Source organism: Drosophila eugracilis, unplaced genomic scaffold, assembly GCF_018153835.1.
Source record: "Drosophila eugracilis isolate 14026-0451.02 unplaced genomic scaffold, ASM1815383v1 contig_1781, whole genome shotgun sequence".
NCBI lineage: Eukaryota > Metazoa > Arthropoda > Insecta > Diptera > Drosophilidae > Drosophila > Drosophila eugracilis.
In genome coordinates, this window is record NW_024572623.1 from 127,099 (window position 1) to 268,730 (window position 141,632).

A 141,632-nucleotide genomic window follows, 5' to 3' on the forward strand; every position below is an offset into this window, starting at 1 on the left:
TGCTTTGTCACTTGTTCATATCAATTAAAATTTAATGATATTGTCCAGAAAAACGACTCTCCTCGCTGCGCCGCAGGCTGCATGTTTTTAATCAATTTTAAGTGGCTATTTACTTTGCGGATCGGAGGAGCAGAGCCCCCAGGACAACCTGTTTCCCAATCACATCCGTTCCCCGCCCGCTGCGAGATTAATGATTAATGCACAGCTCCGACTTAGTCTCGATGTAATTTAGTTTATTTTACTACACAAGTCACTTAATGCTCTAATTAGGATAGTTTTTCGCTCGTTCTTAATGCTGCTTGGTGCTCGGATTTTATGGCAAGTTGCTAGTTCTGCGGAATTTCGAGTGTGCTGGTCGGCTGAATAAATTAGGCTCGGATTAGAGTTACGGCTACGATTACAATTACAATACCAACAACTACAATAAATTAATTAAAACATTAACTAAACATTAAACAAAATTCGTTTACTGACTAAACACACACTGATCTCGTGGGAACGCAACTAGTGGCTACGTACTAGGGTACATCTACTACAGCTAGGTTTATCTATCTAGGTTTAGGTTATCTAGGCTAACTACAATACGACTTGGATCACATGTGAATGCCTTTGCAGCTGTCTCTTCAGTGGGTGAGTGCGGGGTGCTGTTGTTGTTGTTGTTGTTGTTGACACTCGGAAAAACCATCGCTCTGAACTGAGAAAATCGTAACATTTTTAAGACATTTTTAAATCTTTATGTGGATTTCCCTTTTCCTATTGATCATTATTTTTCTAATCAATACATAATCATTCTCTACTCAATATTTTAGGTTGATGTAAACTTTGTTAAAAAGTTATTTTCTCTACTTTAAGTCTTTGTTTCGAAAATTACATTATCTTATTATAAAAAATATCAAAAACATTTTTAAATATTTTAATAAAATTGTAGAAAAAACTTTCAAACTTAATGATTATTTTCTGTAGTTAAATTTCGATATAACTATACGAATATATCTACCTAAGTTCCTTACTCTTTCCTAACTTTTCCCTGTATTTTCCAAGGACTTTCCTACGCTCTGGCGATTTTCTTCACATCATTTCGAGTGTTTCCCCGAGTGGAAGATGACCATTTGGCCCCTACTTGAGCTTGAGAAACGTGAGCAACGCCTTCTGTATCAGACTGCGATTGATGGTGGAGTCGGCGGTGTAACGCACTCCCCACAAGTTGCCATCGTTGTGGTCCACCACTCCGTACTCGCCGACGATGAAGCCGTCGTCGGTCTTCTCCTCCACCCGGTACTTTCGGTAGTTGCGTCCCTCGACCACGTAGGCGACTTTGTCTTCGTCATCGCCGGTTTCGAGGCCCTGGCCCTCCGATCCTCCATCCCCCGTCGTATCGCCATCGTCATCCGAATAATCGTTGGCATTTGCATTGTAAACCACCGAGCCACGTCCCCTGTTGATGCCACGACTGCTGGCGGTGGTGCTCGATTGGACCGGACCGGCTGGCGTTGTGGCCTGCCCCACTGCACCACCACCGCCGGCAGCACTCCCTGCACCGCCCTGCAGTCCATGGGCCCGTCCGTTTGTCATAACACTAACGGACTCTTCAATTTCGTAATTCTGCTCTGAGGTCGGAGTATAGAGCTCGGGGCGCTCGGTGGTAAAGTGTTGCATTTGCTGGTGCTGCAGATGCGCCTGATGTTGTTTCGCAGACCCAGTGGTGGAGGACGAGGTGGAGGAGGAGGAGGAGCTGGTGGAGCTGGAGCTGTACGAATAGCCACCGCCTGACCCCGAAGATGATGGCGGTGATGGGTCCACCACAGATGCCGCTGCTCCATGCTGGTGTGCAAATTTGGAAACACATTTGACTAGATCTGCGAGGGGAGATGCAACAAAAGATGATGTTTGATAAGTTCAAGATTAGTTGGCCGGGGTTCAAGTGGTTAAACCCGTGCGTTGTCGCTGTCTGTCATAACTACACTGGGCAACAGGGTAGGCATGCGACTATAACTAGGTAAACGATTACCAGGTAGAGAATAATAAGCGATTAAATTACATTGGTCCAGTAAGTGTATCTATTAATTAACCCCAATTTATCCCGACTCTGTTTACTCTGAAACCTGAATCGCTTTTCCTTAAGTGAAACATAATCGTCCGTCAATGCAGGTCATAATAAATGATACACGATTAAACCTGATGGGCCCCGAAAATTGATCTGTTTAATTTATGCATTGCAACACTTGCCCTGCTGCACAGTGTAATTTGTTTAACCAGATTCAGATCCAAAGCTCCGACTTGGACTCACCTCCATTGGGCAATCCTTTGGCATTTTGATTAGAATGTTGATGCGGCGGTGATGAATGCTGACGTTGTTGCTCCCAGCACGGACTGCGATGTTGCTGTTGTGGTTCGTGTTGCTGATGCTGCTGCTGCTGCTGCTGATGTTGCTGGTGGTAGTTGCTCGGACTTGAGTGCTTCGATAAAATTGGCTCCAATGGATGCGGCTGCGGAGCATTCAATAAATCATAAGGCAATTTATCCAAATTGAAGAGAACTCTGCGAGTTGGATGGGCCGGTTGTTGCTGCTGCTGGTGGTTGTAGCTGTGATAATGATGCTGCCAAGTGGTTGGCCTAATGCTGACTGAAGTACTACTACCGGGAGGCTTCACTGTGGTGACCCTGCTGGCCAATGTTGCTGCCGTGCTGCTTGATGTTGCTGCCGTGCTCGCTGGTGTTGCTGCTGTCGTGGTGCTTGTGCTCTTCGCCTCGCCGAAAGCGATGCGCGAGACAATCGCAGGTCGTGGTCTGGATCTTAGTGGGACAAAAGTAGTGGGTGCCAATGGTGGTTTCTCAGTGGTGCTGCTGGTGGTTGAGGAGGAGGAAGTGGTGCTCCCCACTGGTGTTGCTGCCGTCGTGGTCAGTGTTTGTGGCCAATATGTCTTGGCTGGTTCCCCATAAACCTTCGAGGGTTGCGAGTACACTTTTGCTGGCTCCGAGTAAAACTTGGAGGGTTGACCGTAAACTTTCGAGGGCTCTGAGTACACCTTCTCCGGCTGACCATACATCTTGGCTGGCTCCGAGTAAACCTTTGCTGGTTCTGAGTAGAACTTACTGGGCACACTGTACATCTTCGATGGAACTGAGTAAAACTTGGCCGGTTCCGAGGAGTGGCCGTGTTTCAGGCTCTCGCTCACATTTCTCTGGGCCTCCGCTAGGATTCCACTTCTCGACTGCTGCCAGGTCTGCAAATCATCCACGTTTTGGGAGATGGAACTGTAAGATATCGACCTGGACTGAGGTCCTCTGCCCTGCTTGGTGTCATGATAAATCACTGTCTGAAAGGGTAAGCCCGCTCCGGCTGCTGTTCCCACTCCAGTCTCTTCCTCGGCAGCCCCACTTTGGTTTTTCAGGAAGGAATGTGTAGAGGAAGCTGCCAGTAAAGGAGCAGCCAGTACACTTTGTATGTTGGAGGCACTGTTAAGGGAATCGCCCTCGCTGTCCATGGAGTCCCCTGCCAATCTGGGCTCCGTTTCCTCTATGGAGAGTTCACTTTTATGGGATCGGTTCACGAAATCTGTTCCACTTCCCGTGGTACCAGAAGAACTGCTCCTCGAGGGACCTCTTTTGCTGGAGGAGCTGACACTCACGGCCACCACCTTGACCTCGTCACTGGACTTGCCTTTGGCTGCATTTGGAGCATCTTCCAGGAACACTATTTTACTACCTGAGGTCACCAGTTTGGCCACCTGCTTGGAGTCGGATTGCTCAACATCCGGAGTGTTTCCGGAAGTCAGAGAATTCCTGTACCGATTTCTGCCGATATCCAAGCTTCTTCCAGTCGCTGTTCTCTGGCGAGGTTTTGGGGATGAGGACGGCGACTCCGCTCTGCCCTCGAAATCCTGTTCACTGCTGTGGAGACTTCGTTGCTGGTCATCATGGTCGAGGAACAGCTTGAGGAACTCGTTGCCCGCGATGAGCTCACTCTGCCGGCCGCCAGGTAGAGGGGCGGGGCGTGTCCGGCAGCCGGACAGCATCTGAAATGTCAGAGATAAAGGAGTGTTAGCTATGCTCGACATTTCCCTTGATTCAGGTTTTACTTAAATGCTACGCCAGGTGAGAGCATCGACACTTGGAACTGAATTCGCCATAAAGTAAATGATTTAAGAGTTACATTTCAGAGATTTATTTGAGTTTCGTGAATTTGAGTATTAACCCAAGTAGAACAGAGAGCTTATTTCCAACTGCAACAGGGGTGATCGCATTTAGAGCTTATCTCAGCGATCTATTTATAAATTTGCGTAATTAAAATATCATTTGTATCGATCGGCGATCCACATGAGCCGAGATATGTCTTCATGTCGCTGGCAAATATGCAAAAGTCATGCAGTGGACGACCGAGATCTGGACTTTAACTCAATGGCATTTGAATAATAATGCGGCGGGTCTATTAAGACATCAGAGGAATGCTGCGGTACTCCGTTTGAAGTGGTGCATGTAGCTGGAGTCCCTAGTCAAGTGGCGAATGTGGCATAATTAACCGCGTTGCAAGTGATCAAGTGGGTGGCGTAAGGTAGCGAAAACACCAATCGAACAAACAGCCCCAGCCGGGGGATATGGATTGCCCAATGGGCGAATGGAACCCGCTCCGCTGGAGTGGAAAATGGAAACACTACTTAAGCGCTGCCGGTCAATATGTCACTCAGCGTCATTTAGATATTTATGTTCCTACCGATTTACATGCATTTCACTGACTCATCAAGTGATTTATCAACCTGTTTCCAGTTGAGGAAGTGAATTTCCCAACTTGAAGGCCAAGTTTTTAAGGGTATTATGTTTCGGTTGTCCTTTTCGATGACTAAAGGTGGCTTAAGGATGAATAATATTCAGTTATCCATTCTTTGAATTGAGTCATATAATAACTTAATACCTTTATAAAATTGATTTAAGTATAAAACTCAGCCTAAACCTTCCTTGAAAGACCCACTCTTACCGCCTTTCAATCCACCAATAATTCAAATTTAATGCACCATTAAATTGTTTTATTAGCAAGGCAATCTACATCCATATCTTGGCACAACACTGTTCCCAACACTCCACTGCGAATTCATGGCCAGAGATCGGCCATAAATTGTTATCAGCGCCACACACCCACCGCAGAAACAAAAGACTTAGGGCACGAACTCGCCCTGCCAAATGCCCCGCCGATCAAACCGAGCCAATAAAGCATATTTATGGATATTTATCGATCGCCATAAGTATTAGCATTGCTAATTGCAACGAGGCAGATCATTTACTAGCCAACACTTTTGATCCATTGACGCGAATTGGAAAGGCGCAAATTGAAAACAATGAAAAATGGCGAAAATTGATTCAAATATTAATGGAAACCGATCGCTGCGGCTAACATAATAGCATAATTATTCAACTTGTTTGTATATACAGAGCTCTTTTTTTCTATATAATACTTTTTAATGTGTGTTTATATCCCCCTGAGCAAGAACAATAACAACATCCGGCAGTGCAGTGGGCGCCTGTCGCCGAGCATTTTCTAGAGCAGATTTGAGCGAACACCTTCGCACATGTGCTAAAGTTACCAACCAACCAACCAACCGACCAAGTAACCAGCTAACCAACCCAACTGAGTGACTGACCAACCAGTTACTATATTACTATAATATCACCAGATCACCAGTTAGTCATCCGGCGGGTCGCCTTGCCTTTTATGTCTAAAATTGCAGAAGTAACCTACCGCGGGCGTTGAATGGAAAAGCGACAGTTAGCATTGACACCAAATCAACGGCCCAGGGAGCGAATTATCCGAGTGACAATTACAGAAGGGCCAACTATTTGGTTTCGCCCTAAGACAAAGGAAAAACGTTCTAAAAATACCAAACCGAATGGAACAATGCGAATTCCTTTCCATTGTGGAGTTATTTAAAACGCCTGGTCAGTGACGTGCTCCAGTTTAATGAATGAATTGGGTAATGGGTAATGGGGTAATGGGTAATGGGTAAGGGGTAATGGGTTCCTTCAACCAGGCCCGAATGATAAGCAATTATTAATCTTGATTGATTTATCAGGTAGCTAATCCTGTTTCGACATTCTTTTGCACTTTGCCTGTTGAATTCAACCATTTATCATTCGATTGTGCGACTATTTTGGAGACAATTTTCACGGCTGTCAACTTAGCGGAAGTGTCAAAAAAAGTCAACTTTCAGAATATCACGTATCCGCCTTGTGTGCGCGTGAATAGACAGCAAACAATTAAGCAATAATCACGCCTTAATGAGCACTCTCTTTATTGAGATCATTTGGCCCACTCGATTGGCTTTCAAGTGCCGCTGATGCTGCCATTCGATACTCTGAATACTCGATACCCGATGCTTTAATTAGCCACAATCATCGTGATTTCAGTTTTTACGCCTGACACTAAACAAACGCCACGGGTTGACAGATTGAATTCATGTTTGCGTTATGCAAATTTCGGAAGTATTTTGATTGATAGGGGGGCTACATGGCGGTGGACTATGTAAACAGGATTTGGAGAGGGGCCAGTGACTCAGGCCACGAACTATGATATCGAATGCGGAAAAAGTCATGTAACCCGCCATTTCTGGCCTCTCTGCATATTTCGAGTGCTGTCCGCGGGCAGTTTGTGCTAGAAGTGGGCGGTTTTCCAAGGAGCAGCCACCGTTGCGATTGCAGCCAAACAGTCGGTGGCCAAGTGAATGTGTCAGCGGGTCCATTTTCCCCATAAACCCAGCCTAAACTGCCCGGCCAAAGTCTAATCTCTGGTAGCAGACATCAGACATTCGCTGGTCTTTAGCCACCACCCGCTGTCGTCAGCTGTGGAACACATTGTGTGCACAATATTACAAGCTAACGCCGGCGGAGGTTGGTACACTGCGGAAAAACTTTGATGCCAAACTTATTCCGAGGACATTCAATCTACTCTAAGGCAATCAAACAGCATGTCTAGAGAGTATATTCTGGCTTATTTACTTAAAATAAAGTTAAAATATAGTAATCAAAAGTTTCCTTAGTGTACTTATCAGCCTATCGATCTCCCAGCCAAGTGCAGCCCACATTAGGGCCGTTCTCAATGCCACAAGTTGGGGCAGAGTCAAAATCGGACTCCAGTTCGAATGCAAGTCGATCCAAATTGCAGCTTGCAACCTGGGCTGAGGCACAATAACACACATTTATTAATTACACGGCAGAGACACAAACTGTAAACGGACTTGTGGAAATTAACCCATGCTGGCCCCAGAACATTTAGGTGTAACCCAAAACCATAAATGAGACTGTTTATTTGATGAATACCCGTGTAACTTAAGACTCGGATGTGCCTCGGTGGGTTAATAATGGCTTATGATCGAAAGAAAATCCGAGATTAGAATGTAGTTGCACCACTGCCCCACAACCACTCCCTGCCCCGCCGTGCATAATTTGCAAATTGCCGTCGTCATCGCCATTGAATGGCCAAAAGACAAAGTCTGAGTTCCAGCCACAAACAGAGCAGAGTTAGAGCCACAAAACAGAGGCAACCCCACCGTCAGTTGCACATGAAAATGAACACTCGCAGAAAAGGTTTTACAAATTAAGAGCAGAGATTTCTTAGTTCGGAACTAAAGTCTTTCTAATTGGAAATAGTTTAAGATTTTACATTCATAAAACGATACTACTAAGGTTTTCTGATTTCGCCACACAGCTCTTTTATTATGTGTCAACTTTCCGTACTTAATTGGGATATATTTTTCTGAGTATAGTGTATAGTATGGTAAAGCTAAGCAACTGCAGTTAAATCGCGTGCAATTATTTAGTTTACTCGGCTTCAGTGTGCCTTACTCCGCTCCACATTACTCACAATCAACTCGGTCTGTCTAATGAGCAGTCAATAAAGTGCCGGCCAGACACAAAAGCGAGTGTGTGGTAAAATTAATTCCAAATGCATTTGCTACCCAGCCAGCCAGCCAGCCAGCCAGCCAGCGAACCAGCAGAATTATAGATGATTTGGGCCAATAAAAACGAAGTCGGCAAACAAATGGAGTGCGATCGCACCATTAAACCATTTTTCAAAACGCATTGGCCAAGTTAATGGAGCTACGCCTGTGAATGCATTTGGCAATTGCATTTCTGTGCCTGGGAATTGCTGGCCATAAAGATGAGGTCTCAATTGGCCTCAAGAGTTTGCTTTTCGGCTTAACTGGGTGCCATTTGAATCAATTTTGTTTGATTGTTAACTCGAAATCGAAATCGAAATCGGAATCGTGTGGAAGGAAAACGAAACTTTCCAAGTTGAAGATCAGATAATTTGATTGATTGCCTTCCTCTGTGATGAAATGGAAATGAGTTCATCAGCTACTCTTGAAGTGCTCTTACTGCATTTATCACCTTTGTTAATTAAGTACTTTGAAATTGGTTTTACTTTTATTTTAAGATCAGAATTCAATAGCCATTTATAGAAGAAATACTAAACTTACAGCGATTTATCTTTCCCTTTCAAACAAAACATTTAAGCCATTTGAAAAACAATTACTAGATCGCTTTTGGAAGTGCCAAGAATAGAATGTTAACTAGTTTAATTTAGCAGCTTAAATGACCAAAACCAAGCCTTGAACTTAAGCTTTGCTCTGTCCGAAAAGCGAGTTCCCTGGAATTCTTCGAGCACCTGGCCATAAATAAGTTAATACCAAGCTAATGGGACACTTACCAGCAGCAGAAAACCGAATCTGAGGAGCCAGCAAAAGTGTGCCATTCCGCTTTCGGTTTAATCCACCTGTCCAGCTGTTAATCAAGCGCTTTAGTGCTTCTTTTGTTCTCAGTGCTTAGAGGGGATCTCTGTCCTGGGTCTCCTCAGTGATTCATGGGGCCGCTTTTGACCAGCAGCTGCTCGGCGATCATTCTGGCCAGTGTCTCTCGGAATTTGGTTAATGGCTGCAATTAGGGTAGACAAGAAGCGGTAATTAGTGGATAGGTTTCCGAGATCGACTCCCATTAAAAATATTTGGCAAACGTTTAGCGAATCGCGGGACGAGAACAAATTCATTGCGTTCAATCGATAAGCCATGGGAAAAATCCACGCCAAATGTCAAGGTGCATTTCACACCGCAGATCGCCGAGAGTCGGAGGCACTTGCAGCTAATTTTAAGAGTCTCGCCGGATTCCACCTGAGTTGCCTGAATACACTCAGAGAATACGTACACTTGATTTCTCAATTTCAAAAGTTCACATGAAACCACTAATCTGAAGGGTCCACAAGCCAAACGCAATCTGTATATGGGTCTTCCGTTGGGCTGAGCTTTCAAGTTCAAAGACTCTTAAGGGTTGTAGTTTTTCTTTGGGTGTAGAAGAATCATTGAACTTGTATTGGCAACAGGTTGGCAACAACAACAGCAATAGCAAAAACAACTAACAAGATCTAGCAACTCCAAGAAGCGGCCAACAAGTTGCAGAGTCTGGCCACAAACAGAGCCGAGAGCCAAGAGCCAAGAGCCAAGCCCAAAACCCAAAACCCAAACCAAAACTGAAACTGAAACCCCAGACAGATGCTCAGTCGTCTGTTGCAATTTCAACATATTTATAATTAATGGCAAGGTATTTTGATAGCTTTTTGTTGCCAGCAATTGGCATGCCATTGAAGTGGGTACCGAGACTTGGCCGGAGTTGCTGCAATCGATGGCTGAAGATCCGCGGTGATGAGTTTGATTTGGCCAGCCATAATTTAATTAACCGTTCTCAGGCATTTCCGCCACTCGGAGACCATGTAATTAAACTCCAGCCAAAGTCAAATCCATAAAAAATCATATTTCTTTTAGCCAGAAACATAGCAAAAACAACAAAAACAAAAGCTAGACAAAAGCCGAAAGAAAGAAAGAGACGCAGGCGAAAACCAGTTCTAATTTTTATCAAGCCTTCTTCACAGGCCATATAATTACTCATGGCCCTCTCCAGCTATTTTTTAGTTATTTTTTACCAGACAGCATTTAATTATTAAGGAATCTGCGGGGAAAACAAATATGTTTACGGCGGCCAGCAGGCATCGCATTAAAAACGAAAGTTTCGTTCTTAGCCAAGCCAGGGGTCATTAATTAGCCAAAGTCATATGGAAATGCCAGAACCTCCCATTTAAGCCGGCATCCATTATACCTCATTCTGTTCTGCTCTATTCCAAGCTCCGTCTGACGTCATCTCCATTTCTTTTGTCTCGTTGGCAGATGTTCATCATTAGGCTGTTCTGTGAGTTCCTTGGCCTTTCCAGTCTCTTGTAAGCCTTATAGGAAAGTAAAAGTTCTGACGTCCGTGGCTTTGTTCACACATTCATTATCCGCTGTTAGTGGCTCTAACTTACAGCTAGTCTATAACTATCAAGCTGCACCCATAATTGTCATAGGAATTGCAATCGGAATCGGAATATGTTCTAGTTCTAGCTTCAGCTGGGAGCAGGTATCTCGGACGACCACTTGGGTTAAGGCCGAAAACAACTGCAGGGGAGTACAGAGAGCCTAGAATACTCTTTCGCCTTATTATTTATTTAATATCTTTGTTAAACCGCAATGAATTGTGTTCTTGGAAACAATGTTCTTGGGGAGAAACGAGTTTTGTGGTTTCAGAACTTGTTGTTGATCATTTGGAAGATTTGGAAGATCTTTAAAATTTCAGAGTTAATGATGGGTTCATAGACTGTCTTTAGAAGGTGAGAGGTTATGGTTTGTAGAGTCCTATTTTTAGTTCAAAGTTTAGGGGCTTCACTATTCCCATTAGTTGCTGGATCTTGAAATTCCGCATAAACTTACTGCCAGCAATTACAGATCTCCCTTCTTTGGTAGTGCAGCAACCGCAAGTTGGTCTTGAAATATTAATGGAATAATCGCACTCGCACTCGTGAATGCCCATTGGCGTTACTAAATTTGCGTCGCGCTCACACTCTCGGGCAGTTAGTATATAAATTAGAATGCTAATCGATAGTTATGGGTACGCCCTGAAAACAGAGCTCGGGGAACTGGCAGAGCACAGATCGCTGATCGCAGATCGCTGGCCGGCGAGGTGAGAACGGTGGACAATGGCAACTGACAGATTCCGGTTAATAAACTTGATTTAAAACCAGAAGTGAACACTGCGGGCAAAAGGTAATGGCAAATAAATTGCCACTAAGTACACACACAATGCATGGCCGTACAAATGACACAAAACAGACAAAAATGTGTAACAAATGGACAGACGTGGCCCGCACCCGCAATTCACTCCGACTTAGATTCCAATTCCAATTCCGATTCAGATTCAGACGGGGACGAGACAAGTGCTGGACCCTGTGACAAATTGTCAAACATTCGCATTCTCATACCTCTCACACCTCTCAGAAACTGTCGCGCGAAGACTGCAATTCATTAACAATTGGAGTGGAGTTGATTCGAGTTCAGTTCGATTGGGTTGGGTTGAGGGACGGACAGGCTCAAAGCCAAAAAGGTAAAAAAAGGGAGAGGCCACACGTCGTATGCGCTATTTTGTCATCAGCCAAAGGCGAAGAAGAAGGAAAATGTTATATGGAATTGTGAATTCTACAGATGGCCAGACCTGTGTATAAGGCTGATATAAAAATGAATAAAAAAATATAGATTTAGAGAGAACTGTTGTGGTAAAAAGTTGAAGTAATTTCAAGGATTTTGAGGCAGAGACTTATCTTTTCTAGACATTCAATTTCCTCCCCAACAAATCAGGAAGAGTAGAGTTTGAGAACGTACCTTACAAAAATAGGAAAGCAAATTAAAAAACCCATTTAACATTTCAGATTAACAACAAATACTAAACTACCCTCTTCAAGGGTATGAAAAAGCAATCACAAAGTCAATGCAAAAGCCAAAACTCTGCCAAAGTCACAAAACACATTCGAGCGAGCTCTAATTGGAGCGTTTTCTGTTTGTGTTGTGTTTATATTTCCATGGAATTTCTAAGAGTTTATTGCACTCGTCGCTGTTTTGGCCATTTGTCATCGCATTGTTGCGGCCAAAACCGAAACTACGGCTAAAATAGTGCAATCCCAACCAGTTTGTTTATCTTTCGCAGGTCGCGCGACTTTGAGGCGTTTTGTCAGCGTTTTTGCCACTGGTTTCGTTTTTTTTTATTATTTTTTTGTTTTTGCCCCAGCATATAATTTGTTAATTTAACTTTTTGCAGCCTTTAATTGTTTTGGCCAAAGCTCAGCGACTAACAGCTACTGCAGGCAGTTTGCGCTGCAATTACGCTCTTAATAATAATTTTGTTTAAAAAATGTTGAACGGTTTGGCAACGCTTCCACTTTTGCAATCTGGCTCAGAATGTGGGGGCCATTGGATTATAGAGATTAGCGAAGTGGCTCTTTGATTGATTAAGGGTCGGGCTAAGGCTGCCAAAATGTAATGAACTGACAATTATTTAATGGGAATTGCAATTACTTTGTGAAGTAATTACAAAAAGAAAACATCGAATCTTGTTCAATGTTGATGGAGTCATTACCTTAAATATTTAGTTTACTTATTAATAACGATCAGTTAAAGCAGCAAATAGCTCTAAACATGTTGGTTATCATACAATATTGAGCTGTGTTATTATGATGAAATGAATAAAATATATCAAATCAGCTTTTATATTTATTATTTAAACAAATAAAAGGTAAGCTGCATTACGTTTATTGCTTAATTGATTGATTTATTAGATTTTCTCAAATATAAACAAGATTAATCTAGCCCGTTTATACGGTCATTAAGCTGAGGTATTAGTCCAAACAAGTCGTTAATCGAATGTGCTCTAATTTAAAGCATTTTGGAAACTGATATGGCTGAGCTGCGAACGTGTTCTGCACCCTGTTGAGATTCTATTGATTGGATTGAAATTAAATTATGAACTTCAGTACTCGGCCCATTCGAAATATGATCGTAAATTATGCTGCTAAATTGCTGCCATAAATTTTCCTTCAAACAATCCATTGCTCACAATTACTGCCCTTGGATGGATACTGAGGCTTTTCCTTGGCATTCAGCTGGCAGCTGGCAGCGGACTTTCAATCTGACAAATCTGAAATTAATTCACTCCGCGGCGCTTTAATTTTGTTTCGAACTTTGTGTCTGAATGCCAGGTGGGACAGTGGGTCACTAAATCAACGCTCAATTACAGGCGAACCGTTAATTATTGCAGTAGGTCCGCGGTAAGCAGGGCGTCTAAAAATAATGAGATATATGGGCCATTAAAGTCTCGTTTGTCGATCGCCCGATGCAGAGATATGGATCTGCCTGCGAAATAAATTAATGCCTTAATCCACGCCTGTCCATCACAGATCAGTAATACAATCCGCACAAAGGGAACAAACACTTTTTCACTCGGTCTCTCGGCCTGCTTTGTATCTCATTTCGGGAGCCCAAACACTAATGCACTTGCATGCCAATTGACTGACTCACACCGATAGACTTTCATCCGTGACCTTGAGGCGACTGGCCGACATATCTCTCCCAACCTGGCCCGCCCTCTGCACGCCGCCTTTCCGCCCGATTTCCACAATCCGAAGACAAATCCACTTTATGGCCAAAACGAAAACAAAAACAATAACAAAGCCCGCACGTTGAGCAAGGCAGCAGGCCAAAAACAAAAACCAAAAAAAAATAAAATACACCGAAAATGCAGAAAAAACTGTAACAAAAAATTAAAACACAGCAGCAAAAAATTTGAGTAACAAGCCGACTGCAAAACAAACGAAAAGCGACCAAAAAAATATGGCAAAAAGGGGGAGGAAAATCCTAAAAACATAAAAACGCGTTTGCGCATAAAAACGCTTTGGTTTTGGCCAATTTTAGCCATTCGGCTATATATACACTTTGGGATCTTATTCCTGCACAGGGAGAATGGTTTGGGATCAACGGAAACGAGATTAAAAGTGAATTTACATTTTACATTTTACATTTCTTAATTTAAATATTTTATGAATTACTACAGGTCTTAAATTAATTTAAAATTTTAAAAATCAAACTTCAACAAAGTTAACATAAGTGAAATTCTATCACAAGAACTATTTTAAAATATTTTCTTGGTAGAAGAACAACTCGAAAGGTTATTTTATGAATTTGATTAAAAATCACATAAATTAATCAGATTAACATGTCGTTAATACAAATTGTAGTTTTTATGATACCAAAAACATTTTTTCGCTGTGTGGCATATTATTAACCGTTACTTTTTTTACCAAACCCGCCGAGCTTACCAATAATGCACCCACCACATTTATAGTTGTTACTGGCTTTTAATCCCTCGTTGTCGTTGTTGTTGGATTTGATTGTTAAGCTTTCTATATTTACGGACTGTTGTTGTTTTCAGTTTCAGTTTCAGATTCAGACTCAGTTTTTGTTCAATGCAATTGTTGCTAAGCCGTTTCTCAAATTGGAGCAATATTGGCGCGAGCTTTGAACGGATTTCGCGGACTGCGATTTGTTTATGGCTCTTTCAAAAGTTGTTTCCTTCGTTTTCGCGAGTTTAATATATTTTGTTTTTATTTGGGCTTACTTATATTGAATGGATTAAGGCACACACTAAAGACACACACTGGCACGCACACACAGACACACACTCTGAAAACTCTGTATTTAACTGACTTGGTCGAAAGGGGCCTTTGAGTCTCTAAGTCCTTGATTTTGGAACGGTCCTTAAATAGGTTTTCAGCTGTGTTGGTCGTGGCTTTTGTTTTCTCGACTCGAAAAGGCTCTCTTCGAGGCCTAAGAAAGAGAGGGGAGAAGGGTGGGGCCACTGCAGAGGTACTGCCTAACTGAAAAAGATACTTTCACGACCAGAAACACGTAGTGTTTGTATTTAGGAAAACCTCGGAAAGTCTCTCGAGCGCCGCGCTTGCGTCCGTTTGGCTACAGCGTCCACAATTAACTGAATTCCCACAGCGATCAGAAACTGATAAGTCGCCCAAGAAGCCAGCCTGAAAAGCTCCGAGAGCGGCCAACTCGACTGGGCTCAAACCCCAAGTTTCAGCCACATTCACAGCAGAACGCAGCCAAGTGCCAAGGCAAAAACACGAAAGGCAAAGCAAAAGCCCAACTACAGCAGGCAGGCAGCCCGATTTGCAGAACAAACGGCAAAACACAGCTGCCAGCAAACAAAATCAGCCAGCAAACAAATCGTGGCCGAAAGTCGGACTCTCTGGCTGATTTTGTGCTCGCCAAGATTCGCACATTTTGATGGCTTGTTTTGATCAAAAGCCAAGCTTACTGTCCACGCCATTTGACTTAAACTAATGATTAAGACCAAACCTCCATCACTTCCCTATCACTATTTTGTGGGTAAATTGCTCAAACTAGAAAGATATTTGTGTTAAACTAACTTACCAGTTTGCTCTATATATTTATATTATTTAATATATTTTAATCTGTAATAATCACTAAAAAAATTAATTATAAATGAAGAAATATTAGTATTTACATGACACCCAAAGCTTACCTTCATTTACACAAAAATCTTACACGTAAATAAGCTTACGTTACGTTAACGTTAGTAAAGACACAAACCAATCCGAAGCAGTGGTGCTCTTTAAGCCATTTAAAACGTTTTATGTTTGCTGCTTAAATGCAGATCGAGGGACTTTCTGCAACTCATCGCTTTTGGAATAACCGGGATAAGCATTCTAATAGTAATATAAAGCTACTGACTTAACTGACCAATGATGAAAATGTTTCAAGACCACCAACTAAGCTAAAGCATAGATGAAAAAGTAGCCAAGGCGCTACTCGCCCACCCTTCTCTTTCGCTAGAGTTAAACTAGATTACCACTGGTTTTACTAATTATGAAATGTTTATTTTATATGCCATATTCATTTACAATAATATTTACACTTTAAGCGGTACAAAATGCGATATTTCAAAGTAAACCACAACATATTGGCTAACAATCGGAAAGCGGGTGGCTAGCTACGTAGATTGACTACAGATACAGATGGTTAAGCAGAGGCTTATCACAAAAAAGAAAAAAAGGAGTATACTGTACAGGCGGGTCTGGGTCACAAATCTCTAGCAGATTACAATTTCTAGTGATCGTTTGATCTGAGGCCGATATCCGGAGATCAGACCAATTAGAACATCCAATTGTCGAATTTCCCGCGGCGATTTTGCTTGCTGTATTAGAAAAGAGATTGTATCAAAAAGGTTAGTTTGTTATCCGGGCTAAGATATGTGGATTCTCTAACGCTATCTATCTATATCAGTCGTTTAGAAGAAATTAGGAAAACAAAATCACATCGAAATAAGAAAATAAAAAACATTCAGAAACATTGAATTATTTATTTGCATTATTTATTGGTATTGCTTAAGTTTTAGGCATCATCATCATCATCATTATCAACTCCATCGAACTTTGTATGTTTCTCTCTCGTTTAGTATATAGTTTATAGTACAGTTTACTCATAACTTTAATACATCTTTAAAAAATAATCATAAATCGTATAAACAAAACAAATCGCAATCGAAAGCAGCTAAAAGAAATCACACTCTTCTGACTGCACTTTTCGGAATGTACGAGTGTATAAAAAATACTTATCGAAATTATCAGATATCAGATATACAGGGGCGAATACAAGGTAATATAGCGAAAAACTAAACGGTTTTGGCATGCAAAAACGAGTGATCGCTAGCGGTTTGGATAGATCATTCTGGTGTGTAAGTACAGAACACAGAGTACAGATATTTGGGATTGTCTTGGGTTCGGTCTACTCTACTACGTTCTACGTTTCTAGGCCTGGGTATTGTAGAGTTCAGCACTCGCTAGAAATCAAGGACTCAAAAGCTAGCTAAAAGGCGGTTCTAACTAGGCTCAAACTTGCGTCACGCACTGCGCGTATTTGTCCAGTTCGCTCCTTAAAATCTTGACGCGCTCGGCCTCGGACTTCAGGGCATTTACCAGCTCCTCGATGGTTCGCTGTTGGTTTAGCACTAGTCCTTCTAGTTTATCCACCCGCTGCTCCAGCTGGGTCACCCTGGAGGCACCAGCATCCTGATGGTTATTCAGTTGGCTGGAGGGCTTATCCTCCTGGGACTGCGAGCTGCTGGCGTTGGAGCTCTTTACTAGAGGTGAAACACTTCGTTGATTTCGAATGGCCAGACTATTGGGCCTTGTGGCTCTTGTCTCCTCATCGCTGCTGGCTGCTTGGACCTTGGCAGCTGTCAAACTGCGGGACATGATGGCATCGTTGGTGGTGGTACTAGTGCTACTCGTGGTCACCGAACTGCTGGTCGTTGAGTTCCCCACAAACATGGAGGATGTCACCGCCGAAGATTGCACTTTCGTTGTGGTACTGCTGCTACTACTGCTGCTAATAGCCTGCTCTCCTGCAAACAGTTTGGAGGTCCTTTCGGCCACTGAAGCTCCTCGGGGCTCCACGCTGGGCGAGGTCTTTTTCCTGGTGACCTGCGAAGCCTTCAGCTCCTCCATCCAGGGCGCCTTTTTCTTCTCCCATTCGCGGGGCTTCGGCTTGGCCAACTGTGGTTCCTCGCCCGTGGAATTATCATCTGAAGTTTTACCTCCTGCACCACCATCTTCACTCAGCTCACTGGCACTTCCCGCTCCTCCGGATCCGCCCATCCCACTGCCATTTACGTATACGGAATTGTTATTGCTCTCTCCCAGGACATTGATTGCCGCCGATGGAGGACGTCTCTTCGGCGCCTTGACCCTTCCTTGTCGCATATCCGTGAGTATCGAAGCACGCTCCACCCGATCGAAATCTGTATCCTCCACAGCTATGGTAGCAGCTCTCCGGATGACCACGTTGCCAGCAGCTCCGGATTCAGGCAGTTGATTAGCACCAGTAAGCATCTTACTAGCCGTAAGACCATCAGCCAAATCGTGCGAGACGGCAGTGGTGAGCTTTCCCTCCGGGTTCTTTTTCTTGCCGCCCAGAAGGTTACCTGCAGTTAAAAGATGAAATATCAGCATGCTTTCAAGAACTTTCAGGGGCCTTTGCTGCAACGCTTTTGAACCGACCACCACGACTACTGAAGCTATTCATTGTGAATGTTTCCCTTATCATTTATCTATCTTTGTTTTTTTAGGACGGAAATAATTGTATTAAGCGGACACGATTGTTCGATTGTTTATCTTTGATGGCCTATTGGGAAATACCTTTTCAGCGTTATTTCCTTGTTTTTACGGTCAAAGAACTTTTTCTTTTCATTATTCAGTGTTCAAAATAAGAAATACCTCAGCTAATCGATTGTTAAGCGAAGCATCGTTAGGCTCTACTGTACAGTACTCACCGGCCACAGGCACTCCACCTGTGGGAGTCTTCTTGAGCGGCACACTCGGCTTCTTGCTGAGCACCGGCGGTGGTGGCGACTTCACCTTCTCGTCCATACTCTCCATGGATTTGCTCACTGAGGAGGAGGTCAATCCTGTGGATATTGTGGTGGCTGAGGAGCTGGTGGCACTGGAGGTACTGCTCCTCTGCTGTCCGATGGCCGCAGCTGCTCCCACGCCAGGCGGCTTGGTCAGATCGAGGTTCTTGTTCTCCAGGGACTTCCTTTGGGCGGCCACATTGCCAGTGGGCAGGCCCGTTTCACTCAGAATGTCGTTCAGGGAGTCGCGGGATCCGAAGCTCTCCTTGCGACCCGCCGACGAAGAAGCAGTGGTGGTGGTGCTGGTAGTGCTATTGCTGCTGCTTCCGGTCTTCTTGATGTACACCTTCGATGTGGTGGAGGAGCTGCCTCCGACCTGATCCTTCTGCTGCTGCGTGGTCACCGAAGTGGTGCTGGAATTGCTAGAGTTCGTTGTGGTCATGTGGCTGGTGGAGTTGGCGGTGCTGCTGATCTTCCTCTGGCTCTGCGCCTGCGTGGTGCTCGGTGGCTCGTTGATCGGTGCAACTGGAAAATGGGTAAACAGAGTCAGAGATTAGATACATTAGCCAGCATTAGCACCTGCGAAACGACATGCAAACATTCAACTTTATTTACCAACAGTATAACTCAGTTAAAACGCACAGCAGTCAAAGGAATTAAGAAAGCTTAAAGAATTTACTGACAAGATACTCTTAACTTACAATGTCTTTAAGGCCTACAAATAAGTTTAATCTGATTATTTATATTTATTATCTCCTAAATTGATTGTTTTGGACCAACTTTTTTCGTGGTATTACTAGTTCATTTGTATCTTATAGCCGATATCTACTGCCATTCAGTAATTCACATTCTGATGAGCTGGTCCATGACTAACCATCTCGGCTCAGAACAGCTGAGCAGAGAAACAACTAGAAACTGGTTTTATGCCGACAACTTGTTGCCAAATGTCAATAAAACTAATGTGGAAACGCTCAGGGAAGCAGCGCTCGTAGTACACAAAAACAAACGAAAACCAAAAATCGAACCAAAACTCAAGTTCGAAGCTGAATCTGAATCCGAGGCGTAGGAGCGGATCAAAGCGGGCTAAAATAACAAACGGCAAGTTGCAGACGTCAACTGAGGGGCATAAATAAACGCCAATAAGTGTCTGCGATGACAAAAGCCAAATCGAACTAAGCCAGGCCAAGACAAACCAAAGCAAACCAAAGCAAAAGAGTGAACGCCAACGGAAAGTATTGAGTAACAACTTAAAATGTGTAAAGGTCAGACCCAAAGAAATGGCAATAGCCAACTGGAAACAGCTATCTGAAGATCAGCCAACGAACTGGAAATGCCCTTTAAAACTTGAATGATTTGTGACTGCGAAACGAAGGCGATTTTATGGATTGGTCATGCACTAAAAGCATTTTTGATGCAATTTTCACAAATGTTAAAGTTTTTAAGGTGATTTTATTTCAAATTAGAATAAGAAAACATTTTAAAAGTATTTCTTTTAAACAATAATAACAGACTCATGCCATAGAATACTTTCATTCGATGCATTCCCTATGAAAATAATTAACTGTCAGAGAATCAAGGTTTATTGATGCTATCAAAGTTTTATCTTTTCTCAAATCCACGAATTTACAAAATTATTTTAGTTATTGAGAGCCGTTAAGCGGACCATAAAATGAAACTTTTAGGAGTCCCCCGTCGATGTCAATAATCAATAAAGGTTGACTGAGGCAATCACCTCTAATTATAATCCCACTTGCTCTGGTGATGTCATATCTATACATCAGACTCTCGATGTTGATTAGTTTTTTTCTCAAAATTTAAGCTCAAGTATGCCCAAATTTAGACACACCCCATCAATCTTTCGATTCCCACGGACAAGCCGATGTACCCGAAGCCCAAATGGTGGTAACCGGCCAAAGAATTGGCTTTGTCATGGTCGAATTTCTAATAAGAGGTGGCCGAAAAGAAAAGCGCCCGGCCCAACGACTTTCACTGCTTTTAATGACAAAACAGAGCAAAGTAAAATGAAATTTGCAATAAAGCAAAAAAAAGAGCACCGCGAAGTTGATATCTTATAGCATTGAGTAATTGAGCGTTGGGTGATTGTCATTATTATGGTGATGGCAGTTGTGGTTTTTGTTATTTTTTGGATTTGCTGCCAATGGCTGTATACACACACACACACATACACTCGCCTTTAGACGCATTAGCACGCACACTTTAACACGGGAAAACGAAAGACTTAAGCAACGAACGCGACTTAATGATGACTTCGAATCCGAGACACGCAGCAAATTATAATCATTAATTTACACCTGACTGACACACAAACCATAATTAGAAAAGCGCGCGCCCAAACCGTTTTTCCCCCGACTCAAGCTGATCCGAAGAAAATGAAGGCAACTTCTTGCCCATGTGGCAGAAAAAACATGACGAATGCAATTGCACTCGAACTGGGTAACAAAAATAAGCAATAAAGAAAGCCGCAAGAACGGGAACTGTAGCGCACGCACCACCAAGAGCCAAGAAAAATGATTACTTCTTTCCGCGCCGACGAAAAATATTTCAATAACGTAAATGGTCAAGAAATCAAAGCCAACTGACTTGGCTAGAAAGGTAAACAAAAACGCTGGCGAAGGTACGAAACAGAAATGTTGAGAGCGGAATGATATTTTTTGTTTGTCTCTCGGCTCCTCTCTGGCAACTTGTTGATAAACTAAAACAAAGGGGGCTTGGCCCCTAAAAAAATGGGGGGGAATCCCAGCTAAACGCCGCTAATGACGATGATCATGATGAAGGTGATCCCCTGTGATGATCAAAGAGACTTCCAGCTAAGAGAGAGCGCAAAACGAAAGAGCCGCCAACCGCAAAGAGCCACGTTAAATCGGAATAAAGGTAGCACAAAAACCAGTTACGGCCAACTGTTGTTTATTTTAATGATGTTGCTGCTGCTCAAGTGTCGAAGGCGGCCGCCTGAAAAACTGCGACGTTGACAAAAGCAAAAGCCAAAGCAGAAACTAAATGCCAAGCATAAATTTTGCAAAACTCAAAACCAGCAACGCTGGAATTCCGCTGGCGACCGCAAAGTATGCTGCGAAATAATTTGTATTAATTAAGTATAATATTTCAACTTTTCCCAAACAACAAATTGCCAGGAGTTCGAGCAATGCGGGGAAAACTCTTTTTTTTCGCAGAAACTGCACAAACAAAACAAACAAGTTTTCCGGTCACCCATGCAAATGACAAAACAAACTCTTCGCCATTCAAACAAACAAACATGCACCGCAAATTGAAAAGAAAAACCGATCGTAAACAAAGCGCTTTGATTCGGTTTGCCATGCCACAAAAACGCTCCCCCTTCTGCCACGCCCACCCCCTGGATGCAGCCTCTTCTTTTCTACGCCTGTGGCATTGCAAAATCCAAAGAAAGGCAAATAAATAAACCAATGCAGCGGAGGATTAAAGATGCAGCCAAACTAAAGTTATTTCATAACAAATTATGGATACCCTACAAAAACCATACATCTGATAGATTTCTGGTATAATATGTATCAAATATGTTTTTGGTATTTCAAGATTGATAATAGATATTTATAATATTTTATAAGTTGGCGAGATAGTGTTTGATGTACCTCATGAACAAAAAAGATAGTGCTTTTGGAACAGTGATGAATATTTTAAGTACGTAAATATTTTATATACTTCTTTTCAGGTTTAATAACAATATATTTCCAACAGAAAGTAACTTTTACAAACTGCATAACAAACAACTCATCAATATACCCTCCATCAACGCAATGGACTACTCAACTAAGCAAATCATAAATCATAGAAATTATGAGCCAAGAAGGAAGAGGGGCGTTCAAAGCCGAACAATTTTCCATTTCATATAAAAAACGCCTCAAGGAGGCACCAACCAAGCCGACAGAGAAAGGAAAATGAAAAGTGGCCGAAAAAGAAGTAAAGAAAAACAAGAAAAGTCAAGAGCCCAGAGGAAAATCGGGGAGGGAAGAGGGAAGTTGGAGGGGGAGGAGGTTCACTCTGGCTGCGGCTGCCTACTGGAAAAACTCGTTTACATACAAATCGTGGTGATAAAGCTGGCCATACGCGCGCCCAAGAACTCGAAAGAGCCGCCTCGCTGCGTCCGCCGTGGGATGCGGACACCGTCTATAGCTCCGGGACCCATTCCGGACCCGGATCCGGATCCCATTCCGCTTCTGGCACGGGTTCGTGGGCGTGGCAGCGGTGGAGCTGCTGCATTTTGTACCAGTTTTAGTGTTTTAGTGTTGTGTGTTTCAAAGTGTTTGCAGTTTCGTTTATTAAACACCCAAAAATCGTGGAAAATCGTAGTAGAAAGAGAAGTACAAGTAGAATAAAAAGGGAAGGAGAGGAAGAGAAAAGTGTTGAGGAAAATTACAGAGAGAAAGAACAGCGACTCGGAGTCATAATGTACAAAAATGTGAGTGGAAACATAAAACAAGAGATAGAGGTACTAGTAGATAGGAGGAAAGTAAACAAAATTTCCCATAAAAGTCTGGAAACGAAAAGCAAGTCATGAAACTGGGAAAAACGAAATTGGAGATATGGTTTAACCGAAACATATTTGAATGGGTTTATTGAAAAGTGCGTGAGGTGCGTGTAATGGAGGTGATGTATCTGAGGTGCCAGCTATTTAATTGGGAAAACTAGCCATCAAGTGATAAGACCGCGTATCTAAAACTAAGTCCCATTAGCTACTGTCTTCGGATGTCAATGGAGCTGATACTTAAGCCTGCTGACACTGAAAAGTTGTCTTGCAAAAGGCGCCGCATGACAAATCTATTTTCTCTAAAGAAATTAGCTATATATTTTCTACTACAGTTTTATAATCAAATATTTACATCTTTTTACATAGGTATCAGTTTCAGTAATTAGTTTTGTCCTCTGGTAAAAGCCAGACTAACATCTACGCATTAAAAGCCTTGCATTCAAATATAATAAAAAAGCTTGTTAAAAACCTTGAAAATCAACCATTTACGAGGCGCCAATAAAAAGCTTCGAACACAAATCCCTAGTTAAATATAATTCCATTACGCATCGGTGATAAAGTTATCTGATTCATATTCGCCAGCGGCAATTAAGTCATCTACAAATTTCGCAGAGACGATGGAAAACCAACGATCCGAGAGATATGCAGCGAGTGGGGTGGTCGGGGAGGGAGTGGCTTGTGTCTTTTCTTTTAATTAATTCAATTACCAAACAAACGTTTATTGACTTTGATCCCCGCTACGTCACGACAGCCATTTCGAAGTCTAACGACTTGGGTTTTACGTTTTACAGCCGATGCGTTTGGAAAACTGCCTCCAATTAAGAGGGGAAAATGCATTGATGAGAGGTGGAGGCTTTGATGACAACAAACTTGACAGACCGAAATCAAAAATGCGATATGATTGAGCGGGGAAAACCCTGGTGAAAACTCACCTTCCGAGGGTGCCAGCATTTTGACAAAGTTGTCGGGAAAAACGCCCACTTTGCCGCGGATTTCTCCTTTCCACCATCCTTTGTCCGGCAACTCGGTGCTGATCACTGTGATTATGTCGTCCACCTTGAGCTCCAGTTCATCGTCATTCTGCGGGGCGTAGGGGAACTCCACCCGGCAGAATTCCCGCTGGGGCTTGGGTGGCAGCATGGGTACTGCCGTTGCTGTCGCTGTCGCTCCAGATCCCGATCCCGAAGCTATGGCCGCTGTTTCCGCTGGAGCAGAGGTTCCTGCTGCAATTACTCTGCTCTTGGTTGCCTGCTTTGTGGTGGCAGTGGTGCTGGTGCTGATGGTCCCTCCTCCTCCTCCTCCTCCTGCAGTTGATACTGTGGATGTGGCTGCCACATTGGCCACATTCGCCGCCTTGGACGTCAACGACGACGTGGTCACGGTGGCGCCTATTGTCGGTGGCCGTTTGGAGGCCAAAATGGGAGACGGCTCAATATGTTGCACAAAGTTCGATGGGAAGACGCCGACTTTGCTGCGCAGACGACCGCGCCACCAGCCTTCCTCGACCTAAATGAGAAAACAGAGTGGAAGAGCACTGAGTGAAATGAACAGACTGAAACCGAATGTGCTGCACTGAGAGAAAAGAGCGCAAGTTCTTGGGGATTTAGGGAATAATGAAAAGGTAGTAAATCCATTAAGATAGCTATTCTTCTCTTTGTAACTTTTCAACTGATAATAACATTTATATGATATCATTTATGATATAACATTTATTATTAAATGCATATTTTCACTTTGAGTAATCCTAAAGTTCTGAATATGACATTTTGATTGCTCATAAATATTTTATATATTTAATTTTATAACAAAGAAGCATTATAAAACAATGCAAGAAAAGATAAAATTTGAATATTTTATACTTAAAAGAAAGTTTGTCAACCAAGAACTTTTATATAAATCGAATTGAATTTTCTTAGACACTTCCTTTACTCTTTCTCTCAGTGCAGAACGAATTTCAATTTCCATTGGCCCAATAGGTTAAATGGGGGTAGCAAACGCCCCACCACCCCCGTGGCCCTGCGTATACGCACCTCCCCTAGGAATTCAATGACATCACCCACGGCCAGCGTCAGTTCGTCGTCGTTGACTTGTGTGTAACTGTAGATGACTTTGCAGCGGCGATTCGATGTCGCGGATTTGTCCCTGAATTTGGAAGAATGTAAACTCAGATATTGCGTCATTTAAAGTGGTCAAAGTGGACGAACCTCAGTTGGACAGATGTTCCCTCGTCGAGGTGGTCGCCACTGCCAGTGGTCCCATTGCCGTTGCTGCTGATTCCGGCCTCCAGTACCCGGACAAAGTTATCCGGGAACATCCCCGTGACGCCCGAGGTCTTCAGGGTGCCCTGCCACCAGCCGCCGGGCATCTGCTTGATCCGATGGATAATGGCACCTTTCTGGAGATCCAGCTCGTCGGGCTCCTTGGCCGCATATTCGTATTCGACTATTGCACAGACTGAAAGTAAGAATGAGTTGGTTAATATGAGAGAATCCTTACTAATTACTAGTTACTTAAAGCTTAAATTATTGTGGTTAGGCAATATTCAGAGGTATCAGGAGATTTCAAGGAGTAACTCAGTCGCTGAGTTACCCAATTATGGCATACAAAAAGCATGTCATGTTTGTGCAAATATTTACAATAGTATCGGGTTGCGCAACGTTTAACCTACTCTAATGCCCATCCATATACACAGATACACATATATTTAACCCCCTTCTGAAACGTGACATTTGTGTTTTGCTTTTCCCGCTTTTGGTTTGCCGATGCCGCTGAAAAAGTAAAAGTTACATGACACTCCATCTACGGAACGGGAATAACAATTTCTGTCGTGGGCGATGACAAATCACGGATCAAGTTTTGGGATTCCGTCTCCACATCCACATTCACGTCCACTTCCATCCATCAATCAAACAATTTGTCTTATATGGGTCACTGAGTGCTTGGCACTGCGGCACAACAGATATTCCCCGACTATAATTGCAATCTTAGCTTGAATGAAGTCGTCTAGTGCCACTCTGTGATTATCGCTAGACGCAAATAAGTTCATGACTAATCTTACGGACTGAGAAAGCTTACAATATTCTTTAAACTTCATAAAACAAAAGTAGATAATGCAGTACTTTGTTGCTTGATAGACTCATATCTCAACTTAGCTAAGATGTTTTGGTAGATTACATTCTGGATTATCCATGTTCAGCCTCATCGAGCACAGACCATCTACTTCCTTTCTAAATGCAATGCCATTAAGTTTAGACTCTGACTTTCAGTTTCCAATAAACCACTCTCTCCAAATCCACTCTTAATCATCAGCATCCCAAACAGAATACAATTTGTCATGACGCATGCCAAAAGCAATGAGACCATGACTGACTGACATTTTATTAAAAACCAGCATTATAAACTATATTTGCCGAGTCGCAGAAGGCGACAGCTTGAAAATGTAAATTGAAATTTTAAATAGCCACAACGCTGAACTTATTTGGCTTTTGGAGGTTGCTGCCCCCGCACGATTGACTCGGTTTTTATTCATTTCTTGTTTTTCTCGAGTGTTTGGATGCCGTGTCCAATTTTTGATGGCTCGTGTGAGTAATGGAAATACCCTCACGGAAAATGATAAAACTAAGCCAAGCCATCCGCTGTGTTTGTGGTAGGGGAAGAGTATTGAAGCCTCTTCGGGGAACTTAAACACATTGGAAACACTTATTGGCTTAGGCTAAGAAACAGAAAGAAACCCGAAGAGGGCCACAAATAAACAAACAATAAAAATAATAAATTCCTAGGCTACGTGATGTCGTTTATATCGACACTTTTTATATGGGTCAGTTTATGAGGGGAAGTCGCTGTCGTCTAATACCAACTACTCATCAGAACTCGATGAGTAATGTGTGGAGGGAAATGGAAAATTGTCATTGCCTAGCCAACTTTTAATGAGTGTAAAATCAGCCATTGGCGCTGATCGCTTGATGGCATTAAAGCGTCTCGAAGTGCTTTCCATTTTCCGCTCGTTTCGATTTAGCTCTTAACATTTCTTTCAATGACAGCCGTTTCGGGGGGTTTCTTTGGAGGAGATGGGATGGGGCCACCGGCAGCGAAGTGACTGCCAATCGAAATCCAAAGCAGTTTCGTCAAGAGCGAAAAGTTATAATTTCACTCCAATTAACGTCGCAATCGCAGTAGTTTCAGTTCCAAGTCCAGTTCCCGAAGACCGAAGACCGTCTGAGATTCAGATCCGGCGATGAAGTGGCAAAAGTGCTGCAGCAAGGCTACGCAATAACAACAAACGGACGGGCAGACGGGTGGACGGACGGAACCATCAAAGTCTTTAAAGAAAAGCTTGGAAAACGAAATACAGCTGGCGATGACACTCGGATCGTGAGCTCTTAAGCAATAATAGGGACTTAAACACTAAGTTTAAAAGTAATTAATCTGAGTAATGAAAGCTTAAGACTTTGAGTAAAGATTTTTACCTTAATCTCTGTTAAAAGCAATTGAAGTTAATATATTGTTAAATTTAAATGAGTTCTTTTGTTTCTAACATTTAAATTTTGACTTTTAGTGATATTTCGTGACACGCTTCCATCGCCAGCAAGTGCCAATTTGTATCTAGGCCAACGGCAGTCGACTGGCCCATTCGTATCTTGGAATCTTTTTTTATGAGTATCCGAATGGCCAGGTATCTGAGTCTCTCAGTGTCTCAGCCACACTGTTTAACCTACGCGACTGTAAAAGGCAAACAAAACGACAGCCAAATGAACCTTTAATGCGGTTTTTGTTTTTCAAACTTTTTCATCTTCCTCTCCGGCGATTTGCTGCCGCTTTTCTTTGTTTTTCGCTCATGTGCTGGGTACGCCTGAATAACAACAATAACCGACCGCAAAGCGCGCTGAATGGGTCGAAAGAATGGAGGAGAGTGTTGAAAGAGGGCCCAGAATGGGCGGTATGCAGCCGAGAAATGAGCCGCGTCTGGAAAACCTACACTGGAGAAAAAATAATACTTATAATGTCCCAAAAATGTTTACATCAAATCTTTTGAGATCGTGTAAATGGGTAGATACCTTCCGTATGATTCACACTAAAAGTTCCCTCTTGATGTTCCATCAAAATTTACCATTTTTCTATATAAATTTGTTTCCTCTGCACAAAAATGGTGAAAATCGGTTACCAAGTGGTGGAAAGCGAGGAAACGCGCAGCAGAGTCGTGTGAAAAGCCTGATGAAAGAGCCGAGAGCCGACTGGGAAAACCAAATGTGTAAATGTGTCAAAAGCGGAGAAAATCGCATGGCAGCAGCAGCCGCCGACTGCCGCCGACAGAGGGCGTGCTGGTCGTCATGGTCTTGTGGGTGTTTTGGGTTGCATTTCGCCTTGTAACATTATCGTATCTCCGATCATTGTGATATCGGGTTTTGTTGTGAAGTCAGCTTCCCCAATGCCAAACAGCTCATCATGTATGCCATAAAGATATGCAAATCGCTTGCTGGATAGTTAAAAATATGGCGCGAAAACAGGTTAAGGTGTGAGGTGTTTTTTGATCAGGGGAAATGCGATGTAAATATACCCTAAAAGGGGTATGTCTTCTTCATAATCCAGCTCGAAAAACCCTTCACCTTACTTTAATACCACCTAATAAAATGTTTTATAAATATAAATTACACAAACTTGTTCCACAATCTGGAATACCCATACAATGTTCATAAGAATACAAAGTTAAGTAATTTTCAGCTGGCTCTCCGACGTTATAGCTCCTTCCCCTCCAACCCGTCTCATCAACATTCTCCCCCATATACTCGACTACCTAAAGTTCAACTGATGCATCCCAGAGATTACCGAAACGGGTCAGCTCTACATATAACATGTAAAATATAACCTGTAACCGGTTCGGGTGAGCAGCTGCATTTGTTTGCTGTTGGCCAAGGGTGCGGCAAAAGTTCCAAAGTTCCGTTCAAAACAAACACCTCCAAAACACCTTCCCCCGCCAGCTAGCATCACCTTCTGCCTCCCACCATCCGCTTCAGCTTTGAGGTGAGCAAACAAGAACATGCTAATTGGTTTAACTATCGGTTTTGGCTGCCTTTGAATTTCGGTTTTGCTTGGTTTGTCTTCGAGGCACAGAGAAAAAATCTGATAGTGTAACTTAACTTAACTTGAACTTTGTAAAATGTTTAATTAAATTGATGTTTATTAAGAATACTTAAAGAGCAAATAGTACTATTTACTTAATAGAACAAAAGTCGAAAGATAAATGCTAAAATTCAGGACTAACTACCATGCGGAATTCTTTCTTAACCCAATATATGAATGTAATACATAGTTTCTTAACTTTTACCATGATTCCTTAGATTTAAAGATATTTTTCTCAGTGCAGTGATTCCAAAGGTGCGATGTGGATGGTGGGGGAGATGCCATGAACCGTAAACGGTAAATTGCCTTTGCGTGAGTTCGACTTTTAAATATGCAAGTCCCCGAGGTTTCAGGGGGCTTTCGAAGGGGAGAAGCCAACGAAGGGGTTATCCACATGCATAGCTGAGTACTGCGATGGTTCAGTTTGGTGCGGATATAGTGAGTTAATGGAGCCGACGCTGACCTGTCTGCCTGCCTCTTTTCTTTGGGGGCGGGCTGCCAACTGCAAACTGGCGTGACCCGGTTAAAACTTTTATTTGTTATATTTGGGCCAACGAGGGGGCTTAAGTGCTTTCAAGCAGGCACAGCAGTGCTGGATATTGATCGGCAAATGTTTAATTTGAAATTTAATCAGCTCTATAAAAGAATGATAAAAGAAAAAACTAAACTAATATGAAATATTTGATATTCCCTTAGTTTTCTTAGAACTGAAGATTTCACTCTTTTGGTAGCTTTTACTCCGTAAATACATTTCTTATACTCATTGCTTTTCAACCGTGCATGACTGAGCATAAAGAAACACCTTTCCGAGCAGCAGCTGCAGCTTATAAAGGTCTTAGGCCAACCCTCATTATAATTACTTTGTATGCAGGTCAGTCCTTAGCTTCAAAATCAATTCCAGAGCACACGAGAGAATGACAAAAAGTTCAGTCGTTGAGCCAGCAGAAGTCAAAAGTCAATTTGTCCCTGCTCTCCGTTTTTCCTTTTTACGACCTCAGAAAGTAAAAACACAAACACATCCTTGCCAGGCCCAAGCACCCAGGTGACCTTGACTTATGAGCTTTCGCCGGCCCCTGAAGCACTGAAATGAAGGCAATTGCTCAAGTTCAAGGCCGCACATTGCGTGTGAAAGACGGAGGCACTAAACTAATTCGCTTGTCGCCAAATGAGCTGCACTTCAATTGGTTGTAATTGTGGGAATCGCAGAGAACGGAATTATGTTGCCCACATGCTCAAAACTCTCCAGAAACTGACATTTTATGAATCAAAACCAAGTGATAAGCAGGGGGACGCCCTTATCGATGGTGTGGAAAACTGCAGACCGATAAACAATGAGTGGCATTCACATTCGGGTTCGATTAAGTCATGGCCAAAGGTGTCGTCATTAACACGCGTGACTACATGAAAACACTGGAAACTTAAACTTCCGATATCATATTTTGAAATGTAAAATTTGTAAGTTCTCTCAGTGTAACCCTTCTTATCACATTACCTTTATTCAGGCCCTTATTTCATTATCTAAACTATGATAAAGCCAAATAGTTAATATTAGACTAAAAGTTCTTCAGGCAATTTGGATGAGATAAAAAAGGCCAAGAGATGTCATAAATTACTGCCTTCCAAAACGATTAGGAAATGTTTTCAAGTGTAGACCCTCTTATGGGGGAAATCACTTCACCCTTGACCATCATTTGAATGCATTTCCATTTCAATTGAACGCGGCAGCCCAACCGAAGGCAAACGAAGCATGGAAAAGCTGACGAAACGTAAGTTTCAATTGAAATGACCAACCCCCTGCCCCTGCTACTCGTTTTCCCTGTCCGCCCATGTGATTTGTGTGGCAATATGTTGAAGCGATCGCTGCTTGATTCCAAAGAGTTTACGATGGAAAGTGTTTAGGAGCAGAGCAGCCATCCCATTCAGCCATCCATCAGCAATTGCAGCTGATGAGCTGTGCATTAGCCAAATGAAAGGGGGAAAATGTGCAGCTGGAGGTCAAGAGAGTCCAGCTGATTAAAGCGGCTTTTCCGAGGAGTCATACATGTGAGTGATCAACTATTTTTTATGGCTGATCATTAAGAAAATTGATTAAATAAAATATTACAAGCATTAGCTCTTCTTATCAACCAACTATTTTTGTACAGTCGGACAATCTGCATTAGGAAAAGATAAGAAAGCAAGCGACTAAGTTTGGCATATAGTATAAGAAACATATCTAATACCCTTTGTTAGGACTCTCTGTTATTTATGTTCAGCAAGCAAAGAGAAAGAACAGCAAACAATGAAAAAATATTGAGGGTTTAAATTATTTAATCATAATTAATCACATAAGTAAACACAGTAAAAGCTTTAGAATTCTGAGGAATCCACTGCTACTAAATCCACTCAAATTCCATTGGAAGCGAGGCCTTGGAGTTCATTGGGGTCTTATCAGTTCATTGATATGGAATGCTATATAGTTTACCGATGAGCCCGCATATTTCTTCCCAAACATAAAGATAATCGGAATGGGGCCCAAGGCAATCCAAGTAGAATTTCTAGATCGTTGAGCAAACAATTTAGAAACTTGTCATGCATTTTGTTTGTTTGATAGAATCCCCACTCAGGGACGGAAGCATATATCGCAGAGTGAGCGGGAGAGTTCATATCTCTAATTTTCTATTTATTTCCCTTCCCCTTTTTTGATAAGAGAGGCCAGCAAAAGTCTGAGGAATCGTGATAAGATAGGCGAAAAAGCAAGCTAAAATACAATTTTGCCATTCGAATTCGAGGCTGAGTCACCGCAGACACAACTGTTGAATGCACTCGACCAGCGAAAAACGAAAAACAAAAATAAGCTGCGAAAAGTAAATTATTTGCATATCAATAAAGCGGTTCTGTTCGCTTCGCCAGCGACGAAATGCAAACGAAAAATAATTGAAAACAGAATTTAATGTTCTTTCCATTTTTTAAGCATTGTAAATGAACACCCTTGCCACGGCATATCCGGCCATTATTTAAACTTATTTAATATCTCATATTTGGAGGGAAATGAACTTTTCTGTCATACATCAGGTGGCTCAATAGGGTTATCAAAGTAGCGAGTAAACTGAAATCCTCTTTACTAACTTACACAAACTAAAAAGTTTATGGTAAGATTTATCATTTATAGATAACTTTAATATTGACAAATTTTAAGAAGTATTTATGACAATGTACCAAGCAAAAATCAATTAAGTTGAACCTTTAACTTGGAATTTTTATATCTAAGCCTTCCCTAATCAATGACTCTTCCCTAATCAATGACTCATATAGATAGAGTATTCCACCATCGCCAAACTCATGTCCCGAATTCGCGAGTGTCGTGAGCCATTCTGCGAATTAAAAGTGACTCATGAAGTGATCCATCAGGTCTCACAATATGAGGAGCATGAAGAATTTGTAGGCAGAGAAAGAGTTTTATAAGAAGTGGCTAATGGTAATGGGCTGAGTGAGGGCGTGGTCCCCCCGGAGTTCTTCATTAACCCATTCCCAGCCCACGCAAAATGTCATTCCAGAGATCCGGGCGTGGCAAGAGCAATTTATTAAATTGTCAGGAGAGCCTTGGCAGAGGGAGTGTTGGAACCCCCTAGATATGGATATGATAAGAGAAAAACCTAGCGAAATGTGGCAAATAAGAAATCTGATTAAATGTTTTCCTTTGGCGATTCATTTGTGTTGACCATTGATTGCCATTGTTGTCTGTTTTGTGTTTTGTGTGTTGTGTTGGCGTTACATAAACGCCACTCGGAATCACTTAAACAGCAGAAGAAAGCAGCTTTGTTTGGGATGCAAATGTAGCCCGGAATACGAGTGAATGTGTATGGAGAGCTGGCCTCTTCCATTGTCTGTCCAGGTCCCATGGAAATTGTTCATCAAAAGAAATCATCAGTGAAAACTGCTGCGGGTGCGGTGCATATTTTTTAAGGAGGGGCATTCAATCAGCCTCCATTATCAGCCGGCAACATCGGGGAAATGAGGAGTACAAAGACCGGAGCTCTGCTCAGTCTTGGGCCTCCACAAAGAAGCCATAACAAGGTTGAAACGCACATTAAGTTTTATTAATATTGTCTGGTCTCTCCTCTGTAGTTCCTATCGATCCCGGATTATCTCTTTATAGAGCACTGAACAGTAGCCGAAGGGTCAGAAAAGGGTCGGCTTTTGAACCGACTGTAGGAAAATTGTTTATACAAATTCTGTAAATAAAAGCTGAGCTTGGAAAATACAGAAGGAGAGGAAAGTAAAGCGACTATATTTAGATTTTGTTTTGCCACCAAATTCAAGGTTATAAAAATACATTTGCAATTAGCAAGTGGTTCCAAATTGAACATTTCAATAAAAGGTATTCGATAATCTGCATTTGAATGCTATTTTGCAATACCTTAAATAAACATAAAACTGCAGTTGAAAATCTAGAGCATCGACACATATTTGGAATGAATTGTATTTAAATTTAAGACAAAGCTGTCTTTTCGAGGAAGATACTTTTAAATTTAAGCCATTAATCAGCAGCCATTCACGGCGATTTACAAAAGAGTTAGTTAATGTAAGAAACCGCAATGTTTTCATCGGATTTCGCTCTGAATCACAGTTTTTTGCTGACCTGAGAGAGGGAAAATTTCCACTAATTTGCATCGCAGAACATTTGTTCTCCGGTTCCCATTGTGAATTAGAAAAGTTTTCAAGGGGTTAAGGGTGGCGAGGGAGGAGGAGGGCTAACATTAACCCAAGGGGCAGCGAAAATAAAATTGATGGCAACATGAAATCATCAAAACACAGAAATTCTCATTTAAAAGACCTTTTCTTGGGCCAGCCTCTAAAACCGGTTTTCATGTTATTTTGTTTTAACCTTTATTATTATTTGTTTGTTAACCAACTTTTGGTTTATTGCTGTAAAAAGCGTGGTCGTTAAAAGTGTTAAAAACTAAGCTGGCTTTAACAGAACCGTTAGTCAGTCAGCGGATTTGAGTCCAGTCGAAAGGAAAAACAAAAAACAAAGGAAAAACGAGTGTCCTTGGGTTAAGATGACACACCCACCCCGAAAAGCAACAATAACAAGAAGAATTTTTCGGGCGCACAAAATGCGAATATGACGAACAAAAGGCAGACGGCAAAAATAGGCGGACCCACCCCGAAAAACTAGGAAAAATACAACAACAAAACGGGAAAGAAATGGGAGATTTTGGAAGCTGAATTTCAGATACCCTCGAAGTTAACTTTTTTGACACCTTTCGAGTTTAATTCCATGAAATCTTTCTCATTTTTTGTTATTTATCTTAGGTAATATCATACCCAAATGCAGTTCGAGATTCAATAATGTAAGTAACCATACAATACAGTCTTTAATAGTTTCTATCTATCTTTAAGATACTAAATCCGATCTATCAAAGTGAAAGATATTTCAATAGGGCTAATGTATACGCTAGTAATATCTCCTTTGCAGGGTATCAAAACTGCAGGAACGATACTTACTGTTGTTGTCCATGTTGTTAACTGATTACTGGTGCCCAGCGTTTTCAGCAGGTTCAATGCACGGCTGTATTTTCTTTTTTTATTGTTGTATCTTAAATACGAGTTTATGAATCACGCGCGTTAGCCGCGAAAAAACGGAAGGTAGGAATTACCTAGAATTTATATACACAAGTATTTCTTCGACGTGTTTTTTTTTTTATATTTATTTTGACCCTGTTCGCAGTTAAAATTCAACAAAGAGCGAGAGGGACAGAGACGGGGAGAGAGTGAGAGGGAGAAAGAGAGAGCGCATTTAATTCGCGTCACGTAGAAAATGCCGCACCGATTTTGTAGTTGTTTTAATATTTGTTGCAGCTCTTTTTTCTCTTTATTCGTTGCACTTTTCGCTTCTTATCTTCCTTCGCTTCCTTTTTGGCTTCGTATTTCTTATTTGTTGGCACGCACTTGCATTTCGTTTTCCGTTCCCACACTCATTCGTATGCACTTTTATTTACTTTGCTTTGCCACTGATTTTCTGCACTTTGCAACTGGTTTTCTTTTGAATGCCGCTAAGCTTTATTTATTTTCGGTTACTTGGTTGGATTTAATTAAATGCGCTTTTGGCCAATAAATTGGTAGCAAGTAAGCGAAACGCGAGCACGGCGACGAACACCCACAACAACCGTTCGCTGCACACGGCGGTGTGACCATTAACTATCACTGGGAAAATAACGCCGTAACGCGATAAGTGTGGACATGAATCGCGGCTTGAGGCTGCGGTATATACAGCACAGACTCAACCCCAAAAGGGGGTTTCATAAAACTATATTGACATTTTTTTATTTTTACTTTTATTTATCTAAAAATGCTTTGATTTAATTTTAACACTCCCAAAACTAAATATTAATTTTAAGATTAGTTTTTTTAATATTTATCTTAAAAAGAAAAGCTAAGTTATCATTGCTTGCCCAACGTAATTTTAATTCAGTTCTTAATTACATAAATTGTTTAAAACAATCTGAATAGCAAGATTTTTAAAAATATTAAACGAGAATCTTCATTTGTGACATTAATGGCGATTAATAGGCTACAAGAAGGCCCTTCGCGACCTCCTGGACTTTCTCCTTGCCCGCCAGCTCTTCGGCGATTTTAAGAGCAAATTCGTAGGCGGTTCCAGGGCCTCGGCTGGTGATGAGGTTTCCATCCTTGACAACGTTCTTGTCCTCCACATAGCTAAAGGAAAGAAAAGCAGTCATTAAAAATATAATCTTTAAATACGGGGAAATTCCAAAATAATAATAATGATAAGCACCTGTATTTGTCGACTAGCTGGGGTTTCATCGAAGGATATGAAGTGAGGGACTTTCCGGAGGCGATTCCATGCTTGGCCAGAACGGTGGGAGCAGCACAGATGGCGGCGATGAGTCTTCCATTGGACTCCTGGTTCTTCAGGATCTCCCCAACCAGCGAGGACTCCCCCATGGCATTGGAGCCACCCAAGCCTCCTGGCAGCACCACCACATCAAACTTATCCGACGAAACTTTGGCCAGCGAGGTATCCGGCAGTATTTGGACATCCCGCGAGCACTTCACCGGCTCCGCATCGTTAAGCCCGGCCACGGTGACCTTGATCTATCAGAACATATAGTTCTTATTATAGTTTATTTTATAGGGAAAGTATAGGACTTACCCCTGCACGTCTCAGGACATCGGCAGCTATGATGAATTCCATTTCCTCGGCCCCGGGAGCCAAAATAACGAGTGCGCTTTGAGCCATTTTAACAAGGTTTATATTTTTATTAAATGGAAATTTCATGAAAGTTGCCAGAGCTTATCGACTAACAGCCGGTGGGTAGCCGATAACTTCTGAGTTCAAAATGCCGAGATGTGGCAACCTGGGTTGTTGAAACCATTTTGGCAATTGTGGTCATACTATACACCGTTTGCTTTAAGGCCCGGCGCCATCTGTGGGACAGAAGCTTCAACAAAATCACTCACTGCATTCACTGCATGACTAAAAGCTGATAATCACAAAATAATTGAATTATATTTAAATTAAAGTTAATGTAGTTCATCTTCAATTACTAAAAATATTTAAAGTAAAATATTAATTTGCCATATCCTGGATAATTTTTCGGCACAAAGACTACAAGATTTATGGAAATATAATAACTAAGTTAGGGAATATCAACAAGGCTTGAGTCTTTGTTATTTGGCAATTAGAATTGGTTTGCGTCTTAGGTAAATTCTAATTGGCGTCCCAATGAATCTCAAAAATTAGATTCCAATAAAAAACAAGAATTCATAAAATGATTTATATACATACGAATAATGGGTAGATATATTTTAACAAACAATTATTTTATTTCATTTTCCCAATCAACATATCGATGGTAGAAGAGGCTGCCAGATAATACCCTACCCATCTCTAGTGACCTGACTATCGATGTTGGGCTATCGATATGTGGCCACACCACGAATTAATTTTTACTAAATTTAAGCCAAACGCGCATCGAAAATGCCCGGAAAATGCGATTAAATCCACGCGAAAAGTGAAAAACCGCGGACGCGAGTGCAACTAGTGGAAAAATATCAACAAATCTCAGCGATTGATCAACAAAAGGAAAATAATAAAAAGAGGAAAAGAAGAAAAGCAATAAGTGCCGTGTGTGGGAAACGCGAAAAAGGCGAGAACAAAGAGGCGAAAAGCAAGGAAATTGCGGGGAAAACGTGGAAAACGTGAAGGAGCGAAGGTAATTGTGGAAAATGCCTAGTGAAAATGCAACGTTTGCATCTGGAATTTGCGTATCTTCCAGTCCAGAAAATGCAATATCTGTTGAATGTGTGAGTGTGTGTGCTAGTGCGTGTGCAGATGCGATTGTGTGTGCCTAATATGTAATGGTGTGCATTTCCAATTGTCTGTGTGGAAAAGCGAGGAAAACTGCACGGAAAAACGCACAAAAAGCAATCAAAAATGTGCGGAAAAGTGCCTGAAAACGAAATGCGAAATACACACACAAATGCAACAGGCTGTATTTACATATTTCGCTCTCGCTCTCTCGTGGAATATCAATATATATAACTGTGCATATGTGTGTGTGAGGCAGAGCGAAGGTGGAAAAGAGAGGGAGAGATGTTGCTACACAAATCGGATTAAATTCTTCTATCTTCCTTCTCTTTCCCGCCGAGTGTACTAGTGTGAAAAAACTATAAATCTCAAATAATATATAGCTTAATTCCAGTGTAAATTAGAATTCCTTTCGTTTTCCCATCGACATTAGACAAGGTCAATTTCTACACGGATTTCTCACAGCTTTCCAGTTTTCGTTTAAAATTTTCCAACCGAAAGTGCGGCTAATTGGCGATGTATTTCAGGTGTCATAAAAATCAACAAGAAAACAATAGTACGGAACAAACTAAAGGCGACAATTACATTAACAAAAATAATAACAATAGGAATAGTAATTGCGGGAGTACAACAATAAGCAATACGAAAACAGAGCAAGAATCGTCTACAGTAAAAACAAACTAAAGTAACTAAGGAAATGTTAGTTATTTTGTTTAAAGAATCCTGTAACTTAGATCGTGAACTTAGTAACAAAATAGCACCGACTAGATAAAATATTAAAATGGTAAAATGTTATCTTTGGATATCGTATACTTCTAACAGTAACTAATCTATATAAAGGTGTTAGGTATAGTTTCTTGAGTAGTCTACACAAATCACCAAAGGAAATGCTCACTGTAGCCAAGGAAAAGAGCAACAGTGTGACAATATCCGTGGTGTTGATGCAACCGTGGGCAGCAGCTGCCTCAGATTTGCATATGGGTAATGCACACAAACGACAGACAGAAATATGGGGGAAAATGCACGAGAGCAACAAAGTAAATGTAAATACGAAAGATGCAAAATTCGAAATGTGGCACAAGTAACTGCAGTGCAACCCATTGTAATATGTAATTAGAGGCTGCGCCGCCACTTCAATGTCAGTGCGACAATAATTTCTCAGGCGGCTTATTTATGCTGGCAAAAAACAAAAGCAAAAACATAAAGCAAGAAACCTCCTCCTTTTGTGAAGTCAGCGTGTCGGCATGCCAGCCGAAATTCATAAACTTAATTGCAACTTAGCCTGCCGATGAAATGCAAAATGTCTGTGTCGCAGGCTACTGAAAAGTTTTGTAGTTTTCGTTAGCTATAGCGTAATGTTTTTTCATGGGTTCAACCTTATGAGCATAATAATTTATTTAGGTTAATATTTGTAGATCTGAGATGCGAGATTTATAAGTTTTGAGTTTGGTTTTGAAACTATTTTGACATATATTTATGAATAGAAACAGCCCTTTTATGGTACAAATCAAATGAAAATATGCCATAAGATATCATTATATATTACCCATTCTCAATCAAAATAAAATGCATTCCCTATTACTTGGAAAATTTCAAAGTAAATGATATAGTGGATATATATGCTAAAAGTATATCAACGATCCCAATCGAAATTCCTAATATTTTCCATCGAATGTTTATAAAAACTCAATACATGGCTGGGATATAAACAAGCCCACAAAAGTTGCAACAAACCAAAAAAAAACTTGACCACTCTGCTAACAAAAGCCCAAAAACTCCTCCCAAATGTGCAAAATGTTGTTGTTATACTGCCACTACTACTAGTACTACTACTACTACTAGTATTGTTGTGTTTTGTAGTTGTTGCTGCTGCTTTTGCGATTGTTGTTTTTGTTAAGACCAGCAAACAGCGGCGTCATCGTCAGCGACGCTGGAAAATCGTTGGGATTCCATTCACATTCCAGCATGCAATTCGCAGTGGATTATGTGAGTGTGCTGCTGCCGCTGTTGCTGTTGTTGTTGCTTTTGCTGGTTTTGTTGCTGGAACAGGTGAGGCTCCATTGGCGTTGATCGTGTGCATTCCACAAAGCACACGGACACACACACTCGCATGCACACATAGACGAAAAGCAGAGAGCAGGGCAATAAATACCAATACAGTGGGCTGTTTTTGCTGTTGTTGTTCGCTTTTAAAAGTAAATGAACGATAAAACAAGAAAAGGAAGAAGAAGGTTACGAGAGGATTGTAGCGAATAAATAGATACCCTACCCTGCAAAAAGGGGCTTGAAATATTAAGTAGACATTATCAGATATGGGTTATCTATTCCTTTATATTGTTTTGGTTTGCTTCATATTTAAAATCATTTCAAGAGGATATTTCCGATTAGTATCGGCACATTGTAGAATTCAAAAAACCATTTTTTAATATCAGAAATCCATAGTATTTCTCAAGAAAGTGGTGTGGGAGTGTCCGTTGATCAGCAGCCTCCCCCTAAAAAAATAACCCACAACCCGCTGGAATTTTCCCCGCCCATTCCTCGCCACTGTTCCACTGCAATGTAAGTCGAGCGACGTCGACGACGAAAATGCAATTTAGCTCGTTTTTCTTGCTTGCTTCAATTCCCTCCCGCCGTTCCTGCCCCAGCCCCTTTCCGACCCCTAGCCACACATGCACATTTTGAAACACGCCTCTGTGTAAGTGTGAGTGTCTGTGTCAGAGAGTGGATGAGAAAAGGGAAAACGAAACGAAAACAGAGAGAGCAAAAGCAACAAAACAGCAGCAGCCGCCCGTCCCGCCCCCTTTTTTCCGCCTGCCACCTCCCCCTTTTCCTCTCTGCTCCTCTCCTTCTTTGCTGTGGAATGCGCATTTTTGCAATAATAATCAGCAACTAATACTATTTTTATCTTCTGCCCTGACGCGTCGCACACTTCTTCGCCTGCCTCTGTGTGTGTGTGTGTGTGTAGTCGAGTGTTTGCCCCCTGCAGCGAGATTCTCTCTCTCCTCCCTGTACTCCCCTTTTCTCGCCCTCCTTACTCACTCCTCTCGATCGCTCTCTTTTGGATGCCTCGCCATTCCCTCCGGATTCGGGGATCTTTTGGTTTCTTACTATGGTAACGAAATCTATTACGCGATAAGTAAGCATAGTTAGGAGTCGGATCTGAAGTTATAGTTATATATCGGATAGAATTATGTTGCTACCATTTAAAGTTAGTTGACCAAATAAGTTGGTAGACTTTTCACCGTTAATCTGTTAGATAGATAACGCTATTAATAAACCCCTGTTTACTCAGTGTAAGTCAGAGGTGATGAAACAGCCTCTAACAAGTGTCAAAATAAACACAATCTTGACAATATAAATACTAAATCCTGGTTTGCGAAAGTTATTAGGAGTACTATCTTAGAACTAAACGCTGGGAAAGCATTACACAACCTTTAAAAAGATAATTTTGTGTAATGCATTCCTATATCTTTTACTATAAAGTTAGGTAAGGTTATTAAGCCCTCACACGTATTTTAATTTTCCATGATTAATTCTGAATATTAGATTTTGAAGATTTATAAAGTAACAATCCGAAAAGCCTGGTGCTCAGAGCTTTTAATTGCCAATAAAGTGTCTCAATTAATGCTAAATACGAAATTCTGCGTAAGCGAAAATAGAAAATAAAAGCCATTTAGATATAGCCTTAGATACAAGGCGGCACTCAGGCTTTTATGTGGAGGCACAACTTTGGACGCAATTAAACAATTAAAAATTCCGATAGCGTAGCCGCTTAATAACGCATCAAAATCAAAATATCTCGCCAGAGTGGGGGTGGGATGGAGCAGGGAAAGGGATAGCGACAGAGGCAGAGGATTGCAGGCGAATTAGTTATTTGGATTGTTAATTAGTTATTGGATATGTTATGTACACACTCGTGTGTTTATTTGCGCAAAAATACTGTGGGGTATGCGTGGAATGCGAAAATTTCCCAACTTGGCACCAAAACAAAAATAATGCGGGAGGCTATATATATACATAGTTATATATATATGTATATGTATATGTTATACCAGGGCCGATCTCTGTTGACACTCGGATTTGGCGCGTGGGGCCCGAGATGTTTACCCACCCAAGATCTATATGTTCCCCGGCTTGTTATCATCTATGTCTCGTGTACACAACCCCGGCAAAATTCACATTCCTCGGCCAAAGCTAATAGAATAGAATTAAAGTAAAGAAAACAACTTTTGTCAACAGAATAATTAAAACTCGCATTTAGCCGTGCCATTTTGTTGCTGCTGGCTTTTATGTTCGAGTGAATTTACAGGGCAATCAAAAGGCTGTTTGCAGATCAAGGCACAGAGTCATGTTTGAATGTTGACAGATGTCTATGGTTCATTATCTCTGGATATATGCACGTTCGTTTCTATATACTTGTATGTACGCGAGTGCTGCCAGGAATGTCAACTATTTAGTGTGCCAACTTTATGGCTAAATTGCGGAATCGGTTATTAATGCAGCCATCAATATGAAAGCAATGCTGTTGTGGGGGCATTATGATTTCTTAGATATTTTCTGGGATCTAAAACTAACTTTGCAGGGGGCTTCTACAACGATTTCCCAAGAATCACCTTTAAACTATAGCTTCCCCAGAACTTCACTTGAAATCAACAAGTAATTTATAATCAAATAATAAGGAAAGGATTGGGTTACTTTATCACATTTCTTCACTATAAACAACTGTCTTTATATGAGTCATCAAAACTCAGAAGCATTTAGTTTCTAGTTAATATCTGTTTAGCTATCTTGTCTGTGTAATTTAGCAGGGTATCACAAGCGTCGATCATTGCCACACTCCCCCGTGTTCGTTGCGTTTCCTTCCTCATTTGCACTTGGCACAAATTCGGCGAAATTCCGTGTTTGTTTACATATCTATCTGTCGATGGCTATTTCATAGTCAGGTGCGCACGCCACTCCCTCCGCCCCCCGATCCCCCTAATGTAGTGTGAACTTAATGGTTCGTCATAAAAATGGGTTTGTATTTGCGTTGCTGTTGCGCTGTTGCCGCCTTTTTGGTGTGGGGGATTTTTTTACATTTCCCCAGAATTTAAAACATGACATAAGAGCATAATTTATGGGCACCCCGGCGGCCACCTGAATTCCCCACTTTGTTTTTGCCTCGATCGGTTGCAACTCGGGCCAGTGCGAACCCGAAAATCACAGGCAAAAGGCGTGAAAATCATGCACAAAAAGCACTTCCTTCACAAGCTGCGATGGTCATTACGGACAATGAGTGTGGATTTTCCGGCAGCTCTTTAAGACCCCCGATATTCAGTGACTCACGTCGCTGGCACTCGAATGGGCCAACAAACCCATCAACGGGCGAGATAGTGTTGCATATTTGGACTTTTGACTGATGAGTTGGGAAGGGAATTTGGAAGTAGAGTACTTTTTAGTCATATATCTTTACTGATTACTATGAATTTGAGTTGCTTCTCATTTCTACTAGCTTTGAGACTAGCTAAAGTGCTTTCTTAAATACAAAGAGTCGCTGTAATTAAGTTCAGGCTGTCTGAACCCAGCCACTTCTGTGTGGGCTTCTAATGAATGGGTCACTTTGCAGGCGAATAAAAAACGCGACCGAAACCTTGTTTCGCATATAGCGTGTGACAATTTTCGTTTGATCAATTTTCTCATCGAATCCCCCCGCCTCTTGTCTATTTTCAGCTCCAAGTTGGCCGCCATCGATTCGTGCGTAGGATCAATTAAAATTCCGTGAGGCCGAGAATCAAATCAAATTAAAAATCAACTAATATTTTGATATTCAAATATTCAAATGAGATTCATTCATCGCCTGGGACTTTTGTTCGGATCTGCCAACTATCTTCGAATTTGAATTGTGTCTGCGGCCAGCGCGGAATCTGTGATAAAGCAGAGAAGTACAAAGAGAATACAGAATACTAAAAGTCGGATTCAGATTCAGATTCGGAATCGGAATCAGAAATAAAATGTGAGGAGAAGTATTTACATGCGAAATGAATGTCGGGCGGCGAGAGAGGTTTTGTTATAATGCAAATGTGAAGTGGAAGAATTCCCGGCGCGAGTGATAAATAATCCGACGACAAACAAAAGCAGAAGCCTACACAGCGAGAAAGAGCAGTGCAAACACATTTATCTTTATTGAGAGCAACAATATCAAGATCGAGATAATAAAGCATCGTAAACCTTCGCATGTCCGACGACCACTAAGTAGTTCATTATAAAGTCTCCCCACAAATAATCAAATGCAAAAAGTGCCCCTGCTGAGGAAATACTCGTCGTATTCAGCTCAACTCAACTTAGCTCAACTCAGCTCAACCTAACAAAACAAAATAAAATAAAACAAATCACAAATCGAGTGGCATAATCTATCAATTTACGTGTATTTTATACAAAACATCCAATTAAATAATAATAACAAGAAAGGCAAAGCCGCAGAAATATTTATTTAAATCAAATCCCTGGCCGCCGATGTGCCCTGAGTGTGTGTGTGCTGTGCGTGTGTAAACTGGCGGTCGTCGAGCATTTCTTGTGCTATGAGTGCTAAATACCACAGGGCGAAGAAGCAGCATCATGCATCCAGCGGGCGAAAAAAGGGGCGGTCGCCCCAATGATAAATACACGGCGGAAGCCCTCGAGAGCATCAAGCAGGACCTAACCCGATTCGAAGTACAAAATAACCATAGGAATAATCAGGTAAGAGCAGAAAGTAAATTGCAATTAGTTTTCAGTTAGAGAAGAAGATCTGCATCTCGATTCAGGGAATCTTCATTCGAAACTACGAAAGATTTACAGCTCAGTACTAGGAATTATCTGTTAGATACGACCAGTATTTCTGTTCATTGATTTCACAAAAAAAAAAAACAGCGAAATGAAAACAAATGTGGTATAAATTTGCATGAATTTGCTAGTTCGTCTGAATCAGATCGTAGATTTTATCAAATGATGAATGGGCTGATTAAAGAAAATCTTCATTCAGCTTAAAAAGTATTTCATATGGTAAACAGAAAACAAGATCTGTGAACTTTGGTCAAAGCAAGATGTTTGCCATTATAAAACATGTTTGAAGTTTTTATTGACTTAAAAAATGAAATATACTTCGCTAGAAAAGTGTTTTTGTTGAAGACAAATCTCCTGAAATAACAAAACGTTCTACTTCATAATCATTGTCAGTTTTCCTTTGTTTTTCTTCCAAATACATAAAGCTAAAGAATTTCCATCGCTGACTCACTTAAAGTGGTCAGTTCAAGCTGTTGAACAGGCTCAAAGAATTTAAATAAACCGTTTAGCTCCATGCCACTCAACTCATCTCAGTTTAGCCCGGCTCAGCCGCGTCTCATTCTACTTAAGATCGTCTTGGCTGTCGCGTGGAAGTTATGCCATTAAAAACGCTTATCACAACTTTTTATAGTCGGTCGACAAATGACGCGACAACCAAGACACAAAAAGAGGAGACACGACAACTAATAAAAAACTAACAACCAGAAAAAATGCAAGCCACAAGACCTCTAGCAATGACCATTTCCCCAGATTTTCTCTACAGCGTGGGTGATTTTCAAGACGAGACTGGGAAAGTGTGGCTAACTAGTAACTGCTCTTGATTTTATGTCTTTTATGGTCAATCTTTAAGTGTTTGTTGTTTACGAAACTGAATTTATGTTTTTAAAGAATGAAGAATAGTAAAGATATGGTAAGAACTAATACAGATACCGACTAATACTGGTATCTTCTAAGATATATAGTATGTGTACTCAGAAATACATTAATGCCAAAATTCTCTCTAGCCAAGAATAACGTCAGATATTTTTTTAGAAACTGGCACGAGCCGCGGATTTTTCACCTGCGCGCGCGAGTTCGAACAAGGTCAGGAGGTGGGTGGTTGGTCAGCTGTGGTAGCAACGGCAACAGGAGTTGGCAATTAGCCTGGTCAGAAGAAAAAGATCTAGACGAGCTATATTTAACTTGTGTGCAGAGGCAGCCGAAGGGGGGGCGAAATTAATGAACTGGCAAGCGAAATGCAATTGACCTTCTGCCTTGCCGAGTGGGTGGATTGGTGGCGAGGGGCTGGCAGACAAAGTGACCAGCGGAAGAGGGACAGAAAGTGAGCTGCACAGAGAGAAAAAGTAAACTTGACGATCATACTTATGTGATGAGTTAAAATATATATACGAGGTGTGTTCAAAAAGTAAGGTGACTTTTCAAATTTCGCGGGCAACATATTTTCGATTATCGTTTTTTTTGTTTTGTTATATTGGTACACTCTTCCCTAACATCTGTACCAAGTTTCAATGGAACATCCTCTTTTGTTTGGTTGTGAGAGGCGTAAAGTTACAAGTTGTTTTGCGAGCTCGGCGATTTTTTGCTATCGAAAAATATGGATCAAAGGATTTGCATCAAATTTTGTGTAAAAAATAAAATTAAGTGCTCTGAAACACTTGAAATGTTGACAGTGGCATACGGTGAAACTGTTCTGAGTAAAAAAAATGTGTACAAGTGGTACAAACTCTGAAAGTTTTCTCTCCGTGTAGAAAGAGAGGGAAATGAGAGCACACACACGAGATGATCTTTACAGTAGCGAAGTGTGCGTACACGCGATCGCCCTGGATTCTTGGCATTGACGTCACACTTCGAACTCAACCGATCAGATCGGAATATATATTCCAAGCCAATTGATGAGTGGGTTGCTATTGATTTCAATGAATGCCGAAAATTCCCCAAACGATGGGCGGGAAGGGGGCCAATGACTAATGGTTGCGATGGTCTTGCAGGATCGGTTAACGATTTCAGCACCATCTCCTCAATTAGCCAAGCAACTGGCCATAATCATTTATTAACTGGTTGCTCTCTCTACAGTTAAACTCTCAAGTCAGTTAGTCAGTTAGATACAGTGCGTGACGAAGGTGTAAGGAAATGATTGTGCAGTAAAGGGAATTTCCTGTTTTATTTCTCACTTAATCAGAATTAAGAAAGTAACGAGCTTAAGTTTATATCCTTTTCGTAATGGAACATAGACCATGAGAACTAGTTAATTATATCACGGCCTTACCAAAACTTCATCTAATCAGCATTCCTTGCCAATAACTGTTTCCTTGTTCCATAAACTAAACGGCGTAATAACCTATCAGAATGCAAATCTATAAAAAAGATAATAGCGCTCTGAGGAGTAGCCCAGTGAAATGACGTGTTTATGGCTATTTATTTATATGTTCTTGGAGAGTATGTATCTTTTCAATAAGTTAACACATCCCATAACTGGCTACTTTTGATGGCCAACCCATCTCGATGACTGCTCTCCTGTCAGCATTTCTTTTTTAAGCCACTATTAAAGATTTCAATCGCTGCAAAGCCTAAAGTTCTGAAACGGGCTTTAAAAATGCGAATGCGAAAAGGCTGCGGCAAGGAGTTTGTTTTGAGACAAGCCAAGGCAGAGGAGGAGGACATAAAAATTCTTAAATATTATCTGACGGGTCATCAATTTAAAGTTTTACGATCTCCACTTGCCAGCTACTGTTTGCTGCGACTGTAAATTATGTTCCGGGCTCTTTGGATTCGGATTCGAGGATCAGGCCAAAGAAATTCCAGAGTCCAACGAAAGAAGGGGAACGAAGGGGAGATTTCTCTTAATCCCGGCGATGGGCGTGCTCAGGTTTTCGGCCATAAAATATATGCTTTGGAGCTGGCTAATTGTTATGACTGCGGCCAGTTTGGACAGGCCAATTTAATGCTGCAATTGCTGTGCCATTTGCCATTGGCATTGGCACAGAGACTCTTTGGCTTTTTGTTGGGGCTTTCAGTCTTCGGTTTTGGCCAACTTTCGCCTGGCTTTTCGGCCTACGCCTGCCAGGCAGCCTGCCTGCGAGCTTTGAAGCACAATGGCCCGGCTAATTGGTCATGCTGAGCGCTAAATACCTGAAACCCATAATCTGCTCATATATGGCTCATATGTTGGAATACTGGGATCGGGATCGGGGGGTTTTCGTCCATATGTGGGCAGAGCATGTCAGAGCGATAAACGATAGACGATAAATAAATACGAAATTTATGCACGGTCCGATCAACACTTTCAGCGGCCATGTTCACGCCCACACAGTCGCTTACCACTTAGGCGAGCTGATACCCTTTGAAAGATCATTCGGAAGCCGACTTTACGTATAAATTCATAACAGGTTGTATTAGTAAAACTGAGGAAAAGGCAGAACCAGAACTGTTAAAATCGAATTTCAAAATCACAGAAAACTTAAAGCTAAAGTATTGTAAAAAAAAAAAAACTTATATTTTAGCCGGTTAGCTACCCATAAATCGATTTTGTAAACTCACTCTGCTCCTGCTATAAATATCCATATCAAAAATGGTTGGGCCACAAGTATGCAGAGAAATTAATTAAAATAACAAACGCTGATAATAAATTGGAATCCAAACGCCAAAAAGGCAGCGAATAAAAACGAATAAACAAGCCGCTAGACGCCAACGCATTTAACAGTGAGCCAAATGCCATTACAATAAAAATTAAAATAATCCATAAATAAATTAGTAAACAAAACGAAGCAATAGATTTGGTGGAGAGAGGGAGGTCCGAACTCTGACAATACCATTTCAGGGTCCATTCCATCCATATGATCTGTGACATATTTGGTGCTGTTTTGGCCCGAACACATGTAATCCCAATTTTAGATTCGGTGCGAAGTTGGCTATTTATCTAGAGTGTGGGCACAGTGGGTGCAATAAGTTTAGTGAATAAAGATGTCAAGGGAATGGCTCTCACTAATTGGAACTATTAATTGTTAGATTTTTTATTAACATAATCTATAAAAGCATTTGCGATTAATACAGGGTATCAAAACGCTTTCAGCTGGCACTGTAAACATTTTATGGGGGACACATTTGATTTCGAGCGAGATGGAATTCCTTGGGGTGCAATTTTCAACTAATTTGCGCGATTTTCGTGCGAAAAATTTGTTGAACCTGTCGGTGGGTCGCTTTCGCTCGATTTTCTGTATTCTCGCGCTCAGTGCTTTAGCTATTTTTCTCAGGAATTTTCACCCGAATATATGTGAGTGTGTGTCTACATACTATATCGTATCTGGTACAGCCATATCCAATATGTATCAGCAGCAGCAATCGCCGAAAAAAGAATGTGTGTTGCCTCTAATAATAACAAAAGACAAACAGACACACGCACAGCCCACCAGCACAAACACAAACAAAAGTCGGCGTGCTTCAGAATGTTTGGCTATATCTATATAGTGCTTCTATGGTCTGATCGGTGAGAGATATTCCCCGCCCAGTATTGGCCTTCACTTCCTTAGAAAGAAACATCAAAGTTTATACTCAAATTATTGGGGCATCCTTGAATATGAAATACAATTTAATATTTTATCATATGGTCATGTTAGCTTGTCTTCCCTGTACTCACTTTGTACACAAATAATTGCTATTTGCCAAGAATTTTAAATTTTGATATATTTACATTTTGGCATTGCAATTTTAGAGGAATTTCGTGGTCGTAACACCTTGCTACAGGGACACCTGGTATACTTTTATAATTATCAGCACTAAACTAATGCAGTTTAGGTTTTAGTAGATTTTCGGTAACGTTTCTAAGATACAACTTAATTACAGTTCCTTGTTAAAAGCACAAAGTTTACCAGTGAAGTATTTCAATCTTTCAGTTAAAGAATATCTGGTCTTGTGTAATCCGAAAATACCTTTGACCTTGTCTTCAGCGTAATCGCCTTGCAAATTGCATTGGCGACCGCAAAGCAAAGAAGCTTAAGTGGATTAGCGAAAGTGTTTCGGCAATTCTACGTCGCGCGTTCCCTTCGCCCGCAAGTACCCCGATAAATCCAATTTATTTTATTTGAAAATTCAGCAATGCCAATTTGCGTGGGCGACACTTTTCTTGGTCTTGTTGCACTTGCTGATTTAGTGAGCCCATTGGCTTTCGCTAATTTGCCGTAAATTGGCTTTCATGTAAGACTGCGAGGAAGAATGGGGCATTGGGAGCCCCTCAAAGAGCGACGCACAGTCTGCTGGGGGTCTTTGTCGGGCTTCGCTTGGTTCGCGTCCTTGGATTTAATTTGATGCCCATTCAAATCGCGACATGTAGAATGGGTGAAATTCCCCACAATGATTCCCGAATAAAATGCGAGCAATTTAGCATCATAAAAATGTATTTTAAGAATGTTCTAACAAAAATCATTCACCAAAAAGTCTTATAAAGGCATAAAAAAGAGCACAAAGCTTAATCTTTAAATTAAAAAACATTCTTTGCTGAAAAGGCGGTATTTCATTTAAATCACCTACGTAAATTCCTGCCAGACGTGGAACAGGTCTGAATATATGAATTTTAAACGATTATTTATCTTATTAAGCGACAGAGTATTAATTTATTTTAATTGCAATAAAGTACAAGTTAAGTGATTTAATGAATATTATTTGTTGTGTTAAGCTTCCTACTTATGCAGTAATTACTCAGTATTTAGCATGACCTCTGGAAAAGGTTTGCCTGCCATTAAATAAATATTTCATTTAAAATGTCTTCTCTACAAGAAGATTCTGAATTAATTACAAAAGAAGATAAATCTTAAACCTGAAGAACTTGAGTTCCCATATCGTATAAAAGTTCCCATCACGCTGCCATCTCTAGATTAAAGAGAGCCAGAGAGAGTGTGGCATTCAAAGTCATAAAATCGAGGATCAGTCACAAAAGGGCAAACGATTGTTGGTGGGAAGGAGAGAACAGACGGAGGAGCAGAGGTATCAAAAGAACGCGTAAAACGGGTAGCTGACAAGGAATGAAAGGGAGGCCCAAAGAACAAGGCGACGTAGACAAATGAGTGAGAGCGAGACGGAGGCAAGGGCAACCTTCGCTGCAAGTGTATTTGTTCTTGTGTTTTGGAGCGCATCTGGCAGCCGGCTCTTCTTCTTCCCTCTCCTCCCCCTCTTTTTTTTGTACTCCCCAATCGCCCCCTCTCTTTCGTTTGCTCTTTCCCACTCGCTCCTATTGCCTGCGCTTGACTTTTAGGAATTTCACGACGATGGCAAGAATTTGATTTCGTTGCTTTGGTCGCCTCATTTCTTCGGTCTTTTGTTTTAGCCTTCGATTCGCCTTTGGCTGTTCTTTGTTTTTCTTTTTTGTATGCACGTCTTTTGTTTAGTTTTCGATACAAACACATAAATAAGTATACAGCAAAGAGCAGGGAATTTCTTCCAGTGCAGGAATGTTGATCGCAAATGGACACCGTGAAATGAATTTTTAGGGGGTTGCCACTCTTCGTTTTTAATATCTTAATATATGTAGATAGCTTTTCATATTGAATTATTACAAACTATTCATAATTTTACTCACTTTCCTCTTTACTCGATTGCTTCCAGAATTACACACCTCTGCGATATACGGCGGCCAACGGACGCAACGATGCACTTACTCCGGACTATCACCACGCCAAGCCGCCGATGGAACCTCCACCCTCGGCGTCTCCTTCGCCGGACGTGGTCATCCCACCGCCCCCCGCCATTGTAGGTCAGCCCGGATCCGTTTCCATGTCCGTATCTGGAGTGGGCGTTGGTGTGGGGTCGATGGCGATGGGTCGTGTGCCAAAGATGATGACGGCTTTGATGCCGAATAAACTGATCCGGAAACCGAGCATCGAGAGGGACACGGCGAGCAATCATTACTTGCGTTGCAGTCCGGCTCTGGATTCTGGAGCCGGAAGTTCCCGGTCGGACAGCCCTCATTCGCACCACACCCACCAGCCGAGTACGAGGACGGGAGGAAATCCTGGCGGAAATGGTGGATTTTCCCCGTCACCGAGTGGTTTCAGTGAGGTGGCACCACCAGCACCGCCGCCACGTAATCCCACCGCCTCCAGTGCGGCCACACCTCCACCGCCAGTGCCGCCAACCAGCCAGGCGTACGTGAAACGACGATCGCCGGCCTTGAACAACCGCCCGCCGGCGATAGCGCCACCCGCTCAGCGGGGCAACTCACCTGTAATAACCCAAAATGGGTTGAAGGGCCAACAGCAGCAGCAGTTAACGCAGCAGCTTAAGTCCCTGAATCTGTATCCGGGCGGAGGAAGTGGTTCAGTGGTTGAGCCACCGCCGCCTTACCTAATTCAAGGTGGAGCAGGAGGGGCACCGCCGCCACCGCCCAGTTATACAGCCTCCATGCAGTCGCGGCAATCGCCCACGCAGTCCCAACAATCGGATTACAGGAAATCCCCAAGCAGTGGGATATACTCGGCCACATCAGCAGGATCACCGAGCCCCATAACCGTGCCCTTGCCACCGGCCCCTCTGGCGAAGCCACAACCGCGGGTTTACCAGGCCAGAAGTCAGCAGCCGATCATAATGCAGAGTGTGAAAAGCACGCAGGTCCAAAAACCCGTGCTCCAAACCGCCGTGGCTCCTCAATCTCCTTCGAGTGCCTCGGCCAGCAATTCGCCTGTTCATGTCCTGGCCGCACCACCTTCCTACCCCCAAAAATCCGCAGCCGTGGTGCAGCAGCAGCAACAAGCAGCAGCGGCAGCGCAGCACCATCAGCACCAGCAGTCCAAGCCACCAACGCCCACAACACCACCTCTTGTGGGTCTCAACAGCAAGACGAACTGCCTGGAGCCCCCGTCGTATGCCAAGAGCATGCAGGCCAAGGCCGCCACGGTGGTGCAGCAGCAGCAGCAGGTGCAGCAGCAACAAGTGCAACAGCAGCAGCAGCAGCAACACCACCAGCAGCAGCAACAACTTCAGGCCTTAAGGGTGCTCCAGGCTCAAGCCCAACGGGAACGGGATCAAAGGGAGCGAGAACAAAATCAGCAGAAGATGACCAATGGAAATCCCAGCCGGCAGTTGCCCCCACCACCACCCTATCAAAGCAATAACAACAACACCGAAATCAAGCCGCCCAGCTGCAATAACAACAACATACAAATAAGCAACAGCAACTTGGCTACGACACCACCCATACCGCCTGCTAAATACAATAATAGCTCCTCCAACACGGGAGCCAATAGCTCCGGGGGCAGTAATGGGTCCACCAGCACCACTGCCTCCTCGTCGAACACCTGCAAGAAGATCAAACACGCCTCACCCATCCCGGAACGCAAGAAAATCTCCAGGGAGAAGGAAGAGGAGCGCAAGGAGTTCCGCATCAGGCAGTATTCCCCGCAAGCTTTCAAGTTCTTCATGGAGCAGCATATAGAGAACGTGATCAAGTCGTATCGCCAGCGAACCTATCGCAAAAATCAGCTGGAAAAAGAAATGCTGAAGGTGGGACTTCCGGATCAAACTCAAATTGAAATGAGGAAAATGCTGAACCAGAAGGAGAGCAACTACATCCGTTTGAAGCGCGCCAAGATGGACAAGAGCATGTTCATAAAACTGAAACCCATTGGAGTGGGTGCTTTCGGCGAAGTTACCCTGGTGCGGAAAATAGACACCTCCAATCATTTGTATGCGATGAAGACCCTGCGGAAGGCCGACGTTCTCAAAAGGAATCAAGTGGCTCATGTCAAGGCCGAGAGAGATATCCTCGCGGAAGCCGATAATAATTGGGTAGTGAAGTTGTACTACAGCTTCCAGGACAAGGATAATCTGTATTTTGTGATGGACTACATACCAGGTGAGTGGGAATTGAAGAAACATAGAAATACTAATTCCTAAATACTAAATACAAATACTAATCCCTATATCTACAGGTGGTGATCTGATGTCGCTGCTCATCAAACTGGGCATTTTCGAGGAGGAGCTGGCTAGATTCTACATTGCCGAGGTCACCTGCGCCGTCGACAGTGTCCACAAAATGGGCTTCATTCACAGGTAAAAGAGAAGTCCTTATTATTATTTAATATATTATATGTTATCTGCTTTCTATGCTCCTGCAGAGACATCAAGCCTGATAACATACTCATCGATAGAGACGGACACATAAAGCTCACCGACTTTGGCCTGTGCACGGGATTCCGATGGACGCACAATTCGAAGTACTACCAGGAAAATGGTAAGATTTATATAACCCAATGCAATTCCAAATAAGATATCCTAACAAAACTCTTTTGATAGGCAATCACTCGCGCCAGGACTCGATGGAACCTTGGGAGGAATACTCGGAAAACGGACCCAGGCCCACAGTGCTGGAAAGGTGAGTTCATAGACTAAATCAGTATGAAAAGTGACTAATATACCGAATTCGCAGGAGACGGATGCGCGATCACCAAAGAGTCTTGGCCCACTCGCTGGTGGGCACCCCGAACTACATAGCCCCCGAGGTCTTGGAGAGAAGTGGCTATACGCAGCTTTGTGATTACTGGAGTGTGGGCGTCATCCTTTACGAGATGTTGGTAGGTCAGCCGCCCTTCCTGGCCAACAGTCCGCTGGAAACGCAACAAAAGGTGGGAAATGAGTTACTTAACTTACTAAAAGTGAAAATACAATAATGCTTTCTTGATTTTAGGTCATTAACTGGGAGAAAACTCTGCATATACCGCCACAGGCCGAGCTGTCGCGGGATGCCACGGATTTGATAAGGAGACTATGCGCGGCGGCAGACAATCGGCTGGGGAAGAGTGTGGACGAGGTGAAGGGCCACGACTTCTTCAAGGGCATCGACTTTGCGGACATGCGAAAGCAGAAGGCGCCCTACATACCGGAGATTAAGCACCCAACGGACACGTCGAACTTTGATCCCGTGGACCCGGACAAGCTGCGCTCGAACGACTCCAACATGAGCAGCGGCGACGATATCGACCTGAACGACAGGCCCTTCCACGGATTTTTCGAATTTACCTTTAGAAGATTCTTCGACGACAAACAGCAGCCGGATATGTCGGATGACCAGGCGCCGGTTTACGTCTGAGAAAGTACCCATATCCGCCAAGAACATCCCACCCCAAAATCATTGTTAGTCAAATAGTCACAAAGAAGGGAGAGAAGTTAAAGAGTGGGCTTACTGTAAAGAATGCGTGACTATAGAATGAAACTATATATATTATATAAATTATAGGAGAAAGTAGAGAAGGGAATACACATATACATACAAATATATATATATGCCTGAGGGCATGAACTGAGTAAATTTAAAACGGAACAGAATAGAGATGAAGGAAGATGAAAGGAGCAAAGAAGGGAAGAGCGTGTCAGGACTTTCGACTTTTAACTGAACATAGTATATCCTTCTACACTACTTGAGAACAAGCGCTATAACCATATATATTTAAATCGTTAGAAAACAAAGGGACCAACTGGAAAATCGAACATTTCTGGTGCTCAAAGCAAACAAAATGCCTTAAAAACGAGACGAGAACGCGAATTTACCCAACCACTCCTCTCCCATCTTCCACCTTCAATCGATGGCCGGATGTCAACTCAGCAGGCTGGTTGCAACCTGGCCATCCCACAACTTCCCATTCAGAGTTGAGATTGAGAGGTGGGCGATGGAGAAACGGAGACCAAAAGTCGCACGGCAGCGATATAAGCGGGTCTTATAAGCCTAATCTAAATCTAATCTAGAAGAACAGGACCTTAACTCTGTGTCTTTCTACCCAAAAACTATCACTGCTCTTCAAATGTGTCCTCCACCCCAAAAAGAACAAAACTTAGACATAACCTATGTGAAAATATCTAGCAATGTTAGACCAACTTGTTGAATGCCAAATCAAACTATGCGAAAATGTGAGGAAAATTCAACACTTATTCTCTGATAGCAAACAGCAGAGAGAACACAAAAACGTTACGAGGAGAGCTAAGGAAATTGTAATCTTTTTAATGTAATATTGTAAAGAAAAACGCTAATTGTAATCTATGCTAAAGTTGTGTAGCGCCCTAAGATGTTTTTTAGTTTATAGACCGCTAACCGTAATCTAGTTTAATTCCTAACACTTAAGCGAGAGTACATCAATTTTTTTGTTTGTCGTAGGTTCGTTGGAAAATGCTTAACGGGAAACGATTTGTTTTTCTATTTAATTAGCTTCAGTTTGTATGTGCGTGTGTTTTTATTATGAATATATATATATATCTATCTAAATATATATAAATTGAACCTATTTTAAATGTGAGAGGAGAGCGAGCTAATTGAAGGAAAATACAAACAAACTCTGTGTGCCTTGGCCAATTAGTTTACTAAAGCAAATAAATAAATGGAAAAGAAAATATAAACGCAAACGGATGTTCTTGTTTTGGGGAGTTTTAAATTTTGTAAAGAAGTTTCTTTATTTCATGGCAATGCCTTTCTTAAGTGCCGGAAAATGGTAATGCTCTGTCAAACACGTACATTAAAAAAACTTAAATTAAAAGTAAACTATAATAATATCACTTAATTTTTATTATTAAAAGGAATTTCCCAATTTTTTTACATTTAAAAAACGCGGCCGGAAGTTAGTGAAATATTCGATTATATTATATCGATTTTTATGACCCTTACCATCGAACACTGAAGCATAACATGGTCACACTATGGCGGACTTTTTAATTGCCCTGTGAACTATCCAGAACTGGGAATTCTCTTAAAGGAGCATATTTTCACTTTGCTTGCAAGTTAGAAAGTAAGTTCTTTTACCCAAAAACCCCCAATTAATAAATCTTTGCATTTAATTTTTAATAATTTCTTTTTTTATTATTTTCACATTGTAAATTTAATAATTATAATAATGGTTTTGTAAATTTATCAAGACAAAAAGGTTTTATTCATTTATATGAATGCGCTTTTATCCATTGAATCGTTTGGCTTACTTTGATTAAAATACATTTATGCGTAATATTTGAAATATAAGTTATTTTGAATCGTTCTCATTCGTCTCCCAATTTATTTGGTTACTTTTTTCAGATGTTTTAGCGGTATTTTTGGTGTTCTCTGTCGATCAATAAAATGAACATTTGATGCCGTTTCAACGAGGTACTTAACTTAGGATCGCTATTGTTGGACATAAGAAATAAAACAAATAATACAAGTTTACTGCACTTCCTGCTCCGCATATTTACACGTATTTAGTGAGGTGAACAACTTTAACAGAGAGTTGGGAGTGGGACAAGAGAAAATATGGAGTTCGGAGTTTGGAGGTTGGAGTTTGGAGTTTGGAACACATAAAAACGATCATCCTCCAATTAAGTGTAGTGTAGTGTAGTGTATAGTATTTAAATAACTAACAATTGTTTATGTTTATGTACGTGAGTGTTATGTAGTGTAGTGTGTATTTCATATAAGGCCCTAGAGTGCAAATATCCATCACAAACCACATAGTATTTGCGCTTAAAAGTAAGTTCTTTTTTTAGTGTTTAAGTTAACATTTTGTTGTTGTTAAGGGTTCTCTTTAACTAGGCTAAGTATTTACGGTTGTAATAGTAATTATTGTTAAATTTATGCTAACGTGTGCTGGCTGTACTTGAAATCTGAAGTATCTCAACTCGAGTATAACAGTTTGCGTTTGTTTTGGTTTTGGATTCTCTAGCTTTTGTTCTTGCGAAATAATTTACAAAAAATATATGTATTTACACATATATACTTGTGATCGATCTACTGGGCGACCGATCCGTTCTCCTCTTCATTAAAAATACAAATATATAAAAATTAATTAAGTATTAAATGCATTTTTTTGTGAGTTGTCCTCTTTTTGTTTGAGTGTCTGGAAAAGCAAGAAAATCATGGGCGAAAATTCCTTGCACAAGTTAAACATCAAAAAAGAAATGTTCGTTGTTCTGGAAACCTTGTTTGTTTTTTTAACTAATTGTAGTTTGTGGCTGAGTAGAAACGATTATAATTGAAAGTTACTTGATTCTTTAGGTTTTTCACTTGTTTGTTCTTTTGGCTAGCGCAGGAATCGAAAGCATTATCAATTATTTAGTCATAAATTTATTGTCATGGCAAACATTTCGATAGTTAATAGGGGCTTTGGTTTTCTTCTCTGATTTTCATTTTTACATTTAATACGCACATGGAATTTTGCTAATCGATTTCGCGAGACTTTTCCAAATGATTTCTTTTTCTTTTTACATACTAGATTTTCTTTTTTTCCGTTTTTTTTTTTTCTTTGAATATTCTGAAACGTTTTTGAATCGTTAAATAATCTTTAATAAGGCCAAATTAAGTTTTTGTTTCGCTTCGTATATATTAAACATTAGTTAGCATTAGTTTAGTTTAGCATTAGATTTAGACTTTAGATTTAGTGGGTTGTCGAGTGGCAAGCGGCAGCCGGAGGCCTTAAATGCATGGGTTGCACCTATTTTGGGGCACGGCTCTGGCCAAATGGAATGATCTTGTAGGTGTTTGTGCTCATTTCGCGATTGGGTTGAAAGAGGGGAGATTAAAGCGTAGATCGAGAAAGATTTTTGGGAGTTTTCCTTAAGTAAGAGAGCTTGAAACGCGCAGCGTGGGTTTTCCATTTAACATAAACTATATACGAAATGGGGCGGTGTAAGCGTGGACTTTACAATGTGTGGGTGGTGGCTTAATACAGTTTCGCTGCTTAATACTTTTTTATCTGGTTTCGGTATTGTCTGCTTGTATTTTCTTAATTTTCTTTGCTTTTCTGTTTTTGGTCCGGAGGTTGGAGGGTGGAAAATTCCTTTCGAGCTGGTTGCAATGTCAACCCAGCCTGGCTTAACCGAAAACTATAAGTTAAATGTTACAGCTTAAAAGAATACATTATCGTAGAAAATGTACATATATTCCCTTCAGGAGTGGGCTCTTAACGATTCGAGTGTTGAGTATTCTGCAGCACTTGGTACTGGGATCTCCAGCTCCTAAGAACTAAAAACTAAAACATTAATCCATAAAAAATAGATAAAACGATATCTTCAAGCGAGTCGGGGGCCAAACAAAAATATTTAGCCCTTACCTCGAACTTAGGCGGTAGGTAAATTAATAAAATACTAAAAACAAAGTGGTTGCAACATTGTAAAAATAATAAATTCGCTCAAACGAAAGGTTTTTCAACTACGGCTTCTCATTTTCCTGGTTATATGGCTATAAAAAATATCTCTCTCTCTGGTTTTTGACTCTGACTCTGTCTAAAGTGCATTTTGGGGGGTGTTGTTCTGTGTGTGTTCCTGCACATTCTGAGATTTTCTGTTCGTCTGTTCTTAAGTACAGCCTGTAAGTGCTGGCTTGGCTTTCCTAGCTTAATTTGGAAACATTTTGGCATTGAAGAAGTCGAAGGCGGGTGCGGAAGCTGGCGTGGTCTGCGGCGGGGGCGGCGGCGGCGGAGGCAGTAGCCCCGCATGATGGTGAAAGAACTGCGCCGCTGGTGGCTGACCAAAACCGGATCCAGGTAGTAATGGAGGCGGGTGTGGAGCCGGCGGACGATGTGGCTGTTGATTGGGAGGCGGCAGCATCACACCGCCTCCATTCCAGGAGAGTCTGTGATGCTGTTGCTGCTGCTGCTGGAAGGCAGCCATGGCCGCTAGATGCGGATGGTGGGGATGCTGATGATGCGGTGGATATTGGGGATTCCCCGCCGGAACCTGAGCCCGACGACGCCCCCGATTGCTGGCCGTCGTAGGCGGCGCCGGGGGATTTGCTCCTGGTTGGCAGGTGGGCGGCACTGAGGTGTCGCTTACCTATTCCCTGTACGGCTTGCAGTAGGAATACCGGTGGTTCATGTGCTGGCTGTAGCTGCCCGAGTGCGAGAATCGCTTCAGGCACTTGGAGCACTGAAAGGGCTTCTCACCGCTGTGCAGACGCTTGTGCTCCGTGAGGTGGTGCTTGTGCTTGAAGGCCTTCGGGCAGTCCATGCACTGGTAGGGTCTTTGACCTATGGAAACAACAGAAAACCATAAAATTAGTAAGGACTCTAAGAGATCTGGAGATCAAGCTAACTCACCGGAATGCTCGTATTTGTGTCGTGCCAGCGAACTTTGCTTGGCGAAGGCCTTTTCGCACTGATCGCACACGTAGGGCAAATCGGGATCACCCGCGTGTCCGTGGGTCTCCGCCTTGCCCCTCTTGGGTTTCGGTGGCATCAAGACACCGCCTCCAAACTCATCCTCATGCGAGATACGCGAGTCGTCGTCCCGCCACGAACGCTTCTCCGATCCACCGGGGCTCAGACTAGTGCCTCGGTAATCGTGCAGCTTAATACTGTTCATCAGGGGATGATTGGGAGCGTACTCCCCACCCGGGCGCATCTTAAACAGCGCCTCCATGGGCAACGGCATAGGCAGCATGTAGGGGGGTAGTCCCGGGAAGGCCTGACCACTTCGAGGAGTGGCATCCATTTGACTATTTGGTGGCGAAGGCGGCGGGGCAGCTGCAAAGTATAAGGCTGCCGCGGATGACGGTGAAATCGAAGCTGGTGACATCGATGCTGATGTGGAAAACTTCCTGCTGAGATTGATGGCCTCGGGATTTAAGGGCTCTCCCGATGGAGGAGCTATATAAGGAGGCGAGCTCTCACTTTTGGGTGTGAGGGGATCTCTCTTTATTGACAAATCCAGAGGTTGATCTTCTCGGGTTAGTGGAGCCTGAGATTCATTGGTCACCGTTGGTGCGGTGCCTTGATTGCTCTGGAAGCTTTGCATTTTGCGTTCCCTGGAGCGGTTGTTCTGGAACCAGACTTGAACCACTCGAGGATCCAACTGCAGACGGGCTGCTATCATGCGGAACTCCTCTCGACTGGGTCGGGAATTCAGGGAGTAGTGCTGCTTCAACTGCTGCTGCTGTTCCTCGTTAATAGCCGTTCGCACTCGGACTTTCCGTTCGCCACTTTCCTGCCTGGGTTCCTCCTCTATCTCTTCATCATCCTCGTCCTCTTCGCTGGCGGAGGGCAAAGCGAAGGTTGCAGCCTGTTGCTGCTGGAAGTGTTGCTCCAACTCCTCCTTGATCAAACCACAAAGAACCTTTTCATGTTGTACGAGCTCTGTGGGATGATTGAACTGTTTGGAGCAGCGACTGCAACGCAGATCGGCTGCTGGCTCTGGCTGAGCCGGTTCCTCCATCGAGATTTGAGGTTCTTCTGCCACGTTAAGGGGTTCTTGCTCCTGTTTAATGGCTTGAGGGGATGAAAGATATCCCTCTGGAGCGGGAGAAGCTTCCCTGCTTTCCTCTTGCTTGATGGGAGTAACTTCTACTGTGGCTTCCGGTGTAGACACTCTTTCCGCGGCCTCCGGCTCTTCGATGTCCATCACCAATTTTGGTTCATCGGCAGGCTCCTCCTCTTCCTGCCGCTGCTTTTGCTGCTCCCGTTCCTCCTCCCTTTGCTGCTGACCTGCAGCGGAAAGTTGCAGCAGTCTTTGGATGCTGTAGGGATGAACCCGAGGATCCAGGCTAGCTGCAGCGGCTGCCATAAAGTTATGAGGGAAGGCCAAAAGGGCGGCGTTCATGTAGTTCGTGGGGTGGAAAGGTGGGAAGGGCGTAGGTGCCGCATTTCCACCTTGGTTCTGGGCATCGCTGGCGAAATATATCATGGGATTGGGTAACCCGGGAAGAGTTGGCTGCTCTGGCAGCTTTGCATTTCCGTGATCAGAAGGCGATCGACGGGATCCCGAAGATCCAGAACCAGGACTCTTGTCCAGTCTCTTCAGTAAAGCACGATTGTTGTTCAACTTCAGACCCATGCTGATGCACTTCTTTGAAGTCATGTGCGAGGAGAAACTGCCCGAGTGCGAGAACCTCTTGCCGCAATTGTCGCATCCAAAGGGCTTCTCTCCCGAGTGGATCCTCACGTGCTCCTTCAGGTGGTGCTTGAACTTGAAGGCCTTGTCGCACTCCTTGCACTTAAATTTTCGCAGGAGCGCACTTTCGTCGTGACTGATCATGTGCCTCTGCAGGCGGTACACATTCGCGAAGGCCTTGTGGCAAATCCGGCAGGTCTGTAAATAAGAGATAAGATAAGATATGGATTAGATAAGATAATGCTATTGTAGCGGGAGTTTGAATTTGCACTTAAAACCAGCTAAAGAAATTTTGTGTTTGAACTAGAAAAAGTTTATCTTATTATTAAGTTATTAACCCTAGGACAGGTATTTCAACGGTTGAAAACATTTTGTAAACACTCTTGTATTTTTTTTTATAACTATCCAACTATCGCATAAGCGAAAACCATCTGCAAACAAAACTTCCATCTCTAGTTTCCAGCTTTTGCTGCCCACTCATCCGCTTCTTGCATTCTACGATCTTTTGTTTTCCCAGTTACCTTTTCTAGTGAAGAAGAAGAGAGCAAGAGAGCGGCAGCTGACATTGTTGTTGGAACTTGGGGCCACGCGCGAAAAAAAAAGAATGAAAAACGAAACACCAACGCACAGGTAATAAAAACTGTTTAAAACAACACGCGTATTTATTTGTTTTAAATTTAATGGCTTTCTAATTTGTTTCAAGGCAAGAAAAGCCACCACAAAGCGGACCAAATCAAAAGCGACCGCTGAATACGAGCCATTTTTTCGGTTTTTTTGTTTCTTGTGTTTATCCGAGTCGTAAAAGCGGATATTTTGTGATATTTTGATATTAGTGAATTGTGCAAACGTTTTCGAATTTAAATACGCACAAACTTCAGTTAAAAACTACAATTAAATGGGAAGAATGCGAAACGCGCACAGCACGAACAAACGCGGGGAATGAAATGAGAAAGAGAACCAAGCAAAGTGCGCGGCGGGTGGGAAAGAGATGACGCTTGTTCCAGTGAAGATAGATTGTCACTCCAAGAACAACAACAACAAAGCCTGCGCTCAGCTGTGCTGCGCTGCGCTGCTTTCCAATAAAAATTAAACTTCAATTGGAAAATTGCGACACACAAGGCAGATCTACAAAACAAACGGCCCAAAGTAAACAACAAAAAATGCATCTCATCAAAATGTTTCAACAGCTGATGCTAATCAAATTTTCGGTGTTTCGGGGGCCGTTTTGTTTGTGCTTTGGTTTGATTTGTTTGGCAACAAATTGAACGGATCAAATGCCTAAAGGTGGAAATAGAAATGGAAATGGAAAGGAAAACGAAAGTGCAGCGCCGCTTTTCCCCGCTTTCCCGACTTTCCGTCGTCTTCCACTTTTCCACTTAGCGGCTGCGTTGAAAGATTTGCGGTACTTTGTCGGACAGATGGCAACACGTGTTGTTGTCCCCCTCCCACCTTCTATCGCATGTGTGTGTGCTTGCGTTGTTTACCGTTCAGCCGTTGAACTTTCAATTTATTGCTGTGTTACCTTCGTCGCATCCAGCATTTTCCAGTTGTTATTATTGCAAAGTTCATGACATTCCAGTTCGTTATCGGAATGAAAATAAGCCGTGTTTGTAAAACAGTGGGAAATCACTAAATTATACAGTTAATATTAACTTGTATTTACAAGTTCCACTGTATTTTTTGGACTTTGACTCCGCATTTGAGGTTAAGGTAACGCTTACTCATAAGTCCCAATTAACGCACTTTGCGCCATTAGTCATTATCATCAACTCGCAGCCAATTTACCCTCTCAAGATGAGATCACTCAAAAAGAACTATTACTATGTATTGTAATTAGTTTGTTCGCTAACGTGACACGGTGTTTATTGTTTTAGGCGTGTTGAGGAAAAATAATACATTTATAGCGCAGGCCTTCTAATTTGTTTTTACTGCTGCCGATGGTAGAGAATAAACGGAAAATGTTTTTCCCCATTTCGCTTTTCGTTTCGACAGCAATAACAATTTCCGTTTCCGTTTGTTATTTTACCTGTGACGTCACCGCCGGACCCATTTTCCGAAAAAAACACCATTTTAATGCGACCATTTGTTCGTCAGGTGAGTGAGTGCGATGAACAGCTATAATATACAAATGGCCACCTGTTGGCTCTCTCTCGCTCGCATACACTCTCACACTCATACAGTTGAAAACCCGTTATCTCCGCATGGAGTCGGGGCTATCTCCATCCCTCTCTAAAGTACCCACATAATCAGGTTGGTCGGTTGTAAACCGCAATACGCCTACCTAGAAATCAGAAAACGTACATAGAACCACAGAACCTAGAAATGGGACAGTGAAAACAGGCTTTAGGGAAACACTTTTCACTTTTTTACTTGAACAATGAATTTGTAAGGTTTTTGTGGTTGAGAGAAACTTTTAGGATCACGATAATCACGTGGTTAAAGTATTTTAACTTAAAACGCTTCTATTTGCAGACGTATTTAGTGCAACTATCGAATCTCCACTGTACACACCTCCCTGAGCGGACATTAAACCGCAGCAGCAGCTCACAATGAACGCGCTTTGTTGTCGTCGGCGTTATCAATTAAATGTAAAGCGAGGCGCAGTGCAAACGAAATGGAAATGAAAATGGCAGCCGTGAGATACGCCAGATACACCACTCACACAGATACTATATACAGATACTTCATATTGTATGTATGTGTAAGTACACAGTGCACACGTTTACAAAAGGTGAGTTCCATTTGCGATGCGTCAGCCGGATTCTTCTTATGCGCTTTTGTTGTTACAGTTTGTTATTATTATATTTGCGATGAGCGGAAATGCCAATTGAAGCTACCTTTAACAAAGCCCCATGAAGATGCCCGCCCCCGGGGGTTAACTGATGGACAGACGGATGGATGGACGGACTGTGTGCATGACTCAAGTGTTTTTCAGGGGAGCCACTCGAGCCAAAGTTGAAAATTGATTGATTCCACTAAGCGAATGGCCCGCGCACATGGAAATGGAAGCTAAAACCACTCGAGTGTTCGAGGTACAGTCTAACCTCCGTGGCATTAGTGTCGATAAGCCACGCACACGTGCGTACTACGTCTGCCCCCCGTCCGCCTTCTTTTCCACATGTTGCTAGACGCTCGATTAATTAAATTTCATCTGAATTGTTCGAAATGTAAGGGGATGGAGTGATTAGGAACATTACACACGAAAAAACTTTGCTATTTTCGTTAAATTTCTATGTAAAAATGATGTAATTTGGTCCTTCGATATGGTTAAATCTAGAAATTGTTGTTCCACTTTTGATCCCTGGCTTAAATACCCTTCTGTGTATATCGGATAAACTATAAGATTTTCCCAGTGCACTTTCACTATTCACCTTAAATAGGCGTATTAATTTTCAAGAATATTCGGGGTATTTCAGAGCTGATAAGAGCTCACTATCACTATCAATCGATCCCAAAGAGGCGCGTGTGCTCGTAAACAAACAGCACGCCAAGCGGATCAGGGTCGGCGGCTCAAGATGCGGATAATCAGCGAAAACAATAACTAACCCCTCTCCATCTCTTTTCGTTTGCAGATAACGGCGATCAGGTGAGTAGAAAAATAAATATTAAAGATATTCGAAGAGCAGCGGGTGGCTGGCTGCTTATCAAGAAGTTATCAGTTCGAAATTCCGAGAAATCGAGGCGGAAACTAGCGACCACACACAGAGGCAGCGTCTTCAAAGCGCTCGTCAAGTCTAATTGTACTGGGCAGCATGTGAGGATGGTCCAGCGGTTGCATTTTAGCCTGGTTAATTGCAGGCGACAGGCCTTTTGGCTAAAATTATAACGCAACGTAGGTGGGCTCCTGCTTCGCTGTTCCCCACCCACCCACATTAGACAAATCAAACGAACGAGTCCCGCAAAGATAATGTCTTGTCGCAGACAGAGGGCTAATTTGTGAACGTATTTCACTATTGCTGGCTGAAAAATGCTTTATGCAGTGAGTGACATGGGAATTTGGCCATAATAGCGCGCATAATTGGCCGTAAAAGATGATCGGCCAAAGGGAGATCGTTCGGCTTTCAAAGTGTCAACCCCAAAGGCAAGCAAACAATGTTGACAAATACCGAACAGTGTCGAGGTGGGGAATACTACGTATGGATACAGTGGGGTTCGAAACTGTAGTCTGTTAGTATCTTTTAGTATACAAATAGTGTGATTATTCGAATCTATGAGTGCAAAAAGCTCAAACCCATATAGATGCGTTACGCACTGTATCCGGTTTATCCACACAGACTTGTCTATATAGTATCTGATAGATATAGAGGCGCACCTGTCGCCTGACGAAATGCGTAAACAAAAATAACAAAAAGCGACAAGCTCAAAGTTTTCTGCTTCTGTTTCACTCTGCGAGATTCTTTTTGAGGTCAAGCGAAAAAGAATAATATTAACGACGCCACAAGAAATGTTTAGCGAAAAAAGATGAAACGAAGAGCGAGGATGCGAGTGGAAAATACGAGGAACATAATAGTGTCTGATCTCTAACTGCTTTATAGCGAAATACGCGACGACCCAATTTCTCGCTTATCGCGCCGCAGCTGCCGCCACACACGAAAGTAGTACGTAGAATCAGAATCAGTATAAGTATCTGAGGAATACTGATTAGGGATTCAAATGAATGAATCCCCATGTCGGCCATTGACGTACCTGATCTATGTGGAGACGGAAAGAGAACTAATTGTAGTACATCTGAGAATCAAGAGGCAAGTTGGGGTTATCTCTCTGTGATAAGACGAGGTGGACTCAGATCGAACTTCAGATCGGTTAATTTATTGTCTCGGCTGTGGACAATGGGTGACTTTGTTACGTATTGCTGGCTGGGTTCATTAACTTTCCTCGGCGCGATCATCTCTGCATTAATACCAATCCCATTGGGAAATTGATTAACACGCGCAGTTAACAGGGAAATACTTTTAGCCATTGCGGTCGCTCTGCTGCCGCATTTCTCAATATTTTATGGCCGTTTCACTCGCTTTGTGCAGACGACAAACAAATAATTTCTGACTTTCTGCTGCAGCAGCGCTGGGATTTAAAATTATTAATTTTCCATAAATCATCTCGAGTTCATTGGGAAAACTTTGCTGAAATTTTGTTTCAATTTTTCTCGTGCTCTTTAGCCGAAGCAAAAGCTGTAGCTGTGTCTGTTTCGTTTTCGATTTTCATTCGCCAACGCAACGACAAATCAAATTTAATTGTTTATAAATAAAACGTTTTCCTCAATGATGATGATGCCCTGATTTTCCCGCCAACAAGAGACCTGCGAAATTAGTTGCGTATTAGGAAAACATAAATTAGGCGACGCCGCGGTATAAATTAAATTTATCACTCTTGATAAAAGCCGCAGTCTTGGGAAATTAAGGAAACGTGTCGCGGAAAAATATGATTTTCAGGCCAGCAGCTGCTACTCTCCGCATTATATATTTTAAGCTTTTCAGTGTGTCTTGGGGATTTTTCAATTATCTATTCAGAGAAATAATTTTAATGCTTCTTATGTGGGTTCTCTGGCTTTTAAGTCGTTATCGCTTTTAGCTGGAATTTATATTATCTCAACGAGTGTCTCAATCAGCGCTCTTTTCCCTGGAATTACCTTCAACTTTTGCTTGTTATTCTGCAGAACATTCGGGGTTTTATTGTAGTCTTAAAACTTTTAACAAGTTTCCTTTAACTTCGATATGAGATAGTTTTAATCATTTAAGAGCTCTTCCAGCGACAGTCTGCTGGAGTCTTCAACCCTTTGAAGAATTTCCATTAAAACCATTTCAAACTGCAGTCTTAAACTTCTCCTGCAACTTTCTCAGGAGTCGTTCCCAAGTGCAATCTCTTCTCACAATCAGACTGCCCAATGAAATGTCAAGTGCTCTAGTACTACATATACTTTCACCCCCTCCGACTTTCCAATTCCCTTTCTCCCTGCGCGGCAGAGCATTTCTCATTAAACATATCAAGTAACAACCGCACAATAAACGTCACAAGTGAAAAAACCCACGGGACTTGCGTCGAGGAAAACTCGGGAGAAGTCGGGGGGAATCGTCTGAGGAATTTCCATGTGAGAAACTGCGCCACAAGCGGAGCCACATAATTTATGGCCCTCACGGTGAAAGTTGATATAAATCTCAGGAGTAACTTAAAAATGAAAGAAAGAAGAGAACGAGAAGTTTAAATTGTGGCCCAGCGACTCTGACATGTGGAAAAGTGCAGGTGTAAAAGAAAACTGGGGGAAAATCCAGGGGATATCCTCAAGGAAACAGGAACTCCCAATGATGATGATGATGATGTTTTGGGGGAATGAGAGTGGAAACCATAAAAAATGATCCTAAGACAGGGGTTTTCTTTTGAGAACTTAAAGTGGAAATGGAGATGAGAGTATTTTCAAACTAATTGCAGTCATTTGAGGATGATCACTAACTAAAAGAAGATGATCAATAATCTGTAACCTCGTTTTTAGATAGATAATAAACCGTAAAACCTGTAGCCATATTTCATCCGACTAATTATAATATTTTAAAAGTCATTTAACCACTGACCATAAATTGTAGCTTCGTTTTGTTTGGAAAGTTTTTAATTTGTTTGCTTTAATTGCGAATAATTCCGAAACTTTTAGCAGCAGTAAAGGCTGGCTCCCCGTCACCTTTGACCTTACAGTGCCCGCAGAGAAGCATAAAAATACATTTAAAAGCGGGCAGACGAGCAAATAAAGGGTTGAGCGAAATAAATTGCTATTAATTTTTCACTCGCCCGGTTCGTCAAGCGGCGCCGAGAAGACGACGACCCAATGTGTGGATATGTGGAGTCGCAGGACTCGCTGGACTCGCAGGACTACACCTAAAGTGCATATAATTTTTCAATTTGAATTGTCTGCTCCCTGCCCCATTTTGCGGCGGCCAAAAAGGTGGCAAACCGGAAGCGGAAAAGCAGAAGGCCAACCCACCAAATGAGTTGTGGCCAAAAAGTTGCAGCCATGTGCGTTTGCAGTTAAGCAAATATTTAATTGCTGCACTTTTTCTGCTGAAAGTTGGCCAGGACTTCTGTGCTTTTTTTTTCGTTTTGGTTTTTCTGACATAATTTATGGCCTGCCATTTGCTCGACCGTCTGCCCCTTTTTGACTCTTACCCCGGTTAATGATGTTGACCTTAAAAACAAATGTTGAAATGTTGCATCAACAATGTTGGATTGATACCCCCCCTGTCCTGTCCTGTGCCTTATTTACCCTTTCGGCCATGTTAATGCCTTTTCAATAAAATGGTTGCCTACTTTTGTGAGTCGACAGCCTGATTTCCATAATGAGCCATTTGTCTCGCTGGCAGCGGCGGTAGCGGCGGCATTATTGTTATTTCTGGCACTGTTTTTGTTTGCCGCATAATTAATTGTTTTCACACATAATAATTTAATACGGCGAACACGTGTAAAGCCGATGGCCAACAATATTAAATAAATGCAATGTGCCACATCAATTATAATTGGTTTGTCCGTGTAGTTTGCCTATTTGGCCATGTGTCAATGTGGCTGTTGCCATTTTGGCCTTTTCGCATGTGTTTAAATGTTTAAATGTCATTAACAAAGCCGTAAATTATATGCACCCAGAAGTGGGCGGGTCTTTGGGCTTGGTCTGGCCAAGAGGTACAAAACGGAGTTGCAACTCATAAACCTGCTCTTCAGCGCCGGAGTTGGCCAACTTTATTAGCTTTTTGCCAGGCTGGCAATCATCGCAGCTTAGGTAAATATTAATAACGGACAGCAGTCGTGAAAAAAGTGGCAAAAAGCAAGTGATGGAAGGGAGACGGCACAGTGGTTGTTACCAGGAGAAAAGTGAATAAAATTGGGAAAACTTTGTTGCCTCTACAGAAAGGCCTTAAAATAGAAATCTTCAAATTAGGATTAAGTTGTTAATGAAACATTTAACTAGAGTATGAAAATTCTGTATTAATCACATATAAAACCAATCCATTCTTCATTAAGTTCCACTGTTTTAGGAAAAAACCGTAAACTCATCTCGTACTTTTTCGGGGGTGTCAAACTTTTTCATTTCGCTTGCGCTCTCACATGGAGAAGGTGAAAGATACGGCCCCCCAAAAAACCATCATACAGGAAAAACAACAACAAACTAGCCATATGAATTTATGACCAAGTGAGGAGGGGAAAATCTGTGGAAGGGAGGGGGTGTGCGAGTATGTATTGGGGGAGTGCAGCAAAATTATAATTTATGTGGCTTTAATAGCCGATGGGTAGCTCCAAGGTGAACCAGTCGCAGTCCCAGGGTCTGCCTTCCCTTTTGCCTTCAACCTCTGACCCATCTTTGCTGGCTTCTTATCGCGAGTGTGACGTCTGAGGCAGGCCTGGTTTTCTTTTTACAGCTCATATGTGGCAAGATGGCGACGAAGGACAGGAAAAGCGGAGGCGAGAAGAAAAACAAGTGGGCGGGGTCGTGTGGTTAGGTGTTATCAGGTTCCACTTGCCCGTAGCAACATTTATTTTAATGCCTTATCACGAAGGCAGAAGGAAGGCCTTAGAAAAAACGAGGCAACAAAACAACGAAACAACAAAAAAACGAAACAACAACTGCACAATTGGGAGTTATGAGCCTGTGAGTGACAGCCTTTCCCCATATTTTTATACATTTTTTATACAGGTCCCCTTCTGATAACACCCCCAATTGTTTTTCTCCGTCGCCGCCATTGGGGAATTTTCGTTTTTACTATTTTCTCCCTTACTTCGGTGAACGCCTACGTTTTATTTTTATGCCCCTTATCATAGTTTACTGTACTTGTTGTTGTTCTTCTTCTTTTTTCATGCCGATAAAACAAAGGGCAGGCGGTAGGCGATAATAATGAGGTCTGTTCCTTAAGCGTTTCCTTCGAACAACTTTAATGCGTGCACGGAAAAAAACTGACGGTTAATTAATATCCCAACTGATTAGAAACATAAAAAAGTTGATCTTAAAACATATTTCTACGTTTTGTTTTGACGATTTGTCAACAGGAAATGGGCTTAAGGTTTCCAGAGTCTCAGTTCGGTTGGGATGGGATCGGATTGGATGGGATTCTGTACTTGGCACCGCTCTCCCGTTATCGGTTGGCTCATTTCCCGTTAGCCGCGAACAATGCCCACGCATTGTACTAACCGCGCCGTGATGTGTTCAAAGATCAAGTGCCACAAGTGCCCCAAGTCGGTCTCTGATTATGCATGAGTAACGAGCCACGAACCCTAACACGTAAGTCTCTAAAAGAAGCGAGGGATAAGACCAAGTGCCTCTGCTTATCACTGCTTCCAGGAATGCGAATCTCCAGCCAGCATTCTTCAGGTTTAGTCACTGACTTCCAGGGGCTGTGAACTGATTGTCTTTGGAGACGCAGTATTATGGGGATTTCAGAAATGTTATTTTTCATGTGGTGACTCTTTCAAATTCATTATCCCCACAAATATTTCTGGGAAATATTTATATTCAGGAGATAAAGTTGTTTCATACTGAAGTAAAGGCTTTTTAAATGAATATTTTCGAGAATAAAATGAGCTATCTTTAAGCTATATTATTAGCCTCTGGAATAATATTCTTTCTTGGAAATGCAAAAACAAGTCAATAATCTAGTTCTTTCGAGAAACACTGAAAGGCAGCTTCTCTACGAAAACAAGTCTGTAATCTTCGGCGTTGTTTTTGGCTGCTTAAATCGTAAATAGTTAGCTAAGTAGCTTGCCAATGGCTCCCTCCTTAGAAACTAATACTCAGTAAAACCCAAACTCACCTGAGAGACACTGGTGCCCGCCGTCTGGCCGCAGGGCAAGTGGAGTTGCTCGTGCTGCTCGAGTTGCTCGCGACTGGCGAAGGAGGCGGTGCACTGCATGCAGGGATAGGCGCCGCTCAGATCCCCGGTGGTGGAGCCCGGACTCGAGGTGGACCGCGGGGCACTGAGATCCAGGTCGTAGGCGGAATTGCTGCCCACGCTGCTGTTGCTGCCGGGCAGTTGGGGTGGCAGCAGTTGCTGCATGGCCAGCTGCTGCTGATGCTGCTGTTGCAACTGCTGCTGCTGCTGCTGCTGTTGCTGCTGGCTGGGCGAACTGGCGGATCGGGCGGTTTGCATGGCGAAGGAGGCGGCGGCGGCCATGAACTGGGCGTGCAGGTGGGGTGGCAACTGGGGCGGTGGGTGATGCAGCTGGGCGAACAGGTCGCTGTGGCTCAGCGATCCAGGTGAGCACATTGGTGACATCTTGTTGGTGCTGTTCTGGTTCTTGGCCAGCTCACTGTTGTTGTTGTTGATGTTGCTGCTGGACTGGTTGTTGCTGCTGCTGGTGACCGGCGACTTGGTGAACCGTCTACTGCTGCCGCTCATGTTGCTCTGCTCGTCTTCGGCATCGCTTTCCGGCTGGGCAGCTCCGCAGTTCAGCTTGTCGTGGGGGTGCTCGCTGGCAATGTGTTCGGTGAGGGACTGCAAAAACGGAAACAAAAAGTTGTTCGTTTTATAAATGTTAAGTTGTCTTTACTTATCACTGTTTGATTCATAAAAAACCTCCTCTTATCAGCTCGTGAGCTACTTAATTGCAATTCAAAATACACGAAAAATACTCTAGGTCTAGCACAGGTCAACATCAGGCATTCAGTTTAGTACTTCCGCACTTTTATAGGTTTTGCGAACTTAGATCTTTTATTAGTCATACTTTAGTGTTGAATCATTAGAATAGAACGAGGATTCCAGAGAAGTCAATCACACGCTTCTGTTCTTACTAATTAGCCATCTTAAAAACTAGTTTGTTCTTCTCAAAACTCACCTGAAACTCTGTGAAGCGCTTGTGGCACTGGGTGCACTTGACCAAGAAGGCATCTGCAGCTGCACCTGGCTGGTTGGGGTGGGCGTCCTGGATCCCAGTGGGTCCCGCGTTGCTGTGCTTCGGCGACTGGTTGTGGTGGAGCAAAGTGGCGGCCAGCGAGGGAACTGTGGAGGGTCGTGAAGGGGAAGAAAACAAATTAACTGCCAGATCGTTTAAGAACCATAAAATATGCAAAGGCAAACTGGAAAACTGGAAAGCCAAATGGGAATTATGGAGAGCTTGAGTGGGGCGAAAGACTAACTGAGGTGCTGCCAAGTGCACTGAGAGAAATCAAAGGGGCCTATGTCTTAGCATCAGAAGACTTAAGAATGTATCTGAGTATCTTAAGTTTCTTTCTGTGTTCCCAAGAACTGGTGTACCGACTTAATTTCGTGGCAAATCAACTTCGCAGGCCTTCACGCAAGGCTGCAATCCGGAGAGGCGATGATCTCATGGTTTCTTTCGATCCGCCAAAGAAACCGAAAAGAAAACAGAAACGGAAAGAAGAACCGAGAACGGAGAACGGAGAAAAAGAAGTGGCAGAATGGAGGCAGACACGCACACACTCGAGAGAGAAGAGTTGACTTAATCAGTTGAAAAAAGCGTTCAACCATGGCGAAGAGTAGAGAGAGACGGGCTGCGGAGAGTGGAAAGAGAGGGAAGACGGGCCAGAAGATTGCTTTGTTCCCTGGAGGGTCACTCAATTGCCCTCTCACTCTCGCAGTGAAACTTTGTATCTGTATCTGTATCTGTGAATGTGTATCTGTATCTGTATCTGAGAAGGTAATACCACAAAATGGAGTTTCTGTTCTCTGGGTTTCTGTTCGTTTTTCCCACTGAAGAAAGAGTATGGGTAGGGAGTGCACAACAAGGCGAGTCTTTGTTCTCTTTGCCATTTGATCGTTACCTTAATTTAAGCCAATTAACTGGCGGCAGACGAAGACAGATACTCAGATACGGGCATTCGAATGAATGAACCCTGTTTTATAGCCACCTTTCTGCCAGAAGTATCTGTATCTGAGGGCTGTCGGTTCAATCAAGCGCAATCTACGAAAGTTCATTGCACGTTTTCACTTTCGATAGTTGCAATCTTAATTGATTTCGATGCGGGTTCTGATCAAAAATGAATTATAAACGCTGATGATGATGATGATGATGATGACGATGCCTCCCACCTTGTCACTTAAGAAGCCATTAAAAGCCATTATAGGACAACAGCTGACATAGCTATAGATATATATCTGTACAAAGATAGATAGTATATATAGAAAGTTCATAATTTTCCCAAGTCCAAGAATTTATATCGCTGCGCCTGGCTAATGACATTTTTATTGAAAGTTGTAAAACGGCAAGGCAACACTTTTTTATGGCCCAACATTTTGTTTCATCAACATAATGTGCTTCAGGGGAAAGTGTTGAGGGGGGGAAACGTGCAACTCAACAAGTGTGTCACCAGCTCATTTAGCCCAATCAATGCCCCACAACCGACTTGAATCGAGTGAGGAATTATTAACGCAATCGGTTTTACACTTTTATTTACCACCCCCTCCCACCCGTCGCCGTAACGCCGTTCTGAAATATTGAAAGTGTCCCGCAAATTAATTTCAATTTATGCGCAGCCGAAACGAAATGAAAGGAATTTCTTGTATTTGTTTCTGCGGAACGGAACTCGACAGTTTTTTGTATATTTTCATACGTTTGGTCTCATCTTTCAGTTCGCTTCCCCTTTCCCCTCCTCCTCCCGAGCTTTCAACTATTTTGCGCTTAACGCGGACCAATTGAAGTTGATTGATAGTGTTAGGTGTGTGTGGGGTGGGGTGGGGTGGGGCAGGCAAATCGGAAGGGAGACACTGCCAGACATCTGAATTGCTCAAAGAAGAAGGGATTTTTAATCTATCAACGAAACTTCGAAGCTTTCTTGACAGTCCCAACTAATTTCTCAATTTATATTATTTTTATTTCCCAAAAACCAAACAATATAAAAATATTAAAGTAAAAGCCACGAATCTCCTGCTTTGACAGTTGCCAAAACGTTGATTGGGGGGCATTATATTTTTTATATTTCGGATTTAGGAGGGGGATTCTGTGGCAATTTATGGGCGGCCACACGTTTGCCAAAAACAAAGCAGAAACGCCAGCAATCAAAGCTGGATGGCCAGCTGCCGAGGGGAAATCTTCTGGAACGATGTCAAGTGTTTTTCCTAGCTTTTTGGTTCACCTGTGCGGTGGAAAACACGCGCACACATGCCCATGGGCGGATGTGGGGGAGGAGGTCTGAATATTATAAATAATACGTAGATGGGCAGGCGGCGTAAATCAATGGCAAAATAACCGAGAAAAGATACATTTGTATCTGCAGCATAGGCACCCCAGATACACCCACTAATTTAATGTGCTTTTTTTATTGCCAACTTTTATTAGCCAGACATATTTCGACTAAGCCCGGCTAATGCAAATTTATTTATCTTCCCCTTGGCCGTTTTTCTCCTTTGAATTTTATATTTTCATCGTCTAATTTATTTGCTTTCGCATTTTCCACCTGACTTTTTCTCCGTTTTCCCCCGTCGTCAGCGGCCAAAGTGTTTTTTAATATTTCACTGACAGCCGATTGTCACGACAATTTTCGGGCCAGCGCCGACAGGTGAGGGAAATTCTTTTCGAAGTCCACCGGAAAATTGTTTAGCGATTGCTGACGCAGTTGCAGACAAATGGACGACAGGTGGCGCCTTCTGGCCAAAGGGGGAGAGTGATGGGGAAGGAGGGAGTAGGGGGGCATACGGGCGATGATATTTAATGCAAATAAACATAAATTTTAGCACTTAATTATAAACAGACCTCCGGGCCTGCACTCATTTGCAGTCAATGAACGTGGTTAGCATATTTGCGATATAAATCGCCTGCAAATGAGACCGAGTGCAAAAACACTTAGTTCAGAGCTAGCTAATTGCCGTTGAAAACTGAAAAACGGGAAAACGACACTATCAGACAGTCGCCATTAATTTGTAAATGAAAACCTGTGGGAAGGCTTTGGGGCTCCGCTTTGGGCAGTTCGATCGCTCCGGTTTCAGACGTGCGAATATTTATCGGCGAAATCGTCCCGTACCGTCTCTGCCGCCGTCTCAGGAATTCTCCGGAGGGTCCGATCTCAAGTGGCAATCGGTTTTAAAGACACATGTGAGCGGCATATGGAGTTGTCCCGATAATCGCTCTAAATTTGGAATACTCTTTCGGGGTCTTACCTACCTAGAGATTAAGGCACTGCGAACAATTTCTTGTACCAAAGAGAAGCTGCTTAATGGAAGATGATAACTTAAATAGCAGCGTTTTCCCTCAGTGTAGCACCTTTGCCCTGGTCTACTCTCCACTTTCCGAATGGGCACAAAGGTGCCCACGTTGTGCCCCTTCAAGTGGCAAATGCAAAGGTGCAGATTCGGAGCCAGACGATCGCCTATAAATAGAGTTCTCCTTTCTGGCTCTCTGCCCTTTTGCTTTTATTTGTTTGTTCAGCAAGCTGATGCTGCGTGCTGCATGCTGCATACGGCATGTTGCACGTTGCACGTTGCTAGTTGCTGCTGCCACGTTTATTTTATTTGTAGCATTTTGCTTTGCTGAGTGTGAAATTTTAATAGCCAAGCGAGCCGTGTCCGTGTTCGTGTCCCTGTCCCTGTCCTTTCCCTGTCCCTGTCCTTTTTCCCCTGTATTCGTATATATAAATGGATATAGGAGGCATATCTGGAGGGTAGGGAGAACATATGTGTGTCCCGGGGCGAACTATTTCTGCGATTTACCTTGAAAAAATATGCAGAAATGCGTGTGATGTCGTGGTGTGGGCGTTTGAAATCGGAGTTGCGATGCGTTGGCGGGCAGAATGCAATTAGAGGAACATGCCGCAGAGGTGTTCAAAGAAGGGCTATCCCTGAGATACTTTTGTATCTTCTTTCCCTATATATGCTTCTTGGAACCAAACCAATAACTTGAAACTTTAATTTGTTTACAAATAAGCAAGTTAAAGATGATAAAAAACTCGATCTCAAAATATCTATATACCAGAACAGCACTTAATTAATTCAGAATATATAACCAAAGTTCAGCTTAACTTGGCTAATTGATATTCACTCCGTTCTCGGTTCGTGTATAAATTCTGCTCTCCATCCTGGCTGGAAAAAACTCCGAATAAAGCCCATCGAAGGCAATTGAAAGTTTTTCTGCTGCCGCGCCACCACAATAGAGTCGTTGACTATTTTTGTTTATTTAAAACTTTTAACAATTATTGTGCAATTGTGCGAAATTTATTGCAATTGAACGCCAATCAGAAGGGAAGCGGGCCCTTTTCCCTGCGTTTTTCACTGCGCTTTTCCCACTGCCAGTTACCCGTTAACCAAAATCGTTTACATGTTAAATTGTGCCTGCTGAGGGCTCCCTTTTTTATTTTTAGAGCCTCCTTTTTGGCGCTGCAATTTTGCCTGCCCTTTGGCAACACCTTTTTTTCGAGAGGGGGCTGCTGGTTGGGGGTTTGGGGGTTGGGTGGTTGCACCCTTTTGTTTGCGCCGATTTTTTGGCACTTTTTTCGGGGGTAGCACGGGAATTGTTGTCTCGCGGTGCTCGGCGGGCATTAAATAAATAAGAAAAAATATTCGCAAGGAGGCGGGCTGCATTCCGTGCAATTTTCACTTTACAACTGTTTCAAAGTTATCTTTGTTTCAATTGTGTGGCGCAACGGCAGCGGCAGTGGCAGTGGCAGTAGCAGTAGGGGCAGCAGCAAAAAAGAGCAGCAAAAAATATTGGCAAACAATTTACTTTTTGGGCAAAATGCGAAATAAAAGCAAAATGTGGCAAATAATTTGCCCAAAGCTGCGGCAGGTTGAACACGGACTAAAGGGAATCTGCAGCAGGATATCAAAGAGGACTTTCCCCTCATTGATTTATTGTCTTTTTGTGTTTGCTGAGGATCTGCTTTTCTGCTCCTCCCCTTAGCTTTTCCTGGCTCAATTGCAATTTAAAGGCAAGCCCTCCTCGAAATGTGTTTATTTTTGGGGAAAGTTGGCCAGAATCTTGAAGTTGTTCAGCACTTGAGATAGGCATCGGCAGGATTAATCATCTTTGCATGCCAGTTGCCAGATAGTTTGGGGCCAAGTTTGTTTAATTTCGATTACCAGCTGGCGCAGGGAAGGTCCTGTCGGCGGTGAGAGATGCAGGACGAGCCAGGAGTTATAAATGGCAGCACCGACAGCACCAGCATATAAAACTGACATCCACTGACAGGACCCAAAATGATTAATTAGCCCCGAGAAAATCCTATTTCGGAGATACTTCACTGTACTCTGTATCCCAATCAAAGATGCAAAAGTCAGATAAATGTTTAATTTCGGGCAGAAAGACGGAAAATTCAATTCAAAACAAGTTTGATGGGTGGAAATTAGCGCTGATTTAGTGGCCACGAGTCGGAAGATAAATATATCTAATATACGTATTAAAGGGGCGTAGCCGAAGGTGATAACAGGCGACAGGTTTTCGCCAGGGCGAATTGTTTGATTTATGGCATTTTGGAGCCATTTCGAAATGCGACACAACACACGCTGAGCAGCCGGGAAATTAGTACAAGTTTTCCCCTGCTTTTCCAAAAAGCCAACAGAACAGAATTTCGTGTGTAGCCGGCGATTAATATCCATCGCAGTCGCAGCTGCCCAGCGCCATCAAAAAGTTTGGCCAGGCCAGGGAAAAGAGAGTATATAGATACATTTGTATCTGCAAGTATGTGGGCCAACCTGTGCTCAACAACGTCTGATCGATTAGCCGAACTATCTTGTTCGAGGGCTTTTAGTTCCGCCCACAGAAGGCAGAAGTCAGAAGGCAGAGGGAGAGGGAGAGCTGCTTAAATAGCCATAAATTATAATTTATGGCTGCGGTGTTGCCGCTTTTCCTACCGAACATGTGCAATTAATCCGTCTCTTTAGCTGGCTTATCAATTGTCAGAGCGGCGAGCAGGGAAACAAACGTGGGCGTTCCCTCGGAAAACTGACCGTCTTGCGCCATCCCCAATTTCCCATTTCCCCCATTGAGCATTTCCAATTAATTCCTAGTCTTTCACACCTTCCATTTAAACCGATGAGCTCTGGCCACTGACAGTTTTATGCTTTGTTTACACTCGATAAACAGGGTCTTGAGTGCTGACCAGCAACATGGCCATAAAACAGGTTCCTCACTGGTGAATGGCGGTGAAGCCTCAGAAGGTCGACCGCAGTTCCTACCTGTCCAACCTGCGCATGCGGTTTTCCTCGCTAGGGGTAGCTACCTGTGCTGGCAGTGGGTGGAGATTATTGCCAAGGCGGCGGCTCTGTTTCGGCGGTGCCAACAAATCAAATTGAAATGTGGCTGCAATTGGTTGGCAAATAGGAGGAAAAGAGAGGTGGCTACCCCTTGAAGGCTGGGTGAAAATTGAATGCTATTACCCAAGATCGATGGGGTATCTTTCAGGTCGGAAAAGCTTGATATAGGAGGGTTCCCCAAGTGTGTTCCTTAAAACTTGAACAGCTATAGATACATTATGGTTCTAGTTAATCCAACTTCAACTCGTTTCAATCTCAAGGATAGTTTTCATCTTCTTTTAACATCTAACATCTAATAGTATTTTTACCTTTAAAGGTGAAGCAATCAAAATACTGAAAAGTATAAGTGATTTAAAGATCACACTTTCACCAAATTCACACTTTAACTGGACTTTCTAAGAGCTTTGAATTTCTTTCAGTGTTGATCAGCAAACTTTGTTGGGTTCCCTCTCCTAAAAACCAGAGTTGCTGCTCTGCGTAGGAGTAGGAGTAGGTAATTCGAGACCTGCTTCGATCCTTACTCGTTTTTTACGTTTTCCTTCTTTGTTTTCCTACAGTTTCTTGCTACAGTTTTGTGCTCCCCTGAGGTAAAGACCACACATACCGGGCGGGCTCAAGATGGCGATTCTGAGAAACTGCTAAGCTTGCATTTGAATATTTGAGGCTCTGAATCTTTCGTTCCCGCGCAAATCACTGAGACAAAGTTCGATTTGATGGCCTAGCTGATACCGAGTTCTGGATGAATCATCGCAGATCTGGCCCGGAGGTGGATCACTTACACTGCATGGTGAAGGCGTTGGTGGAGGGCATGCTCTGCTGAATGATGGTATCCTCTTGGCCGAAACGTGAAGACGACGGCGCCAAACAGGACAACATTTGGAATGCTTGTTGTAACACTTGATCTGCTTTTGATTCGGATAGTTTTGGAGTTGGTTTTTAGTGGGTTCTTCTGGGCTTTTCAATTATTTTCTTTGCTTTCTTAAAGAGCACACACGTGTGGCGGCCATTGGGGCAAGGGCCTTGGGTTTTTATCTGTTAAACATTTGAAACACTGTTGGTTTTTTTGCGCTGCGAGTGTCGCGGTTGTTAGTGGTTTTATTTGTGTTTTTTTTGGGCGATATTCTTTAGATCTATATGCTATATAGGCGTGATTCTCTGCGTGATTCTACTGTGTGTATTCTCAGAGTTTTCTCTGTGGGGGAGCGACGCGTGTGCTGCCGTCGCGACGTCTACGATGCAACTGAATTCACAGACTCAACTTTCGCAGCATCAAACCGAATCCGAATACAAATCCGAAACCGAAACCGACGTCCTCGTCCGTATCCGTCGGATGCGAACTGAACATTTCGGGTAGTACGGGGTTCTACGGGGCTCTACTTTTCAACGGAGAGAAGAAGACGCAGCTATCCGGAGAGAGAGCGAGCCAGAGTGAGAGAGAGGGCTGGCTGACTGTGTGTGTGTGTGTGTGCTTTGTAGCCACCACCAACATAATATAACGGTGTAACGGTTCACCGTTGCGATATACGAGGTGATTTGGACACGAAGTGGGGAGTGTGTTAATGTGGAGTGTGTTGGTGGTGGTACCCCTCATAAGAAACTACAGAGAGAGCTCTCTCTGGCTCTCTGCTTTAGCTTAACATTGCTCTGTTAGCCCATATCGTAACTGTTAAGCGGCAGCAATGCCTCTCCTCACGTAAGCCCCGTGACGTAAGCCTACGTAAGGGTGGCCTTTTCGATTCGATGGCATATGGCAGTTATACGGGATTTGACTGTATTAACATTTGCTGGATTTTCTGTTTTATTGACCGAGCGACTTATTACCATTAACTTTTCCACCAGCCATCAAATTTTAATTCGGTTTCATTGAGGTATTACTGAATTTCTTTTTGTCAGTCCACAGTTTGTTAAATAATTATTTAAATCCCGTATTAAATTGATGAAATTTACTCTGAATTTCATTTTATACACTTTTCTTGCTAAGTATATGATATAAGAATGACTAAATGATTTTAGTAAGAATGTTAACATTCAGGCTTAGACGAATTTAAAGGGAGTCAAATAAAATATATTCTGTTTATCATTTCTGGAAAATATCCCCTGTGTGGCAAGTTATATGATTAATACCCCCACGCAAAAAGCTGTTGATCGGTTTTCTTCCGGGGAATTTCGGCGGTGCCAGATGAAGGGAACTTTTTCCTGGGAATCCCCTGTTAACCCTTTCCTGGCCAAATCGCTGCGTTAACGGACAAACTCATTTGCACTTGCGATTGCAAAATTTTCACTGCTGCGATTTCCGAGTAAGAAATACCGAAATCGTTCTGTGATTGCCACACATTAATGATATCGCTGCGTGATGTGTTCTTCAGTTCTCTGGAATGTCCATCAATGGACACGTCTTCGAAACGACAGAAGAGCAGAGATTCCCAAAGAATGGAAGAATTTCAAGCGGAGAGAGGAGAATGCATGATACTGCGGCTCCATCAACAAGTTGTGTGGCCTCTTGGGATATTTTTTCATATATTTCGCTGCTCAAAGAAAGTTGTACAAAAACCAAAATCATTTCAGAACACAGAAAAAAGTATCTAAGCTAATGACTAACTTGGAAAAAACGCGAGGAACACAAACTACAAATATTGTCAAAAATGCACTCACACTAATGAGTGGTCTTTGAGAAAGAACAGAAACAAAGAGCAGACTCAACAACATAATAAACAATTTGTACATTAATTTTTAATGCGGTTAACATGTGTTCCCCCTCTCCCTCGCACTCCCACACCCACACTCAGCAGTCAAACACTCGCTACGTGTGTGTGTGTAAGTGTAAAATAGGTGGAGCTTCATAATTTTCTCACTTGAAACGAATTCTCGCGAGAGGGAAAGAGAGAGCCAGCGGAGCGAGCGAGCGAGGGATAGCGAGGGAGAGGCCGCTTTTTTGTTGCTTCGCATTCATTTTGTATGTTAATTAGTAGCCGTTCACTCGCGTGTGTGTGTGTGTGTGTGAGTGGGTGCTCGCTTGCGTGTGTTGTGTATCTGTGTGAGGTGCCGTGGTGGCGTGGGTGTTTAATGAAAAGCGAGCAAGGTGCGCACATTGGTCGTCACTGGGTTGCACCTGTTGCGCTCACTCGATTGGCGGAAAAGCCCGCGGGAAATGTGACGTGGGAAGAAAGTGGGGTGTTGGTGGAAAGAGTGTCAAGCCTCATATATCATGCACATTTTTTTAATTTTAACCGCACCATTATGAATAACTTGTCAAGGCCTTGCTAAAATTGTAGCCTCCCTGAGTTTTGTAGATCTTAATCCCAGCCCTGCAACTACCCAGCACTTCCTGTTCCCAAAGGAGTCGCCTTCATCAAGCGCGTAATTGACAAACATCCGAATCGAAATACAAACGAACTCCGTGGCGAGTACCTTCAATTACCGCTTCCCGCATTCGCAGTCAAGGATTTTCTTCCCAGGCTCTCGAAGGCAACACCCACTGTAGGTTCTTCATTTAAATTGGATTTGTCGATCATTTTCCAATTCCTTCCTCGCCCTGCTGGTACCCACATGAAATAAAGTTGGCTAAGTACTGTCGGGGGTTCCGCTTTGACGTCATCGACTGGAGGTATCAATTAATTTCACTTTGAAAGTGCGAGCCAAGGACTCTGGGAAAATGCAATCCTTTCCCAAGGGGTGGCCGCCAATCGTAGATCTTAGATCCTAGAGGGGCCCTTCAGATGTCCAGATGGGGATTGAGTTGCATGCATGTTTCTTGTTTTTCCACAATTTTTAATTAGCAGTAAACTTTGCGCGGCCCCGAAAAACAAAAGAACCCGAAACCAATTCGATTCGAAACCGAACCGAAAAGTAATGACAGCATAAATACTTTCCAGAGTGGTGGTTCTGGCCTCGGTGGTGCAGAGTGATGCACGTTTTGGGTCGCCACAAACATCGGACTCTCGGAATCGGAATCGAAATCTCAAGTGCTCTCTGTTCTGCGGCCGAAACTGGCTCATTTCGTTTAACACTTTATGTGACATTTAAGTGCCGGGGAAATGTCAAATTTCCTCCTCGTCTCCAAAATGCATGTACAGCGGTCTAAGCCCCATTTCCCCCCTTTCTAAATTTCAAGGGGTTCAGCTTGATGGGGCGGTGGTGGCTTTAGTCAAGTGTCTGGTTCTGGTTCTAGTGTGGGAAGATTTTCCCCCCATGTAAAAGTGAACATTCTAAAGTGCGATTCCTGATAGAAATATATTACACAGAAAGGCTTACAATTACCACTAATTTAGGCAATAAATTAACTGACTTACATAATAAATATGAAAAACCTTTGAGAAATCTAAGAAGACTTTCCACCATTTCCCCAAATTATTCATTGATTTCTATCAATGACAACATTCGATTGACTGAAATTAGCGGCGTTTTCTTTGTTTTTATTGTCTGCCCGAAATCCCTTCGGTTCAGCCTTAAAGTGTGCCAACAACAACTGTTATCCTTTGACAGCCCTAACATCGTCATCATCGTCATCCCAAACAGTGTCAGGGCGATCATCGTTATCTGTTTTCATAACTGTCAATAGTTGACTCTTGTCTCGTAGTTCGAACTGCATTTGAATGTCTGGGCTCAGCCTCGAACGGCTTGCCCGTTTTCATTCACGAAAACGGAGCAGCTGGAAAAGGTCCTTGCGGGAAAGAGAGGGCAGACGATTTGGGAAATGGGAAATAGTCAGGCACGTGTGCGTTGTATGGCAATGATTTTGTGGTTCGGCTTTTGTAGTCCTAAGCGGCCTAACGGTTTACCTGAGCTATCGAGGAAAATGCTATAAAATCAGGGCTTGCATTTGCTGATGCGAGGAGTGAGTGTGGCGAGAGAGAGAGAGGGAGAGCGAGAGAGAGCACCCGCATAGTTTTGGAAAACTTTACCGTTTCTCCACTCGAATCCGGTAACTTAATATTTTGTCGGCCAGTGTTTATCTAAAGCAGAAACTGTTTGCTTTGCGTTCGAGGGAAATTAACGAAAATTGAAACAGATACTAGGGCACACGTCACCGAACTCGCTCTCAGCTGAGCAAATACTTGAAAAGGTTGAGGACTCGTATATGGTGCTTCGTCCTTCGTCCTTCGAATAGATGTAACATTAGCTGCTAAAAGGTTAAACACTCGCAGGCCTCGGCATTCCTGAAAAGCTAATCAAAATGCAGAAATGCCTTTCGCATTGAAACAATATTTAAGGCATAAAAATAATAATAAATCCCATTTGGCCGCCGGCCACCCGTCAGCCCGTCAGCCCGCTCGCCCGCCCAATGAAAACAACAACAAACAGCCAAGGGATCAGGACACGCTCGCCGACCGAAGTTTACCTTGATGCGGCCGCATCAGCGGACAAAGTGAACAAACAAATAAGCAAATGAACGCTCTCTGGAAAAGCACAATAATGAAAATACAAAAAAACAGAATGGAAACGAGATTGCGGCACGCGTCTGGCGACCTACCACAGGACAAAGGAAGCCTCCAGGACTCGCGGGCAGCGCAATCGAGCAGCAAAATCAAAGCAAATTCAGACGGCGTACAGTGGGGCAAAGGCGGAATAAAGTGCAGGGTAAAAGCAGAGGGTTATCCTTTAGGAAGAGTAATGTGTATCATCTTTTTAAATCTAAAACTGGACTAGTTCGTACTGTATAATCGATAAGTGTTCTTTGGTTTACTTCAATCCACATGGTATTTTCACATTTTCATAACTCAAATGCACTTTCTAACCACCCATGGACCACTGTACTTTGACAACAACCAGCTAGATGGCGAAAAAACAAGTTTCAGTCACCTTTTTTCAGTGATTGGTGGTGGATTCTTGGCTGGCAGTCAGACAGAAGACAAAAGTCAGTCACATGTGGAAACGTAACAGATTCGGGGGATGAGGAGAGGATATGGCTTCCACCTTTCAGCCGAGGCTGAGGTTGTTCTTTCACCTCAATTGCAGCAGGAACTGGAATCGAGATCGCATTGTTGACATCATCCTGAAAGAAGCGGCAGGAACGACAATCCAGAAGTCCTGTGGGGTAGTTTTGAGACCAGGATCAGCCCTCATTTGGCCATTTGGCCTGCAGCTACCTCTGTTTGTTGTAAGTAATCGCCGTCATCATCATCATCAGCAGCCTCATCGATGGGTGGAAAGGCGGCCGTCAAGGACAACTGGCGACAACATGTGCGTCATCGCGGTGGCAGTCGCCACGTTCACTCATTAGGTTTGGCCCAAAAGCGATTTTCTATTCCCGTTTTCTCGTTTTTTTTTTGGCTTGAAATTTATTTTTGCGAAATTGCGCAGGAGAGTCGCCGTGGGTGCTGTCCTCATCGGTGGCGTGGGAAGCGGTTCTGTAACCAATGAATCCGTTCACCCGCTCATCCGGGGGTAGCTTTTTACCTTGTTCCTCCCGCAAGTACATGTGGATGATTTTATTTTTCACCTTTATCGCTGCCGGCCATGTGTGCGTGCCGAGATTTAATGATTAACGCTGCAGCAGCGGCAAGGCTGTCCACTTAAGGGCTGGAAAAACGAAAACAAAAGATAAATAGAGAGGAAAATGAGCAAAAAGCTGGCAGGGCAACGCTCGCCAAATACCCTGGAGGCTTGCTGTTTCGCAAAACATAAACTCATTAAATTATTTCATGAATCACAATGCTTTTTTTTATTACTAACGTACTAAATTCTTTCCCTGAAAAAGTAAACAAAGATTAAAAACAAAGTGCTAAAGTGAGGAATATTTAGCTCAATGATTTAATTTTAAACAAGATGACTCATAGTTCTTATGAATAGTCTACCAAAATGAGTTACTTTTTAGCCCTCCTAGCAATAAATGTTTTTCGAATTTAATCTAACCTACAGGAGGAAACCAAGGTCACTTGGAAATTATCTTTGAAATTTCAAAATATTTTCGAACTTTTCGTTTTCGTACATTTCTTATCGGTTCCCCCGAGAATTTGATTGACGCAGAACCTCTTGAAGTCGAAACGAGAAATGGGAACTGTGCGGGATTTTAATGGGAATAGGATTAAACTCGTTCATAGGTAATCGAGGCACTCAGGAATGTGGGTCCCCGGGGGGCTATAAAATGTTTGATAAAACACAGATAGTCAAAAAATATGATTTATGTTTGCCAAAGTAGAAAAACACAAAATATTTGTTATTTTCGTGGAAATGAGAACTAAAAATCAAAGCTAAGTTGCTGCTGTTAGTTAATGGGAGTTCCAGAGGATCCTTCAGAGACCGCTTTCTAGGGTACAAAAGCAATAAAAATAATTTTCATATGCACTCCTGTCTGTCTGATATAAAAGGTAAATAAATATCCCGCGTCGGCTGGACGCTCTCTATCTCTGTTTATCTGTGGATGTTTCCCTGCGGAAGAGGGGGCTGGTGCTTGGGGGGAAGTGGGTAAGCCCTTGCAGCTGAGGCAACGCACGTTGCCACAGGAAGCTGGCCAAAGTGCCGGAAGTGCGGAAGCTGCCGCAAAGTGTGCAAAGGAAGTCGGCGCACTCTCAAAAATAGATTTTATCTAATGTTTTGAGTTTTATTTTACGATTTTGTAGGTTTTTCATTTAGTACTGCAAATTTGTAACGAAAAAATATTTAAAAAATATATTTCGATATTAAGAAGTAGGCCTCGTATTTTTCAAAGTGTACAAACACCCAGCAGGGCGTAGACCAGGCCTGATGACTAGTTTGGCATTCAAGATTGCCCCGCATTCGGACAGCTTTCTATACTCCGGTTCCTTTCGCCCGTATGTCAGCATTTTGCAATGCGCTAATCTGTCACGCTCGGTGTTCCTCTCTGCGCCCCCCCCGGCACCCCTCTCCCATTGTTCCACCTTAGGACTTACCTGGCCGCACCACCAACTCACCTCAGCGCACCCCATCCCATTGTGCTCCTGGCAAATCGCTCATCAACCCTCTTCATTTACGGTTTAGCATAATGAAAAGTTGCCGATGATGAGGGGAGGGAGGATGGGAAGCGAATGCAATTTGGGGTTGCAAAGGGCGACACCTTTCGAGGCAGGGAGGAACATCTGAAATGGGATATAGAAGGATATAGCGGACGCATGCCCGTCGCATGCACCACGACCAGCATTAATCCTTCGGTTTTGCAATTGTTCAATTGTTCATGCCGCAGATTGAGTCTCCAGGTTCAAGCTGAGGGTAGTCTGCAGCAGCAGCACATTTGTTGCCATATCGCGATTTGGTATTCCTGTTTTGCCCCTGAATTATGAGACATATATATATATGTATCAAGGTGTGGATATGGCACACGAGTGGCAAGTCAAGTGGCAGGCTTGCCAAAAGGGAGGAAAGGCAACCTGAGGCTGCAATACTCTTCCGGATGTCATAATGAGGTTTTAAGTAGGAAAAGGCTTAACCTATGTTTATATTGGAAGTCTGAAACTTAAAATATATAAATATGATGCCCTTAAAGTGCTCAAAATAACTCCAAACAAAGGTAAACTACCCCAAGAGAGGGCATTCAAATCATTTTGAAATTCAAAGATACAATTGTATCTTTGCCGAGTTTCTGATGCGTTTTTCCCCCTGTTCCACTTCCACTCTCTGTGGCAGACTCAATCCTTTGACTTTGTTTTTGTTCTGCTGGCTTCTCAAATGCCAGCTGACAGATGGCATGTCCTGCAGCCGCCTCCTGCGGACGAATCCCTCGGCTGCGGCTGCGAGGGAGTGGGGGGAAGTGGCTGTGGATATGGATACGCATCGACTGCATCCTTGTTGCTGGCACACGTTACTCTTTTTGCGGATTTTTCACCTATTTTTTTATGGGGCAGCCACGCCTGCTGTCATCTGAACGAGTGGGCGGCCAGCAGATTGGTTTCGTCTGCACTTTTTTAGAGAGATTTCCTTCCCCAGGACCCCAGATCCCAGTGTTCGGTGGCATGTCTGTGGTTGTGCTCAACATTTATGGCCAAGTTTTTTGCAGCCAGCACCAGGAAATGGCTCATTGCACTTTGGCTACACTGAAAGGGCATTTAAGGCGCATTTCCTTGGGCGAGTTTTTCCCCTGGTGGGAGGAGCTGCTTCTTCGGTGGCTTGGCATAACTCAATTGGATTTTTTCAACCTCTCTTTGCTGTTGGCAGAGGTAAACCGATTGTGGAAATCCAGGGCATACAACCCCCCCAGCCACTCGAATCCGCTAATGACACTCAACCTGGCAGCGCATGATAATGCAAAATTGAAAAAGGAACTCGTTTCATGGTGGTGGCTGGAAGGACAAAGCGTAGGAAAATGCTAAAAAAGTGTACGCCACAAAAGGGAAAATTTAAATTAGATTAATTGATTGAAATGCGAACAGTCTGGGGTGATTGTCGCAGTTGTTGCACAGTCCGCCCGTGTTTCGCAGCTTCCTCTCTGCTCCGTGACGCTCTGCTCTTAGTCCCGGATCCGGGCTACGTGTAGCCGGAGGTGTAAATAATACGGATTTTGTTAAACCAAGCGAAAGTCATCATCTGCCAGTTTTTTCGCTCTTCCCCGACCTTCTCTACAGTGGCCCAATCAGAATGGTATTGAAATGGGCTCTGGATGGGATTAGGGTACATGCTCGAGTAACTTAATGTAAACTATTCGGAAGCCAGGAGGAGTGTGAACTGAAAGTAATCTCATTGCCCAGAACGTGCCTTTATTTTAAATCCTTTTGTGATTAACAAAAAAGGTTATTGATTTGCAGAGGGGGAGTTCTTTTTTACTTTTTAATCAAATGAAATACTTTAGAGTTTAATTTAGTTTTTATGATTTGAGAATCCATTGAAGGGAGAACTATAAATCCTTACTAAAGTGCTTTACTTTACACCTTCATTTTCATATTTCCAGCTGCCAAGTTCATTCTCAACTTAAAATCGCAACTCTTAAACCTGAAATAAGTTTTTCCCCGCCATGTAGTTCGTCGTCTTGCTTGGTTTTCCCATTTCGCCTGGAAAACAAAGCCTAATAAAGCGCTCAACGTCAATAAGCCGCCACATGTCGTTGCATTTCCAGATTGACTTTAACATTCCTTCGCTTCGTTTTCTGCAACTTTCTCTGGCGGCAGTTCATAAAAATGACGCGTCAAAATTAATAAAATAAAAAACAGGGGGAAAACTTCATTTTTTAAAGGCGAAAACAGGCGTGTGCGTGCCTTTTGAAGCCTCTGAGCGGACTTTTCGGATGCAGAACGTATCTGTCGGATGCATTTGCGGACTTTCGGGGCTGCTGTGACACATGTGAAGCAACGGTGGCTGCCTGCAACATTTTCCGCTTCACTTTTTTACCCCTGCTGCCGCTGCGAAAGTTATTAATTTTAATTGACTGTTGTGTAATGTGTCGCTGTCGCTCCTCCAAGTGCGGCACATTCCGCCCGACACTTTGCCATTCGACAGCTACGGCGGCCACTTCACATGCCCCCCAGCCCTCTGCTCCGTCGAAGAGCGGTGGCAGTCCAAGCCGACCAGAAGTCAATGTCCTTTCCTGGCGGAGCTGCAGTTCAGCCCACTGGATTGGCTTTAATTAAGCACTTAGGCACTGAGAGAAAAGTAGTCATGTTAGCTCTAACTTAGCAGAATTTGGGGAAATAAGTTTGATTTTGAAAATGTGATTTAAATTCTTAATTTTTGGTCCATTTATGCCTTCCATGGATTATCTTTAAGCTCAAAAACATATCAATTTCTGTTGGTTTTAAACTTTAAAATAGTTTTTAATTTAAGCCCAACTTTTTCTCACAGTGCAGCGGCGTGAAGAATCGCTTCGCACTTTGTTCATGTCGTCATTTGGCGTCTAAAAATAGCCGCCAGCCGTTGGCAATTGCATTAATATTTTGTAACCGTTGTAATTAGCAGGGGAGTGGGTGGGAAAGGGGTGGTGGCGTGGCATAGAAACAGCGATGGCTCAGAGCTCCTCTCTCGATGCCTAATTGAGGTATGCGACAACCACTTGTCACTTTTCGCATAAAATGTTAATTGTTGTAGCTCGGGAAAAGGCGCCAGTCGATCGGCTAGGAAAACTTAATGCATTTGCTGGCGCCTAAACAAATTTTTGAACTACGACCGCTGAGATGGAAAATGGAAATGGAAATGAAAATGCAGCTTACGAGTGACATTATCAACGGATCTTTGATGAAGACAAATGATCGCGTTGGCTGCATTTGGTGCATCTTGTCTAATTAACGAGGAAAATGCCGAAGCCTCAAAGCTTGGACTTTGGCCGTCTTTCAACGAACGGGAAGTGCGAATGGTGAGGAGACTGGGTCAGCGCCTCAGTTCTGAATGATCGATGGAGTTCACCGAGGAAGCTGAAAGATTGAGATTGCAAAAGCCCAGATACGCAGCGTTTTCCCACACTTTTCGAGTTGGTTCTGATATAAAGTTGGAAAGTTTTCTACTCTAAACACGAACTAATATTTCTGAAAGAGCAGAAATCAGTTAGCAGGCAGTTTTCCTGTAAACGTGTTAAATGCCTTCATTGGCCTTTAAAGGCCCTCAGCTATTCATGCGGTGGCCGGAAAATGTGTAAATTCATAACTCAGGAGCGGAAGGGAGTGGGAGGGTCGGGGATATGTAGCGGCGTTAACGCCCATTCAGATTTTTCGGCTAGCAAGCGCCGGTGCGCCTGGTGAAATTGGCACGAGATGCGGGACAAAGAGAGGGTTTTAGAGGGTTTTTGGCAGAACCAGAACCAGGACCAGAACCAGGACCAGAACCAGGAACAGGAACAGATCGCACGGCAGGCGGGCTCGAGCATAAACAAAGTGTGAAATTTGTACCTAAAATAAAAATGCGGCAAAAGGATGCTGGGAGGACGATGTCTGCATTTGATTTCCGTTTGCCTTGCGAGGTCGAAGTCGAATTTTCAGGCTCGGTTTCCAGCTCCATGCGGATTCACACCTCACCTCGGCCTGAAATTTCAGAGAGCGGAGATGGAGGAATTTCGAGCTGCGAGCTGCGAGCGGAGGGAGGTAGATTTTTCACATGCCGTGGCAAACATTTGGCCGACACATGGCCAAATGCCGCCGAGAAATGTATCCGTGAGTCGGGCTTGGGCTGGGCATCCGTGAGATACTCGCACATTCGTTCGTTCGGATACAGTCTGGTGTGTACCTACGCCTTCTGGTCACTGCTGCCGATCTCCCCGCCCTCGCAGGAATCCTCCTGCTATCCTTTGTGTAAACAAATCAAATGTTCTGCGTGTTTGCTGTTTTGTCTCGCGCCAAACGATGAAGACCAACAAGGACACACTGGGGAAAATGAGTGGCTGATTGAGAAAAAACTGCATGTTTATTAGGAGTTTCTACTATGATAAAGATATTTGCGCTTTTAACGTTCTTCTAAGTCTTTTTCTGAGTGCAGCAACCGCTCAAAAACAAGCGCAGAATTGGAATTGACCCGGCAAATGTCTTTGTCAACAAGCGTCAACAGCCCCGAACTGAAGTGCTCGAAGTGGAGCCAAGTTAAGTCAAGCCAGGCAAATTGCCTTTAAACTGCCAAAGAGCGGGCCATGCGATATATATATAAAGTGGAATATATATGTTCTTGGATCGCTGGATCGGGGGAGCAGCGAATGTGGCGAAAAGTTTTTGCAAATCAGCTGAAATTATGAACTTCCTTGCCATTGCCCGGGCGGAAGTTCATTTTAGTCCGCAATAAAAGTTTGCATCTCCTCAATGCTCCATTCGTTCTCGAGCTCCCATCTCCCAGTTCCAGAACCCAACTCTCAGCTCCAGTTTCTATTCATGTTCATGTGCAAAAGTTTTGCGCTTATATAAGAGCATCAAATTTGCATCATTCACTTAAAACAAACACGCCGCACAAAGGATTCTGGGCGCTGCACAGAAAGGCAAACAAACAAACAAATATTAAATGCAAATACGAGTGCCGAGTGGCGAGGAGGAAAGCGAATTGGGATCAGTTGAGTGCGCCCGATATTGGGCATTTATCGGGGGATATAGTATGTTAGTGGGGGCACCTGAGTTGGCGAAGTCGTATATATCTGAGTAATCAAAGCAAACTTTAAGGGCAAAGGAAAAGAAACCTCGGCAGCGCATACATATTAATAAAGTTACTCGCAAGGATATGGCCTTTAAGGTCCTTGAAGCAGCCCAAACTGCTGCTACGCGCATAAAAGGCAACGTTTTTCTAGTTTTCGATTTGAAAGACAAACTTTTGCTGTTAAACCAACAAATGCCAGGCCAAGCACACAACCCAGCTCGGAATCACATGCAGAAACGGATTCCATCTGGAAGAGGAGATGAAGATGGAGATGGAGATGGCGATGGAAATGGAGTTGCAGATTCGAATTCAGAAGCGAGTGGGTAGAAGCACCTCCGAGAAAGGCAGCCCAAGGAGCATCACGCATGCATGCAAATTGCTGAAGGAGCTCACAGAGCGGAGAACATTTTAGGAATTTATAGTTTTCTCTTATTTACCGACAGGAAGTGCAATTCACAAATCGTTAGCTCAACCTCAGGCGAAGGACTTGAGAAATCGAAGCGGAAAGCCTTAACCCATTAAGGCGGCAAATGCAAGTTGGAAAGTCTTTTAAGGGAAGTCTTATTACCAGTAAGATGCCTAGCAGTAAGATGACTCAAACTTGATTTTTCAATGGGGTAATATCAGTAACTAAGTTTACTTTTTGCTTAATTTAAATCTTAGTTAAGTAGGTTTATCTCTTTTCCCTGATAGATAACCCAAAGGACAAGAAACGGGTTAAGAACTCCCCCATATCATATCAGCTTCCCAGAAGTTGTGTAAGGTGTCCCATTCGGAAAAGAAACTTATAATCAACAGCTTTGGCGGCTCAGCAACTGCCAAAGGCACAAACTATCTCGGATGTGTTTGTGTGTGTGGGGGAGTCTAAGTATTTCAAAATAACATAAGTATCCTTCGGAATCCCCCCTCTCTCCTTCAAGAAACTTTCGATCCGAAGTCCTGTCCTGCAGCAATTCCCCAAATGCGGCCCGTGTGTGCATTTAAGCCACTTTTACTGAAACTTCACATTAATTTCAATTTGCTGCCAGTAAAAGTTTTCCTTGCACGTCCGCAAATTGCTTTTTGGGGAGGATCTGCGGGGAAGGTAAGCCATATATGGGAACTTTAACACTTTGCGGTTAGGACTTGGCTTTCGATAGGTGATATCCTGACAAGGACGCGACCAGCGAAAGCCAAATAATAAAAGTCAAACTTGCTGACGCTAAGATATGTGGGAACTTTCGGATTTCGATAGTAAATTTGTTATAAATTTTGGAAAATGTGTAATCCTACTGCAGGGTCCCAGATTCCACTGCCACATAAGGTAAGGAAACCAACTTTTGTTGACCAACAGGTCACGATTCCCTGTGTGCAAATTCAGGCTTTGTTTTCATTGTGATTTCATTTTTGCGACCAGAGATGGCCGGAGGGATTACTGTACAGGGGAACCTTTGTTTTCGGCCACCCAAAATGCCGTTCGCGGAAAGCACAAGACAAACACACAGCCCCCGAAATGCGAAACGTGCTGAAATCTGCTAGCTCGACACTCCACACTCGACTCAGCCCCTGACTTTTGAGGGCGGCACCTTGTGATGACGACTCCGAGATGGTGGCAAAGAATCGGACTCTGATTCAGCTCCTCCGTAGATGAGGAGGGGGCAGGGGAACCGATGGCGGTACGCCCACATGCGACATTTCTTACGTGACTCGGCCAGATGAGAGTCACATTCAGATTCGGTTTCACATCCAGATATTCAGGTTCAGGGCCTCAGCTGCGAGCTTTTGGCAATGGACAGCCATGGAGTCATGCGGCTGATAAATTTGCGTTTCCATAAATGACAGGGTTTGGTTTTTAGAGAGGGCAAACCACCGGGCACATGGAGTGGAGGACAACCCTCATTAGTCTTAATAGTTTAACGACTAACTATGGTTCGTTCCTTAATGAGCTTGACTGTCGGCCAGTTAAATTTTATAAATTAGAAAGGGTCTCGAAATGTTTTGGCTCTTGAGGAGGTTGGCCAACACCTTTGAGCCCAAGAAGTTTGTCTCGGAACAGCAGCAGCTGAAGTGGACATCCTTCTGCACATTGAGAAAGGGGATCATAGGGGAAGTATTCATATTTAAGATTGATTTATAAATATTTGTGGCCTTTAAAGATACTTCGTTGCTTTTCAAAGGGTTAGGAATATAATTTAAGATGCATTTAAATACAATTTTAAAGACATTTCTTAAAGTGCATCAGCACACGGCACGCTCTTCTGTCCATTTCTTGAGCTCTTAGTTTGTAATCCTGTTATTCGAATGTTGTGTGTCCTTTATGTCCTGCGGGATATGTGAAACTTTGTGGCCCGATAAAGAAGAAAGACATTTGCATACGAGGGTTGAAAGTTTTCGGACAAGTTGTGTTCCTACAAGAAGTAATGCAGAGATATGATACCCAATTTGTAGAGGTAGTTGCCCTGGTGAAGTGTAGAGAACGAAAAAACCAGAGGAACTTCCTGCTACTTTGTCCACATTTATTTGTTAGCCCAGCTGTCACTCACCTCGGCCTGTCTGTCAACCGAATGTGTGTCCTTGTCAGCTCTGGTGGCCACATTCCGCACCAAGTTCAAGTGCCAACATCACCTGGTAAGGCCCCAAACCCAAACCATTAGATATTCGGTGGGAACCCTCTGTCTCCCCTTTAGAAATATCTCTTTCTCTGCATTTCAGTGGCCACCCAGGGAGTTTGGCTTTTTGCAACGCAAACAAAACGTCAGTCAGCCCGAGAGACTGGGGCAAAACCGCGAACTGCTGCCTTGCATTTCGCATTCAGCTGCACGAGCAAAAATCTATAGCAATATTCGATTCAAGGATTCATATTTAGTTATTATATAAAGCTAATCTAATGTGATTAGTATTTAAGTACTCTAAACTAACTTCTCTTTGACAGGTTTAACAAAATCCAGAAGAACTTAAACGGCTGTCGAGATTAGGTTCCGATAGACTTCAAAGCTGAAACAATGAGAAATTTCTACCAAAAATCACTGAATTGGTAACCAATTTCCTCGATACTTCCCTCAGTGTATTTCCAATGATTATCTGCTTCCACAGCGTCTCAATGCTGGGCAAAAATAGTGCGCCGTGTCCGACGGTGTTTACTTTGGCAGCACTTGAAAACAAAAATGCAAAACCGAATCAGCATATAAATCGGCAGACAAATCCCAAAAGTCGGGACCACCCGCGCCGGCGGCGAGAAATGTTTCGAAATTAATTACAATTAAAAGTTTTTGGGGCTGTTTGCCGGAAAGCGGGCGCACCTTGGCCAATAAAATGAAAATTTATGGGTCACACATGAGCGACGGCCCGAGGAAAATGCGTGCCTCCTCAGCTTTCCCAGCCTTATTAATTGGCCGGGCTTATCCGGGGAATCCAAGGCAGTGGTCGCCTCTCAAAGGCTTAGGGCAAATTTGTCTTGCCTTGGGACGACCGCAAGTCAAGGCAGGGATGCACTTTGGAAAAGAGTTTAATCTTCTAGTTAACCAATCCTCCCAAACTCTTTAGTTAAGTTCCATTTCTCTCAGTGCTGAGAGTGTTCTCTGTTCCTGGAAAGGGACGAGGCAAGTGGTTGAGTGGGTTAAGGAGCACTCTCACCTCCGCCTCGGCTCGCCAAGGGATTCAATTTGAGTCTGAGGGCCTGCCACATGTGTGTTGGACTTGATGGCCCAGATAAAACGGCCATTCTTTTGGGTGAGATTGTAACCAATTCCGGGTGCTGGCTGTAGGTAAAGCGATAAGGTTGGATGGATGGAGGGATGGAGCCAGGAGCACACATGCTGGGAACCACATAATAATTCTTGAGAACAATGTAAGCGTCAATTGTGCATGGCCAATGTACGGACGAGTATGTGGGTAGATTCTTTGGCCCGCTCTCCGCCCCCAGAGACAGACCTTTCGCCCACATTTGTGTGCAGACTCCTCAGCCTGAAACTGAGGCTAAGACTGAGACTGAGACTGAGACTGAGACTCAGACATCAGGGGACAAAGACGACAACGTCGGCACATGCCACACGTCAAGTCAAGAAATTTAAATTAAAAACCTTTTTGCATGAAATGTTTCGTTTGCCTGCAAGCATGATGCATATGTTTCCACTAGTTCTGGGGGTTTTCCCAGGGAAATGGATGAGCAGACTGGGGTGAAAGCATTACAATGTACAAGCGAGACTCGGGGAAAAGTTGGACATTGCTGGCTAAGCAAGAAAGTGCTGGATATTAATTGGAAGGGCTTCGAGATGATATATGTACTTAAGATCCAGGTTGTGGTAAAAGGTATTAAGATGCTCTACACTTTCGTGATTTCAATTTGAAAACCACACAATCTTTGGGGAGTGATTCATAGAGAACAAGAAGCTGAAGCTGGTTAGTCAGCAAAGGAAGTGGGTGACCCCAGGTTCACCGAGAGTGAGATCAATTAGGGATCAGAAGATAGTGAGTGAGCTCACTCGGCTCATTTCCTCCGTTTGGCATTGTCTCCGAGTGTGATTAGCTCACTTCTATCAGCATCATTGGGAAAATGAAAAAGCCAGCCACTCGTAAATTTCAGAGCCAGGGCTTTGTGCCTATAAAAGTAAATCAGTTTGAACTCGAACTGCCCCTGCCCCTGCCCCTGCCCCCTCTTATTACTTTCTTCCCCTACCCTCTCCCCTGCGAATATTTTTCTCTCACATATGCCAGTGGCAATTAATTTGCGTGCTTAATTCGCCTAATTATTCCAGGCAATAAAATTTTCAATACACTCAGATGGCGGTGATGGTGATGATGCTGCTGCCGACGAGGACGGGGCTCCCTTTGTCCACACCTAGAAGGGAGGCGAAGGACACGTTTAATTCAATTCGCGAAGGTTCCTTGACTCGAGAACTGCTTTTTATTTATATTTTCCTTCTTGGCTTAGTGGGAATAAAAAGGCGAATAAAAAAACGAGAGCGACATTTAAATTCAAATCGCTGAAGACGCTGACAAAGAAGCGGCGCCACACGTCGGATTAATTTTATGTGCCCCAAGGAGAAGCGTCTCCAGGACATTCCTCGCCCTCGCCCTCGCTTCAATTAGATGGAAGTGGAAATGGCAGTGGCATGGCAGGACCTCGAGTCCTTTGCCATTGGCTGGCTGCAATGGTTAAAATCGAATTAAGCCACGGTGTCGCATACTTTTGATCTCCCCCGTCAGCCAATGAAATGTTGCACTGCTCGTCGAAATGTCCTTACATTGTCCTTGCCGCCCCAACGGAGGTATCTCCTCCTCGTCTCGGACCATTTCAATTTCGGTTTGCTTCTCGCAAATGAAATTAAACGAAGATTAGTCGTGTGCTCGCTAGATTATTCCGAGAAATAAAAATCCAGCAGCTAGAAGACAACCAGCGTTCATTATTTTTTCGTTTTCGTTTAGCTGGCTGCCGCGGCGGGGGTGGCGTTGGCGGCTTTTCCTCGGCGCTTATTTTTATTTGTATTTTCCATTCGCCCAGGCGTGGTGCTCGCTTTTTTTATGGCCCCTTGAGGTGATTTGCCCAAGTTCGCCGTCCCCATTTCGGGAAGAGTCTTAGGGGGGCTCCTTCCTTTTAGGGTGTCACATTAGTGGAGCTGGAAATCTGGGCAAATCACAAGCTACATTTAACCCGCAAATGATGGCCGGCTTTGGCATCAGCTGCAATTTATGAAAGAGTTTCGGGGCACCGAATCCTGGCTAATGAAGGGAAATTAGAAGGAGGCTTAGGGAAATCTTTCACAGGAATTCACTGGCTGAAGTGACTCTTAAAAGAATCAAATTAAAATGAATATTTAAGTAAAATGAAGTTTAATTTAAACTTATAAAAAGAGTTGCCCTTTCTTACTTAAGGAGGTGAGGGCCCTCTGATAACCTCCCCCTTACCCTTTCCCCCTTCGTGTGTTCAATTAAAAAATGGCCACCATTAATTGCTAACCAATTTGCAGTCCAGGCACTTCCTTGCCGGCGTCTCAAGTGCTCTGTGCTGGATTTTCCCGATTTTCCTGCTGCCACTTTGATGAGCGGCAGTCCGTGTTGACATTTTCTGCATATTAATTGAAGACAAGGCCTGCTCTCTCCTCCCCTTTGTCCGTTTCCCTGTAACCTCGTCCACCCTTGGCTTAATTTGCGGTAAGTTCATTAAGTAATAAAACATAAATTTCGTTTTTTTCCCTTCGCCCCCTCCCCTTCAGCAAGTTCTTGATACTTTTCCCATTTTTTCTCGCCGCTTTTGTTGTTTTTTAATGCTTTGCATATTTCTTTAATGAATTAATTCTGTTTTGGTTTCTCGCCGGGTTCGGCTCTGTTGATTCACCGTTCACTGGACTTTGATAAAAAAAAGGCGCAAAGTCGCCGCGGCAATAAAACTGAGGAAAAGCGCCGGGGGATGGGCGGGCTTGGGTGTTGCGTTTAATTTATACGAAAATCATTAGGGGAAAGCGGCTGGCGGGGAAAACGCGTTTGTCGAGTGTTAATTATGCTCTGGCCGGCGAAACTTTTCTATCAATTTTCGGAAATATAAATTTGAGAGCGCAAAAACATGTTTTGCATATGAAAACGGAGATGTGGAAAACCGAGAAAAACAGGGAAAATGTTGCGCTTTTGAAAGCGCTTCTCCTCAGCGGCTAATTGCATACTCCTGGGGATTCCTCTACAGAAGATGAAAAACCGTTTCTCATCGAACGGCAATTGCGGAGAGACACTGGGAGGAAAAGGTAGTAAATTTCATTTCCATTTCATTGCAAAGTCGTTTCATAGAGAGAGACAGGCACCTCAGCTTGCTTTCTCTCAGTGTTTTTGGGGGATGGGTTGGCCTAGGGGTGTCAGGTTGTCAATCGCCCTGCCCGTTGTTTGTTGTCTCTGATTGTTGACATGCATTCCCGCAAATGAGCCGTGCAATTGTCGGGCTGCCTCCCATTGACAGCTCCCAGTTCGATCCTCATCCTGGGACCCGCGGGATTCGTCTCGAGTTTCAGAGAAGCGCAGTTTCATCTCCGGCTTCCCTGACTGACAACTGTCGGCTTCCATCTCGGGGTCCCGACACTGAAAAGTGTGACGATTTATTTGGCATATGGCACGGGGTGCCGCCTCGGAATCAATTGGTTTTCCTTTCAGGCAGATGATTCCTTAAAACTGCGACACGGGCATTGACAGCCTCAACTGGACATCATTAGTCTTGGCTGGGATTTCTATCTATTGCTAGTTGACTAGTCAGCGGTGTTTAATGGGTTTCCTTATAATATAGCCATTAATTATGCTCGAATTTTCCCCATTAACACTGTGCTTGGTGATAACATTCATCTGCCTGCTGATAAGAACTATTCCAGAACTTGAAAGTTAAGTGCTTTTTGGGTTTAACCGAATTTATTAAATTGGAAAAAGAAACCAATATACAAAAATATTTAAGAAGTCTTCTAGGAACACCAGAATAGTTATTGAGAAAGTAATTAATATTTAAAGATTATTAGTTTGAGGCACTAAAGGAAGTGAATATGCTCAGCTTTCTAGAGTAGAACCCTCCTATCACCATGATCCCATCTTATAGCCCGCAATCGAATTAATTTCAGTCCGAGTCCGACTTTCAATCCGCCATGTTGCGTCTGAGCTGGCTGCTGCCAACGATCGCCTTTGTTCTGGGCCTGGCCCCCATCTCCGGGGAGATAGTCAACTTCCAGACGTGCGAGGACAGTGTGGACACCTGCTCGATCCACCAGGTTAGGGTGACGCCCTGTCCGGAGGCCCTTAACAATGCTGCCTGCCGCATTCGGCGGAGGCACAGGTTCACGATGAGCTTCGACTTCACTCCCAACTTCGATGCCGACTCACTGGATGCCAGCTTGGGCTGGGCCAAGTCCGAGACTGTGGAGCTCCCGCTGCTCTCCATGGATCGCGAGGCCTGCAAGTACACCACCTGCCCCGTGAGGTCCGGAGTGACGCAGACCTACACCAACAACATGCTCGCCGATGCCAGGTTCCCCCTGAGTCCTTACACCATTCGTTGGGCCCTCAAGGATCCTGTCACAGGGAAGCGCTGCTGCTTCACCCACGACATCAAGGTGGTGCGCTAGGAGAACTCCTAGACTTTGGTATTTAGTTTAGAAATGTTTTTTTTTCCTTAAATATACAAAGCACTGAATGAACATATCCCAAATGAGAAGGATTTTTGACTTGTCTTCGGGTTTCTCAATCTATTCTCTCGATTAATTTCATATTCCTACTGTTGATTACTGCCTTTGAACTTCTCCTTCCCTATATTATAACTTTTAATTAGACTCATTTCACCTTGATTCTCTCAGCATGGTGACACAGAAAGCGGAATGCGGCTGATTAGCAAGGCAGTTTTCTTATTCTGTGACTAATTAGGTAGAGTATTGAGACTAACAGGACGGTTTTTACTCTACAAAAAGTTGGTTTCCTATTTGTAGTCTAAAATCAGAACAAATATTAATATTTTATCTCAACGCTTAAGTTGATCTCCGAAAGTGGTTCTTGAAAACAGTCCTTGTAAACTTCATGTTGATTTATTTTCGAAAATGATTTAAAACTCAAGTAGTGTTATGTTTTTGATCGAAACTTTCCGAAATGTGTCACGCAGTGAGGGCCCTCCTCGGCACCCTAACACTCTGAGTACATTCCGATAAGGAAAGCCAATCTTATCAGCCGAGACACGGCCTATGTTCGTAGGCACAGATGTGACCCGCTTGATGGGGTCACACGGGTCCGGGTCCGGCGATAAGCCCGCTTTTGATTGAGAGTCCGTAGTCGGAGTGCCTGCATTCGCAGTCCGACTTTCGATCCACCATGTTGCGTCTGAGCTCGCTGCTGGCCGTTGCCTTCGCCTGCGTCCTGATCTCGGGGTCCGTTTCCGGCGAGGTGATCAACTTCCAACCTTGCGAGGACAGTGTGGACACCTGTACCATCCAGCAGGTCCGCGTTACACCCTGTCCGGAGGCACTTCAAAATAAGGCCTGCAACATTCGCCGCAGACGCACCTCCGAGATGAGCTTCGATTTCACACCCCATTTCGATGCCGATACCCTCGAAGCGAGCTTGGGTTGGGCTAAGTCGGAGACTGTGGAGCTGCCTCTCATCACCATGGACCGAGAGGGCTGCAAGTACACCAACTGCCCCGTGAGGTCAGGAGTCACCCAGACCTACACCACCGCGGTGCCCATCGAGGCCAAGTTTCCCCTGAGTCCCTACACCATCCGTTGGGCCCTGAAGGATCCCGTCTCCGGAAAGCGCTGTTGCTTCACCCACGACATCAAGGTGGTGCGCTAGGAGGAGGTTGTGACTCGCATGGTCAAGAAGGCCCCTTTTGATATCTGCCCGACAAATTTAGGAATTTGATTCATACTTTTGTTTCCGTTTTCTAAAGTGTTCAGTGAAATGATTACTCTTCTTCGAATTAAAGAAACTTGCAAGTTTTTAAAGCTGTCAAACTGCGACTTTTATTCTTCTTTGTTAAGTTTTACAGAAAATACTTGTAAAAATATTCAAATCTCCTCTTAATTCTTCGCTCTCCTGATTGCAGGGAATAAATTTATTTTCTGTTAACGATTTAGTGCGTTTTTTAATTATTTGTGAGCAGGGTTACGGCCCACTGGGGACCACCTCGAGGAACAAAGATATTTGCTCCAATAATCATCAACCTGCTGGCGACTAATTTGGGCCCCAAGGCCCCGGGGGCAGCAGAAGGAAAATGTATAAAACTTTGATTGAACTTTTGGGTGCCATTAAAAAGTCGCTCTCCCGCCCCGTTCTGCACCGTCTTCGTCAGATTTCCTCGCCGGGTCTTATCAGCGTCGTCAAACAATTAAAAATTGAGCACTTAAGTTGTGGTCATAAAATCATTTGTTTTTCCCTTATTTTCTTCTCATTTTTTTCGGCGTTTTATTGTTTTTCTGCTCACATTTTTCAGTGGTGGAAAATTCAAATAGAAAATCACTTTTTCTACTCATTGTAACGGACGGTGAGGGTATATTGTTGTGCCTGGCATTTGGCTACTGGGTGTTAAGATAGTCAGGGAAATGGTTTATGAAGTAAGTTTTGACTCTAACAAACCATCTATACGAATGGTTTATCTTTCTCAACTTGAATATATATATTAATACCTATGCCCCGCCCCTTTGTAGTTAGTAGGTATCTCTCCTTCGACACATCTCAAACCACATCCTTGCCACTTAAGATTCTTCTGCGCTTCTTGTTTACCTAAACGAAAACGTAGCCATATTTCCAAAGTGGACGGGGAAACGGTCAGAAGTCTGATAGGCCTGACCCCAAAAAATAAGGCAAACAACGACAGACTCTTGAGCAAATAATAATAACAACGAGGGCAATCACAGAAAGGACTTTAAGAACACATTGTTACTCAATTTGGATGCTGGGAGTGCCGGGAAAGAGATTCAGAGTAGGGCATTGGCCTCGCCGTACTTCTTGCCCAGAACGTAGGGAGTTTTGGTGAGCTGCGAGATGATTTCGCATTTGACTTGCTCGAAGCAAGGTGTGGCATCCACGTAGACCACTTCCCGCCGCTGGCTGAGGTAGGCATTGAGAGCACGCTCACTTTTCCGGAACTGAGCCATCTGCCGGTCCAGGAAACTGATGTGAGCCTGAGGTCCTGGCGAGTAGCTATTGAGCAGGATTCGCATGCGGGCCATACGCTCGTCGATTTGCAGGAAGACCAAGCGGTTGGGCGGTACAGTGAAGCCCTCGAACAGCTCCTCGGCCTCGCACTTGTTATTCGGGTAATTGATCAGTATCCAACCCCTGTGCAGGGCATCCTCCTTGAGGAGCCTGTGCTGGATGAGGTTCCCCACTGCCTGGGACCTTAGGTAAACGCAATCCTTCTCAATAGCCTTCTGCAGCAGTCGGGTGTGTTCGTTCTGCCTCAGACTATTGATGCTATGATAGGCCAAGACATCGGCATCTAGTATCAGAAGGTTCCAGCGTTGGGCCAGCACATGAGCCAGGGACCTCCGACCCGATCCCGGCTTGCCATGCAGCACTATTCGGTGGTAGAAGCTTCCAGGCAGCTGGTAGAAATCCCCCTTCACTCCGCGATGGAAGGCATCCATGACTTTGGTATAAATCTCCACGCCAATCCGCCTAATGTTCTCGCCCATCCAGCGGCGCACATCTGTCACTCCGTCCGCCACGGAAATCTCCGCCAGGAGGCGGCTCATCACCTCCATCAGCTTGTGCTTCTCCAGGTAGTACATGAATCCCGCGCTGTACTCCACCAGCATGGATCGGTCTAAGGTGGTGGCCGTGGACATGGTGCTTACTTTCTTTCAAGGTGTTTTCAGAAGAGTTAACGAATTAATGAAAGTTAGTTTAAGGTTTTTAAGCCAAGCTAACTGAGTTCATGAGATCATGAATGTCTTCTAAGGGGCTTGCTGAGTTGTTTTCCCTATCGAAGGGTTACTTAATATCCTGTCTGCGCAAAGCCCTCTCTTCTGCCATGTCTTCTATATAGCCCATTTTTATAACGAGAGCTTAATGGAGAGCATTACCATTAAGACGACTGAGACTGGGACTTCTCTTATTGTTAAGATCATATTAATTGCTTCCGTTAGCATATTAGAAAATGGCGCGTACTTCCGGGCAGCTGGAGAGGATTTGGTAGCAGGGAGCTGAGAGGCCATATAATGGCCAACTAATGTCTTGCCAGAAAGCGGAGCCAAGAAAGGCCGGGCCAAGGCAAATTGGCCTCATATGAGAGTGCAGCTAGTTGGGTGACAATATTTTGCAGCGAATTATGACAGCTCCTTTGTCTTTTCCCCCCAAGAAGCATGAGGGGAATGAAGGGGAGAAGATGCCACCACCCCCAATGGGCCACATTAACAATTTAAAAAGCAGGGAGCCAAGACTACTAACGGTCTGCAAAGTGTTGCCAAAATGTCTGTCATACTTTATGCTGTCTTATGAGTTGCCCGGCATGTCCTGGCCAAAGCCAAGAATCCCCATAAGGATGCCTTGAATGCCTTCTTGGTGGGCGTTGTGGCTGTAGTGGTGGCTGAGTGGGCTAATAAAAACTAGCTTGCGATGAGATATTGCATCCTGTTGCTGTGTTCAGTGCTGCCCTGGCAGGACACTCTCCATATTGTTATGTCAAATATGCTGTTAATATCTTCCACACACTAATATCGCATCCTTTGCTCTTGGGTTTATCTTGGCTTGCCTCCTCCAGCTGGCGTCCAGGCGGAAGGCGGCAGAGACACGCCTTCGAAATGCATTCGGGAACGGATTTTAATTATATAAAAAACTCAAATTCAAAATATGAATTTGATTGTCGAGTGCTTTCGGCTGTGCCGCTGCCACAAAGAGCGAAACTTTTTAATTAAACTCAAAGCGAAGCGACGGCGGGCGATAACAGCCCGACAGCAGCTCGTCTCAGTGCTCCAAATTACATTTCGTCATTATGGCCAGCGTCCACATAGTCATATATATGTGTGAGATATATATCCTCCGATCCGGGTTCCTCTTCATTCTCTTTTAATCGCCAAAATTGTGGCACAAGCCACCGCCGCTGCCGCCGTCGTTTGACGCATCTCGCAGTTATCAGAGAAGAACTCGCGGATCGAGTCACGCAGCTGGGAGACAAGATGGCGCCCTGGAAATGCAAATTGCAAAATGGCAAACCGAATTCCTGAATGCCCTTAACAATAGAAAAGTAAATGATTTTTATCAATTTATTAAGTTTAAACCACATTTTGTGGGCATAGAAAATCTGAAATGTGGTTAAGAGCACTATTTTAGCCACATTTCCTTCTTTCCATTCACAATTTTACTAAGTAAACTTGCTACTAGAACCATTTTCACTCTGCACATTCTCCTGATATTGATTTCGATTGCTAAGTTATGGATACATATCCCACTAAAATGATATGCTATCTTTAAAAGAGTGAAAGTTCTGTTCTGAAAAGAGTTTTTTGGTATGAAAGACCTTTACAATTTCTAGAAGAGTACCCATATAATCCCTATTCCCTATTGTGGTTTGTGAAAAACTACGCAACAGATGAAGGCATGTAAAGAACGAAGATTGACTGCACATTGTGAAACTGGCACACGCGGAAAGACAAAGACCAGGGGCCAGAGGAGCTCCGTGACTTGGCTGATTTGAAGAAACTAAACGTACGAGTGTAGTAGAGCCGACCAACCTCATTATCCCATTGCCAACCGTTAAAAACCGAGTCGCAGTATGAAAGTGATAAGGAAAGTGACGTTCGGTGCTTGGCACGGCTGTCGAATAGGAGAAACCCGGTGGCACTGTGCACCGGAAACAAAAAGTGATAACAAAATTATTTGGAAGCTGTGGGTGTTATATGTCAAGCTATGCAACCTATTATTCAGATCAGTACTATGACTGATGAATTATTTTTCAGAGTGTGGACTCAGTTCTAGCTTAAGATAGTCGGCTGCTTTCAAGTTAGCCGACGACAGCGCTGGAGTTGATCGCAGTTCAGCTGCATCTTGGCTGCGATGCCGAGGCCTTATCGGGCCCGTCGCCTGGTGGACCTTATCGACTTCCTCCGAGGGCCCTGCCTCGGCGGGCCGGAAGTAATAAGCACCGTGTGCTTATCAATTTCACAATTGCACAGGGCTTTATCTTTGGCCAGCATAAAAAAGCCCGCTAAATGAGCGGGAGGTCCCTCCTTGGTCTTTCATCCTTTTCCTCCAACCGCAGAGCCCTCAACACTCAACGCCCAGCAATTAAAAATCATTTTTCATCTGCCGTTCACACAATTGCTAGTCAACTTTCCATTTTCCCCCAGAGGACACACGAATCTATGGCAAACAAAAAACCCAAACAAAAAAAAGAGAGAGTGGCAAACAAAGCCACACATCAACAGGCTGGAAAGTCGGGGGAGACGGGGCTTTGGGGTCCTGCATCACTTTGTCATGCCGACAATTTGCTGCCAATATTTTGCCAATTTTTTCTGGTGCGGATTCCTCCGACGGTTTGCCTTCAATTATGCAGCAATTGAAAAATTACTACGTGTACAACAATTTCGGTTTCAGTTCAGTTTTTTATCGTGGAATTAACAGGGAAAAGGAAAGGGGTTGAGGGTTCATTTTAGGCTGGCGGACAACAGGTTTAAATTTGTCACCGCAACGACAAACATGACAAACGCCAAATGAAGCGCAAATTTAATTACGCAATTTTACTGGATTAACGGGGAATGCAACCTGAAATGCGGATAAAAACAAATTTAAATATGCCGCACACATGTGCCTCGGCATCAGGTTCACCCTTTCCACCTTGCTTTGGTCCACCCCATGAGAGCTCTTTGGCCCGGTCAGAAGCCGTCTAGTCGCGTAGGTGAGTCGTAAATTTACGCGCCATTGTTGGCAGATTTGTACCCTCTCCCTTGGTCTTCTTAACCCCTTGTTGACGCCAATGTTGGACACCTCCTCCCCATCTCCCCCGCCCCCTCTGCACGTGTGTGTGGGTGTGTGTGTGTTATCTTCCTTTTTTGGCCTTTTCACTTATGCAAACGGAACATTTGAAAAATATGTTGGCAGGATAAACAGCAGGGCCACAAAGTGCAGCTGATGCCCAGACGAACTGGCCTCTCCAGACTGCTTTCTGCCGCCCTGACATTTTAATGAGCATGCAACGCTGCAACGTGCGGCCCTTGCCCCTCTTTTTTTTTACAGAGGAAACAAAAGGAATTTTGAGCTACCAAAATTGATTTTGAAAAAGGTTTATACCTTATCAGAGCCTTTACATATGATTATTATTAAACCTTTAAGATCTCTTCAACTTTTAAGTTACAAAACTCTCCAATAAGAACTTTCTCTCAGTGCATCCACCCATTTTTCACACCCACTCTTGGCCGGCCAGCATCCTTGTTAAATTCATTAGTAAAACGTTGCACCTTCAGCGCAATTTGCAGGCAGAGATAGAGGGTCCGTAGCACACGTCTGTTTGGCCTGATGTTGCCACACAGCACACACGAAATTAAAACCCCCCATCCCTCCGGAGACCTCCTCCCGAAAAACCACCCGCAACAAGAATAACAACAAAAACAACAACATCCCCACCATGAGCAGGCAGACAACATGACATGATACCGATACTAAACTGACACTTTGACATGGACTTAACCCTAAAAACGCTTTGTTGGCTTTATTGGTGTCGGTTGCCCTGCTCTCTGGCCTCCTTCCTCCGCTCTCCCTCTGATATATCCAACTGCCACTGGAGGTTTTTGGGGGGTTAATGTGGGGTCCAGCGAGGTACACAGCAAGGTATCCACTTGATTTTTGCACTAATTTACGTGGATTAAGCGCTCGACGTGGCCGTGTGACCTGGGTATTAAGCTTAAATACCTTTTAATTGACAATTTGTGTTTGGCCATTTGATGCCTGATTTTGTTTATTTATTGTGGGTGAGTGTGTGAGTGTGTGTGGCGGCTCATTAAATGTGTTTAACGGGGAACAGGAGCTGGAAAGAGGAAACTCAAATTAATCTCTGGGCTAAATCTTACTAACTAATTCAGGTTGTAAATTAAAGTTAAAGTTTATGTTGGACTTTATGAAAAAGTAAATTTATTCAATTCTCTTTCTGAAAAATCGAAGATCTTTGATTAAACTTTTGCCCTCCACCTCCTTTTACTATCCAATTAACCTTCGGTCAGAACTTTTCCATTTCTTTCGGAGTGAAATTCCCTCAGCTGCAGGTGAAGCTTGTCCTCATTTGTATGCCACTAAACTGTGGAAAAACTTTCCCTTCAGATCAAGAATTGTGTGAAATCAAACGCCCCTTCCCCTTGCCCAGTTACCTCGATCCATCAGCTGCAAGTTGTTCGGCGAAAAGCTGAAAAGTCTCGCCACACAAGCGAAAAGTTGCACAAAAAATAGCTTAAATCAGCGATTTTTTTGATGGTAACTGGGGGTAGGGTGCTCAGGGGGCCTGGCCAGTCAGCCGCTTAAGCCGCCGCACGGTGCAGCGTCGTCTAATTGAACCCAACAGATATTTTCAATTAGCAGCAAAACATTTGTGAGCTAAAAAAGTTTTATTTAATTTTTTCTCTCCCGGCTTTTCCTTGTTGCCTGCACCTTGAGCTCAAGGACTTGGGAGTTGAGAAACGGGAAGTGAATTCCTGCGGGCCAAACACGTCCTGGCGCCAATAAAAAAAGGCACCTTAGTGCACAGAACTTTGGCCGCCGGCGGCGGACAAACTTTTTAATGCCATTAAAGGACGAAAAAATGACGCTACAAGACGTGAAAAGTTTGCCACCGCCCAAAAGGTAAGCCAGAAAAAATAGCCAACCAGACTGGACAGGATGTATATATATCCCGTAAGGCTATATAACCAAAGAGAGCTTTAAGAACTTGAACGAGGCTTAAGCACTAGAAAAACAGCTAGTAAAGTGGACAAACTTAGGGAAAAATATTTACTTTTTACTCATAATAATAAGCATAATAATGTAAGCCTAATTTAGAGGGTAATAGTAAATCAAAGTTGATTCCACAAAACATTTTCGCTGGAGTCCCTTTATGCAAGTGCGTAAATTGAATTGATAAAAGCGAATGCCACATGCCACATGCCACATGCCACACACCACAAATGCAAATGCAAAGTGCGACCGGAAATGGCTACAAAATGTTGAAAATCTACAACTTGAGATAAGGCCCGAGAGTTCAAACAAACTAATTCAAAAGTGCGTGTCCTGTGCATTTCGAAATGTGCCACTGTGTTCGTCCTGTTTCGGTTCCTGCCCTGCGCCGCAAAAGTATGCAACACAAATCAGCGCATAATGGCTGCCATCCATGTCCACTTCCATATCCTCGATGTCCGATGCCCCTGCCTTCTGCCCACTGCCCACTGCCCAATCCACTTCCATATTCATGCCCATGTCCATAGCTGTGTTTGCATTTAGCTGCAGAAACAGAAACAGAATCAGGAGCAGGAGCAGAAGGAGGAGGATTTGCGGTGGCAGGACCTCGACGGACCACGCATTTCAATAATTCTAATTAATTTATTAACGCTTATCAGCGGCGATAAATTTGCCAGGGCAGCAATGTTTGTCCATGTGCCATGATGGCCGTCCCCTTGCCGGATTACGGCTAAAACTCTGTGCGAACTCTTTGCGGATGCTTTACTTCTGGTCCACAGGACAACAGTCCTTAACTGACAAACTGACTGACTGACTGACTGAGGGAATGACTGCGTCCACCTCCTCGGCGAAGGCTCTTGTAAAGTACCACTGAAGATGCACATGGGGCGATAAGTTAGTTCGGCCCCAATTCGCAGCCATAAATGGAATGAAAAACTTGGGAAAACCCAGTCATTGACATCTCTCGTAAATAAGCAGGACTCGCAGGAGTCCCAGGACTAGGCGTTGATTTTAAAACGAGCCCATTGATAAGGCCAAGCTGGCACAGAAGTTGAAGAAAATGCTGAGGTGGCCAAAAAGCAAAAGGAGCGTGTGTATGTCCAAGTCGCTGTTTGGACTAGAAGTTACTCAGTAGTGGACTATATTACGGGATTGTTAGTACTAAATGATAAGAGTAAACATGTAGTATATGTTGCTATATGTTTAAAAATCTCTAAAACAAATGGGTATGTCTTTCTTCTAATAGATACTTCCCCTCTTTTATATCTTATTTTTCTCGCCAACTCTTCGAAGAGTAGTAAACCTATGTCCTAGATTTTCCAGGGTGTATTAAACCGCTCGTTTGCTGGCTCCTTTTTATTGTGAGCCTCGAAATGACTTTTGTTTCTGTCGCCCGAACGACTGAACGACTGAAAGTGTTAAAATTTATTGACGCATTTAGATCAAAACTAAAAGCTGTCTCCCATTTGCCTTCTTCCACTGCTCGAATGTGGCTCATTTGTACGGGCTTTTTGCCTTTTCTGCTGACTCTGCAGATCGTTCTTTAAGTTTTCCACTGGCCCCGCAGCCCGATTGTGTGTGTGTGTGTTTTGTTTAATACGAAAATCCCCCTGATTTCAGGGCGGTGGCCTGGCCAATCTGGCACGCCCCCCGCCTATCAGTAAGATTGCCTAGCCGGCGGCCAAAAGGGAAAATCCGAGAGATATACCTTTAATGCATTTCGCTCATATTGAAAAGCACTTAAGCGGCGGGGGTTGCGAAAATATGAAAATCGTGGAAACCTCGGTCGGGGGTTGAACATTGTCTGAAGGTTGCTTATTTTATTATTATTTTACAGGGAATTATCTCATTTGAGTGCCCTGCCATCCATCCATCCTGCCATTCTGCCATCCTGCCCGCAGTCTGCTGTGTAATGTGTGCGTAATAACATAATATCCTTAAGATATTTTAATATTGCCTGCCGCTGCATATTGAACTGCGGCAACGTTCGCATCCAGGACTCCACCCCGATCCCTGCCCCTCTTCGCATTTCCATACTCTTGCTCTTGGTCCTGGTCCTGGCCGCATTTCAACATATTTGGCTTTACTTTGGCTGCCGGCTTGTTTGCTCCTCAGCTCGCTTTTCCTTCCTTGCTACGATTTAACAATACCTTTGTGCATCGTAAAATAATTGCCGCAGGGGCTTGTAATCTTCCGGGTTGGGTGGCTTGCAATTTTCATTTCGCCGAAATTTGGTTTACCATTTTTTTTTAGGATTTTTCATAGCGGCAGCTAAAAGGTTTCCTAAACGCCGGCTTACCGAGGGACATGTTTATGGATGTTTGGGATGCCTGGCAATCGCGAAGTTCACGATACAAGCCAGTTTATTAGGAAATTTTCATCGATTGTTTACTGGGGAAAGGTGTGTTTACCTTTGGGCATTGGTTGAAGGAATCTTAAAGAGGATTTTGATGATTAAACAGTTCTCTCCTGCTATCAAATTCATCGAAATAACAAAAATATTAAACAGACATTCTCCACTGATTCATTTTCAATATTTTCCTTATTGGCTGTGAGTTAATTCCTAGGATAATCCCTCTAATTCCTGCACATCTAGTTTAACGCATACCTATAAAAGTAAGCGTCTTCGTTATCGGCTCTCACTTAATATTATGGGAATGTTCCCTTCACCCCATCAATCCATTATCCGATTTCCCCGCTGCCTCAGACTTGTGTGTTTATCAATAATGTGCTCCAAGCGGGCTCTGAGATGTTTCTGGTGTTTGGTTCATGATTGTTTTTAATAAGTCGCTGCCCTCTCGCCTATCTGCCTCTTCCCAATACCGCTCGACATATGCTGCAACAATTTAACGTTGAGCTCGTAAATAAAATCGCTTGTCCCCGCGGCAACTTCACTCCGTTCCCCTTCGGGGTTTCTTAGGCAAAGTGCGGTGACATTATTATTGGAAGAGAGTCGCTGGCAGTTCGAGGATATGAGAGTCTGCGGCACTCGAGTTATTGACAAGTTTATGTGCTTAATCCTTCCATAAAGCGCACCATTAAAATGCCAACAAAAGGTACTTTATATGAAAATTTCCTAACCCCGCCTTGGCGTCCACTTTTATCGCCAGCTCATCGTTCATATTTCAATGAACGCACCGAAATTTAAATGCTCCTTTACACTGAGAGGAATGAGGGGTATAAAGTCAGTCATCTCTAAACAGCTTAAGCTGAATCTGCCTATCACATTACCATATTGGTTAGGAAACATATTCATTTTGTTACTTTTTTCTTTAAGTGTATAGAAAGACATGTGTGTGTGGGTGTTTGCGTCTGTGTAAGCGTAAGACAATCGAATATTGTGGGCGTGTCGAATGGCACACGATGCCGAAGGCAGCTGGCTGGCCGGAATATCGGCACCATCCTCGAATGCTGCCCCATCCTCGACTGGGTTCCTGATATGCTCGGGTATTTTTATTGCCCGTGCCCCGCTCTCGCGATTCCGTGCATAATAGTGTAAAACTAGACATATATCTCCCGACCGACCGGCTATATATTTTCCTATGGCGAGCTGCTATTTGCAGCGAAACTCACGAATTCGTAATAAAAATGTTTCGCACTGGCAAACGTGTGGCGAAGTGAGGATTTTGGGGAGCGAAATTGAAATCGGAATGGTTCCGAGCGGAAGGCCTCGCAAATGAAAGACAGGCATTAATTTTTCAAAATTTTTATTTTTTATTTACCTCCCAAAAGAGAGCGAACGGAGCGGTGGAAGGAAGTTCCGACGATTTGGGGGCAAGTAAGTTGAACTCATTTCGCAAGTGTTTACACAAAAACAGCATTTCGCATGGGATGACTAATCCGGAGAGGTTTTAGCTTTAATTTAATAACTTACTTTAAGATGACTAATCCATAAATTACTGTACTTTGCAAGCCCAATCTCCATGTGTTCCCATCGGCGCCAACCCCATCCACCTTCAACCCATTTCCAAACTGCTCCCCCCCAAAAAAAGCTTGGTTTTGGGAAGAAGAATGATGGAACCTCTTCCAGGCAGACCACATTTAAACGATTTCACATTTCTTAATGATTCTGACAGCTGAATGATCTTTCATTCGGGGTGCCCAAAATGTGTTTTTCGTATTCTCCGTTCGCGCTTGTCAGCCCCAATTTGAAATTCGGCCGAATTGGTGCTGCCTCAAGTGGCGGCGGTCTTTAGTTAATGTCAGTCAGAGAGCCCAGATGTTGCCCAAGTCGCTGCTGCTGCCTCTTCTGTGGGATTAATTAGGTATGGACTCGGTGGTACTGTGTACACTATGCAACAAGGGCTTCATGAAAGGGGCCAGCCTGATCTTGCTTGTCAACTTCTCTCTGCGCTGTGGTGCTTTTTAATTTTAATTCCTCCGCTAATACATCATCGTAAGTCAATACAGAAGGTGGTGCAGTGGTGCATTGGTGCGGTCGTGCGTGTGTGTGATAAGTCCTGGAAAGCGCCGAACTTCACGTTCCAATTTTCACAACAGTTGGCAATCCACACAACCCTCTGGCCTCCCTTTGTTCGCCTTGATTTCCTCACATGCCAATGCGATAATCACACTGGCAGAAACACTCAGAAAGTTATTTTACAAGTTTGAAGTTTTCATTTCAACATTATCTTGGGATCAAAATGGATAGATTACTGGTTAAGTAGAACATAATACTTGTGTGCTAAGAAAGACTCTTAAAAGCCAGCCCAAAACTATGCTTTAATATAGTTCTTACAAAAAGAAGTAACAAATATATAAAATTGAGAATAAATAAACTTTTATTTGAGTGTAAGTTAGTGCGAATAGCAAGTCGAGGTCGAAATTTGCCTGATGCCGAATCCGTGCCACTGCCTGGTGGTGTTGTTTCGATTTCGCGTTGCCCTTGTTGGTGGTGGCAACGTCAAGGTGAAAGCCGTTTAAGGTGGCCAGGGGCGGGGGGGTGAAGGACGAGGCAGGAGTCCATTGTTAGACTCAACATGTGCGCTATTGGATTAAGTGGCGAACGACGGCGATTCAAGGACAATCAATGGAACAGCACGAGCCTGGGAGTCCTGTTCCTCGTCACCTTCTGTCCAAATCGTAGCCAGACCGCGTAACAGAAATCCATTAAGGTGACCGTTTTATTTGCTACATTAGCGGAGGCCGGGGTGGTGACTTAAATGGATGCATTTAGCCATCTGGCTGCATTTCGCCCGAAAGTACAAAAGTGTTAATTGAGACTTCATTTTTATTGGCTGCCAGGAGAGAGTTTATTCAAGCGGAATGGTCAGGATAGACAGATAGTCCCTTCTGTCCGAGCTTAAAACCGGTATCCTGCATGCAAATCCCGACCGAAAGGATACGACACAGGACAAGCTGGCAGCTGGCACTTAGGAGAAGGAAAACGCCCACGTGCCGTAGAAATGTGAGGAATGCCGGGCCATTGCCGGGAATTTCCAATCAATTTTAATTGGCACCCCATCGATGGATGACAGCGAGAAGAAATCCAAAATATTTGTGCATAATTTTAATTAGAACATTTTCCATTTGCGCAATTTATCTTGTGTGCCCCGGAAGACTTGTACTTAGAAACCGGTGGCAGTGGCGGTGGCATACGTTCGATGGGTGTCAAAGTCGAGGCAATAAATTATTTCAAACGAGCATATCGAAGATGTGTCGCTCCTCCAAAATGTAGCTCACACATGTGCTAGCTAGCCAGGGCTAGTATTCGAAATATTTTTATGGCTAGGTCCCTGGCTGGCCGGGTGTAGGTATCGTCGTATCACAGGGATTTATGTGCAATCGGGGGGCTCGGAGATAAATCTCCTGCCCACTCAAGCGGCCAGCCAATCAAAGTTGCAGTCATTTAAATTCTCGCAGCGGGACTCTCGCTCTCTCTGTCTGCTCCCGGAAAACTCATTTAAGTTTTCCTCGGCCAGAGAGATAGGTGAAAAGGATAAGGTCGAGTCGAGTCAAGTTGAGTTGAGTCGAGGGATTGGCCAACTTTGGTCCGGCTTAATTGCCCAGTGTCCTTGCAGCGAAAAGGGAGGCTTAATTGCCTCAGCCCCTGATTGTGGCCTTTGACTCCCATGCTTAATTGCCATTTAGTCCTTTTTAATGGACTCCACTGTACTGTTCCTTGTTCATTAATGGCCACCACGTCTAGGTTTCCACTCACCTCCTGGCGCAACTTTGCGAAACCCTGTCGATACCACTCACTGTCTCTCAGATGGACTTGCAAATGCTAGCATTTTAATAGCAGCATTTTTGACTTAATATGTCCCGGCTTATCTGTGTATCTGTGTCTCTGGGTATCCTGCATGTCCTGTGCCCCTTTGGGCTTTCCCAGCTCGTTTGTGTTGCATAAATTTGCCCAAATTGTTTTGCTGCCGACCGATAAGACGCCGTCGATGGCATGACAATTAGCCCGAAACTACGTTTAAAATATAACTTGTGGTCCTTCGATTGTGTGGTCCTCGTCCAGGTCCTGCTCCTGCTACTGTACCCTCGCCCCTTTTCAGCTTTAATTGTTTCTTGGGGTCGTCTGTCGAAAGTGCAAACACAATCTGATTGCTGATATCCCCGGTATTGGCCATTGGCCGAGAATGACAACGAGGGCGACCTCTTTTAAAGTTCTTAATTTCGTTTGAACAAGTTTTCACTTCACTAACTATAGTTTGTCCTGCTTAGACCCAAATAACCTAAACATAAAATCTTATTTAATTTCGGAAATTTTCTTCGTTTGACCTACATTATCGGTAGCTTTAGTGGTTATCAATCGAGAGTGGAAAAATCTAAAGACAATGAAATCCGAATCAGATTAAAGTCGAGCTTTGTCAGAGACAGTCGCAGATGACAGTGCCATGAAATCAATCGCAGCAGTTTTTTTAAGCATTTTGATTGTCCGAGCAGCCGGTGATCAATGTGAGTTTAACAGAATCTTAAAGTGTATTAAAATCACTGGCTCCTTCAGCTTCTAGTTGGTTTCCGCTTCAGTCCAATTTGCTTCCGAATAGCTCTACCTGCGGAGGCGATGCCGCGCAGCCCAAAATTCTTTCTGGCGTAGAAACAGTCCCTAGTGAATTACCCTGGATGGTTATGCTGGAGTACTGCTCCCCAGGTGGAGATAGTCTGAATATCAACTGCTCGGGATCGTTGATCAACCATCAATATGTTCTCACAGCGGCTCACTGTCTCACAGGCCAGAAGCTTGGTCAGAACGGATCACTGTAAGAAAGAGCTTTCGAGTCATTGTTTTAGTTTGTTTTCGGTCTGTACGTTGAATAATTTTTGCAGTGTTTCTGTGAGGCTGGGAGATCATGACACTCGTACCAGAATAGATTGTACGAGGAGAGTATGCGCTCCGGATGCTGTGCAAATGGGAATCGATGAGATAAAGATACATGAGGAGTACGTTGACGGAACCCCGAACTTCTTGAACGACATTGGCCTGATTCGCCTGGCGAGAAAGGTGCCCTATACGGCTTTCATTCGTCCCGTTTGTCTGCCCTCGGCGGTGGGCTTAAAAGGCTGGCAATCCGGACAGCAGTTTACGGCGGCAGGATGGGTTCGGACTTGTGATGGTGCAAGAAGTCCCACCAAGCTAAAAGTGGGAGCGAACTACGTGGAAATCGCTGAGTGCCGTCGCAGATACGCATCTGTCAAAATAGACGTGGGCAATTCCCATTTATGCGCCGGCGGAAGGCAGAGAGTGGGCAGTTGCGATGGAGATACCGGCGGACCACTGATGGCATACCGTCAAGGAGTTTGGGTCCTGGCGGGCATTGTGTCCTTTGGCCACGGTTGCGATATGATCAACTGGCCAGCAGTCTACACAGACGTGTTTTACCACCAGTCCTGGATCACGAGCCACATGAGGCCTTAGTCTATAGCAATGCTTGACTGCACATTAGATTAGAAACCAACCATAAAGTTATCAATAAAAGCTCTGAATGTTCTGGTTTTCTCGCTGGAGAACACTTTCAAAGGTAATCAGAGGTTTTTTTTGGCGATAAGCAGACATCAACAAGAACATAAACATTTTTTTATTTCTGACAAATGTTTTTCTCATAATTAATGTATTCATGGTCCGAATATGGAATGTCCTACCTCGTTATCAGCTCTGTAATCAAAGGTGAAAATGTACAATTTTTGTCATTTTTCGCCCTTTACCCCTTACCTCTTATCAAAAATACGAAATCAGGCTTTTACCTTATCAAAAATACGAAATCAGGCTTTTACCGATTTTACCCTAAAAATGGCAGTATTGTTCTCATAACTTGGCCAATAATGGTCAGAATATAGAATGCCATACCTCGCTGAGCTCGTAATTTGATTTCCAACAAAACTGCATTGACAAAGTTAGAGCTAAGAAACGGCAAGAATCTGGGCTCTAAAAGACGTATACTTGACTTTGGGCCCCAAAAAATCAGTTTTTTAGCCATAGCACAGCCAAAAATGGTCCAAATGTGGAATGTAATACCTCGTAGGGCTTGTAATTTGATTGCTTTGATTCCCAATCGATTTGCACTGGAATCGGGAAAACTTCATTTTCGGCCATTTTTCGAAAATTTTGATGATGGTACCCCTTATAAAAAATGCGAAATTTAGCCGAAAAATGATTTTCCCAAAATCGAAAAACGAGTGATAGGGGTGGTAAGTGGTGGTCGTTAGCAGCACAAAACAGTCGTTCTTTTAGCTGTGCGACTTGTTTTGACCGATCTAGAGCTAAAAACCTGAACACAGTAGTGCAAACTTCTGTTAAAAATAGGTTTCCTGATTATTCAGCCCTTAAACCGGAGCTAGCAAGAAAATATCAGAACCATATTGATAAAAGCAAGTATAGGGGTTTAAATTTTTGGTTGTTAGCTGCATAAAACAGTCGCTGTTTCAGCCATGCGTCTTGTTTTGACAAAGTTAGAGCTAAGAAACGGCAAGAATCTGGGCTCCAAAAGACGTATTCTTGACTTTGGGCCCCAAAAAATCAGTTTTTTAGCCATAGCACAGCCAAAAATGGTCCAAATATGGAATGTAATACCTCGTAGGGCTTGTAATTTGATTGCTTTGATTCCCAATCGATTTGCACTGGAATCGGGAAAACTTCATTTTCGGCCATTTTTCGAAAATTTTGATGATGGTACCCCTTATAAAAAATGCGAAATTTAGCCGAAAAATGATTTTCCCAAAATCGAAAAACGAGTGATAGGGGTGGTAAGTGGTGGTCGTTAGCAGCACAAAACAGTAGTTCTTTTAGCTCTGCGACTTGTTTTGACCGATCTAGAGCTAACAAGCCGAACACAGTAGTGCAAACTTCTGTTAAAAATAGGTTTCCTGATTATTCAGACCTTAAACCGGAGCTAAGAAGAAAATATCAGAACAATATTCATAAAAGCAAGTATAGGGGCTTAAAGTTTTGGTTGTTAGCTGCATAAATCATTCGCTGTTTCAGCCATGCGTCTTGTTTTGACAAAGTTAGAGCTAAGAAACGGTAAGAATCTGGGCTCTAAATTATCAAACGAAAGATGGGGAAAGTTTGTTTTGGCCGTTACCTTCACAAAACAGTCATTCTTTTAGCTGTAGGTTTTTCAAAGTTATAGGTATAAAACCGATTAAAAATATTTCCGTTTGCTGACCAAAGTCATTGTCCTGATTTTTGCCTTTAATTAATCAGAATTATTCTCATAACAAAGCCAAAAATAGTCGGAATATAGAAAGCCATATGTCGCTGTGATACTGCCATAAAAAGTCATGGGAAGTATTTCTTTGCATTAGTTTTCGGAGATCTCATCCACCTTCTTGAGCTGCCTCCTCTACTGTCCAGTTTTCAGTTCCAACCTTTTTCTTCCACTTTCTCTCGGCTCGGTTCAACCTGCCACTTCAGGGAGCTCCTGCTGCTGGTGCACTTACTCTTAATGAAAAAAAGAAAGCATTATTATTAAATTATAACCAGGGAAATATCCCTCTCAACCCCCTTTCGATCTCATTTGAGCGCATGACATAAACATAAACTTGGCGCCTTTTGTGTGAGCGAGTCCTGCGGGCGTTGCCTGTGTATGTGTGTATATACTTATCCTGATCCTGGCCGGCGGCTAGCAACAACAATGGAGGCAGCAAACACCTTTAATATTTTCATTATGAAGTCATTCAGCGCGATTATTAACGCGTGACCCCCCAGGCGATGCACAGCGTCCAGGGCGAACGGTCGAAAGCGGATGAAGGTTCAGGTCCACCCTAATGAACAACAACAACAAAGCCGTTTGAGAATAGCTCTTCATTGCACGGAGAGAAAAGTCGTAAGCTTAGCTAGAGCATATACAGTATGTTAGCCCTGATAGCACCGACCTTGAGTTCTCTTTTCTAAATTCTTTTTACAGGGACTTCATTTTTTTGAGTTAAAGTGATTTTGGGATTTCCCCTGGATTCGACTTGATCCGATTGATCGTGAAGTGAGGCTTTCTCAAGTTTCTCTCAGTGTGCTCCAACGCTGAGGTAAATTACAATTTTTTGTTTATAAGTGGCAGCCGCTGGGCAAGTGCAGCTGTACCTAATAATCATAATAATTGCGCCATGGGCGTCGACAGCGTCGTCAACTTTTCCAGACGCCATTTACCCCCCACCACCCCCGTCCACGGCAACAACAATTGCTTATAAAGTGCGTGTGACACATTAACGGGAAAAGTCCGGCGCGAAAAGCGGGAAAGCCTCGGCAGACAGGGAAAAAGGCAAATAAAACTCGCGGCCAGTGGGCGAACTTCAAAAGAAATAAAGAAAAGGCAAAAAAAAGAAGCTGAGCAGAAAAGAAAAGAAAAGTCCTTTAATGCCGTGAATTTTCCGCGGGATTTCTATAAAGTGCAGCGGGGTGGAGGCCGGGAAAATTAGACAGGGGACAGGGGTCACTGCGGTTTCTGCCATGAAAATTGAAAAAATGTTCGTGCGTAAATTGGCTTTTGGGCCGGGGATGCCCTCCACATCCATACCAGAAATTGAAATGGCATCGGGCGGGGCCAGGTCACCTCACATCCGCATTTTCCTTTTCCACTTTTTCAAATTGAATTTTGTTTCGAGAGCTCCTGAGACGGCCAAGCGGAAAGTGAAAGTGGAAAGCCAAAGGAACCCGGCAGCAAATTAAAAAGAAATTAAGCCAATTTGCCTTTACAGGCCAGGATGTGCGGCTCAATTTCACGAGTCTTGGCCAAAAGTGGCCGCGACTTGTTGTGGCTCGTAAATCTTGGCCCATAAATACCACGGCCTTCTGCTCAATTCCCGCTCCTCTCGCCTCACTGGCGTAAAATTCTTTAATCTCGTTCAATTCAATTAGTTCGAGTTGACTAGTTAATGCCGCTCCAAGTGTCCGCGAATGTCCTTTTCCTCCATCGGAGGTGAGTTATCTTCTTGCCCCGACTTTGTCACCGAGCATTAAGTTTAGCAATTTATGGGTGCTCCACGACGAGTGCCTGCAGCCCTGATGTTTATGGTTATCGCTGGCTGATCAGCCTCTAATTTGGTAAATAACCTTTCCTGGTTGCTGGTGACTCCCTACTAAAAGGAAATTAAGCATAGTGCTTGGGGAAAGTGCTAAAAATTTAAAGGACCCACTTTATTAGCAGTAATAAGAACACCTCCTTATATAGTTAATGATAATTTATTCGTGTGCTTGATCACATGGTTACAATGAAAGCTTAAGGAAGGGGTACTACAATAATACGAATTTTGAATTGGAATGAATTGGAAATGGATTGCGATTACGGACCCGATTTAGAACAACCTAACATGACTGGGTACAAAGCTAACAAAAATATAAATGGCCGGTGAAAAGTTTATTTAAAGATCTCTCCATTCTGATCCGGACGGCACTACAGTGATCAGAAAGAGGACCCTGCAGCTTAGTGGCCGCCCACACTGGACTCTGCAGCATCCGGAGTATTTGCAGAGGAGGCCAGAGCCTCGGTCAGAGCATCCACAGTGTCCTCTAGATCCTGGCGCGGCGAGGAGACCGGCGTGGTATTGTCGTCGCGGGGCTTGGCCTTTCCAAAGATCAGTGCAGCCTGCTTGGTCTCGGCCAGGGAGTTTATGGGGGCAGTCACCGTCCTTGGTTTCAGAACCAGTTTTGGCCGATCGTCATCGTCGAGTACCCCGAACATGTTGCTCGAAGTTGGCCCGGTGGCCGATGTTCCCGATTCCGGGACTCCCGACAAAGGACCCTTGTCATCCCGGTCAAAGTTGCCGTTGTCTTTGAACCTCCCAGAATTGGGGTTGTAGTGACCACGACGATCGCGGTTTCGATTCTGGACAAAGTTGGTATAATTCCCATTGCCATATCCACCGGCTGCGTTGCCGTTGAAGTTTCTCTGCAGATTGCCACTCCTGTTAGGTCCACCTCCTCCGCCAACGCTATTGTAGGAGCTGGAAAAGAAATTAAGAAATCAATCCCCTAATTCTAAGTTTCCCTTACTACTATATTACTTACCGATTGAAGTTGAAGTTGCGGTTGCGTTCGAATCCTCCGTTGTTAGGCGAATGCTGTCCGTCCCGATCATCGAAACTCAGACGTGGAGCTCCTTCTTGGTAGCGATTGCCATTGCCGCCGCCCCGGTCACCTCCACCACCGCGGCCGTTGTAACCACCTCTGCGGTCGTAGTTTAGGGACATGGTGCTTTGGGTGGGGCTGCTGTTGGACATTTGGTGGCTGCTGCTGCTGGGCGTCTCCCTCCGTCGATACTGATGGGATCCTACGCTGTCGTCCCGCCGATAATTGCGTCTTTGGTAGTAGGGATTGCCTCCATTACCACCTCCATTGAATCCGTTACCACCACCGCTACTGGCAATGGGTCCCCTACCGCCACCTCTTTCTGGGCCTTGAGAGCCACTGGGTCCTCCAGCTGGTCCTATGCTGGAGGCCGGAGTCTGTCGACGATGATCGGCTATATCGATGCGCAAGGGGGCCGAAAAGTTGTCCAGCTTGATGCGCCCGTTGCAGGAGAGGGCCTGTTTCAGCTGGGACAGAGTCTCAAACTCCACGTAGCCATAGCCCTTAAACTCGTCCGTCTCCCGATCCTTGATCAGGCGCACCTTCTTCACCTCGAAGTCCGAGAAGATCTTCATGACATCGCCTTGGACGAGGCCCTTGGGCAGATTGCCCACATAGGCGATGAAAGGTGGATCCGTGGGCACCTGACGCGGGCGATCGCGATCCCTGTCACGATTGCGAAAGTCACGGAAGTTGCCACGACTGTCTCGATTGTCACGATTATCGCGATTATCACGATGGTTGCCGCCATCTCGATTAAAGTCCCGATTGTTGCTAGTATTGTTGCTAGTGCTGTCACGGTTGAATTCGCGGTCCCGCTGGCTGGAGCGATTGGCCATGATCGAACCCTATTTCCGATCCTATGAAAATATATGTACCTACAAATAGCCTCTCGATCCACGGACGCACGGAACACGGAACGCTGTACGAAAAGTCCGGAGCTTGATTTTCCAGACGCTATTGATAAGTCTACGAGAGACGAGGGACTGGGCTCGGGGCTGTGGGGCTCCTTTCAACATTCTGACAACCAGGTGACACTATTTTCAATCACACTGGATCGATCTCGATGTATAAGAAAGTTAATGTGTATATATAATTCTCTCCTGATTTGGTATTCCATGTTTAAAGTGGAAAATCTTGATTTTCTTCTTAGATCCAAGCTGATTTGAATGTGCAAAATGGAAGAGGTTTGCTTACAGCCAAGCTGCCTTCTGGGAACTTAGCTCTGAGCTAAGGTAAACCATAGATGATTAATTACGGCGCCAGTCGCCAGACCCCTTCCCCGTTTTCGCAAAACATGTGTAAGCAGCAGCTCCATCTTCTCCGCCAGTTTGTGTTTGTTTTATGGATAACGCCAACAAAAGCAGCAACAGCCAGTGCATGAAAAAGTCAACAGTAAATAGTGCAGCCAGGCAGCAACAGCAACATGATGCACAGCAGCAACACCAAGCGAGAGCATTCTCTGTTTGCCCCGCGAACTCATGACTCATTTTTGTACATTTGTCAAAATTTTGGGCCATACATCATTTTAAACAGTGCTGCTCGGGGGAGGAGGTTGGGCAAAGGTTGCGCAGAGTGAGGGATCACTGTATTTTAGCCACAGCCTGGCTTTCATTGAGAGCCCTGTAGGAGGGATGGGACCTCCCCCTCTCAGTTCAGGAAAAACCTTGCCCCAGTGCTTCAAAGGACTCATCGCATGGAGGCCAAGATAAATCGCCAGCAACACGGAATTAAAAACTGATGTAGCGATTAATTTATCACTTGCAGGCAGTGCACTCAAAGAACAGTGATATCTATTTGAGTTTCTAAAAGTAGCAACACTAACGTTGAGTATCTTTATCTATGTATAACAGATTAAGGCAGAAGTTTCTACATACTAAGAGAAATCTGCTGTAAGGTATGGCCTTCTAATTTAGCATATGTTTTTCTGCCAGTGCAGTGGCAAGAAGAGTTGCAGCTTCTGGCGATATTTAACTAACAAGTTGCAGTGAGCGAGTGGACACACAGAGGAGACGTTTGAACGGTTCCATCCGAATGGAATCGAAGTCCACGGAGTTGGGCAGTAAATAAATTACGAGCAGCAAATAAACGCGCTTCATTGCACCATCGATGGACAGTGGGTATAGTATTCCGCCATAGAGGTGGAATCTCTGGGGTACAGGGGGGAGGCCGAGGGAAAACAAAGGGCCAAGGGAGATGTATGGACAAACAGAGACAAGCAAACGGAAACGGAAACGCTTTCAGCTGTCGAATTTGTATGAGCTGAAAGTGCCCATTCTAGAGAGTCGAGAGCCGAATGCCGAGAGCTTTTGTTGTAAGCGCTCAATCATTTGATTGTTGCAACTGCAGAAGGACTCAAGCGGAGCTCATCGATCAGAATTAATAAAGATTTGGTCCTCGGTGATTGACTGACTGACCCACCTCGACCAGCTGGGATTCCTCGGGGGGAGATATCCACTACCATCCCTTCGGGAAGTGTATCGGACGGAATAGAGCATTTGTTTCTAATCGGGAAATCCCACTCGAATGGCACAGAAGCGTAAGCGATTTGAGTATTACACAACATTAGCAAAATGAAATTGATTTCGAGGCCGTTTTGGAAGCACCCGCCCCGCCCAAGCAGCCACTCTCCATTCCAAGCTCATCATAATGATGTGTGCCGCAAATATGCAGCGTAAATATCTTTATGTGGCAATAGACGAGTATGTGTAGTACATACCTCCCCCCGAAAACACTCCATTAGTGCACTTGTAGTACCTCACATATCAAGGACAAACAGGGGGTGTGGCAAGGACCGACCGCTCACTAATCATATTAAACGGAATTCATACGTCGCCGCATTTATGCGACTTACCCGGGACCCGGGAGCTCGGAAAACATCCAAGAACCAGCGAAAAAGATAGGAGGGTAGCTATTGTTATGACTCGGTCTGGCAACATTTTTCGTTGTCGTTTAAACTAATTGAGTGTTACAAATTTTATGTGCAAAATCTTTAAGCTAAATTGAAATTTGTTTTCCTTCTGCCCCGCCGCCGTACTCCTTCCACACACGCACTCGCAGCATGCCACTATCCCCGTAAACCCATTTGATGTTATGTCCACATTCTCGTCGCTCATACCCGTAAGTGCGTTGAACCATTTTAAAATGTCCGCGCTGAGGTACCTTCGACTGTTTTCTGTCTGCCACGAAACGTGGCCTACGGGGTGGAGTGGCCTGCCTGTGGGGTTCTTATACTTATTTCCTCTGGGGTGGGCCACGCGCTTCCCTTTCATTTTCATAATTGAGGTTGAAGTTCGCGATGAAATATTAAGTGTAGGATAAGCAAACGCTGAGGCTTCATGTGCCTGCTAAAAAGTACAATTTGTTTGTTTATTCTGTTCTCAGTTTTAAATCTAGAATTTATTAAGGAAACATGAAAAAGAAAAGTGGAAAAGATCCTTGGTTGTCATTTCTTTGGCGCAGAAATCGCCTTAGCTTCCAAGCATATTTGGAAAATGACAAATTCTACCCACTCCGTTCGGCTCCAATCCTCCAGAAATCATGTCAGCTAATTAAACTGCCAACGGAGTGTATTCCGAAAACAATTTACATAATTTACGATGCAAGACAATTGGCAGAGGAACTGGGAAAAGCGAGGCAGGGCTTGCAGGCCAATAAACAGAATTGCATATGAAATGCCAGGGATATTTGTATGAATTGTTTGGGCCAAGATAAGGATGAAAGGAGTATTAGCGGGTTCTCCAAGCTGGCGACTGCATGGCCATGGACAGAAGCCCACGCGAAGTATGGGTCCTAAGTAAAGAACAACTATCGCTTGAGATTTATCATTGGCCCGGTCATATATCAAGTGTTTTGGCCAAATAATATAATATATGGCACTTGCCAAGTTCGCAATTACCAGCAGAGAGCTGAAACTGTCGCGGCATTTTGAAAAATTAACATGCAGCCGAATATATAGTTCTTTGTATCGGCCAGCACCATAGATTTATGCCAATTTGATACTCCAAGTGATGGCGATTTATGGCCCTTCCGATTCCACGCTCCAAAGAACTTTCGGCGGCCCATAAATAATGCCGGCGATCAAATTGCTACCTTCATGTGTCGATAGGGCAGAAAGCAGAAGAGCGAGGGCGGGCGAAGAACAGAACAGAGTTCCTTGGCTCGCCGTTATTGTACTTTCAATTAAGGCAATTGATTTTAATTAGACCACGGCTTACCATAAACATATTCCGAAGAAATTATTATTAAACACGCGACCCTCGAGAGCTGCTGGTCCCGTGGAGGGGGCGCTCGTAAAGTTCTTCCTCACCTCACCACCTCTCTGGGTGTAACCTAATATCTGCTCTAGTCATTCGGATCAATTAGCAGGAATTATATGGCCAACTCGGGTCGCGGTGCTCCCTGCCCAGGAATGTGCCCACATCTCTGGCCAACTGCTGCTGCCGCCGAAGTTGGAGGAGGTAGAGCTGCTATGTTCCTTAATTGGCCGATATGAAGGGGAACAATCGAACACTGAGCGAATATATGAAGTATAACTTGAAAGCTTTTGAAACGGATTTATCATCCTTCTACTCATAAAGGACGATATGAACTAAAAGAGAAACACTGCACATAGAGTTTCCAATGAATAATCTGTTTTATTTTAATTAATTATTGCTTTAATTCATTTTTATTATATTATTATTATTATTTATTACATTACGCTTCTTCGATCAGTTGGCAGATGAAATAAGCTTTAATGTACCAGGGAACAGTGGAATATTTTCCGTTCTTTACGGTATAACACATCGATCTGTTGGTCTGAAAGTCACACATGTCAAGCCAGAACTTATGATTTGAGGGAAGTCTCTCTTTAAAAGCTTCCAATTCATTGTATTTCACGAGGAAACCACCCATTTTTTTACAGGCGTCTTTAGCTGAGAAAAATTCTACAGCAATATTACGTTCGATGTAAAAGTTTTTCTGGCCGATTTTCTCAAATTTCGATATTGGAGGACTAACGGCTTGAGCTTGTGACTCGTGAAAAAGTTTTTCCAAACTATTCTGTGAGGACTGCTTTTGACTTTTTATTTCAGCCTCCATCCGCTGTAATTGAGATAATATTTCCTTTTGAACATTTTCTAAACTCTGTAATTTATCCATGGCAGGAAGATTGAATATTTCAGTCTCTATCTTTTCTAAATGGTTTCGCATGTCTTTTTGAGCATTGTCAACAGTCAGCAGTTTTTCCTCTGTTTTTCGATTATTATCGATAATCGGACGAAGAGCGGCCAGACAGAATGCCCCACACTGGTTAGGAGCGTCCGTGAGTGCACAAGCAGGAAGGCTTTTGTCCTGGGCGTCTGCCATTGATCCTGACAAATCCAAGGCAATGAAAGAACAGAAGAGAAAGGCTGCCAGCTTGAGCATTTTAAATAATCACAACCTTTTCCAAAGAAGTTTAGAAATGAACTGAATCTGAGATGATTTTCAAGTAACGACGAAACCAAATATTTGCTGATAACGGAACGGAAGCTTTTAGGAATTAGTCATAAGAAATCAATTTGGGAATTTTGTGGCCTTGTTATCAAATAAAGTGTTTTTGGACCTTCATGTGTGTAAGTCCACTGTATGCTTAAGCTTAACAACAAAGCTAGTGTTTGGCATGTCGGCTAGGGCTTAATTTATTTAAGCAAATCATTGAATTCTTTCTTTGTGTTCCCCCAATTCGCTCTCTATTAGCTAACCACATTTTTTTCCTCTGCCGTTAACGGCGACGTGCCTCAATTGAGGTGATCAACGTTAATTGAAAGCCAGCGCAGATGACTCAGCCGGCGACTCATTAAGTGGCTGGGAAATGGGAGCGAAGGCTGACGGAACTCGGAGCGAACTCCGAGCGATCGAGATGAAAAATTAACATTTCGCGCATCATTAAAATTCCAATAGAAGAGATGGGCTGCGATGGATCGTTGGACGGTGGACTTTGCCATATGGAAATCGTTGACAAATGTAGCAACGTGCTCAATGTCTCCATTTCCATTTTCATTTTCACTTTCATTTCCATTTCCCCATCTCTGTGTGGTGTACTTGTTGTCCCTGTTTTTCTTGTCAGCTGCCGACCGAATGGCTCATTTGTCGCCTTTTCCTGCGGAGAGTGGGAAAAACAAATGCGTCAACACCGAATTTTCATTTGGTTAATGTGTGACTAGAACTAAAAACTAAATACGCCTCGGCCGCATTATTCTCAGCCGCCTTTGCCACATCCGAGAGACACATCCGAGCACCATCAGTGGAATAATAACATGAATTAATCAATTTGTCATGTTGATATTTGTTTGGCAATTTATTTTCGATGTGCGCAGAGGAAAGGCCCCATCGAACTGGACTGAACTGAGGAGTGGTTCCGCTCTGGTCTCCTTGCCTCTGGCTTCTCGCTTCTCGCTTCTGGGTTTTATTTTTGGAACCCATCGGTATCGTCATAGGAGCACTCGTGTGCGCCTATGTGGCATGTGCAACGCCGGCAATTGTGGCCAGTAATTGATTGCACTACTTACACTCAGTCTGAGCGGCTTTCCCGGGAGATTAGTTGCGATTCAATGGATGATTATCATTACAGATCACGGCTGCCACAGATGCAGATACTCGCGTACGAGCAGAAACAGCTCCCCAAATGCAGGAATTGCCACTTTGTGTCTTTTTGTCCCTCGCAAATCATTCAACAGCTCCAAAAGCAAATAAACAAATGAATTGAGAAAACAAATTTTAACTCCCTTGGGTCCACTGAGCAAAGAGCTTAAGTCGAATGCTAATCAGTTTCAATTTAGCAGAGAAACTAACTAACTAATAATTCTATCTCGTTGGATAGTAAAATTAAGGAATATTTATTGAACTTTTTTTTACAAATTTGTTTTTAGTTTTTGTTTGAAAATCTTTTTCCTTGTGTAGGACTGATGATGATGTCACCTTGCTTAGGACATATCATACCATACAGCAAACATCTCCATAAACCCATTAACATCTGGTGTGATTAACTCTCGACTCTAAGCTCCGAAAGGGGTCCTCCTGTCCCCCGGAACTTCTCACGGATCCGAAAGGGATGAGGAGCACCTTGGGGCTCTCCTCCAAACTCTGGGACAGAATCAGGCTCTTTTGTGTGTCGCCATCGAGGTTCGGGCGTACGCTTTTGGAAATTTATGAGTTTCGCTTGAAAAGTATTTTATTGCATTTATAATTGTGTGAGTGTGTCTGGGAAATGACTGCCCCTTCCCGCCGCCCACTTGAGTCCCGCCCCCCTGTAAATGTTGCACATAAACTCTTTAACACTTGCCTCTCGTTGCAATTAAAAAAAGTCTACTTATTGAAGGGGAAGTGGCGGAATGTATCTGTATCTGGGCGGCAGTATCCGTATCTTTGTCCCTGCTCTCTGCATTAGGGGGCCTAAAAATGGGATGGGTGTGGGATGCTGTTGCTCCACTTCGGTGTTCGGTGCTCTGTACTCGGTGTTCCAGGGGCCACCGCATCATTTGTTTGCGCAACTTTATTAGACTCTCGAATTGCGTGTTTAGTTTTCCGAGCGATTTATGTGCAGCCCGTCCCGAGCGGGTGACGAAAATGTGGGAAACTCATCGGAGAGCCATGTGTGCCGCAGACGTGGCACTAACAAGTGTCTTCCCACCCCGCACCCCCTCTAGAGTGGATCACTCGAAAGTGTCTAACAATCCGCAGCTCAAACTCGTCTGACCCTTTTCTCTTGAAAAGTCTTTGGGCTCTGCCTGACAGCTTCGTCGATTAATAAGCAAACATTTCAAGCGATGGCAAAACTAACAAAGATCTTTTAGGGAGTCATAAGGAACGAAATGCTGAAAGAAGTTTTGTGAAATTTTCAGGTTTTCTATCCCAAAGAATGCTCTCTTAAGAGCCCGAAAGCTAAAACACCACAATGGCCGACATAAAGGAGGACAATCAAACACTGAGCGACTGTAATGTTACATCTAACTAAAGAAATAACTTTGTTCATTAAGGAAAGACATTTCCCAGGGTAATCGCAAGGTAGAGCTATATAGCAGTCAAGCCAGAATAGTCGATTCCTATGCAGAGCCTCGAAAAGGTGTACCCATCTTTTCACAGGCGGCTTCAGCCGATGTAAGTCCTTCAGTAATATAAACTCGAAGCTTATAAGAACGATATAAAGGGGGACAGTCGAACACTGAGCGAAAATGTGATGTGTAGCCTGAAAACTTCTGATACGAATACGTAGTAGAAGGATGATATATTCCTTGTAGCCCATCTCTACGATTCTTGAAGAATGATATGAACTGAAAAGAAACACTGCACGTTGTTTTGGCAAACGTTTGCTCTTCTTTGTTTTAATTATGATTTTTTATTTATTTCTTTATATCTTTTCGCAGATGAAATAAGCATTAGCGTCCCAGCGAATATATTTATATTTATTGTTCAGTACGACAGGACATAGAATAGATTGTTCGGGACCGAAAACCTGAAAACGGTACTCCATCCAGAGTCGTCGATTTGCAGAAAGTCTGTCCCCGATGGTTTCCACACTGTCCCTTCTCGCAAGGAATCCGCCCATTTCTTTACAAGCGTCTATAGCTAAGAACCTACAGTGGTGTTATCTCGTAAGTCTCTGGTTTGTAAAGAAGTTGATCCAAATTGTTCTGTGAGGACTGCTTTTGACTTTTTATTTCAGCCTCCATCCGCTGTAACTGAGATAGTATTTCATTTTGAACATTTTCTAAACTCTGTAATTTATCCATGGCCTGAAGATTGAATATATCAGACTCTATCTTTTCTAAATGGTTTCGCATGTCTTTTTGAGCATTGTCAACAGTCAGCAGTTTTTCCTCTGTTTTCCGATTGTTATCGATAATCGGACGAAGAGCGGCCAGACAGAATGCCCCACACTGGTTAGGAGCGTCCGTGAGTGCACAAGCAGGAAGGCTTCTGTCCTGGGAGTCTGCCATTGATCCTGGCAAACCCAAGACAATGAGGGAACAGAAGAGAAAGGATGCCAACTTGAGCATTTTAAATAATCACAACCTTTTCCAAAGAAGTTTAGAAACGAACTGAATCTGAAAGGCTTTTCAAGTAAAGTCCAAGAGTAGCCCTTTTCGAGAATTAGTGATAAGAGGTCGCTTAACTTAACTGAGAGCATTGAACAGATTAAACCTTAAGTACAAGCCAAGTGTTTTTAAAAGAGTATATTTATCAGTGAGCATATTCCTTTATTGGTCGAAAATATGATATGAAATATGGTAGAATGATGATGTATTTCTTGGTGCCTATCCTTACGATTCTTAATGGATGAAATGAACAAAAAAAAAATACTCGTAGTTATTGCAAACGCTTACACTGTTTTCATTAAATATTCAATTTATTTTAATTCATTTTTATTGTAATTAATCGTGGCCATTTTGGCAGATAAAATAAGCTTTAGTGTTACAGGGAACAACATTTACTCCAATCCCGTATCCGGAAACACATCTCGTAGGGTATTCGCTTATTAAATTATTAATGAATCTGTCAATCCAGAATCGATTTGAAAAAAATCTCTGTTGGATTGCACGATATTCTAGATAATCTTCGATTTTTGCAAGTGAACCGCCTCTTTTTCTACAGGTGGCTTTAGCCAAGGCATAGTCTACAGCAATAGTATCTTCTATATAGAAGTTTCTCTGGCCGATTTTCTCATATTTCAGTGTTTGAAGACTGACGTCTTGTGCTTGTGTTTTGTTAAGAAGTTGTTCCAAACTGTTCTGTAAGGATTGCATTTGACTCTTTATTTCAGTCTCCATTTCCATTAAATGAGATCGTAACTCCTTTTGAACATTTTCTAAACTCTGTAGTTTATCCGTGGCCTGAACATTGAATATATCAGTCTCTGTCTTCACTAAATGGTTTCGCATGTCTTGTTGAGCATTTTCAATACTCAGCAGTTTTTCCTCTGTTTTTCGATTTTTATCGATAATCGGACGAAGAGCGGCCAGACAGAATGCTCCACACTGGTTAGGAGCGTCCGTGAGTGCACAAGCAGGAAGGCTACTGTCCTGGGAGTCTGCCATTGATCCTGGCAAACCCAAGGCAATGAAGGAACAAAAGAGAAAGGCTGCCAGCTTGAGCATTTTAAATAATCACAACCTTTTCCGAAGAAGTTTAGAAACGAACTGAATATGAGATGATTTTCATGTAACGACGAAGCCAAATATAAGCTGATAAGTAAGAGAAACTTCTAAGAATTGGCGATAAGAGGTCAGTTAGGGCATTTTGTGACCTTATCATCAAATGAAGTATTTTAAGACTCTCATATTTGTAAGTCATTCATTGTAAGACTCATTCTTAAAAACGAATCTAGTGCTATGCGCTGTCCCTTCTAATACCCCGAAAGTTAAAAATAAAACGATGAAAGTTCTTTGACCTGTTGTTGCCTTACCCCTAGGAAACCTTTCGACTTCTGGCAGCTTTTCCTTTTGATTAATAAGCCGAGTGAAATTGGAATTTTTTCCGAAATGCACACAAAAATTAAAACGTACAAATTGCCAGTTATTTGTTTGCCCCGAAGTTCCGGTACCTTTCCAGTTTTCCGTCCCGAAACTCCGGAACTTCTTTGGCGGCGGAAAGAAAAAATTCATTTTCCACGTAATTACTCTGCTGTGATTAGTGAAATTAAACTTTTCTCTGGCATTTCCCTTTCGCTGTGCGTGAGTTTTGCTTTTCTCATCTGCTCTTTGATTTGTGCCGCGCAAAAACTGGCGGCGCTTTGCTTTTCCCCTCTTTTTTTTCAGTTTCATTTGGCGCTACGTTTTTCATGGGAAAAACTAGAAAAAAGCGCGGAAAAGCGCAGAGGAAAGCGCGTAACGGCCAATTACAAGGATTGATTGTGTATGAAAATGATGTTTTCCCTCGCTGGGAAAACTTTTCAATGCAAAGATGCATAAGGTGTCTAATTTTTCATGGGACCGTCGAGGGGTCTTCGAGGGGCGAGCAGACGCAGAACGCAAAGATTGACGGCCTTTGTCGCCGGGGCCAATGAAATTTTTAAATATAAAACGAACTCACGAATAACTGAAAAAAACTCATGGGAGAGCAGGGGAAACGAGCTGAGTGAGTGCTCAAAGAAAACACTTTTTGCGCGGCAGACACTTTAACACTTGAATAAATATTTGTGCGCCAGCCGGGCCGAAAAAGGAGATTTTATAATGCCACAAAATCCAAACTAATTACTCAAGCCGCTCCGTCGGACGCTCGCATCATTTCACTTGATATCCTGTCCTGTCCTGTCCTGTCACAGGATGCCAGTTAGGACCGTTCTCATTTCCCATCCTGAACATCCCGAACCATCCCAAGCCATTCAGCATCCAGGCCCAGACAGCCTCATCATTGCCCCTGGAAATCGCAGACAAAATAAATGTTTTGAGAATAATTTCGTGTTATTTTTTCTGCAGCAGCAGCAGCAGCAGCAGCAACTCGGAGACTTGGAAAAGTGTCACCGGCGCGTGTGTCAGAAATTAATATTAATTTGCTATGTCAATGCATATCCGTCATTGCGACGACAGTTGGCCGTTCGAGGCCAGAAAGTGGTTACTTTCCCGGGCGGCCTCATTATAGTCATCCATGGAAAAGGGTGGTCTAGCACGTGCGAAAATATTCGGGAAATTATTCAAATTATTATCACATTTTCTGGGGTTTCCCTGGCTTGATTAGAAAACTCGCATTGATTAATGCGGACCGATCTCCCCCGATTTTGGGCTTATCCCAATCCAATTCCCAGTCTGCGGCAGGTGCGGCCTCCGAATCCCGAATAGTTGTCATCGAGCTGAGTAATCAACTGCTCTCCGGAGAAAACTCATGCTGGGAAGTGCTAAAAGGGGAGGGCCAGGTCGCATGCCAAGTGCCACACGTCTCTTGAAATCCATGCCGTGTTCCTGGCTAATGTCTGGGAAATCATAACAAGGGGTGGCTGAGGCTATGTGTTCCTTTCTACGATCTTCAGAACGCTTTTGTAATATTGTTATTAATACAATTTTATCCGTGAGTTGGTGATTTTTCTTACCTTAACCTTATAAGGTATCTAATCATTATCGAAAATAAAATATTTTAACCTACCTTATAACCTATCTAGAATAGGTATTCCAGATTCGACCCTGATTTTCGTTGGATTTTCGCTGAGGGTTGGAGGATGTGACGATTTACGGTTTGCTTTGCCGTCAACACGCGGCTGTCCGCCGGAAAAAAGAGACCCGGAGTGTCAGAGATGCTTAATTTGGACGCCACGTGTCCTTGTCCACAGCTCAGAGCTCGGGTCCTTGAACTGGGAAGGTGTCCGCCTTGGGTGCGCTTGTCCCCAGGGCTCACTGTTTACATGATTTTGTTGTTAGTAGTTTAATTTAATTAATGTTTAAATATGCAGGCCTACGACCCGCTGAACCTTGAGGGGGAGGCAGCGTGAGAGCGCTGAGCTATCACAGTTTTCATAAGAAAGAAATATATTTTATATGGAAAATACTTACCAAGTCGATTTAGCAAAAATAATATGAATAGAAGAAGAATAGGAAAAGTGATTTCTGAAAACCTGAGTTCTCTCCCCTTTCGCTTTCGCGTTCCCTGCTGCACTTGAGTCGCAATTTTCCGCATTTCCTCCGACTTTGACAGCTGGCAACTGTTTCATGTGCGATGGAAGCGGCTCTGGCACCTCTCAGACTAGTTTGTCTTTCTGCAAATATTTTGATTAGCCCGAGTGAGTTGTTCTGGCTTGTTTAAGGAGAAGGAGTAGGGGGAGGGGGAACATGTTGCATTTGGCCAAGAAAATAGAGGCTAGGGGCAATGTGGTCAGGGCCCAATCAAGTCACTATTAATTCGAGGACTCGCACACACATGTTTGCTTAAATTACATTTGACATTTACGAGTTTGTAATAAAAACTTTAACAATGGCCGACGCCATTTTACTCGGAAAATGCTCAGCTTCAGACGCTGAGGGAAGAGCAGGGGGTAATGGTGAATGGTAAATGGGTAATGGGTAATGGCCATCAAGTGCAGATCGCGTCGTAAAAGACATTTTACAGTTGGCACCGCTCGATTTCCATGGCCCGATTCGATGGCCGATGTTCGATGTTGGAAGTTCGATTCCCGTCCCCTCGAGTGGAAAAGTCGAGTGAGTGTGCATTTTTAATTAATTGGGTTTAGTTTTTATGGCTTCATTAATTACCAAACATTGCAGGGCGGCCGGTGGGTCGCCGGGGATGTTCGAGTTTGTGGCACAATCCTTGACTTGACGTCAGCGCCCCTCGAATGAATAATGCATCATGGCAGTCGATATGTGAGCCGTAAATATCAATAATAAAAGTGCGACGCCAGGACCAAAAACGGAACGAGTGCATTAAAAATTTATTTGAATCTGCCTGCGACGCGTGGCAATATACTCCATATAGCATATCGGGGGTGCGTCATAAAATAATAATCTTTATGATGGCAAAATTTTAATACAATATTGGCGGGCTCCGCCTTGAGATAGCGCTTCCTCCTTCGCATCTGTCATCGGTGGATTCATAAATCCACTTTAATTGCTGCAGTGATTTCGATTCCAGCCATTTGCCCGGTTCCGTGGACTTAGCCGTGTCCTCATTGCGGGCGATAAACGCGGCCAAGTGCCCAGTAAAAATCATGTTCATTAATATTCAACTATATGCGTTTAGTGGCTCCTCCCATTTACGGCCGCCGATAAAGTTCGATGAGCAGCTGTCAGCTGGCACAGCGCTTACGCTGGGAAAACCCATTTCCCTCTGATTGGTTGGAGTCCCTGCTAAGGCCCTCACAGGGGGCACAAATCGTATTTTTTGTTTTGTTTTTAATTTATTAATCGGTGCTGCGATGAGGTGCTCACATAGTGTTTGATCTCAACAAGTATTTACTGTAAATTTTTAAAAAGAACAGTCATAATAGACCGGTCCTTGGCCCCATCTGGGATCCATTCATCCATCGGCTCTCTGAGTGGCTGAATTCCCCAGAGAAACCCATTGAGAAGTGTGATTTATGCGAGTGCCCACACTTACTCGTCTATGATATGCAAATTCAGTTATAATTCACTTTTCTACAGCATCGTTGGAGGAGCCGATTGGTTGGCTGACCTGCCCAAATGTCCGGCGGATTGTTCCGCCGGAGATCTGGACCCGCCGTTGATGGATGAGTTCGGGGGAAAGGGGTTGTTTGGTGTTTAGTTTTGACCATGCCTCATTTACATTTATTTGCCAATTTGTTTAACGATCGATCGTAAAGCGTTTGCCGTCTTGGACACTCGGATTTTCCTCTCCAATGTTTTTCTGTTTCGGTTTCTGTTTCTGTTTCTGTTTTGCAGTTTTCAATTTTCCGCCCCTCGCTGATTTTATGTCGAAAAACGGTGAGGAAGGAGACGGGTCTGTGTTGTTTACGTTTTTAAGTGAATTTTCATATTTTAATGTTTGGCAACATTGTTGTCGCCTCAAAAGGCCGACCTCCATCCCTCCCTCCCCCTTCCCCTATCCTCTATTCACCATTCACTCGGCCATAATTTCCGGCGTGGAATTCGTGGAAGTCACCCGACCATATAAACTCGGTCTCCCATTCGCCGTGGTGGGGCTGAACGATCGTAAAGATCGGACATTTTTATAGGTGTCGGCACAAAGGTGTTTTCCCTGCCCGATTCTGCAGTTTATGTTGCCCCAAAATGTCAAAGCAAAAGCGGAAAAAGGAAAACCAAAGCACTGAGATATAAAACTGGGGACTCTCCTTTGAAGCCCGCGTACAAACAAATAATCGAGGCGCATTCCGATCGCTGTGCAAATCTGCACTGCCACTACACTGTAGTTGCCACATTGATGACACAATTTTTGGGTATTCCAATGCGAAACTATATTTGAAGATCATTATGATATGGGACTTACTCCAGAGAGCTTCTTAGTTGCAAGAAATTCTCAATCTCTTTTAGGTATTGCTGTTAAAGGGAAAGGTGAAGAATCTTTACTCATAAGACTTAGAACTAGGTCTGAAAATCAAACGAGAGCTTGATAAATCTTTTTTCAGAGACTGAGTAATACATTTTTCCCGGTGCCTTTGGACTGATCAACCCCATTAGGATCATGATCTGCACAATGGCGCCCAGCGGACGGGATGAGCTTGAAATTTTATATGCCGCCGGCACTCGTCTGCATTTGTCTGGCATTTGTGCAAACATCCCGACTAATTGGCCAAACGGTTCAGTTCAGTTCAGTTCAGTTCAGCTCATCTCGGATCGGATCGGATCGGTTATGTGGGTGGGGTTTATAGGGAGCAGTGCTTTATAGAGCTGCCCTGGACGTGCGTGCGTGCGTTGGGGCCATTAAAAAATTATTGAAATTGAACATTTTGAAAATAAACTGGAAACGCATTTCGACTTTCGGTGGAAAAGTGTGGCACACGGCGCGCTTCATTTGTGGCACTCGGGAAACGGTGAAAAGCGGGCAGTGGCGGTGGAAACCCGCATCGCCTTCGATTAGGGCTGCATTTCCACGTTTTTCAGCGTTTGGCTTTTTCGCCAGCCGAGAGAAAATTTAATTTATTGCCCGTCCGTCTAGCAAGTCAATGCGATATACTATACGAGGCTCGATCCCGCTCGATTTGTGTACGTGAAAAGTGTACGGCGTATTTTTAAGTGAAAATGAATTGAAATGAAATGATTTTTCATTTATTCGCCGACGCTGTGACGCCAAAGCGACTGCTGGCCCCGCCCCTTGCTGGCAATGGGGAAAATGCCGGGGGAAAATTGTCGCTCGCTTGAGGGAAATTCGCACCTAGAAGATCGCCCCGATTTCTCGGCCCGTTGAAATGTGCCAAATAATGCGGCATTAAGTGGTTGCACCTTTCCCCAGCAAGGTGCATTGTTGCCGCTTTTGCTGCCGCTGTTGCTGTTGCAACTGTCAACATCAGATCGGCATTATCGCAGCGCCACTCGAACGTCGAAAGCGCCACAATCCGAAAGGTGCGACAATGGCGACAAGACCCGCATAGTGACAATAATTTGTGGGCCGTGTTGGCAACCATTTCAGTTTGAGGAATGGGAATGGCCACAGTACTAAGTGGGCTGTGAGGAATAATTGGGCGTAAAACTGACACAGATGGTTTCATAACTCAGAAACCTATATTATTTGTGATTTCTACAGAATTTAATAGGTTTTCCCTCTTTCTATTGAGTAAGCAGATTGAATTTTTTGATTTTAGCTCAACATTTTTGGAATCTTAAACCTAGCAGCTTCGTAGCTTGCTAGATCTAGATGTCCTTACAGATAATCTCCCTTAAAGAACCTTCACTGTGCGGCGAAGTAGCGAAGTAGGTTGACGCCACCTAAGTATGTGGTGGCCCAAAGGTGCCACTTTCTCAGGGGGAGTTTGACGGCCGAGGTGCTAGGAAGGGCTGTGGGAGTGGCAGGGGGCGGGCCGACATGCTGGCGTCAGTGTCAGTCTCTCAAAGTCCCCAGACTACCGACCATATAGACCATCGTCTGGCAGCTATTTATTCCCAGATCTCACCGGCGAGTATGTGTTGCAATTATGCAGACAAGATGTCGACGCGAATTGTTCGCATTCGTCGACATTCGAAGGCGCTCGAAGTGGCAAAGAGGATGTGGCAATAGCGGTGTCGGTGGATGAGGTTGCAGCTCCCAGTGGACGAGCATTCAGATAACTCAGCTGGGCCCTAGGTGCTAATGGTCAATAAATATGAAATTTTTATCGACTTACGCAACACGAGCCGGCATCTAAAATGCAAGCACACATCAGTCCTGAGACCGGAGCTTCTTGGCTCACGTTTTGCCAGGCTAACAAGCTCCCCGGAGTGAAATAAAAAGCCGAAAGTGCAAAATGCGGGCGGCTACGTGATGCCATCTCCACGTCACCGCATTGGATTCCCAATCCCCGACAGCGGGCTTCGACTTTGCGGCTTCGGCTCTATTTCACTGGCCAATTAGACGGCCTGCTCTGGCTAATTGGTCTACCTCATTTATCCCATTGTCGCTGTCTGCAGGAAATTAATCAAGTGCCCAGATGCACTGCTACCCAGAAGAAGAGAAGAGAGAGCTGTGCTCCCGCCAAGGCGTGACCAGCGTCGGACTTTGTGGATACATTGTCTATCTGCAATCGTATCTGCATCTGGGAGTCCCGCCTCTGGCTGTCAGCACTTGGCCAATTGTTCGAGACGACTCTCCTGCCACGTCGTCAGGAATGGGATTGGATGTTCGGATTGGACTTTTCCACAGAAAACGTTCTCCGAGAAGCGGAGGCCAAATGAAATATGAACTATTTTAACGCCTACTTAATTTATTTGTTTTTGCGCTGCTGCCGCCGCCGCTGCTGTAGTATAAATTTTAATTAATTTAGCGTTGAAGTGAAAGTGTTAAGTGATTTGCTTGGCTGCCGCCCGCAATACCTTCGGCTGTGAGTGGCTATATACGCCATATAGACTATATATAGCCGATATGTACGATGGCCCCATCAAGTGCAGCTGTGGTAGGTAAGGATCTGGTCGTTTTCTGCTCGTTCTCGACCTAAATAAATAAAAATATGTTTATAGGCAAAATATTAAAGACAAACACCGAACCACCCTCTCGCGTACATGTCCTGCCAAACATGTCCCCTGACCAATTCATAAGTTTGCACTTAGAGGACATGGCCAACCTGTCCCAAGGTTGGTCACTCCACTCCAACTCCAAGATGGCTCACACATAAAAGCATAATAAAATGTATTTACCCCAGGATCAAATTATGAATCTGCTTATGGCCAGAACGAGGACAAGGGACGCCTAAAAGGTGAGCCCGGCTCCTTCAAGTTATGAAAGCCGCAGGCAGGCTGCCTCCGTCCCCCAAAAGGGACAAAACGCATATTTATGAAATGAACAAAACTATAAAGGACACACACACACACACATTTGTGCACTGAGAGAAAGGGGTGTTAGGAAGGATGTACCTATCAGTCTTTCTGAGAGAGATTTCATACCCAACTTAGTTCGTTTCTTATCTAACCACTTTCTTAAAATGTTTAAAAATAAATATTTGACATTTTTTTACCAACACATTTCTCTCCGTGTATAGCCTGTGGAGAGGGATAAGGACAATGTGCGGACATCTACGGAGATTTGGTTTTTGGGTTGTCGGTCGACAATGAAAATTTGTGCACATTTCAGCAGAATCGAGGGCCTGAGGTGATGGCCGGCTTCTTTAAGGTGTGGCCACCGTATCCGTATCCGTATCCTCGTCGTGTCCCTTTTTGGGATGCCCAGAGTCTATTACCCAAGTTTATGGCGCACGCAGTTACACCTACGACAGCCCCTGGGCGAACTGGCAGCATATGGTCAGAAGTGAGGGCGTAAGGTACGAGGGTGGCAGCCACATAGCCACACAGCCACACTGCCACCCAATCACCCCACCGCCCAAGGGCACAACCACTTTGTTTATGCCACTCGCAACATTTTACAAAGTTTATTTCGCCTTGGCATCATCAACAGCCATCGGAATCATCGTCATCATCATCATCATCATCAGTCCTCGCAATTCTCGGGTGACATCTGGATGGCGGATTCGGCCCAGGATGCCCCAGGGTGACCAGGAGTTGCTTAAATATGTGCGTCACATACGTCCAGCCTCCTGCCTCCCCGGCCGGGAATTACCTTTGGTGCGAGAATTACCTTAGCCGAGTTGCCAATTTCTGGCCACCTTCTGGAATCAGCTCACGTATCGTTTTATTAGTCAATCAAAGGCTACTTTGGGGGCGCATCTCATTTGCCGGCATAAAAAGTGCAAAATACGAATTGGACTGCAGTCCTTCGATGGCTTTAGTGCAAAATAATTAAGTTACTTCTTCTCATATATTTAATCACTCCTCCGATTGAGAGTTCCCAAAATAAACTAACGAGTTGAAAGTGCCTCTGATTAATTCGCAATTTGCTGGAGGGAAATGCATTCAGCAAGTCTAAATGCGAGATGCAAAATGCTAGATCCGAAATACGAAATGCAAAATGCCTTCTTTCCGAGATTTTAATAAAAGTCTCAGAAAGGGAATGGTGCACTTTGCATTAAAAATTCGCCGTCTAAAAGCTCAACAATTAGCAACAATTTCCGAATGCAAATGCAGAGGAGGCAAACGAGTGAAATTAAAGCAACTTAAATGGAACTTATTAGATTTGTATACTTTTAATTTGCATTCATAACAGACTGGGTGGGGAGTTGTGGGGAGTGGTGGTGGTGGGCAGCGGAGGGTCCTCTGACTATGGCTTTGTAAGGATATTCCCCGACTCGACTCGACTTTGGCCAGCAGTTGTGTCCTGCGGACCCAAAAAACAACAGCAAGGGCCCGGGGAGGAGGACAGAACCCTTTCCTGTTTTTCCTCCAGTGGACATGACGTATTCCCCCGACTTGGTTGATTTAAATTTTGCCTTTGCTGGAATAAAAGGAAATTAATTTGTGCATATTTCTTGAGCTGCTGGCAGACGAAATACGAGCGGCTTCAGCTGCTGGCCGGACATTTATTAAAAGCCGAAAGGAGTTGCTGCTGGCCCAGAGGGAAAGGCGAAAGGCGAAAGGCAAACCTTTCTCTCTTGGCCAATCGTAGGAATAATAATAATAGCCGAAAAAGCGAAAAGGGACTATCAAGTGAAAAGAAATTTAATAAAACGAAAACAATTTGGCAAAATGAAAGAATAATAAGAAGCCGCCAAGAAATCTCTCTCGAGGACGTAGAGCAAAAGTCCTGAAGGATGTTCCCACACGAAATATTCATAATTGCACGGACATTAAGAGTGCATCCCTGGCAGAAAGGGATCCGGAAACGAGAACAACACACGTGCCGCGGACGATGACAACGATTGATACACAATCGAAGCGGGATCAGGAGGGCAGGATGCGTGGCCGCCATAAATCCATTAGTCCATAAATAGTATTGATATGGAATGAAAACAAAAATAAAATAAAATTATTTATACGTTTCGCACGGCGCGACAAGCAGGAAAATTAGAGCCAACCGGAGACAGGAGACAACAGACACGAGCCGGGCCAAATGCGAGAGTGGAAAATCAGCAAGGGACATCGCACGGGGGATGCTCGTGTCGAGTGGGAAAGCGGAGAAGTTTTCCTCAATTGGCGATGCGCTTCGAATGATTCCAAAGATTCGCACACACAAAGCGAACAGTCATCGAACAACTGTATCGAATTACCAATCAGCCAGGACTACAATAGAGTCCTGGCAGAGGGTCAAAGCCCACCCCACTTCTTACAGACCAACCACCACCCCTGCCAAGCAGTGACTGCAAGTTGTGACATCACCTTTTAACCTTTGAATACATATATTTCATTGATATGCAGTTTTGGCAATAACCAATCCTTTTTGTATTATTTTCGGGGTATTCCTACCATGATACACCCCGGCTTTTCTTTCAGTGTATCTCCTCTGCACTCCGAGTCATAGTCCAAAACCCAAACCCATATAGAGCCATCAAGAGCGTTATGAATGCTCTTTACTATCACTTACGCCAACCCCTTCCCCGACAAACAATTGAATTGAAAGGATCATCAAATGGCGAATCCTGGTTAGAGGAGCCGCTCGAACAGCATCTTGGCCAAATTGCCGACAATTTGGGTTAACTGTAAAGTTTCTGCAGGCCCAAAGAGCACTGAGTAAACAGTAAACAGCGAATGGCAAACGGCAAACGGCAAACGTGCAAGTTTTGACAAATACAAATGTGAACTGCGAACACTAAACGGCGCAGCCCTCATCCTGATTTTCCATATAAAAGATGAAGACATCCCGGATTGACAGGCCAAGAGACAAGAGTATGCTGCGGGGCGGCGCGGAGGAGCTCATAAAACTCATTGGGGCGTAAAGGATGCGAATGCCTTTTAATAATAAAATGAGAGGCTTGGGTGGCACCAGCTCTCCCCGAGCTGGACAGGAGCAGGACCCACGACTGGCCTGCATAAACTAAGGCTAAAGCCGCTTGTCTATGCCCAGGCACGTCTTAAATGTTCAAATTATGTAAAATAAAATGTGCGCCGAAAAAAGGCAAGGAAAAAGCCAGGCCAAAGGATAAAGGCGGGGTTTTTGGGAGGCTGACGTCAGCTCTGAGTGACAGTGACAAGAGCAGGACATCGTGGTGGGAGTGGATGAAGGATTCGGGCACTTGACAATCCTGGCAAGGTGCAAAAAAGCAAGCCAGGATTGACACTTCTCTCTTCTCGAAAACTCAAAGGATGCACTCAGAGAAAGGGATGAACTTTTCTCATAAATATGTCATTGAAAATAAACTTTAATTTGGTTTTCGTTAAGGTAACAACTTCCTTTTTTCAACCTTTATTAACCCTAACCCGATTTCTTGGAGTGCATTTTCGCCACTGGCCATTTGCATGCCGCCGCCTCTGAAATCCCCCTTCGATTCGCAGATCCTGCGTGTCCTGGCTAATAACCGTGAGTAAGCAAACAGGTGCAGCTCGCCAGTTTGCTGTGATCAATCTTTTGCTAAGCTTTTGTTTTCGCCGGGCTTTTGTCTCTGGACAAAAGTTGGGTCGACTGCGACGATGATGATGGTCAGGAGGCGGGGGAGGAATACTTAGAAGTCCCGGGATTGAGATGTCCTTTGGGTCTGGGTGACAGGCAAACAACGGCGCGTCCTTTTTTATTGTGGCTCTGTGGGTCTGTCTCGCTTTCGTCCTATGATTGATTAGCAATTAATTAGCT

General features: G+C 43.5%; 10 protein-coding genes across 13 annotated transcripts; 4 read left to right on the forward strand and 6 right to left on the reverse strand.

Annotated features, from left to right (window-relative positions):
• Positions 1–222: 222 nt before the first annotated feature.
• Positions 223–14,856, reverse strand: LOC108113506 (mucin-12). Of its 2 annotated transcripts, none has more exons than XM_017224097.2 (4): positions 14,225–14,856; positions 8,696–8,919; positions 2,288–4,016; positions 223–1,856 (listed from the first exon to the last, which is right to left on the reverse strand). In XM_017224097.2, exons 2-4 carry the CDS (start codon positions 8,738–8,740, stop codon positions 1,117–1,119), a joined length of 2,514 nt encoding a protein of 837 aa, XP_017079586.2. In that variant the 5' UTR covers positions 8,741–8,919; positions 14,225–14,856; the 3' UTR covers positions 223–1,116. The 2 variants fall into 2 exon arrangements, with proteins under 2 accessions (XP_017079586.2, XP_017079585.2); XM_017224096.2 differs by having other exon boundaries at positions 14,210–14,856.
• Positions 14,857–16,274: 1,418 nt separating this feature from the next.
• Positions 16,275–35,151, reverse strand: LOC108113503 (uncharacterized protein DDB_G0271670). 2 transcript variants are annotated; one of them, XM_017224090.2, is made up of 6 exons: positions 34,466–35,151; positions 25,063–25,312; positions 24,889–25,000; positions 23,791–24,364; positions 18,256–18,858; positions 16,275–17,907 (listed from the first exon to the last, which is right to left on the reverse strand). In XM_017224090.2, exons 1-6 carry the CDS (start codon positions 34,476–34,478, stop codon positions 16,814–16,816), a joined length of 2,646 nt encoding a protein of 881 aa, XP_017079579.2. In that variant the 5' UTR covers positions 34,479–35,151; the 3' UTR covers positions 16,275–16,813. The 2 variants fall into 2 exon arrangements, with proteins under 2 accessions (XP_017079579.2, XP_017079580.2); XM_017224091.2 differs by lacking the exons at positions 23,791–24,364; positions 24,889–25,000; positions 25,063–25,312; positions 34,466–35,151 and adding an exon at positions 20,844–20,920.
• Positions 35,152–35,404: 253 nt separating this feature from the next.
• On the reverse strand, positions 35,405–36,297 carry LOC108113491 (protein dj-1beta). The gene is made up of 3 exons (XM_017224077.2): positions 36,135–36,297; positions 35,757–36,076; positions 35,405–35,677 (listed from the first exon to the last, which is right to left on the reverse strand). The coding sequence occupies exons 1-3, from the start codon at positions 36,258–36,260 to the stop codon at positions 35,524–35,526; spliced, it is 600 nt and encodes a 199-aa protein (XP_017079566.2). The 5' UTR covers positions 36,261–36,297; the 3' UTR covers positions 35,405–35,523.
• Positions 36,298–36,898: 601 nt separating this feature from the next.
• Positions 36,899–55,463, forward strand: LOC108113501 (serine/threonine-protein kinase Warts). Its single transcript, XM_017224089.2, has 8 exons — positions 36,899–37,197; positions 43,002–44,009; positions 50,688–52,932; positions 53,009–53,129; positions 53,195–53,310; positions 53,373–53,451; positions 53,506–53,701; positions 53,764–55,463. The coding sequence occupies exons 2-8, from the start codon at positions 43,887–43,889 to the stop codon at positions 54,163–54,165; spliced, it is 3,282 nt and encodes a 1,093-aa protein (XP_017079578.2). The 5' UTR covers positions 36,899–37,197; positions 43,002–43,886; the 3' UTR covers positions 54,166–55,463.
• Positions 55,464–58,748: 3,285 nt separating this feature from the next.
• Positions 58,749–79,393, reverse strand: LOC108113497 (zinc finger protein 1). 2 transcript variants are annotated; one of them, XM_017224083.2, is made up of 5 exons: positions 78,853–79,393; positions 71,709–71,872; positions 70,688–71,368; positions 59,123–61,109; positions 58,749–59,053 (listed from the first exon to the last, which is right to left on the reverse strand). In XM_017224083.2, the coding sequence occupies exons 1-5, from the start codon at positions 78,947–78,949 to the stop codon at positions 58,860–58,862; spliced, it is 3,123 nt and encodes a 1,040-aa protein (XP_017079572.2). In that variant the 5' UTR covers positions 78,950–79,393; the 3' UTR covers positions 58,749–58,859. The 2 variants fall into 2 exon arrangements, with proteins under 2 accessions (XP_017079572.2, XP_017079573.2); XM_017224084.2 differs by lacking the exons at positions 70,688–71,368; positions 71,709–71,872; positions 78,853–79,393 and adding an exon at positions 61,433–61,657.
• A 19,242-nt stretch (positions 79,394–98,635) lies between these two features.
• Positions 98,636–99,206, forward strand: LOC108113489 (MD-2-related lipid-recognition protein). Its single transcript, XM_017224075.2, has one exon. The coding sequence runs from the start codon at positions 98,647–98,649 to the stop codon at positions 99,121–99,123; it is 477 nt and encodes a 158-aa protein (XP_017079564.2). The 5' UTR covers positions 98,636–98,646; the 3' UTR covers positions 99,124–99,206.
• A 616-nt stretch (positions 99,207–99,822) lies between these two features.
• LOC108113487 (MD-2-related lipid-recognition protein-like) lies at positions 99,823–100,497 on the forward strand. The gene has a single exon (XM_017224073.1). It carries the CDS (start codon positions 99,857–99,859, stop codon positions 100,334–100,336), a length of 480 nt encoding a protein of 159 aa, XP_017079562.1. The 5' UTR covers positions 99,823–99,856; the 3' UTR covers positions 100,337–100,497.
• Positions 100,498–101,359: 862 nt separating this feature from the next.
• Positions 101,360–102,376, reverse strand: LOC108113494. The gene has a single exon (XM_017224079.1). The coding sequence runs from the start codon at positions 102,331–102,333 to the stop codon at positions 101,461–101,463; it is 873 nt and encodes a 290-aa protein (XP_017079568.1). The 5' UTR covers positions 102,334–102,376; the 3' UTR covers positions 101,360–101,460.
• Positions 102,377–114,224: 11,848 nt separating this feature from the next.
• LOC108113493 (phenoloxidase-activating factor 1) lies at positions 114,225–115,339 on the forward strand. Its single transcript, XM_017224078.2, has 3 exons — positions 114,225–114,307; positions 114,357–114,612; positions 114,680–115,339. The coding sequence occupies exons 1-3, from the start codon at positions 114,247–114,249 to the stop codon at positions 115,266–115,268; spliced, it is 906 nt and encodes a 301-aa protein (XP_017079567.2). The 5' UTR covers positions 114,225–114,246; the 3' UTR covers positions 115,269–115,339.
• Positions 115,340–119,008: 3,669 nt separating this feature from the next.
• LOC108113488 (heterogeneous nuclear ribonucleoprotein 87F) lies at positions 119,009–120,881 on the reverse strand. The gene is made up of 2 exons (XM_017224074.2): positions 119,850–120,881; positions 119,009–119,785 (listed from the first exon to the last, which is right to left on the reverse strand). Exons 1-2 carry the CDS (start codon positions 120,746–120,748, stop codon positions 119,266–119,268), a joined length of 1,419 nt encoding a protein of 472 aa, XP_017079563.2. The 5' UTR covers positions 120,749–120,881; the 3' UTR covers positions 119,009–119,265.
• Positions 120,882–141,632: the final 20,751 nt, after the last annotated feature.

Coding starts and splice junctions, on each gene's coding strand:
- LOC108113506 (XM_017224097.2), bottom strand. CDS start 8,740: ATGGCACACTTTTGCTGGCTCCTCAGATTCGGTTTTCTGCTGCTG. Junction 4,017..8,695: donor GATTCGGTTTTCTGCTGCTG/GTAAGTGTCCCA, acceptor CTGACATTTCAG/ATGCTGTCCGGCTGCCGGAC. Junction 1,857..2,287: donor CAAAGGATTGCCCAATGGAG/GTGAGTCCAAGT, acceptor CTCCCCTCGCAG/ATCTAGTCAAATGTGTTTCC.
- LOC108113503 (XM_017224090.2), bottom strand. Junction 18,859..23,790: donor AATGCTGGCACCCTCGGAAG/GTGAGTTTTCAC, acceptor CCCATTTTCCAG/TTGCACCGATCAACGAGCCA. Junction 17,908..18,255: donor AGGTGGAGTGCCTGTGGCCG/GTGAGTACTGTA, acceptor TTTTAACTGCAG/GTAACCTTCTGGGCGGCAAG.
- LOC108113491 (XM_017224077.2), bottom strand. CDS start 36,260: ATGAAATTTCCATTTAATAAAAATATAAACCTTGTTAAAATGGCTCAA. Junction 36,077..36,134: donor ATGTCCTGAGACGTGCAGGG/GTAAGTCCTATA, acceptor ATGTTCTGATAG/ATCAAGGTCACCGTGGCCGG. Junction 35,678..35,756: donor CAGCTAGTCGACAAATACAG/GTGCTTATCATT, acceptor TCTTTCCTTTAG/CTATGTGGAGGACAAGAACG.
- LOC108113501 (XM_017224089.2), top strand. CDS start 43,887: ATGCATCCAGCGGGCGAAAAAAGGGGCGGTCGCCCCAATGATAAATAC. Junction 53,452..53,505: donor AGGCCCACAGTGCTGGAAAG/GTGAGTTCATAG, acceptor CCGAATTCGCAG/GAGACGGATGCGCGATCACC. Junction 53,702..53,763: donor CGCTGGAAACGCAACAAAAG/GTGGGAAATGAG, acceptor TCTTGATTTTAG/GTCATTAACTGGGAGAAAAC.
- LOC108113497 (XM_017224083.2), bottom strand. CDS start 78,949: ATGTTGTCCTGTTTGGCGCCGTCGTCTTCACGTTTCGGCCAAGAGGAT. Junction 71,369..71,708: donor AGCGCTTCACAGAGTTTCAG/GTGAGTTTTGAG, acceptor CCGTTTTTGCAG/TCCCTCACCGAACACATTGC. Junction 59,054..59,122: donor ACACAAATACGAGCATTCCG/GTGAGTTAGCTT, acceptor TTGTTTCCATAG/GTCAAAGACCCTACCAGTGC.
- LOC108113489 (XM_017224075.2), top strand. CDS start 98,647: ATGTTGCGTCTGAGCTGGCTGCTGCCAACGATCGCCTTTGTTCTGGGC.
- LOC108113487 (XM_017224073.1), top strand. CDS start 99,857: ATGTTGCGTCTGAGCTCGCTGCTGGCCGTTGCCTTCGCCTGCGTCCTG.
- LOC108113494 (XM_017224079.1), bottom strand. CDS start 102,333: ATGTCCACGGCCACCACCTTAGACCGATCCATGCTGGTGGAGTACAGC.
- LOC108113493 (XM_017224078.2), top strand. CDS start 114,247: ATGAAATCAATCGCAGCAGTTTTTTTAAGCATTTTGATTGTCCGAGCA. Junction 114,308..114,356: donor CCGAGCAGCCGGTGATCAAT/GTGAGTTTAACA, acceptor TGGCTCCTTCAG/CTTCTAGTTGGTTTCCGCTT. Junction 114,613..114,679: donor CTTGGTCAGAACGGATCACT/GTAAGAAAGAGC, acceptor TAATTTTTGCAG/TGTTTCTGTGAGGCTGGGAG.
- LOC108113488 (XM_017224074.2), bottom strand. CDS start 120,748: ATGGCCAATCGCTCCAGCCAGCGGGACCGCGAATTCAACCGTGACAGC. Junction 119,786..119,849: donor CGCAACTTCAACTTCAATCG/GTAAGTAATATA, acceptor TTTCTTTTCCAG/CTCCTACAATAGCGTTGGCG.